The following is a 138702-nucleotide window of genomic DNA, read 5'->3' as shown; positions in this document are numbered from 1 at the left end:
TACCGTCTTTCATATTTCTGTTGGCTCAATGAAATACTATTTGTAATTAGGGAACTTTTACAGTACACATTAAGGTTTAATGGTACTCTTGTTTTCTAAATCTATAACTTAATTATATCACTTTTTTATGAAATAAAGAGCCTATTTGTTGACATTTATATTTCAGGATATTTTTTTTTTTTTGGCAAGAGTAATGCAAGGTGCACTACCCAAACTTCATTAAACAAGAAAAAGAAGATACACAAAAGAAAAGGGAAACTAGGTCAATACCTTTTCAAAAAGAAACAAACCTATAATTAGGTAAACCAGACATGTTTCTAGCATAATCAGAAATAATACTACCAGGGACCAAGGGGAACCAAGCAAATGCAGAAAGTGCTAGACCAATGTTAGCCAATCCATCTGCACAAGAGTTCCCCTCCCTATAGATATGTGTTACAAAAAAATTCATGCTCTTGGTTAACTCTAAGCAATTAATCCATATGTTCCTTAGTTCCCAAGAAATGTGTGACTTCTTCTTAAAAGCAAGCAAAACAAGTTGTGAATCTGTCTCTAACCAAAGGTTGTGCCATCCTTTTGAGTATGCAATCTCAATAGCCAAAATTGCAGCATGTAACTCAGCAATATAAGAGGAGGTAGTGATGAGATTCTGAGCAAAACTGCCAAGACAAATTCCCTCAGCATTTCTGAATATGCCTCCACATGAAGCCTTCAGGATATATCATTTCGTAAGAAAAAAATATTGTTTTATTGTTTATAAGAATCATACTAATTTTTTTTTATATTTAATTGTAATCAAAATTCTCTGTCAGGGTTAATTAAAATTCAGAAAAAATAAATTTTATTTTGTCGACTTTTTTGAAAAATAAGATTTAGTTATTATAATTATAAGTGATAGAAAATCATTTTTCTTCGAAAGTAACCCATTTAACTTTTTTTTTGTCTGGGGTTCAAACTTCGGATCTTGCATATATTATGCATTTTCCATACCAACTGAATTAAGCTCACGAGGACACTCATTTAAATATTAATTTAAGGTTTTGGTGTACCTATACACTCAAATTTAATTTTTATGTGTACCACTTGCCGTTTAATTCATCCGTCGCATCGCATTACAACAAATCTATTAGGAGGTGATGACAAAATAATGTTTAATTGTTATTCCTAACTTGTTTTTTCAGGGATTCTTCGCATTCTTTTAGTTTTTAGCATTTATTTGACAGTATCAAGTAACAAATTGATAGATAAAATAAATAATTCATAGATCAATTTGATAGTGAGTGATATAATTCATGGACCAATTTGATTTTTACTGAATAATTCATGGATCGATTTGAGAGTGTAACAATTTGTATTGACTTTTATTTAAAAAAAATATAAAAAAATTCAATCAAATTTGTCTATGTGCACGTGAAAGTTGACTTGGAACTCCATGTCAGCGTTTAACAAGACACCTCAGCACAACGACATGATTTGATGGAGGGACTCAATTGATTGACATTTATAAAATTTAGAGATGCATCGGCTAATTTGAAAAATCGAGGGATGAAATTGACCGGTGCATGTAAATTTGAGGACCAAAATACCTATGCATCCGGCTTGTAAGTTTTTTAAAAAAAATTGAATTCGTCACTTTTCACCATTTACCAACATAATATTTACAATTTTTGTTTCTTTAACCATAATCTAAGGGCATTCTTTAGTATTTTGCTTTCTTTTTTATGTTTCCATACAAAATATCATATAAATCGCGCAATCTTCATTTCGCTGCCAAAATCTTTGATGTGTATTAGTGAGCTTCTCTTGAGTGTGTGAGCAACAACTTGATACATGGCTCGTGTTGTTTCTTTTTTGACCATGCAATAGTTGAATTGAAATGAAATTCCATTTACTATGCAATTAGTAAGTCACATCCAATCCGACAATAATCATATACATGTTGGAATCTCGTAACCGAAAAAGCTAAGAAAAGTTTCAATAATTAGGATTAGTAGGATAGGATGGAGACATTAGAGCATTCATTGTTTCCCTATATATAGATTGCTGGCTGCGTTTGTATAGACTAGTTGCCCCATCCTCAACAATTAGTACTAAGTACTCATTTCACTTTTGATTTAACTCACTCAGATAAGAGCAAATCTTTGTCCTATATGATTATGATTTAGAATAGAGATGATGGGTTAATGCTTTGAAACTTAAATTTTCAGTGGACGGAAATGAGCTACTGACCCCGTGAGTTCTTTCACCAACTTTATAGCTATATGAATTTAGAGGCTATAAACTGTCCTACATAATGTAACTATAATATACTAGTATGAATTTAGATTGTGTATTGCGACGGTTTCCAAGATGAATATTATAGTCATTTACTATTAATCTTAATCTTACGAGTGGTATTACTCCCTCCGTCCCGCAATACTTGACCTATTTGGAAAAAAAATTTGTCCCACAATACTTGACCTTCTCAAATTTTTAAGCTTAATTTGACAAGTTTACCCTTTATAAATACTTTTTGCGGTCTCCATGTAAAAGTTTGTAGTGGAACAAAGAAAGTAATCATTACTTAAAAGTGAAGGTTTAAAAATAATAATAAGGGCAATTCAGTAAAAATATCATTCTCTTTCTTTCATCTTTACACTTTTCTTAATCCGTGTGAAATGGCCAAATAGGTAAAGTATTGTGGGACGGAGGGAGTAGTACATTGCAATCTCCACCAGCTAGAAAAGTCACTTGGCAAGGTCAACAACATAATCAAGTGTTATTAGAACTCGTTTTAGTTGGTTAGGAATTAGTTACAACTGATAACTTGCTACTCAAGTTACTTGGTCACACTCGCCTATATACACACACACACACACACACACACACACACACACACACATAAACAAAAATCAACATTTTGAATTCATTCATTTAATGATGTATGTGGTCTATAATAAAGACCACATACATCATTAAATGAATGAACCTACAATATTGTCTTTTGCTTATAATAGTGACCGGAGGGTGTATGTTATAATTACTTCACATTTTAGATCATTGAATCAGGCTTTTACTTATAATAATTGTAATATTAACTATTTCTTTTTTATATCCTTCTAATTTTATCGGATGTCTTTAAAGGGACATATTAACTACTTCATTTCAACTATACACATTGCGATATACTCCCTCCGGTCACTATTATATGCAAAAATCAACTTTTTAGGTTCATTCATTAAATGATGTATTTAGTCTATGTTATTGACCAAATACATCATTTAATGAATGAACCTAAAAAGTTAATTTTTGCTTATAATTATGACCAGAGAAAGTATATATTTAAGAACAAAGGAAATATTTAATTATAAACCGAGAAAGTACTAAACATGGGAATGACATTGAATCAAACTATAGGCAATAAGTCCAATTTTTGATATATTTAAGAACAGAGGAAATATTTAATTATAAACCGAGAAAGTACTAAACATGGGAATGACATTCAATCAAACTATAGGCAATAAGTCCAATTTTTGACGTAAGCTGGCCTTCCATGCTAGTCAGTAGGGTCAAACAATGAATACTAGTATTGAATGTAGTGATGTCGTAGTTGGCATGTTGTAGTATATATTTTCTTACGGTATAATCATTCTTTTGCTCAATCCACCTATAAGTAGCCATACCCATTTTGATAAGACCGAATTTCAACGGATACTAGAGTAAAGAAAAATTAGAGTGGTTGCTTTGAAATTTTAGAAGGTTCAATCTAAGATTGAAAATGAGTCGAGTCGAATCGAACATAGTAGAATTCGGTTTGACTCGATAAGAATTAGTTCAGCTCGAAATTTGACTCGAGTCTTTTTGAATCTTCTTTTTGACTCAGAGCCAACTCGAGTGAAGTTTGCGAACAAGTCGACTTGACACGATAGCTCAAAAAAATAATTCTAAACTTAAAGTTAAAATTTGACCCATAATCAAGTAATTGAAACTTGAGCTAGCGTTAACGAGAAAATTTGTTGAGAGCACATTACATTAAAATATTAATAATGTTATGTAACCTCGACGCCAAATCTGCTAGGCTTCGTCGCACAGTTTTTTATATAGCTAGCTTCTTCTCTACTTCCCACTAATGCATCCGACATGGGACTATGAAAGCTAACCCTAAACTTTTATGACACATGTTAACATTTTTCTTTAACGCACAGTTTTTATATAGCTAGCTTCTTCTCTACTTCCCACTAATGTATCTGACATGGGACTATGAAAGCTAACCCTAAACTTTTATGACACATGTTAACATTTTTCTTTAACTATAGTAATATGCTAGGAAAGCCATTTACCATAAACGTAAAAAATTGCATATGCTTAAATGCTTTTTCAAACATTCAATTTAAGAAACAAGAGAAGTTTTAAAACAAACTTAGCATAAATTATTTGAATATATAAAATCAATTTATATAAACTTAAACATTAATTTTTGAATTAGCTCATGAATCAAATGAGTCGAACCATACGAAGCTCAAATTCGACTCCTTTAATTTACAAAGGGTCCATCAAATAGAGAGGATCTGAATCTCCAACTATTATATGTAAGAATGTCTACAATAGAGTTCTCCAATTTGAATTTTTAAACAAATCTCACAGATATATTATTTAATTTATAATTTTTTAATAATATTTAATAAACATGCAAGTTTTCAATTCAACACCTAAAAAAAATTACAAAATAGAGTCCATAAATAAGATTGTATTTTTTTTTTGTGATGGCCAGGATTTGAACCCCGGACCTTATTTTTATGCATTGTCTATACCAACTGAGCTAAGCTCACGAAGACATAAATAAGATTGTATCAATACATTTTAACAATATTCATTTATTTATTCTTTAAAAACAATACTCATTTATTTTAAGGTTTCTTTTAATTTGGACCGGTAAAAGTTGGGGTTCAACTTAGACCAGTTGAAATCTGACCTTTGATACAATAATATTTAATATAGATGGTTGTGATTCAAAATCTAGTAACTGATGTACAAGTTAAGGGTATCCAAACCTAGTGCAAGACAGACCGCACAATAACGTTTTTGTCATTTTGTGAAAAATGGTTTCTGGGCCGGGTCTATAATGGATTTATAAAGTGTACCATAATTGGGTCGGGTCATAACATTGTCATTGCCATTTTCTGAAAATTATAACATTTGTGCCGCTTAAAACATTTCCATGGTTTAAAGATTCTTTTCTTTAAAAAAAAATAAAAGAAGATGAGTTTGTTTTTAATTCTGTGTATTCTTGTTTTCGTGCAGCTAAAATATATTTTTGGACAAGAACAATTTAAATATATTTGTGCAGTTTAATTTCATTTTTAGAACAGCTTAATATATTTGTAATCGTTAACACAAAACACAAATTAGATCCCCTTCTCTGCATTCATCCATTGCGAGTCAAACTCCGGTGTTTATCATCGGAATCGCTTCAATCTCTGGTGATGGTGGACATGAAAAACGAAGAAGTGGTGGAGATGTTACATGCTTCCATTGATTTGGAGTATTGAGAAACTCATAATTTTGTAGATTGATTAGTTTTAAGTTTGAGGTAATGTAAAGAATCTATGAGGTTTCTGGAGTTGAACAAATCAACAAGGTTTATGGGTAAAGCTGAGAGCGAAAGCAAGGTTGGATCAAGAAAAATTGTAATTGATCAATAGATCTGAAACAAGTGATAACTTTGTAAATTATTTGGGGACAAGGGTTACTATTGTGTATTATGACAATAGGGTGTATGGTATGAGGTAACCTGAACACAACCTGCAATACCAGGTCATTTAACTGGTCCAAGTTGAACCAAAACATACATTGGTCCAAACTAAAGGAACCCTTATTTTAATACTAAAATCGTGTGACTCCACATAAAAGTGAGTGCTTATTAAAGGCACTTAATTCAACAAGAACTTTTCACTTTTACTCCTCCAAGACAGAAAATTTTATTTTTGGAACCAGTGCCCCCGGCCCCCCGGGGGCACTGGTTAACAAGACCCTTTTTTTTCTCATTGTCTCCTTCTTCTTCCTTCGTCAAATCGTGTCTATCTTTCTCTAAATTTTAGAGAGAAGATCAAAAGAGAGATAGACACAAATTGGATGAAAGAATAAGAAAATGAGAGGATCTATCTAACTTGTCATCTACATTTTTTTAACAAGCTGACAATTTTATTTAGGAGAGAGATTGATAGATATAATAAATATTCAATGGAATCCAATAATAATAAAAAGATTGATAGATATAATAAATATTCAATGGAATCCAATAATAATAAAAACACCTTATTAACATGAGTTTTACTTATATTTCATTTGTGTGTATCTTTTGTACAAATAGAACTTAATAAAAATGAAGACGATCTTAACTCCATCCATCAAGGAGAAACAATAGAAAATATTTGTTGAGTTAGGAAAGAGACCATTTTCGTGTAAATTTTTTGCAATTTAATTTCACCCACTAATTCATTATTTCCTCTGAGGATCTACATAATTGAAGGGCCAATATCACCTTTGGACACTCTCCGATGAAAAAATCCACTTAAGATGATTTTGTTAGCTTTTAAGATTTAAATCCTTAATTTTAAAACTCATTCGGTTGATTGTGGTGGAGTCTACGGTAGGAGAGGGCAATAGGTCCCCTACCGTAGGAGATCATATCAAAGCCTTTTTTTTTTTTTTTTTAATTTTGGTACAATTTTTTTTTTTTTTTACAACTAAATTGACATGTGTTTGTAGGTGGTTGGCACAATAGATACTAGTGTTGCATTTTTTTTAGAAATGATACATCATCCTCTCACTATTATAAGCAAAAATCTACATAAAAATTTACATTTTAAATTCATTTATTAAATGATGTACGAGGTTTATAATACAGACTACATACATCATTTAATTAGAGGTGTCAATAGAGCCCCAAATTTCAAAGTCCACTTAAAAAAACCCCCACCAAGCCCACTAAATTAAAGCCCCCTAATTGAAAAGAATTATTTGGGGCCAAGCCCACTATAAAATCTATTTATTTGTGGGCCTAATAAAACCTCATATTATAATTTTTTTTCTTAACAGTTTATTTATGCAAAATAGCTTATTCGAAATAGTTTATTTATGCAAAACAACTTATTAGAATGACTTTTTAAAAACCGCTTATTCAAAACAACTTATTTATGCCAAACAGCTTATTTCGATCTCATTTTAAAAAACAACTTATTCAAAACAGCTTATTTATGCAAAACAGCTTATTCGAAACAACTTATTTATACAAAACAACTTATTTGTGCAAAACAACTTATTCAAAACAACTTATTTATACAAACAGCTTATTCCGATTTCATTTTAAAAAACAACTTATTCAAAACAGCTTATTTATGCAAAACAGCTTATTCGAAACAACTTATTTTTACAAAACAGCTTATTTGTGCAAAACAGCTTATTCAAAACAACTTATTTATACAAAACAGCTTATTTCGATTTTATTTTAAAAAACAACTTATTGAAAACAACTTATTTATGCAAAACAACATATTTATGCAAAACAACTTATTCAAAACAGCTTATTTATACAAAACAGCTTATTTCGATTTCATTTTAAAAAACAACTTATTCAAAACAGCTTATTTATGCAAAACAGCTTATTCGAAACAACTTATTTATACAAAACAGCTTATTTGTGCAAAACAGCTTATTCAAAACAACTTATATATACAAAACAGCTTATTTCGATTTCATTTTAAAAAACAACTTATTTATGCAAAACAACATATTTATGCAAAACAACTTATTCAAAACAGCTTATTTATGCAAAACAACTTATTCAAAACACCTTATTTATGCAAAACAGCTTATTCGAAACAACTTATTTATACAAAATAGCTTATTTGTGCAAATCAGCTTATTCAAAACAACTTATTTATACAAAACAGCTTATTTGTGCAAAACAACTTATTCAAAACAGCTTATTTATACAAACCAACTTATTCCGATTTCATTTTAAAAAACAACTTATTCAAAACAACTTATTTATGCAAAACAGCTTATTTGTGCAAAACAACTTATTCAAAACAACTTATTTATACAAAACAGCTTATTTGTGCAAAACAACTTATTCAAAACAGCTTATTTATACAAAACAGCTTATTTCGATTTCATTTTAAAAAACAACTTATTCAAAACAGCTTATTTATGCAAAACAGCTTATTCGAAACAACTTATTTATACAAAACAGCTTATTTGTGCAAAACAGCTTATTCAAAACAACTTATATATACAAAACAGCTTATTTCGATTTCATTTTAAAAAACAACTTATTTATGCAAAACAACTTATTCAAAACAGCTTATTTATGCAAAACAACATATTTATGCAAAACAACTTATTTATGCAAAACAGCTTATTCGAAACAACTTATTTATACAAAATAGCTTATTTGTGCAAATCAGCTTATTCAAAACAACTTATTTATACAAAACAGCTTATTTGTGCAAAACAACTTATTCAAAACAGCTTATTTATACAAACCAACTTATTCCGATTTCATTTTAAAAAACAACTTATTCAAAACAACTTATTTATGCAAAACAGCTTATTTGTGCAAAACAACTTATTCAAAACAACTTATTTATACAAAATAGCTTATTTGTGCAAATCAGCTTATTCAAAACAACTTATTTATACAAAACAGCTTATTTGTGCAAAACAACTTATTCAAAACAACTTATTTATACAAAACAACTTATTCCGATTTCATATTAAAAAACAACTTATTCAAAACAACTTATTTATGCAAAACAGCTTATTCAAAACAACTTATTTATACAAAACAGCTTATTTGTGCAAAACAACTTATTCAAGACAACTTATTTATGCATTAATAAGCTGTTTTGAATAAGTTGTTTTGCATAAATATGTTGTTTTGCATAAATAAGTTGTTTTTAATAAGTTGTTTTTTAAAATGAAATCAGAATAAGTTGTTTTGTATATATAAGTTGTTTTGAATAAGCTGTTTTGCACAAATAAGCTGTTTTGTATAAATAAGTTGTTTCGAATAAGCTGTTTTGCATAAATAAGTTGTTTTGAATAAGTTGTTTTTTAAAATGAAATCGGAATAAGCTGTTTTGTATAAATAAGTTGTTTTGAATAAGTTGTTTTGCATAAATAAGCTGTTTTGGATAAATAAGTTGTTTCGAATAAGCTGTTTTGCATAAATAAGTTGTTTTGAATAAGTTGTTTTTTAAAATGAAATCGGAATAAGCTGTTTTGTATAAATAAGCTGTTTTGAATAAGTTGTTTTGCACAAATAAGCTGTTTTGTATAAATAAGTTGTTTTGAATAAGCTGATTTGCACAAATAAGCTATTTTGTATAAATAAGTTGTTTCGAATAAGTTGTTTTGCATAAATAAGTTGTTTTGAATAAGTTGTTTTGCATAAATATGTTGTTTTGCATAAATAAGTTGTTTTGAATAAAGTTGTTTTTTAAAATAAAATCGAAATAAGCTGTTTTGTATAAATAAGTTGTTTTGAATAAGCTGTTTTGCACAAATAAGCTGTTTTGTAAAAATAAGTTGTTTCGAATAAGCTGTTTTGCATAAATAAGCTGTTTTGAATAAGTTGTTTTTTAAAATGAAATCGGAATAAGCTGTTTTGTATAAATAAGTTGTTTTGAATAAATTGTTTTGCATAAATAAGCTGTTTTGGATAAATAAGTTGTTTCGAATAAGCTGTTTTGCATAAATAAGCTGTTTTGAATAAGTTGTTTTTTAAAATGAAATCGAAATAAGCTGTTTTGTATAAATAAGCTGTTTTGAATAAGTTGTTTTGCATAAATATGTTGTTTTGCATAAATAAGTTGTTTTCAATAAGTTGTTTTTTAAAATAAAATCGAAATAAGTTGTTTTGTATAAATAAGTTGTTTTGAATAAGCTGTTTTGCACAAATAAGTTGTTTTGTAAAAATAAGTTGTTTCGAATAAGCTGTTTTGCATAAATAAGCTGTTTTGAATAAGTTGTTTTTTAAAATGAAATCGGAATAAGCTGTTTGTATAAATAAGTTGTTTTGAATAAGCTGTTTTGCACAAATAAGTTGTTTTGTATAAATAAGTTGTTTCGAATAAGCTGTTTTGCATAAATAAGCTGTTTTGAATAAGTTGTTTTTTAAAATGAGATCGAAATAAGCTGTTTGGCATAAATAAGTTGTTTTGAATAAGCGGTTTTTAAAAAGTCATTCTAATAAGTTGTTTTGCATAAATAAACTATTTCGAATAAGCTATTTTGCATAAATAAACTGTTAAGAAAAAAAATTATAATATGTGGTTTTATTAGGCCCACAAATAAATAGATTTTATAGTGGGCTTGGCCCCAAATAATTCTTTTCAATTAGGGGGCTTTAATTTAGTGGGCTTGGTGGGGGCTTTTTTAAGTGGACTTTGAAATTTGGGGCTCTATTGACACCTCTAATTAAATGATGTATGTAGTCTGTATTATAAACCTCGTACATCATTTAATAAATAAATTTAAAATGTAAATTTTTATGTAGATTTTTGCTTATAATAGTGAGTGGATGATGAAACATTTCTAAAAAAAATGCAACACTAATATCTATTGTGCCAACCACCTAGAAACACAGGTCAATTTAGTTGTAAAAAAAAAAAAATTGTACCAAAAAAAAAAAAAAGGCTTTGATATGATCTCCTACGGTAGGGGACCTATTGCCCTCTCCTACCGTAGACTCCGCCGTTGAGTGTACCATAAAAGGAAACTCATAGTTTCAAAGGTTTTGGTAAATAGTTTCTCAAAATACATGTTAATAAAGAGTAATTTATTGAAAATTATCAAGAAATATTAAATAGAAATGTATTTTTTTTAGCACTTAATGAGTTACTCCCTCCGTTCCATTTTATCTGAGCCAGTTTAATTTTTCACACAGATTAAGAAAAATGTATAAATAAAGGGGAAAGTGTAATATATTGTATTGGGAATGATGAAAGTAGTACTCCCTCCGTCCCAATTTATCTGAGCCCTTGGCTCATTTCACACAGATTAAGAAAAATATATAAATAACGGGGAAAGTGAAATATATTGTATTGGGAATGATAAAAGTAGTATTATTTAGTGTTATATTGTATTGGGAATGATGAAAGTTGTATTGAAAATTAAAATGACTCAGTTATTTTGGAACACTTTTTTTTAGAAAATGGGTCAGATATTCCGGGACGGAGGGAGTATTAATTAGAGTTATATTGTATTGAGAATGATAAAAGTTGTATTGAAAATTGAAATGACTCAGTTATTTTGTGACATTTTTTTTTAGAAAATGTGTCAGATATTCTCGGAGTGTGGGAGTATGAGTAATGACTAATGAGATGAATGGGATACAGATTGTACGGCATACAGAACCAATGAAAGACGCTTGCAGGCAATTATGTCTGCGTCACTGTGCTCTTTATTCTGCAAAACATCATTTCTAGTTAATGTGAGTGATGGTGAATTGGTATGTACGGAAATGCAGAAGGAAATACATAAAAGTGATTAAACGTTTGCCCTACGTAATGGATGGGATTGGTGCTCAACTTTTAACCTTTTCTTGCAGAGATATCACGAATAGGATGTACTCCCTCCAATTAATTTATAAGAAAAAAAAAATTATATTCATTGAATAATTAATGGATTTGATCACATTTATAGATCTAATATATTAGTTAGGGTAGTGTTAACTTGTGTCCTTAGGGCACATGTTAAGAAATCCAAATGAAGAAATATTCTATAAAAGTTTGTGCATTTAATTGATTAAAAAGTTAAAGATTAAATTAAATACACACATCTCAATAAATTATTTCCCTATTTGAATCATTAACTTGTGCCTTGAGGGCACAAGTTAACATTTTCCTATTAGTTATTCAATAAACCTAAAAAGTTGTGTTTTGCTTATAAATGTAACCGGAGGGAGTATATCATATGTGTTGTGATGGGAGAGAGCATCCGGGATTGAAATTGGTGGATGGGGGAATTCATAGTCACCAATAAAAATGAATAGTGTTTGGGCACACACATTAAAATATTTTGGCAAATTCTAACTTATGCCTCCAAAGACATACTCCCTCCGGTCACATTTATGAGCAAAAATTAACTTTTTAGATTCATTGAATGACTAATGTATATGGTCACATTTACAGGTAAGATACATTAGTTATTAAATGTATCTAAAAAGTTATTTTTTGCTTATAAATGTGACCGGATGGAGTATGTTAAGGAACTCATTATAGAAATATACGTATAAAAAATCGTGCATTCAACTTCTTAAAAGTTGACATATAATGTTTTCCAATGCAAGATTGCTCTTTTTAAGTTGCTTAACATGTGCCCTAAGGGCACAAGTTAGCATGACCCAAATATTTTTTCAATGATGAAAAAGAAATGGATAATAAAATGATTTAGTATTTCAAGAAAGAGTTAAATATGTTTTTGGTCCCTATAAATATACAAACTTTTCGTTTTAGTCCCTCTAAAATTTTCCTTCAACTTTTAGTCCCTATAAAATTTTCCATTTTCACTTTTGGTCCCTCTTTTAAAGTAAACTCATATGTAGAATACATATTTTTGAATAAAATTTTGCAGAAAAATTCATAATATTATAAGAATCTCTCCCAAAAAAATTAGAATTTTTTAACAAAACACGAATTTAATATGAATTTTTATATGTTTGATGGTTAAAAATTCATAATTAATATGTGTTTTGTTAAAAAATTCTAATTTTTTGGGGGAATTTTTTTTACAATATTCTACACATTTCTGCACAATTTCATTAAAAAATACAAAAATTAACTTAAAAATAGGGACCAAAAGTAGTGATTGAAAATTTTATAGGGACTAAAAGTTGAAGGAAAATTTTAGAGGGACTAAAACGAAAATTTGGAATATTTATAGGGACTAAAAACATATTTAACCCTTCAAGAAATATAACTTTTTTATGTGTATGTGATCAAACACTTTTCATTTGTGTTTATGACTATGGAAGAATGGCTCTTGGTTGACTTTACAAAGAAAATAACTTTCCTCTAGCTATGTCTATTTTTTTTAATGGCAAAGATATATATATATAATGGAAAAACTGTACAAGATACACTAAAGGAGCCGTCAACAGACGCTCACAAAACCACCAGCGAACAACCCCCCGGAACAAACCCCCAAGGGCCGCAACACAACACAAGAAGCACAGGAAAACAAACTCCATCAGGAGAAAAACACCACCAAGTTGTGTCTTATATAGTTATATTACTCTTTTTTAATCAGATGATAATAATCAATTAATCATTGTTCCGCGATATCGCGGAAATTTTGTATCATGATAATTTTAAAAAAATAAAATAAAAACTCTCTCACCTAGTACTCAATTATTCAAGCAAAGTGTGTTTTTCGAGAAAGTTATGTATGGCGTGCGGGTAACGACAACTCTTCATTCTGGTTCAGCAATTGGAGCAACCTTGGCTTTCTTGAATCTCAAGTGCCTTCCTTACATTGATATACATGATCTCCACCTCTCTGTCAAAGATGTCATTAACAGTGGCGAGCCCCACACCCAAATCCTTTACACCCACCTCTCTCCAGAAGCTTCATACACCATTAAAACCACTCAAATCTGTTTCAACAATGCTAAAGAAGATGTGTTTATATGGTCTCACAATATGAATGAACTTATACTAACTTACACTCACTCATGAACATGGATGTGGAAGCTGAACCTTCCGAAAAAATACAAGTTTCTTGTTTGGCTAGCCAGTCATAACTTTGTCCATACCATAGCCCTCCTTAATCACAGAAACATTGCCCCTTCAGCCATTTAATTTGTTCAAGGTGTTGCCTCCATGATGAAACCTTCCTTCACTGTAACTACTCTTTTAATATTTGGTGTCGACTTGGTTTTTCTAATTCGGATTGCTTCACTGTTACGAGTGTGCATGACTGGTTAAAATAAGGCACCACATGTTCTCAATCTAATATTTTTTCAGAAGGTGTTTGGTGGGTTTGGGGACATCGTAATATGATGTGTCTTAACAATGAAACTTGATCACTTCAATGTCTTTCTTTCAACATTCAAAATTCAGCTGAAATTATCAAGGTTATCCTGTCTACCAACACCCATGTTGTTGCAATTGATCGATATATCAGGTGGAATTTTTTGAATCACTCTTGTGTTATCCTTAACGTTGATGGGAGCTGTCTGGGGACGCCTCAACGAGCTGGTTTTGGTGGTTTGTTGTGCAACAGTGCAGGTGTTTGTGTCTCAGGCTTCTCCGGTTTTATTAACAACTCCACATATATTCTTCTAGCGGAGCTCACTGCAATCTATCACGGGTTAATCCTGGTCTGGGACTTGGGTATTGATGAATTTGTCTGTCATTCTGACTCACTCCAGAGCATATCCCTCATCACGAGAATAATTGTGAACTTCCATGTTTATGCTACTCTTATTCAAGACATAAGAGACTTGATTCGTACCAGCAATGTTTCTTTGCATCATACGCTTCGCGAGGGCAACTAGTGTGCCAGTTTTCTAGCCAAGTTTGGAGCAACTGTTGATTCTGCCTTGACAATCCATGCGTCTCCCCCTAATGGCGTTCACATCCTGCTCATGGCTGAAAAAAAACGATCATTTCTCTTTTATTTTTTTATATCCTAAAATACTATAATTTCATCGCAACCTTTGTTCCACAGAGTCACTCAATTACAATCCATCATAAGCATATTTTACATTTTCCGATTATTAAACAAGGTTTTTGTTAAAAATGTCCTTGGACCAATTTGTAAAGATTATAAATTAAGAAATTATTCTTTTAAGAAAATCACGTAGTTCAATTTTTAATGTATTGAATACACAAATTTTCAATGCTAAAAAATATACTAATTTTCATAAAAACTTCTCATTTTAGATTCTTAAAGAATCCTCCAAAGACACTGGTTAACATTTTATTTTGAGAGATTTATTAACATTAGTTGATTTGGTTGGGGTTAGCGGGGCTAACCTAATTGAGATGGATTTCACTTGGTGGGGTGACTAATTTTTTTGCTTAACAAAAAGTATGATGTATGACAAAGAAATTAGTCATAAATCATACTTTTTGTTAAGCATGTACTTTTCCCGAGACATGAGGTATTTTTCTATGGTCACACTCACAAAGAGATTGTTCTCAAAATATTCAATACTTCCTCCATTTTAAAATGACTGTCGTTTTTGGTGTTTACACACATATTAAGAAATGCAATGATTAAAAGGAAGAGAATGGTTATTTTACCAAATTATCCTTATTAACTATTGGTTAGTTTTAAAAGTAATACTTTGGAAGTAGTGTACTGAGTATTAATTGGAGGGTACAATTGAAAATAAAAAGTTATTATTGCATTGGAAACTGAAAGTGACATTCATTTTGAAACAATTTTTTTTGACTAAAGCGACACTCATTTTGAAACGGATGGAGTAATTTTTTTATCAATTTTCTTTTTATTATTAAAAAAATACTTATTTATGTGTGTATTCAAGCGGTATTTATTTAGTCTTTTGTGACCATATTAAAATCAGAGGTGCTATTTATCGAGAAATAAATCATCCCGAAGAATTCTCGACGTTTGTGCACCGTTGAATTTGTTTTGTTTACAGGAATACATGGGGTTATTGAAAAACAAGGTGGTGCCCACATGGTTACCTTACACCATCGGGATAAATATCGTGATAATAGTTTTCGGGAAAAGTAACATTTTTCTTAAAAATAAAAATAAACTAAACAATTCTACCGTTTTTCTTTAGGGGAATTAGTCACTTTAGTCCCTGAATGGGAGAGGATTCGTCACTTTAGTCCCTGAATGAAGAGAAATTGCAAAACAGTCCCTGCATGGTCAATTTCAGGGACTAAAGTGACTAACGAAGTTTGTTCAGGGACTAAATTGACTAACAAAGTCTACATTCAGGGACTATTTTGCAATTTAACTGCATTCAGGGACTAAAGTGACGAATCCCTTTCGATTCAGGGACTAAAGTGACTAATTCCCCTTTTTCTTTATCTTCTTTAAAATCTCCACTTTGTAGCACACTTGAAAATTATAATACCATTCATGTTGGTTATGAAATACGTTTCATTAACAACCAAGCAAGTTACAATAGTGTTGCATTTTATTCTTTAGTTGTGTTATTTAAACATAAAAACATGGACACAGCATGTGACATTTTTTATTTGCGGTGTCCGGGATTCGAACCCCGGACCTTACATATATTATGTGGTGTCCGGGATTCGAACTCCGGACCTTGCATATATTATGCATTGTCCTTAACAACTGAGCTAAGCTCATGATGACTACAGTATGTGACATTATAGATACTTTTTTTTTTGAAGAAATACATTATAGATACTTATTTATATCTCTTTTCATTTTTTTATTTTTTCAACTCGCGTGCATTTTAAAAATATATATAAACAAAAGGATATCATTTTATTATCAAAATTTTGATGTCAAAAATATAATCTCTCGTTATTAATGGATTTAATTTTTGTTGTATTAAGTTCAATGTAAAGTAAAAGAAATTATATGGGGGAATTAGTCACTTTAGTCCCTGAATGGGGAACGATTTGTCAATTTAGTCCCTGAATGCAGATAATATGCAAAACAGTCCCTGCATGGTCAATTTCAGGGACTAAAGTGACTAACGAAGTCTACATTCGGGGACTAAATTGACTAACAAAGTCTACATTCAGGGACTATTTTGCAATTTATCTGCATTCAGGGACTAAATTGACGAATCGTTCTCCATTCAGGGACTAAAGTGACTAATTCCCCAAATTATATGCTTCAATAATAGTCCTCGTGAGCTTAGCTCAGTTGGTTGGGATAATGCATAAAATATGCAAGGTCCGGGAAGAAACATTACCATTTGCCACGGTTTTGAAACCCCTAGTAAATATACCAAGGAAAATGCCAAGGATAACCCCTGGGAAAAAGTCGTGTGACCCTATGAAGAAAACCAGGGCCAAACCCGTCGTTTTATGTAGTATATCCCTGGGTTTTTTATGGCGCCACTTTTGAATTCAAAGTGGAAGACAAGAATGCAGAATGTCAGGCCATTGCAGGCCATAACCCAGGGCATATGCGACGGAATGCCCCTCGGATGCCGTAAAATCTCTGCATTTTGCAGATGAGTTGACCGATGCCTGCAAAACACTGATAAAGCTGACGTGCGAGGGGTTTAGGCCGTGGCTTTTTGCATGCAATCCCTGGATTTTTGTCTGAGAAATATGACCTTTCTGAGCTACCTATGCCTAACCTATGAGTGCAAAATGTGAGGGGTGATTCCGTCGTAATACCCCTGGCTTTTTGTTCTCCCTATATAAGCATGCACCGGTGCTCATATGCAGTTAACACTCAGAAAAAAATTTCATCTCATAATCTCATATAAACTACTCTTCTCCAGCAACACTAACACTAAACCTCTTAAATTTGGTAAAACTCTTTTAACTTATATTTTCATGTTTCTATTTTTTGTTACTACTCCACTAATATTTTTAATTTCATTTGTATCAGTGTCAAAGTTATACCGCCTCCTGTGTAGATCCTTGCTAAGCAGCTTGTTCTCCGGATCTGTTATTTGTCAAGTCTCAACAAGTTGTTGTTATATATGCTGATTGTTGTAGATCCTTGCATGTATTGATATAATATGTATATGTTATTGTTTTTTGGAAATATGTTGTTAGATGAAATTATTTGTAGAAAATATATATGTTTTGATGTTTAATAATAAATATGTATGATGATTTTGTTTAGAAGATATACATGTTCAATATGTTATTTATTGGTAGATTTGTTTATTATATATGTATATGCTGTTTTTTTAATAATAAACTGTAGTTTTTTTTAAGAAAAATAGGAGCTATTTCATTTTTTTTAATAAAACTGTAAATTTGTGTATTCAAAAATCTGATATATTTTTTAAATAATAAACTGTAAACTATGTTAAAATAGTGTATTAAAAATCAGGTTTTTTTTAAAAAAATTAAAACTATGTTAAAATCTGTTTTTTTTAATAAATTAAAATATGTTATTATATTTTATCAATTTATAAAATAAAACAATATAATATAATAATGGCTATTGTTTAAAAAGGAGGGGCTCAAAAATAGTATAATATAAGAAAGTTGTTTATTTAAATTAAAACAATGTTACAATTATTTTTGTTAATTAATTAAAATGATTTTTGAACCATTTAATTGTATTTGAAAAACAACTTTAAAAAAATCGAATTTTTAGTTAATTTAAATTCATTTTATTAATTAAAATTATTTTTAAAATATTAAATTAATCAATAAAAATTCGGTTTTAAAATTAAACATTTTTTTAAAAAAAATAATATACAGTTTGCCAGGGGTTAAACCCCTCGGAAGTCCCTGGTTTTTTGCTGACCTGATTTGACCTTCCATCAGTCAGTCAGTGCGTCGGTCAAAGCAGACTGCACAATAGAAAAAAGTGAGGGAATATGCCAGGGGTTAAGACAGGGACAAAGCCAGGCCATATACCAGGGGTTGAGTGTAACACCCCGTTTTCCCAACGTAAAAATTTCTTAAATAAAATCAGAGTTTTTCATCATAAAACGGAATGTCACATTTCTTAAAAAAACGTAAATGGAATAATAATTTATCCTTCAAAAATATAACAACATAATCTTTAAAACTTCGCAGCGGAATAGTTTGACAACTTAAATAATCTTTGGCACAAGGGCCTCAATATAAAATTTCATAAAACTTAGTTCAACATCAATTCTTGAAAGATTCATAAAGTAATACGTAAGGAACAGAAAGTAAAGACATAATCCCATCCCGTTACGTATCAGAGCACCTAAGACACACTTGTGAGGAGTCCACTCACGACCGCAACTAATCCTGGTTACCTGCAAGTTACCCATACGAAGAGCAACATTTCCAAGCAGAGGGGTGAGATTTCTCAAACAATAATATAAAGCATATAAATCATATAAAGTACATTCAACAACTTAAACATCTTATAATTCATTAATCATATCTAACAACTTAAACTTTCTTAACTAGTGTCACTATTCTTCCTATATTAGTCATATACTTCATCTTATATTATCAATAATATCACATACATCATCACATATCATCATTAGTAAACATGTAGCATCATATCATAAATCACATAGCATCATACCATAAATCACAATGCATCTTATCATAAATCACATAGCATCTTATCATAAACAACTTCATAATCAATCATCATAAGCAACTTCGTAATCAATCATCATACACATCATAATCATTCATCATCTTAAGCTTCATAATCATTCATAAAGCACTTCATTAATAGCTCATCAACTTGACATCTTAACATCTTAACATCTCGATAACTTGACATCTTAACAACTTGACCTGACAATGCATCTAGGCTCGACTATGCAACTCTTAACGTCTTAAACCATCTTTGATCATCATGAAAATGCAAATGCATGTGGTACCATTTTAGGGCATAAGCCCTCATCATCGTGGTTGAGCATAAATATACTCCTAGGGCATAAGCCCTCATCGTCGTGGTTGAGCAAAAGCTCCATCGTCGTGGTTGAGCAAAAAGTTCCATCGTCGTGGTTGAGCAAAAGCTCCATCGTCGTGGTTGAGCAAAAGCTCCAGGGCATGAGCCCTCATCTTTAAATGAGTATGCATGGACTCAACATCTTACGTCTTAGAAACTTTATGAACATCTATGACATCCTAACATCTTGATATCTTGACAACATAACATCTTAACAACTTGATGACTTCATAACGACTCGACGACTTAACAACTCTTATCATCTTAACGTCTTAACATCTTGACAACATATGGATCACATAAATAATTCATGTCATATCATAATATAACAATATCAAATGATAATAAACAACATCTTAAAACATCATATTCATCAATCATAAACAACTTCATATAACATCGTATTTAAACATCGACAATAATTCACTATGTATCTTTGTAAAAACATAATAAATTATCCACAACATATTTTCATGTCAAACCAAAGCTAATATCAACAACTTTCATGTTTAGAACAAAGATCAATTCAAAACAGAAACATATGAACAAAACGCAAAAACATGAAACAGAGAATGCTGTCACCGTACAATTTTATTAAGACCTCCCTGTAGTATTTTAATCATAACTCAAAGACCAAACATCATTTTCACGTCAAACCAAAGCCACTAGAAAGCTAACAAAATTATCTAAAACTTTCATGTTTACGCCTAAGACCAATTCTGTACCGATCAATACCAGTTTTTATTTTAAATTCGGAAAAGTTGTGCTGAAAGTCCATAAAAATTCACTGTGACCTACATGCAGTAATTTGACCATAACTTAAGCTCTATAAATCCTATTGACGTGAGACCAACGGCATTAGAAAGCTAACATCCATACCTACAACTTTCGTGTTTACAGATAAACCCAATTCGGAACTTAAACTTGTCTAACTGAGACAATAAAAACGCGTTTTGCACATTGACAGCAAAATCGCAGTTCAGCTGCGATTTCGCTTTGGGAAAATCTTTTCCACTTCTTATTCGATCCAATACTCTCCAAACTTGATCCTAATCATTACTCTATGATTGCCCTATCATTAGAACACGAATTATTCATCAACTTACTGTATGCAAATTCAAAGGGTTCTCAAATCTATTAACAACCTATTACAATTATTAAACCCTAATTCTTAAACTCACCAACATCTAATCCAATTTCATGGTTTTAACCTCAAAACTACATCCAATAATCATCCTATGGGTTATCTAAGGACTGTATACAATTTCTACATCAATTCAACAAGTTTTCATCATCTAATCATCAAATCTCTCTCAAAACCCTAATTCTCAAATTCTCACAAACTTTCCCCAACTTGTTAGATGCAATCTAATGATTTAACAACTTAATATTAATGCAAGATAGTCTCACCCTCACCTTAGATTAATTCTTGAATCAGCGGCAGCGTTCTTCTTTCCTAAGGTGTTCTCCTCTTCTCTTGACTTTTCTCTCCTATTCTCTTCTTTCTTGTTCTCCTCTTTTCCAAAAAGCGGTTTCCGGTAAACTCTTTCTAACCTAAGCTTCTCTATTTATAATACTAAACGCTCTTCCTAAATCTATTTTGGCCCAACAACTTATTCTTCTTTCTATTCTAACCCCCTTCTTATTTCTCTTACACCTCAAAACTACTCTATTCCTCATAATCTTATTTATTTCTAAATTAAATATATCTCTCCCCCACTTAATAATAATAATACACCAATAACAAATATATCTCTAACAAATAACAAATATATTTCTACACCAAATAACAAATATATCTATAACAAATAACAAATATATTTCTACACCAAATAACAAATATATCTATAACAAATAACAAATATATTTCTACACCAAATAACAATTATATTATGCTAGTAAATACCTACATATAACATAAGAAAATATCACATAAATCATGTAAATCATACCAATCATATAAATATATTCTAAAACTAATTAAAATAATTAAATAAAAAGGAGGGCGTTACATTGAGCCCCTCGTTTTTTCCCAGGGGTGTAACCCCTGGCAAAATGTTTGCGACGAGTGCTTTTGCAAGTGCTTCTGCCCCTAGGAAATTCCCTCACAAACGTCCAGTTTGCCAGGGATTCTGTCCTTTTCTCAGGGATTTTTCCCCTAGCAAAAGGTTTGTTGTAGAGCCCGGCCACTACCAAAAAAAAATATGCTTCAATAATAATCATTCAAATCCCATAAAAAATATTATTAATCATTCAAAGATTATGTTGTTGAAAATCAATCCCCTTTTCCGCATCTTTGAGACCCTTTGTTGGAATTAAGGAACCTTTGGATCAAAATGGACATATAATAGTATATTTATTTTGTTAACCGGATATTTTTTAAGCATAATTGTAGAGATTAATCGTTTGAGTTTGGTAGAACCATAATAAATGCTAAAACTTTCCCTCGATAGAGTTAATTATAATAGGGAAATGCTTGTTCAAAAAAATATATAATAGGGAAATGTTAACCGGTGTCCCCGAAGAATTGGTTAAGAATACTAAAAAAGGAAATCATATAGTAAATATTGCATTGAAAATTATAAAGTCAAAATAGTTTCCTTTTTTTGGTGATAATTCCCTTTTTTGTTATGCTTAACCTGTGCCCCGATGCACCGGTTAGCATGACCCATTATAATAATACTCTCTCCGTCCCAAATTATAAGCAAAAAAAAAATACACTTATTAAGGAAACTAAAAAATTGTGGTTTGTAGTATAGTTTTTTGTGTTATCCTTGGAATAAATTTCATAGAAAGATGTAAAAACAATTTGTATTGGTTATTAGTTATAGAGAAAATGAAAGAGAGAACATAATGAATGCAAACTGCATTTAATTTCTCCTTGGAAAAGATGATTTTTTGAAAAAACATAATTAAATATGATTTTTTTGACAAAAGTTAAATATAATTTTTTTAAAAAAACATAATTAAATATGATAAAAGTTAAACTTTTTTGCTTATAATATGGGACAAGGAAAATGAGTTTTTTTTGCTTATGTATTATTTTATCACGGGTTAACACCTAATTGTAATACTCCTTTGGTTTCAATTTAATTGTCATATTTGGCATGTGCATGCTTTTTAAGTAAATTATTAGATTGATTGTTTTTAATTAAAATTAGTAACATTTACTATAAGTCACTCTTATTAACTATGGTTGATGAAATGGTCAAGTGAAATTCAATAAATAAGTAAGTCACTCTTATTAACTATGGTTAATGAAATAGTCAAGTGAAATTCAATAAATAAGTGAGTCACCATAACAATTTATCAAGTAAAGAATATTTGACGTCATATCGGCACTAATATCACTATTGGATCTTGAAAGAAGTTTGAAGATCATCACATTAAACTTATAATAAACACAGAAAATTTAATATCATATCTTTATTCAAAACTTTAGAACATTAAATATATGAATCATTTTACTTATATATCATTTAACCTTTATTTTTTGTATCAAATGTGAGAATTCTAAATCACATTCGACACACCAACACAAATCTCGAGCTAAGTAAAATACGACCAAAAATTATTCAAACTAGATATTAAAACTCCACAAATTCCAATTGATTTAATCTTAAAACATATTTTCATTCATATATGCTAAAGAATCCTTTCTTTGACAGCTTGTCTTGACTTGTAAATGCCGTCCATAGTTCATTCACTCAATATTTTTCAATGCATTTTTTTTTTTAAGTTCCATTTAAAATTTCTTTTATTTATGCCTTCTATAATTTAATAAAAGGTTCACTAATCACCGTTCAATTTATGCATGGTTCCCATCAACATAGTGCAGGTATCTGATATTTCTTTGTACCAACGGTTGCAATGATAAACAAAAGCCACCCTTTTAAGTTGAGTAAAATGACACTCACTTGTTCTATTTCTATGGTTCTTATCACTTGATACTATCATTTTATTTTATTTTTGCAGAGTTTGGCGGCTAGGAGGAGTATCATTTTTTGGTGACTTTCAGGGTGGGGCTAATGGGTGAATTTGCCCTACGTGAAAAAAAATGCACGTCTCACCTCCTATAAGTTTCATCCAGTTAATTTTTCTTTTAGTGGTGAACTAATTTTTTGGGTGGTGATTCATCCAGTTATATGTGTATAAATTTTTCTACAAAAATATTATAAAATAAAGAATTGTACACCACTTTTATTAGTTTTTTCACTCATCACATGAAATATTCAAAATAAACTAAATGCGTTGAAAGTAACGTCGTTGTAAACAAACAAGCCGACTCCGTTGAAATTATTCGTACTTTTATTTTATGTCTTGACGATAAAAATATGTACGGCAAATTAATCTAAATTCTAACAAAAGAAGCCAAAAATACATCACATCCATTCTATTTGGTTTTGGTGGGACAGTTTTTTTGCCTCAATGGGGAACATTTAGAATAAAAATCTTTGCTTTGATCTCCTAGCAAGAAAAAGAGAGAGCTCAGTACATCGTCCTTGTTTGTAATGTAGTAGCTTCATGAATGAAGATCATGCTAAGTAAGTAAAAGGATTTTGCAGCTTATTTTTTGTGTGATTATTTGCATGAGTATGTATGTGGACGTGTTTTCTAATCTTCGAAGTGTTGTATTGCACGTGTTGCTACTGCTACATTTTATCCCAACAAAAAAAAAAAAAACTTATTCAGACTTTAGATGAGCTGAATAATTCCAACTAATCATACTTAATTCCGGTAAAACTAATACTAAGGCTGCAGAACAAGAATAAATTAAATTTGTCAACGATGCTTATCCTATAGTACTATTTAATTTATTCAATTCAATTGAGTGCAATTTTAAGTTTTCAAGTGGAAAAAGTAAAAGCAATGTTTGAAAATGAAGGGAAACAAGTTTACGGACATAAACAATTTGGCGTGTAGAAATGACAATGAATGAATATGAACAATTGAGATTCTAGGTTGAGGCTTTTATGCTTTTTTTGAATTTAAAGGCGACAATTAATAGCCAGGAGTACTTCGTTTTTGGTACAATGTTCTTGTTTTTTGTATTGTAGGAGAGGTACAATGTTTGTTAATTTTATTAAGTGGTCAATCATTATTATAGTAGTATATACTATATTTTTTATAGTGGTATTGGTCAATTAGTTTTTTGGTGAATATTAAGTGGTCAAGTTAAATAAAATTCGCCACGCCACACACCGTAGACTTAATGCTTAGAAAAAACTTTTTGTTTTCTTATGCAGCAAGTGTCAATAAGAAAAGGTCTCTCTTCTAATCCCCTTATAAAGTTTTGACAAGGCAAATTTTCAAATTTATAGTGGATAAGTTCGTATGATTTTTGAAACAGGTTCCTTTAATAGCGTTCATCATCTCACGAAAATAATTAAGTTAAATTATGGATTTATTCAAAAAAATTAAGTTGAATTATGGATAAAAAAAAATAAACATTTTAACCAAATTAAAACACGTTAAAAATTGAAGTTTGTCAACGTTTCCTTTTAACTTATCATATTCCGTCGAATGAAACTTATCCAATTTAAGAGACACGTTAATATGATCATTTCTGATATCTGGTATTGAAATATCTGTTTTTTATGTTGTGAGAGACTAGTCATTGCGACTAAATTCAACCTCATATGATAGTTATGTCAATACCTTTGTTTTTAATTAAAAATGTTGTTCATTTGCTTGAAATTTTTTATTTTTTATGTGTCAAATGACATATGGAAAGTTTCTATTTGAATTTTAATTTAAAAGAAAGCCTTCATTTCACTATAAATTTCTTTCAGTCTAATGTGCTTGCTTTCTAATAAACTTTAGCATGAGAAAATTTGTCTGAGCCTAATACTATTGTTAATTATGCACCCCAGCTCAGAAAAGTAAGAGGAATAACTATGATAAGATAACCAACTAACCATCAACCAAAACTTTTTGATTCTAGCTTAGCTTTCCCCTCAGCTTTATTATTAATTTGCTACATTCCCATTTTTCTTTGAAAAAATTATACAGCAATACCACTACTCTTAGCTTGACAATCTAATAGCCTTTTACAACTCAATATCAAAATCAACAGTTCAATCATCAAAATATTGCCAACTTTTTCTTAACTTTCTAGTTACTTTTGAGCCTCTCACCCTCCTTTTTCCTAACACAAAATCTGGGTTCTCTTTAGTTGTTTCCAACGGTTAATTCTGTTCATAGTTCCCAAAACACCCTCTTATCCTATCCACTGGCACAGTATTCTTTTTAAATAATCAAATTATTAAAAAGGTGAACCGTATCAATCCAATCAGACACCGACACCTAAGGCAAACTTTAGATTAAGAAAAATAAATTAGATGGAATAATAAACACATTACATCAATCACAGTACATGACGAACTCAAAATAATACTAGAAAAACCGTTTCCATCTACCTAACCAATGTAACTATTTATTTATTACTACTACGTAATCAACAATGCAGCAATGCAATTGCAAATCTGAGTCACAACAATTTCAAATAGTATTAGAGCATCAGCATCCATAGACTAATAACTGTCCAGTTTTTTGGATATACAAGTGAGTTCCACACACATTATACATCATTCATTATATATTTTTTTAATAAATAGTCATTCACTATAATAATCCATCAATGTATCGAAATTTTAAAATAATATCTGATTATACACTATATTAGTTAAAATAATCTTTAATGTTAAAATAGTCATTCAATAGACAATAATTCTTTTTCTATGAAGACTGATATGACAATAAGTATATTGCACCACCAACTCTATATTTTAACACTACTTAATTCTTTCAACTAAAATTTACTAGTACTAACCAGCCAAGTTTTAGTTAGGCATGATAAGTTGGTTGATAACCACCCCCACCCACATGTCGATTGTTATGGTCCATCTATAGAACAAAAATGACCCTAGCTTGAAGCCTCAAAATAGATTAGCTTGCCCCCAACTTCATTAGTATAATTAAATTTGTTATTATTAGCTAACAGTGCTGCTACCCTACTAATTACTCATATTCCCTACACGTCCTATCAAAGCTAATAGCCTTTTCCATTCCATGTGCACCCCAGGTGTTTACAAACCTCCCAGCTGGCTTCCCAGGTTGTAAAGGCCTAACCATACTTGGAACAAATCTTAAACCAAACTAACTGGTTGCAAAAAATAACATAAAATTATCATAATCATTCAAAAAATAACATAAACTAAAATATAAGACAGATTAATTCAATAGTTCAAAATTTAGAAGCTATAGCTTCTTCCCCTGTTTTTCCCCTGTATTTCATAAGCCATCTTCAATATTCATTTTTTGTTGAATCAAATTCACATAAACTGCATGCTGCATATTGTTGTTTCATCATTAGAAACAAGTCTTCAATAATATTATTACAACTTCTATGACAATCACTTGATTTTCTCTTCTTCCTCTGATCCTTCCTTGCAATCATCTTCAATCTCAGATTCTTGTTTAGGACTATCACTATCAAGTGCCCTTTTCTCTTGCTCTTCCTCTTCAACATCATCTTCATCTCCAACCCCATTATTTTCCCTCCTCACGACACCACCATTTTTTGCATTCCTCTCTGCTCTCACCTTCAAAATCTCCAACAACTCATCCACAGCTTTCTCTTTCTTCCTCCTATTCTTGATCAAAACCTCACTTATATCAGCTGGTGTCATCCTCGCCATTTCAACAACTTCCTCCAATTCCTTCAAAACAGAGTCATCCAAATCAACACCCTCTTCACACCCCAAATAATTCTTCAACAAAATCTTCAAAGCTTGTATTGAACAATAACTCATGAAAATATGCATATCCATTCTCCCACTCCTCAACAAAGCAGGATCAAGCTTCTCAATATGATTCGTAGTAAACACAAAAATCCTCTCACTCCCACAGCAAGACCATAACCCATCAGTGAAATTCAACAACCCAGAAAGCGTTATTGAATTCCCATTCTCTTCACTACCAACACCACCTCGCATTTCACCAACACCATTCTCATAGAAACTCCTAGAATTAACAGAAACAGAACCAACACTTTTCTTATTGTTTTTTCTGTTAGAGAGGTTAATAGAACAATCAATATCCTCAATAACAATAATAGACTTAGAACTTGTTTTCATAAGAAGCTTTCGAAGTTCAGAATTATTATGAACTTCAGTTAACTCCAAATCATAAATATCATAACCAAGAAAATTAGCCATAGCAGCAATCATGCTAGATTTTCCAGTTCCTGGAGGACCATAAAGAAGATACCCTCTTTTCCAAGCCCTACCAGTTTTATGATAAAACCCTTGTCCATTTGCAAAATCTTGCAAATCTTCCATAATCTCTTTCTTCTTCACAGGATCCATAGCCAACGTATCAAAAGTACTTGGATGCTTAAACGGCACAGATTCCCATGGATGACCCCAAGAATCCAACGACCCACCTCTTGAATTTGTGTACAATAAACGATCTTGATTCTTTCTTCGTATATCACTAGCTTTTTCCATAATGTAATCCAAATAAGAGTTTAACAACAATTGTTTATCTTTTTTCTTGATACGAAGAGTGAAACCTCGTTTTTCATCTGGTAGTGGACGCCATGAAAATGTTTGAGAGTTTCTTTGTGTGACAACATGTTCCCAAACAACGTTAACGCCGTTAAATGTGTCGATGATGCTGTCATTGTTTGCGAGACCGAACGTGAAGGCGCTTGAGTTAACGGCGCGTGTTAAGCTTAATCGGTTTCCGGTGATGGAAACGGAGGAACTTAGGTAAAGCTGAACCGCGTTGTAGAGCTCGTTGGTGTTAACGCCGTCGATTTCGGTTATTTCGAAGTAACAGTAAGAGGAGAAACAGTTGAAGAGTTTGTTGAAAAGTTTAGCGGAAGCGAAACGGAGTTCGGGGGGGAAAACTGTTTGGAGGATTGTTTGGAAGAATGCAAATACACCAAGAATTGATGCAAGAGAAGTCCAATATTCTTTCATTCTAATGGTTTTGGTTTTAGGAATGATGATTTTTTTGTTGAGAGGAGATGAATTAATGTAATTTTTAATGAAAAGGTGGTGATGTATTTATAGAGAGTTGTGAGGGTGGGGGTATAGTAGGGAGAAAAAATAAGAGGGAAGGGAAGTTTGTGGAGAATAGAGGAAAAGGCAAAAAGGGGGGGGTTTGATATTGATTTGTTTTGTATTGGTGTAATTGAATTGAATGCAAGTGAATGAGTGGGTGGGGCATGTAAGTACAAAGGAAAACAGCAGAGCAAAGAGGAGAACGAAAAAAACAAAAAGGGTATTTGGAATTTTGTGTGTTTAGGTTGGGGAGATATCAGAGATGGGGCCTAAATCTAATTGGGTTGGGAGCTGGAGTTGAGAGAGGTGGTGATTGAGTGTGTTTGTGTGTTTAGACTGCAACCAACGATTGGTATGGAAATTTTTTGCGACCGATGGCTGATGACGACTCTGAATTAACTTGTTTCAAGATATTTGAAATTGGACAACAAGCAACTGGGTTTGAAAAATTATAAGGATGGAGTACAACTGGTTGCAGGTCTGTAAATAAAACAGCATCTACTGCAAGTAAAGGTTAAAAATAGTGTACTCATTTTCTTTTTGTTCCATAGTGATAGTTGTGAACTTGTGATGCAATCGAAAGTACTAACTATTAGCAAACGTTAAACTTAGATTGAAAAGAAACAACTTTATAAACGACAAACCTGTTAAAATAGGGTTCTGTAGTCCATCATAAATTGAGAAAACGGGGTAATAGTCACTTTAGTCCCTGAATATGTAATGATTAGTCATTTTAGTCCTATATTGTATCAAAATTTCAAAATAGTCCCTGATTGTGCATTTCGTTAGTCAAAATAGTCATTGACACTAAAATAACCTCTCAATGTTCATAATAACTCTTTTCATATAGGGACTAAAATGACAATAAACATGTACTTATAAGGACTAATATGACATTAAGTAAGTATATTGAAGGACTAATCTGACAATATTAATGAAATATTTTAACATTAAGGACTATTTTGACTAACAAAATGCACAATCAGGGACTACTTTGAAGTTTTGATACATTGAAGGACTGTTTTGACTACTCATTACAACTTCAGGGACCAAAGTGACTATTACCCCTTAAGAAAACTCTCTAAATTATTGATTGAATAAAATATATGCCTCTTAGACTACAACTGTTAAACTTAAATAGGGGAATAAGAAACACTAATGGGTTAAAAATAACAAACTCAAACAAAATAACAGAAAATTACTAAAATTGGGGGTAAAATAAAATTTATAATAAATTACTAAGAAAAGCCTCCTGCATGCATCAAGTTGAATTAATAGATTTTTAGTTTTTTTAATTCAATTTTTATCAGACATATTTTTAGGGGTAATAGTCACTTTAGTCCCTGAATATGTAATGATTAGTCATTTTAGTCCTTCATTGTATCAAAATTTCAAAATAGTCCCTGATTGTGCATTCTGTTAGTCAAAATAGTCCTTGACACTAGAATAACCTCTCAATAATAACTCTTTTTATATAGGGACTAAAATGACAATAAACATGTACTTATAAGGACTAATATGACAATAAGTAAGTATATTGGAGGACTAATCTGACAATATTAAAGAAATATTTTAGGGTCTTGGGCACTAGTTAAGGAAACAAAAAAGGAAATATTTGCATTGAAAACATCATTCTTTACACTTTTTAAACTTTTACTACACAAGTTCCAAGATACTTATACTATATTTGGTTTCCTTAACCAGTGTCCGGGGGTAGTTAACATTTTCCAATATTTTAACATTAAGGACTTTTTTGACTAACAAAATGCACAATCAAGGACTACTTTGAAGTTTTGATACATTGAAGGACTATTTTGACTACTTATTACAATTTCAGGGACGAAAGTGACTATTACCCCATATTTTTATTTTATTGCTGATAGGGTTGTACAATATCATGTGCTATTGGATTTTGCAGGAATTATTCATATACCTGAGAAAATCATATCATGTGCTATTGGATTTTGGATATAATGACGTTCTTTAGAAAATGAGTGGAGGGTACTTAGCACTTTAATTATGTCACTCTTGGTGGAATTCATGCACTTTGTAAGTGTGGAGTTTTATTTTCAACTCCTTTAATTACTTAATTAGGTACTTAATCTATGTATGTGTTTGTGACTTGGCTTTGATGTTTTAGTACTTATCATTGCCACGTTAACAGAGGGCTAACAGAGGCATATAAAAATTGGGCCCCATGAAACCTAAGAATTGATTGGAGTTGGAAAGGAATGTGACCCCCACCACCCTAACCTCACATGTATACACATTTTTCAAATTATTTTTTCTCTGAATCATTTCTTTTCATTATCATTGTCCAAATCTTTTCTTACTGGACATAATATGGCTTGCTTGTCAGTTGATAAAAGATTGAGGAAGTAAGTTATTATTATTTGAGAGAATCTAGATGGTGGGATTCGTTGGCCACCTCTCCTTCTATCAGATTCGAAGCCATTTTTGGGAGCATAAACCTGGGAATTATTTTTTTGTCTAAATAAAAAGAAAGAAGCTAGGGAGAATTATTTTAATTTTAAGGCAAATTATAGTTTGGATTACCAAATACATTGCTCCAACTTACACCACTTCAATATAAGCCATTGATATATTATAAATTTATTCTAACGGTCCGGATCTTATGATGAAAAAGTTGTTATAAGGTGTTATTTTAGTGGTGTAAGTTAGAACATTCTATTTGGTAGTATAAACTAAATGACACCTAATAGGCGTGTCAAGTGTCTATACACTTCTTTCTTCTCTTTTTTTATTAAGTCATAATTTTGTAATGTGATGAATGATTGAAGTTGGATAGATGAGGTCAGTTGTTAACGAGGCATTCAAATAATCATAGAAGTGTTTGGACTGAGATCATGGAGTATGTTGTAAGTTCATTCTTTTGAATGTGCCCTTGTTTATTTTGTGCTTCAAAATAGATTAGAAGAAAAGATAATTTAGTTAGGCAAAATACTAATGAGTGCTTCGAAAACACTTTTTAAATACATTAATTTATAAGATTTTTAAAAGTTTGTATATTCAACGCATTAAAAATTATGATATTTAACTTTTTGAAAGAATAATTACTAATTTGAGGTCTTCAAAAGGTGTTTCAAAGATAATAGTTGACAAGACTCGATAAATAAATATATAATATGTGTATTAGTGAGTGCGTGTGTCTATATGTGTATGTGTGTGTGTTATATAATGCATGAAGAAACCATCGAAATTTAGCGGGGGTAAAGCCCAGAGAGCGCCAAACGTGGCTCTGCCACTGGATTGTAACCTAATATGACAAAATGATAAAAAAAAATCTTCGTAATACAAAACTTTATCAATACGGGAATCTCAACAAATTTATTAACGACGTGTGTTGGAAGACTTAGATAAATGTTTCCAATCTCTTTCACATGATGATACTTTCACAATTAAAAAATATCAATGGCAATAAAAAAAAAGGGCAACCCAGTGCACTAGAGCTCCCGCATATGCAAGGTCTGGGAAGGGGTCCCACCATTTGGTGTATTGTACGCAGCCTTACCCTGTTTTACACAAGAGGCTGTTTCCAGAACTTGAACTCGTGACCTTTCAGACACATGACAACAACTTTACCAGTTGCGACAAGGTTACCCCTCAAAAAATATTAATGGCAATGAATCTTTTTTTTTTTTTCGTTTTTTATAAAATCATTCTCTCAATTAAAATAGAACAATTATATCTTACTTTCTATTCTTTCCCTCCCATAAAACCATCCTCTCCCCTCCAAACTCCAAGACAAAATTAAGAGTTTCATTTTCTCATTGTCATATTAGTTGAATAACCCAATGTTGTGCTTACTGTATCAGTTGAAAGGCGATCAATGTGGTTTCAATTAGTGAAGAAACTGCAACAATTTTGGTTGTAGAAGGCGTTTCTTAAAATGTGTGTGGTTATCATGCATAAGCCATAACTTATGCACCATGCATAAGTCCTGCATAAGTCCAGCCCATTAAGACCTAGCCCAACAAAATTACTTTCTACACCCCAGAAAAAACCAAACGCGTAACAACAAAACAAAACAAGCTTCCATAAGTATGGAAGTTTCCATTGAGATTGGTTTCCAGCAAGAACAACATGAACAATATTTTTCAGCAATTCATTTTTTGAGCTTTCACTACAAACCCTAAATGTGTTTCAATCCTTTCTTTTTATTAGAAATTCAAAGACACTTTAATTTTAAATTGAAAGTAAAATTCTCAATTTTAAATTAGGTTTAAAATTAAATTCTTAATTAGCTAACCATATATTTCCACTATGTACTTGATTTTTTTAATCGTTATTGAGCAAAGATCATTGTCTGTCATGTGATTTCGACTTTCAAGGATAATCTTTCATCATTGAAAAAATTGATGAGCAACTGATAACGAAATATAGGATGCAATGATGTTCGTGTTAATTTTGTGCACAAGCCTTTCGTAACTTTTAGCATTTTCCTTATAAATTACTGAAACCATAAGTATGGTTTAATGATTTTGATAGTCATGTATGTGAAACCAAGATAATTATGTAATGGTTTTTAATGAAATTAATACTGTTAGATGGTTTTGAATAATGATTAAGATGTTATACACTGAAACTATTACTGAAACCATAATTATGGTTTAATGGTTTTGATAGTCTTTTATGATAAACCAAAATAATTGTCTAATGGTTTTGCTACGGGTATGATTTCTGTGAGTTGTACTTTGAAACCATTTTGCTGTGGAAATGGTTTCAGTGAGTTGTACTCCAAAACCATTTAACTGTGGAAATGGTTTTTGTATAAATCATATTCTACTTTCATTCGTATGTTAGGATATCAACGACAGCAAATGCATCAATAAAAGAACTCAAAACAAAGTTTGTTTAATGTTGATTGATTGAATCATCTCTCTCGTTAGTTTCACATTACAATAGAGTCTCATTTTTTGAGCAATGATATTCTAACAACCAAAAATCAACAACTTTTGTGACAACCACCAATTTTCAAAGGAAAAGTAGATAGTGACATGAAAACCAAAGCAATAGAGAGAGAGAGTAAAAAGATAATGTGAGTATGAGAGATAAAGTTGTCACATAGGTTGTCACAAAATGGTTGTTAGAATATCATTTCTCCATTTTTTTACCCTTCATTTTTTTACTTCAGGATACGTATATGTGAAGTATCTTATACGTATTTGTGTCTATATGCTGAGTATCTTATAAGTATTTGATAAAAATATAAAATATATATTTTAAATTAAAATAATTAATTCTGATACTTCGTGGGTACATATCAGCAGAGTATCGGTATCCGATAAGGGTACGTCTTCATTTTGAATCGTCCATAACCCATTGCATCAATAAACCGGAGAGAATAACTGAGAGAGTCAGAGCACACTGGACCTTCATGATGGCAACTGCATAACCGTTAGATCTTTAAAGCTCTTAACAAACTACAGCATATAACTCTCTTTTGCCGCTCAAACTCTTTCTTACTTCACTCACTGGCGGCTTCAGCTGAGAGCTTCTCTGAACTTTGCTCTATTCGAAGCATCTCTGAAGCAATCGCGACTTCTTCTAGAACCTACCGTGTTCTGGTACTTTCTTTTTCTTCAATTTTATTCTCATTTCGTCTTTGTTTTTGCTTGCTCTGAAAATCCAACCAATCCGAGAAAATGTGCAATCATTTTATTGTATGTTTCGAATTTCTAACGAGTAAAGCTGTTAACAACAATCGCCGATATTCAATTTGTACATCCTCGCATTTATGAATTTGAATTTGAAGATGATATTCAATTCTTTGTGATTGTGTTAATTACGTGCTAGAATGCCATTTCCTAGGGTTTGTACATGATATAATTATACAAATTACCAGAAATGCATCTTCATTTTTTGTTAAATTTCATTTTCTATTGCATTCATCTTAGAGTACAATTTTTAGCATGTATTGTTATAGGTTTATGGATAAAGTTTGGTTGAATTTAAAAGATATTAACGGAATAACTGATATTACTGATTTTGGAATTATTTGATTAAGATATGGTTTACCTCATATCTTGATATTACTGATTTTGTATTATAGCTGGTAATGATGAAGAAATCCTGCTTATGTTTTGATTTTGAATTATTATATTTATGGTTATATACTTATATACTTATATTATTGACTTATGATTATTGTCTTACTTAAAATTGTTGAATGCAATTGCAGCCATGGATAGTGACGAGGAGTGCTCAATTGTTCTTGAGTTATCTGAAAATGATCCTTTCTTTGATGAAAAGAAGGTAAATATAAGATAATTGAGTTTTTATAAATGTTGTTTGTAGTTATTTTGTTTTGTTTCTGATCTTTATAGTTTATAGCAAATTTGTGTTTGTTATAAAATTTCCTTAATCACTAAAAAATGATGCAAGTCTTCCATATGGTATGATTCAACAAAATATATGTTCATGATAAAAAGTTCTGTAAAGGAAAGTTCTATCGGACAGCAGTCAGACCGGCAATGTTGTATGGTACGGAGTGTTGGGCGGTTAAGAGCCAACACGAGAGTAAAGTAAGCGTAGCGGAGATGAGGATGTTGCGTTGGATGAGTGGTAAGACTAGACAGGATAGGATTAGGAATGACACCATTAGAGAGAGAGTGGGGGTAGCACCTATAGTAGAAAAGTTGGTAGAAAATAGGCTTAGATGGTTTGGACATGTAGAGAGAAGACCCGTAGATGCCGTTGTAAGAAGAGTAGATCAAATGGAGGAGAGTCAGGTTAAAAGAGGTAGAGGAAGACCTAAGAAAACCATTAGAGAAACCATTCGAAAAGATTTAGAGGTCAATGAGTTGGATCCAGATATGGTTTTTGATAGAACACTATGGCGTCATTTGATCCATGTAGCCGACCCCACTTAGTGGGATAAGGCTTGGTTGTTGTTGTTGTTGTTGTTGATAAAAAGTTCTGTAATTGTTTCAAATTTATGTATTTCAAATGTGAGAAAAATTAAGCGGCTAAGGGTAGCAAACTACTCCAACGTTATTCAAGGCAATATAATTTCACAATGACTAAGCTACGATAATATCTGTCTCTGGTTGGTTTTTCTCTCTTGGGGATTTCCTTAACTGCTTATGGTTTTATTGAACTAAGTCCAAAGCCATTTATACTGTAATGACTAATCTGGATTGTTTGTTTTATCAGAAATTACTACGATGTAAGGGGTTTGGTCCCAAGGAATGGATACATCTCAAGTGCTCCTCAGGACCTTCTTGGATGAATGATATCGTAAAGATCTTACTTCAGATTGCAAGAATCATACAGTTAAACGAGGTTACTTTCTTTTCTTCTCTCTGACTTTGACATACTCAGATACACAGTATCACGCTAAGGAGAAACTATAGTTAGGGAGTTCTGTTTGTCTTCTTTGGATTCCCCACACATCTTGTTAAAAAATTTTTTTTACTCTTCAAATAATATGCAATCAAGGTATTTAACAAGTAGAAAACTGAAATGCACTGCACTCTCTCTCTTGTTTGGGACATCAAGTACTCACGAATTAATTGATTTACTGAGCTTCAGCTGGAACTCTATTTTGCTGAAGACGATGCCTCGGTGGAGTTTTACAGCCCCAGGAATGAGTTGGAGGCTCTCAATTCAATTGTTTCGCTCACCGACAAATCACTTTCTAGTTGTCCACATTTCCATACAAACATCCTGCAAGGGTTACAACAAAAGATTTTTGATTTAATTTCTGATTTTGGGGACCAAAACAATATGAAGGGAGTACTTGAAAAGTACCACAGTTGTGAGAGAGAAGAACACCTGATTGAGTGGGGTAAAAGCCATGGTGTAAAGACAGGATTAAAGATAGCTTGTGAGTTTCATCGTAATTTTGTGTCTTTTCAATTGCTTTCTCATTTGAGAACAATTTCCTTTCCTTTGCACATGTATTATCTTTAAGATGTGTAATACAGATTTTTTCTCCTCTTAATCTACACAGATGTTGAAGGAGCAGGCCGGGGAATGATAGCAGGGAAAGATCTAAAAGTTGGAGATACTGCTATAGAGATTCCCGTGTCCATTATCATTTCTGAGGAGCTTGTGCTTGAAACTGATATGGTATGCGCCCTTATTAAAAAATGAGAAAGTATTTTATTTAAAATGGTGCTATATTGCTTCCGAGTTGAATTGAATATAAATTTTTTTTGTTACTGCACCTTACTTATCTTCTGTATTTCAAATATAAATGTCACATAGGATGCAAGTTATAATGTCCATCCTTACCGAATAGGAGCAACCACTCTTTCTTTGTTGGGACCTATGAAGCACGGACACGACACAGACACTGAACACGACACAGACACCCACACGCCGACACCGATAATAATTTAAGAAAATGAATTCAGTTATAATTATAGGTGTCGTGTCGGTGTCGGACACTGATGCGTATCCGACACCGGGACACACCTAATCCAAGGAGTGTCCGTGCTTCATAGGTTGGGACGAATTACAACATAATTGAATATTCACCCCTTACAACATAATTGAATTACAACATATACATCCTAAGCAACATTATTTCTTAAAATAAATTGAAAAGGACAACTATCATACGTTCACTCCACTGTGTTCTTAATAACTTTTTTTTAAAACGCATTGTGTCTTAATAACTGATAATTGTCCTTATCCAATTCAGTATCGTCTCTTGAAAGAGGTTGATGGCATATCATCTGAGACAATATTGCTGTTATGGAGTATGAAAGAGAAGTACAACTGTGATTCAAAATTCAAAATTTACTTTGACACACTTCCAGAAAAATTTAATACAGGTTAGCTTACTTTACGACATGCTTTATGCATATGCTGCACATACATAGATATAAGTTTTATACAAATCACTAATACTGCAAGTCACTGCGATGTGCAGCACAATCTTTATACTTGAAGAATTTATTTGGTGCTTCCTAGGCCTTTTTTTTAGTGTTATCCCTCCGGTTCTCAGGGGAAAAGGGCCTGGTAATCCGTAGTTTGGCCGGGAGGTAAGTAAAGCCTGGCCAAGAATTGTTCCACCCAGGAATCGAACTTAGGTTTGTCCTTGGTGGAGCTCATTAACCACTTGAAGCCAATTGCTTGGTTGTGCTTCATAGGGCTTTGAACATGCTAAAGTAACTCGAAATTATGTATCAACCAAAGAAAATACTAAATTAGCTCTAAATTCAAAGGACGACCTATTATATAGGTTCCTTGGGTAATTACTCTTTCTGTATCTCAAATTTCTCTATTATCTGTTTCGTCATCAACCATATGGAACTTAAGTAATAGCTTTGATGGAGCAAGATACCTTTATGACTCGGTGTCTCTTTTTTTCTTCATCTAACCCCCCCCTCTCTCTTAACTCTAGGCCTGTTACTTTTGTTCGTTTGATGATCTCTATGGTTAACATCTGCATGCCGACTTTCCCTCTCTAGAAAGCAGTGGGAATCATAGGCAATACTTCTTATTATTCATGTCCTTTTAATGGTTTATGAAAAATGGTTAATTTCGTATTTGTTTTCCTTGTTTTAATTGTTAGGGGAAAAACTTGGCAAATATGATAGTTGATTGAATTATAAGGGTAAATGGACTATAAACTCAATATTTTGGGGTTTTAAGTATCTGACTCGTTTCTACCTTCTTTCTAGTGGAAATACTAGAGGAATCATGGTGTAATAATGCTTTGGACCTCCTAAAATTGATCTGGTTGTTATGTGCCGGCATAGAGGCATAACCTATTTCATCTACTTTCTATTTATTTTAATCTAAAACACAAATCCACACCCGTAAATAATCAATGTCATTAATTCAAAATGTACCAATTTATGTTTAAATCAGTTGTATCAATCTACCACTTGTTGGTTTATTGAATTTAATATCTATAGGCCTATAACTTGGTCACTGACACTGATATATCCCATAACTTAGCTGTGTTGGAAATGGAAGAGAACTAATAGCTAGGTCCAACTTCAAGAAAACCAACCATTTGGATAATTTAATCCAGAAAGGAACTACAAGATCTATGTAAGTTCAGTGTAGGGAAGTTATTGTGAGAGGCGAGAGTTGCTGAACTGTTGAGTACAGAACTTTTTTTTTTTTGTGATGGAAGAGTTAGTGATGTTTCTATATAGTTGAAGCAAGAGTTACGCGTGAAGTACAATTTTATGCTTTGGTGTAGTTTTTTTTTCCCTTACACACCAGAGTGGTATGGCTCTACCGTTAAGCATGAGGAAGTGGAGACCATCATCATTGTCATTATTTGTTGGTTTCGGTTGAGGGATATCATTTTTGGGAAATTGCTTGCTTCCTGATATAGGAGGCTTGTGACATACACGCCTTGCTTGTTTCACTACACATGATGAAATATTTTTTGAGCTGCTAGTGATCCATACAAGTTTTACATGATGGGTTATACAATCACACATTATTGGCTTATTGCAAAAGAAACTTGACACACTTTGGATATTGTAACAAAAACAACTCGATTATCTCATGATTATTGAAATTCTTTCAATCCTAAGGGATCAGGATTAACATATCAAAAAAGGGGTTGTGGTTGTTTGATAAGGTAAGTTTTAACTATGGAAATTACAGAATTATATATGACATCTACAAAATGGAAGAACTACTGGAGAGATCTGATTGTTTGACATGTTCTTCCTCTTGATGTATTATTATACGGGTCATGCTAACAAGTGCTCCACTTGTCCACTTGTTAAGAAGATAAAAAAAAAAGAAATAATTGATGAGTTTAATGAAACAAAAGTCAATTTTTAAAGTTTCAATGTACTGAATGCGCAATTCCCAAGATAAAAGCTTCCTCATTAGACTTCTTAACAAGTGCCCTTGTTAGCATTTCCCTTTATTATAATTACAGTTATCAATAAGCTCATTTCTTACTGTTAAATGACATTAATGAACTATTTGTTCATTATCTCTTGGTCTGTTCTGAAATCTATGGTTGACTGTATTGCAATCATTGAGTGCACGAAATGATATATCAAGAGCAAGGTTAACTAGGTACCTAGGCTAAGGTAAACAGTAAAGGATATATCATATTTTTATGAAATCACTGTTCACTGTTACCTTTATTATATTTTCTTTCCCATGTTTTCAAATATCTTTGATATTTAATTTGCAGGATTGAGTTTTGGGATTGAAGCGATTACAATGCTAGATGGAACCTTGCTGTTTGAAGAGATAATGCAATCAAGACAGGTAAATTATGCCCAGGTTCTAACCTTCTATTGTTTTTACATTGAAGGTTCTGCCTTTCTTTGAGATGTCGTAAACCTATTAAACTTCACCAATTTGTTTATTCAGGATTTAGGTTATTGATCTTGTTAATTTTAAGTGGCAATGTGTAAGGAACCCGGGGAGATTGAAATGAATAGAAACAATGAAAAGAGAGATAGAGAACTATTGTATTTAATGCAATAGAAGTCTCTCTTCTAAGGATTTTCCCTTTACTCACGAGCTATTAAATGTGTACCTTCTATTCTTATTTTTCTATTTATACATGATATCCCTTCTAACTAACCATCTATTCTAAGTAATTCTAACTAATCTAATCCCCCTTTATTCTTTATCCTAACACAACGTACACCTGCCCCTGATAACTACGAATTGAAAATTTAAACAATACATGCACTAATGCATATGGCTTGTTTAAATGATGGTTCATTTAAGGGTCTTTCCTGCTGCTTGACTCTTTTTGCTGATACCGAAATCCATCATTTTCAAAATAATCTCCTAATGTCTTTACATCATTTGCTTGGGTGACTTGTCTCAAAGTCATTAATCTAAACTATTATGCAAATGTTAAATCTGCCAAGAAGCTTATTGTTCTTAGAAAAATTGATAAAGTGTAATGGATAACGTTAAATACATCCCTTCCCAAAAACATTCTTAAATTACAAATGTCCTCCTTTATTTTGAAAAATTACACTTTCCTTACTAGAGAGAGGATAATGTGTTACACTTATGTCTATTTTAGTATAAATGAATTTCGTAGCAGGAATGAGTAACCATGAACTAGCTTTCTAAAGACAATTTATTAGAAATCAAAATTAAAATTAAAATTAGAGTAGAAACTGCATTATTGAAGAAGCTAATGTATTACAGCAGATGACCCCACAACTCCCCAGGGAAATGCTCCTCAACACGACTAAGGGAAAGCAAAAACTGGAAAAATAATGCTCTCCACTTATCATTTCCCTGATAATGTTGATACATGTGGGTTCAATAATTTACACGGCTACCTCCCATTTTACCCTCTACCCGTGCCCTTTTCCTTAAATTTTTTTTTTCTATTGGTCTTCCAGACCCGAGGTCCACGGCTTAGTTAGAAGAGCTACCTATATCTCGCGCCTAACATGGTTATCTCTCTGTCTTAATTACTCAATGTCACCTGTTGCTAATTTTCTGTTCCTTCCTCAACTTTAGAAAGTGAAATAAAGTTTTGATCACCCTTGCTATCAGTTTTGGGTCTGTATCAAAAAATTTGCTCCACCTTCTAAAGTTCCAAAATAGATGAAGTTTAAAACTATAACTACTAATGATGCCGAGAGTTTCTAAAAGATAAAAGCTTCGTCGGAGAGGCTTATTCACATTAAAACAGAGCATATATTAATCCGTTAGGGAATGAGCATGTAATTTAGACTTCACCCAAGGAAAGGGGAATGTGATTTATCCTAATGGATAATATCTAGCAGCACTTGTGCTCCTATCTATTATTCTTTCATAAAACGTCGATCACTCAGAAATGACAATCATCTCATCTTTGTGCATGTTTATTACTGATTACTTGTACTTATTTATAGTGCTAAAGGCTGAAGAAAAGAGACATATTATAATATTATTACTATAGGAAAGATTGCAGGCAGTAGTAAAACTGGTGTTTAGAAGAAGCAGGAAACAAATGAATCCACCGTACCCAATCGAGCGTCGAGCAAAAGAATTAGGGTCAGCAATGGAGAAAGTCAAAAGGATTACCGTCTGGTTTCTCCTTTTGGTTTTGGATATCTAAGTACTTGGATATGTGTATCCGGCTAGAGCCTGATATGGATTGGATTATAAACATATTTACTTTTATCTGGTTAAAATGAACAACCCTAATTATTTTAAGGATTTGTCTAAGATGTGCAATATTGCACATGTTAAAAGAACTAAAAATAGCATTTTTTTTTATTATAAAACAACAGTCATTTATTAAAAAGTTATATAATTTAATATAAAATGCACAGGTTTTAATACAAACTTCTTATTTTAAACTTCTTAACATGTGCAAATTTTCACATGATAGAAAAACCCTTATTTTAAAGGATAATAGGATTTGAATCATTTTCCATTTTGAATGACACCACATCATGTGAAGACTTAAAAATGAAACAAGACACATGCTATTAAAAAATGGTAAGGTTAAAAATATATTCGACTTGCGAGTATGTGATGCCACGAGGACAGACCTATAGTGTGGTTCTAATTTTTTTCTCATGATTAATGCTTAGTTTGGTTCTTGATAATGGTATGTGATGCCAGTGATGGTGAAATTGACATATGATTAATTCTTATGTGCCTATGTGTGGGAGAAGTAAGCAACACAGGTGTTGGGTTTGGTTAAATTTTTACATGACAAATTAATAAAGTCAAAAAAATAACTTAGGTTGGATGTGGAGACATAATGATAAAAGTGTTTGTGTGCTGTTCTTTTCGATGCTTCACTGACATGTTTGATCATCTGCCATGTGGATGGAGAGAAGTACAGTACCTTCCTCTAGTAGGTAAATTTTGGAGCTTACTCAAATCCTTGGAGTTCTAACATTTCCACACAGCCAGTTTTAAATTTGGTTTTATCCTTAAATGTCTCTAAACCCATTCATGGAACTCGGTCCAAAGAGAAAAAAGTTGTTAGATTTAATATCCAATCCATAAATGGATAGAAGATGGATTTGGTATGGATTTTGGAAAACCTCTCCAGCCCCTTCCTGCATTTAATGAATGATGACGTTTATGTTGTTCTTTCTCTTTTGTGGCAGCACTTGCATGCTCAGTATGATGAGTTGGTTCCTGCTTTGTGCAATGGTTTTCCTGATATATTTCCTCCAGAGATTTACACTTGGGAGAATTTTTTATGGGCTTGTGAACTTTGGTATTCCAATAGCATGAAGATAATGTATTCAGATGGAAAACTGAGGACATGTTTGATACCTCTTGCTGGCTTTCTTAATCATTCAGTATTTAAATTTTCATTTTTGTATTGATATTGTTGTCTGTAATTTTTCTCTTCTTCCTCCGTCATTGGTTTTGAATGTCTAGGTAAAAGTGTTTTAGAATAGTTATTTATCACTTTCAATAAGGAAGCAAAAGATGATGGAATTTCAAAATAAAATGGCTGTTAATTACCTTTTCAAGAATAGCATATTCTTCTAGGACTGGGCTCCCATTATTTGTTTTGCTGCATATTTAGACTTTAGATCATTAATGCAAGTACCCATGATTGGTGAGATTTAAGTACCATTTGTTAATTTCTGTACTGGTGGGAGCTGTTCTGTGATATTAAGCGATTATGTTTTACAATTGTTTACTTGCTTGCGAATTGCCTGGATTATAAAATTTCAAGGCAATTTCTGTGGTTTATAATATTGCTGCCTGATAATTTGCACTGTAACCTGGCAATGTTTGAGACCTCAATATATTATTTTTCTTAATTCACTTTTGGTTTGTGACAACAGCTGTGCCCACATATTACACACTATGGCAAAGTAGATCCTTCAACAAATTCATTGAAATTTTGTCTATCAAGACCATGCCGATCTGGAGAAGAATGCTGCTTAAGCTATGGGAACTTCTCCAGCTCTCATTTTATTACATTTTATGGTTTCTTACCTCAAGGAGACAACCCGTATGATGTCATTCCTTTAGGTAATATTATTACCCTATTCCTTCTATCCATACGTATCTCAATTCTTATGTAACACCCCTTTCCAAATTTAATGGTTCTTTGTTGTAAGTTTGCTGAGCTGGTGCTGTCTGTCAATAGATATCCTAATTGTCATTTGCAGACATCGATAGTTCTTCATTTGCAGACATCGATAGTTCTGATGTTGATTCTATTGAGGATAAACCTGTGTCCAAATGGACGACTCACATGGTGCGTGGTACCTGGCTCTCCAACAATCACAGCATATTCTATTATGGTCTTCCCTCTCCATTATTGGATCATCTTCGGAGATCTCGAAGTCCTGTGATGCAAACAAAGTCTTTCGTACTGTTTTTTCTCCCTTGACTCTTAATTTGTTTTCAGACGTATTTCATGTATCATCCCGCATTCTGTTGTTATGAAATTTCCCTCAAGTTTTTTCTTTTATTTTGTTTTCAATCCGAAAGTTTTCTATGCATTGCATAGTTTAATTTGTTTGACCTTCTGCAGAGAAATAAAATATTAATTAAATCAAATTAAATGCTTACTTGAATGCATATTAGGCAAAATTCCTACTATAGTTTCAATGTTATTTTTTTCTACATAAAGTTAAAATATTACACAGTTCACCGAATTTTACAGCCGAATTTTTAATCTACCAAATATTTTTCGTCCACAGTTGCAAGGAAACTTGGAAAATGAGCTAGAAGTTCTTGGAGATCTCAAAGACATCTTTGACGACATGATGGACAGTATGGGTGAAGTCGATCTTGATAACAGGTGAAGGCCCTAGAGTTCATGCTTTAGTTTTAATTGAATTGATTTTGGAAGAATCGATGCTAAAATAAATGATTTTTAAAATAGTGGAGGTTAAAAGAATTAATTTAATATTTGATACTGTTTGGATAAACACTTTTGAGGTCTAAAAATGAAAAATTGGGTCTAGAAGAATCAATTCTACTCACATAAAAGGTAAAAATTTACTTCTCTTAAAATCAATTCTAGTCACATATCCACCAAATATCCAAGCAACCAAGTTACTGCAGCAATTGATTTTAGTAGACTCTAATGGAACTCTAACTCAGCGTTTAGCTGTTACCGAAACAGGCTATTAGTTGGTCCTTTACTGAAACAAATCATGTATCTTCTGTTGACATGATTTCTTTTTGCTTCTCAGAGAAAGCTACACCTGGGATGAAAAATTGGCTGTGGATTGTAAAAATCTACAAAGACGAATAGCCCATTCTGTTTCAACTTCTTGCTGTACTGGGATCAACATGTTGAAGAATGAACTGCACAAGTGTTTGGCTGAGGACATTGTAGGTTAATCGATCCACGCGGTAGATTTAATTTGGACCTTAGTTTAGATTTTGACATATTGATGGTAAAAATCAGAATAATGTTTTGCCGTCATTGCTATATGAGCTTAGCTGCCTCGACCATATGGTACAGCGAAGCTTAGAGTTTTTTCTTTAGGTTAAAAAATGTTTGGTTCCAGAATTTATTTTTTTTCCCCGGTAAGAAACAGTTGCTTGCTGTAGCTATTGACGCCACAAATTCTTTTGAAGTCTAGATTAGTACGTGTAAACATACTACCATCTAAAATGCTTACGATTCGCCTAGCGAAAAGCATGTTCATTACATTATCTTTGAAATGCATGGTCACGAGTGTCCTAATATGGCTCTGTTTGGTAAAAATAGTGGATAGCTGATAAGCTATTTGATAGCTGATAACTTATAGCTTATAGCTGATAGCTTCTAGCTGATGGCTGATGACTGATAGCTTATAAGCTAATTAAAATGTTTGGTAAAATCAGCGGTTAAACTAGCTGATAAATGTAAAATGACATAAAAGGACAATTTTAATTCATAATAAAATGTGTATTAATTAATATATAAGATATTTAATAATTTAAATTAATCAATTTAATATATATTTTACATATTAATAAATTAATATTTTATTTTTTGGTCAAAATACTTAATTACTTTTTATTTTAAAAACAAAACAAAAAAATAACGAAAACATAAGTTCAAATACAGAAATATTAAAAGAAGAACAACAGCAACGAAAAATAAAAAATAAGTTATCTAAGTGGATTCTAGGGTGAGGGTCCAATTAGGTCTCTCACCGGTGGACCACGAGAAAAACACCGATGGATGAAATAGACGGTTCAGATTTATTTAAATTAAAAGAGAGAACATTTGCAACTTTTCACATTTAATATTTTCCTCAATTGATTTTCACTTATCATGCACTCAATTATCATGCACTCAAACCATAAAATCTGAGATCAAATTATGAACCCTAAATTAAAAAAATTTCTTATTCTTCTTCAAACATCAATTTCCCCTTTTCATGTGTTGTAAATAACTTTCTGTTAAGCCAAATGGAGAGGAGGAAAATGCCAAACCAAATATATATCTTTTTTTTTTTGAGGGAAAACCAATATATATCTTAAGTCTTAACAAAGCAATCAATTCACTTTACTGCCGTATCCATTTTTGCCCATTTCAATTTATCTCAACTATTTAATGGCTTTTTTTCCAGTGGATCACTGTGGCTACATTCAATGCAAAGGTTTCCTTTGAATATTTTATGGGATTGCAATTATCAGATTTGTTGAAGAAGAAGAAATTAGTTAATTTTAGGGTTGATAATTTGATTTTCATATTTGATGGTTTGAGTTTAAGAACAATAACTGATTATGGATGAAGAAAGTGATTATGGAGGATGAATTAGAACACTGATTGTAACTAGGCTGAAACCATTTTAGGATAGGATTGAATGTGAGTAGTTAGTTGTACATATTCCCACTTTTAATTTGAATAAATCTGAACCGTCTATTGAATCTATTGGTATTTTTCTCGTGGTCTACCGGTGAGGGACCTAATTGGACCCTCACCCTAGAATCCACCAGTTATCTAATAACAAAAGCTACAGTAACTACATGAAAAATTTCGTAAAAAAAATAAACCAAATGGATACTTATTTTATTCGTAATATTTTAGTTTAAGAAATTTAATTCATATTACATAAAACTCAAACATTAGAAAGTACCGTAAGGAAAAAAAAAACTTGTAGTGCTGAATAAAAAAAAAAAATCATGTGACAAAAATATGAGATTGATGATTATTTGAGCATTGAAAATCTAACATGTTTCAGGTTGTAATAAATTATAAAGGGTAAAAAGGGATTTTAGAAAAAATAGTAAGGGTAAAAGTGGAAGAAAAAACAATAAGCTATAAGCTATAAGCTCAAACGCTACTTGGATTAGCTTCTGAAAAATAGCTTATAAGCTCGTGAAATAAGCTATAAGCTCATGGTGAAAAAGTGTTACCAAACGGGGCTTTTTTTTTTGTCAAATGAGCTTATAAGCTATAAGCTATGAGCTATAAGCTCATTCTTTGGTGTTACCAAACAGTGCCTATATGGGTCATGCTTAAAAAAAAAAAAATTATTGGAAAAAAAATCACGTTTTAAGATTTTAAGAATTGACTAGTCAACATCCAAATTATTATTATTATATTATATATGGAAAAATGCTAAATGGCGTCGTTAGGGTATGAAGTAAATTTAATTTTTTAAAAGTTAAAAAAAAGTTGTTTTCAATGTTGAACTATTATTTTTGGTCTTGGTCTTGGATTTGGAAGCTTAAGCTTCCGGAAAAATACAAATTCCTTGTTTGGCTTGCTTGCCATGATGTTGTTCCTACCTTTTCTCTTCATCATAGAAATATGGCGCCTGCTGCTGCTTGCCCTCGATGTGGTAACCACGACGAAACTTTCCTTCACTGTGTTAGAGATTGCACTCATTCCACCAATATTTGGCATCACATCGGTTTTACTATTCCGGATTTCTTCACAAACTTGTGTGCTCAAGATTGGTTAAAAGAAGGTCTGACAGGTTCTCATTCCAATCTTTTCTCGGCTGGTATTTGGTGGGCTTGGAGTGGCAACCTAACTTGCCTGAACAACGAAGTTTGGTCTTTACATCGTCTCTCTTTCAACATTCAAAACTCAGCAGAAGTCATCAAGAATGCTTTCTCTAAGAATGTTGCTGCTGTTAATTCGGAGCGTTTAATTAAATGGAATTGCTTAAACTTCTCATGCATCATTCTCAACGTGGATGGAAGTTGTCTTGGAACTCCGCAACGTCCTGGCTTCGGAGGTCTCATTAGAAATTCTGTCGGTCGCTATCTTTCTAGTTTCTCTGGTTTTATTTCCAATTCGGAGGACATTTTGCTAGCGGAGCTCTCTACAATCTATCATGGGTTATCTTTGGCTTGTGATATGCATATTGCGGAATTGGTTTGCTATACAGACTCTCTTCTCTGCATCGGTCTCATTACCGGTCCAGCTAAGAATTATCACATTTATGCTGCTCTCATCCAAGACATAAAGGACGTGATACACCTCAGCAATGTTACTATCGTTCACACCCTTCGGGAGGGAAACCAATGCGCTGATTTTTTGGCTAAAATGGGAGCTTCATTTGATCCTGGTTTGTCTATCCATTTGTCTGCTCCTGTTGAGATGAATGACCTTCTTAGGAATGATGCTTGGGGAACCTTCTTCCCTAGGGGCTAGTTTTTGTCTGCCTGCTTAGGCTTTTTTCTGTTTTCTTTTCCTGTTTTGTTCTTTTTCCCTTGTAACAAAAAAAAACTATTATTTTTGGTTTCCAAAACAAGGGTCGTACACAACCTTTATTATATTTGATTCCGTAAACTTCATTTTCTTAACTATATGCACATTTAGATTATACTATTGAATGACATTCTCATGTTGAATAATAGGTCTAATTGCAATTTTGATTCCTTTATTTTGTTTAAAAAGATATTTATTTTTGGTTAAATATAGGATCAAAGACTTAAAAAATAAAAACTACAAAGCAACTAGACGGGGATAGAGACCTTAGTCATATAGCATACAGTAAGTGACTAATAGAAGTCGGATACGACTCAAAAAATCAAAGGAGCACCTAAATCACAACCTAAGTTAGCGCAATAGTTGGCCCCATGTTAGCTTGGATGAACAATAACTTTCCAAACCAACTGAATGTGACGACGAATTCTTTGAATCAAGCTTTGACAAAAATGGTTCAACTTCTCACCACCCGTCAACATCTTAACCATGGTATAAGAGTTAATATAAAGCTCTCCGTATTAAAATTCAAGGCCTCTAGCATTATATAAACCTTCTAAAACACCCCACAACTGCTACATAAGCGCTGCAACCCCCACATATTTGGGAAATCCTCCAAGCCACTCTCCACTACTCCCTTTAATAATCCCACCATAATGGTCTCGATTCTCATGTTTGCGCAATCCATCTATACACCAATGCACCCAACTTTACATAGGAAAACTCCACTTGATGAGAGTTTCAACCTTAAAGTTGGGTTTTCCTATGTAAAGTCTTAATATAATCCGCACCTACGCCAATGCACCCAACTTCAACAAGTCTCATTGCCATTGTGTAAGTCTTAATATAATCCGCAACTGTTACCCAAGGATGATTCGAATGTTGCCAAATTTCAGTATAATTCTTTGTTCCACCAAACCCATAAAGTATGACAAGCACTTGCCCATCATTACAACATTACCATCATCAACTGATGTTAATATGAATCCATTGTGTAAGGATTTTGGTTTCCATATTTTATAATATCGATCCAAAATAATTTGTTATTTTATATATAATGACTTCATCAAAATTTATAAATTTACTTTCATTTATTTGTCATTGATCATAATGAATTAATATCAAAATACCTTGCCGATCCTTATTTCATTTGATTTGGCTTCAGTGTGTGTGGGCTTTATGGAATGAACGGAATGACAGGTTATTTAGGAACCGTCAAAGTTCTATACCACTTTTGTTAGATAAAAAGTAAAATCACATACTTTGTGGTGGTTGAAAGCATGCAATGTGGTCTTTCAGTTTGATACACATAGTTGGTGGTCGAGCCCGCTTGTATGTATGGGCATCGATTGAATTTGATGTAATTTTGACAGGATGTTGATTTTTTCGTGATTGTTATGGCACGCCTTGTGCTTCAACAATTACGTGGTTCTTGGTAATATAATTCATTTTTGATTCTTCAAAAAAAAAATATCAAAATACCTTGATAGTTATTTTCGTTTGATAATAAATGTATGCAAAAAAAAAATCTCATAAATTTTCTTAATTTAAAAAATTATTTATATAATATAGTAACAACATTAATTGATAAAGTATATAGTAAAAACATTAATTGATAAAGTTAGGTAGATTATTGGGGAAGATAATAAGTAAAAAAAAAAATCCTTCAAAAAAAAAAGTAAAAAAATAAAAGAAAAACACGAACTCTTAATTCTTAATATTATTCCTAAAATAAAATAAACATTAGAAATGCATTAGAAATGCATTGGTAATCCTATGAGGCAACAACCATATACGCACTGGCCTCTTCTTGTCCTTTTCTCTCTCCAACCGCCGACGCTTCTCTTATCTCCCCTCATCATCATTCTTATTCCTCCACTTCCCACTCCTCTACAAACATCCACATAATCTTTACCATGCACCCTCCAATCAAAACTAAACACGTCATATCTAAAATACTTTTTAAATTTTAAAAAAAAAAACAATATCTGATCTAAGGATCCATAAAATGGGATCCAATTAAAATCATATTAAAATTTCATACGTACTGACCCAATCCAACACATGGCCTAGAGCAATCAGAATTGAAACTTTGATAGAAGCACATGTAGACCGACTCAACCCAACATATGATCTAGAGCAATCAAAACTAAAATTTTGATAGAAACACACTCAAAGCTGAAACTGATTCCATATAAACCGACCTAACTCAAGACATGATTCAGAGCAATAATCACTAAAACTTTATAAAAGCGCATCCAAAATTGAAATTTTCATAGGAGTATATTCTAAAATCTCAAGTCGAAGGCCAACTCCAACTCTCAAACACCAATCTAAAACATGGTTACACGTGTCAGATAACATAGGGTTCGAGTATTTAAGATATTGTGAAGAGTACCATAGGTTATGAAAACCCAACCGAAAAAGGAGAACTGGTTTCGCATTATAGAGAAAAGGGTTCGCTTAAACGTTTCTTTCTGAAGGTTTCTTTCTCTCTCTTCCTTCTTCTTCTTCTTTTGCTTTGATTCGCTGAAGAGAAGTATAGAGAGAGAAGAAACCATATACACATAAGCAACTACTCTCGTTGTTATTCACGTGTGTTATAGCGATTTTCCTTTGATCTTGGAATCATATTCGAAGTTTCTTTCTTTTTTGCTATTTTCCTTTTGAAGATGTTGGTAGCTAATAGTTTCGATCTATGGCGAAAAGATGCTTTCTTCTCTGCAGCCGAGGAGGTTCAGGAATCCGCTGATATGTACGCTTCCTCTCTTCAAACCCTCTTCACTTTCTTTTATTTATTTTTACAAAATTCGATTAATTTCGTGTTATACTGTGGGATTGAGTTGATCTTGTCTATGTTTGCATCTATGGTTCTGTGAAAACAATTACTAACTATTTTTTGAACACTAATGGTAGTGAATTTGGGTTTAAACTTCAAATTCATAATTTGTTTAAGCTTTTACTTGTTTTAATTTGTGGTATGCAAATGGAGTTTTTTCTTGGGTAGTTAAATGGAACAATAGAGACAAGGAGGGCTAGAACTATGAAATTTTAATTATGTTTATAGGCTATCTCAAATCAAAAGTTTGAACTATTGGTAAGTTTACACTTTTAATGATATCACATGAAGAGTATGCATATTGCTTGAGTGATTGTGCAATTAGGAGGTAGAGTGATCATGTCAACAGTGCCTATTCATTAAATGAATTAAGTTTCCGTCTTAGTACAATAATTTTCATTTATTGTTTTATGCAGAATGGAATCAGCATACAGGGCATGGTTAAGAGAGAAGAGAGAAAGGTCAAATCCAGAGGAATTAAATGAATTATGCAGGGAGCTTCAAACTGCTTTAGGTACTGCTAAATGGCAGGTATAAAAGCTAGATAATCCATTTCCGCGTGTCAATATATTTCTTTATAAATTTTTGACTTTTTCGCAAATGTCTTAAGTTTTCTTATTGTAGATTCTTAGATAAGTCAACTTTTTAAGTATTTAATTTTTCAATTGTTAATTTTCTGTTTTAAAACAGTTGGAAGAATTGGAAAAAGCTATTGGGCTAAGCTACCGACATCTTGGTGATGACAACCGAGCCACTAGGCACAGGCAGTTTATATCTGCCATTGAAAGCCAAATTTCCCAGGTTGAAGCAGATCTGAGGGAATCTAATATTGAGGATGGTAAGCAACCCCTTCGGTGGGTAAATTTGGACGAAGAAGAGCGAGATGATTTTGCTGCGTTCCTATCTGGAACCTGTGAGACTGTGCAAAGCACTAAAGATGAATGTGTGGATGTTTCTACTTTGACGAAAACCTCAATTCGGGAGAAACAAGTTAGCAAAGAAGATGATAATGTGAATGTAAATGCTTTTTACCGTTGGGATGGTTCTACTAATGAAAAGGCTTCTGTGGATGCTATTGCTGTTAACAAAGACAGAGATTATGCAATAGAAATAAAAGCAGATGTCGATTCTAGAAATAGTGATGATGTAGTTTATCAAACAGATACAACAACCAGTACAAGGAAGACATGGAGTCCTCCACCTAATCATGCTGCTTTAAGAATTGTAATTGCTGATGAAGATGAGCAGGGAAATCAACTTACACGAACTGTTGATGCCACCCCTAAAGAGAAAGGATCCAAACCTCTCTTCTGGAAACAAAAATTCGAAGAATATCCTCAGGCCATGCGAGCTGTTCATATGTTCAATCAGGTTAGATCTATGTATAAATTTTGAGAAAGAGACATGTAAAAGATAGGAACTTTTTTTCCTTCTACCTTGCTTAAAATCACGATTTATGAAATATGTCCCGACAAATATCATGCCTTACAAGGCGAAGCTTACGAGTTTTTTTCACTCTGCAGATTTTTGGTCACATTGGTCTATGCCAACGACAGCTTCGAAGTCCTTTGCATCTGCGACATGGCCGTTCTCTTAAAGTTACACTTGCTCTAATGATGATCATTTTTCTACTTGGTAAGCTTTCAGTTTCCTGCTCCTAAAAGATTCTTAACAGCTGGAAATCCCATATGTATCAATATGCGCTTGTTTCTGCTTTATTCTCATGCTCACATCAACAAATCAAATAAAAAGCATGGCATTGTCTAGGGAAGAATATCCGAGTAACTAGTTTTGGTATCAAAATTATAGTCCTTATGGTTTTGAAAACAATCAATCATTTCATTTTGTTGCGTCTCCTTTTGAAATTTGGTGAGCAAGGCCCTCTTGTTCATGTTCCTTTTATGCATAATGTCCAAATTACAAAATAGAGGCAAAATCTTCTTGACCGTGCAGAAAGTCTTACAACACATTATGCCCCCAATATTTTATCTGCACCTGTTCTTATGGAGGCGAGATCTTTTTTATATGTTCGGTTTGCGTTTGCATGATTGAGGGAATATTTTTAGCTAGGATTATTCTGATTTTTTCATGTTGCATGCTGCCAATCATGTTTTGGCAAATAGATTAATCATTTTGGTTTTCTCAGATGTTTCACACTTCTTTTATTAAACCTTTGCTTTCTTAATTACTGTATTAAGCATCGCTAATTATGATTATTTTCTTTCCATTGTATGTAGTACCCTTTGTATTTTATTCAACTTGAGCTAAACGGCTTCTTCACTCAATCAGTTAAAGAGGTATTTCCAAAACATTAGAACTTATTTCTGTATTTTTTTTTATTACATAGAGGGCCGAAGCCCGGATTATGTTTTTGTATTCTTGTAATGAATAAAAATAAAATAAATCTGAAAATTGTGGCAACTGGCAAGAATGTTTATGGTGTAAGCTAACATCCAGATAATTCCTTTTTCCTTAAAACATGGTTGGAAACTATGAAAGATTGCTTTTCCTTTTTCCTCAGATGGATTGTTGTGGACTGTGGTTTGGTTTACCAGCAAAATAGTTTATTCACGTTTCCTTCATCTGCTGCCCAAAAGTAGAAGCTCTTCATTCAAGCCAAATCTTGACTTTTGAGGCTGTAAGATAGGGACATCACAAATAATTTATAACATCGTCTGTGTTTGAAGATTATTGAAAATCTTATTATATATCTTCTCTTACAACATGGTTGTTTATTATTTTTTAAGGGATAGAAAATCTTATTAAATTAGTATATATGTATAAAACATTTACATTGAGTTTTCAAAAGCAAAGTCAAAATCTCAATTAAAAACTGTTCAATGTTTTTCAGCAACTTAAAAAATAAATTGTTTTGATATTATATATCTAGGATGTAGAAAACTTAAATAAACTGGACGATGAAATCATTCTTTTTAGGACCTAGACTTTTATTTGAAGGCAATAAATAAATGGATGTGTATGAATGAATGTTGTGGTTTTGCAGGGCTCTCCATGTTCTGATGGTGATTGATAAAAGGTCAAATGGGTGTTTGATATATCTGCCTGTGCTGGAAAAATGAGTCAGTCAAGGGCAACAAACCAATCAGTGTCACATTCTTGTATTTAGTGGTTGTTATTATTATAAGATTAAGATGAATGAATTCACTCCCACATGTGTAGCGTGTGGAAGCCGACATCATAACCATTACCAACCACCTTTCTAAAGCGATGGGAATAGGATAGGTGTATGTCTACTTTAGTTTCCTGGGCCTGTTATTAAGTGTATATACATTCATCATAAAATATTGTTTAATGCAACTTCCACTATACTACTATTTGCATTGGTTGCAAGATAATGCAAGCTTAAATTTAAAGTTGTTTATGTGACAAGATTCAGTATTTATTTATAGTGAATACTTTATTTTTTAGGTGGACTGCTGCACCTTAACAAATTGTAATGATATCACTTATCTGTCTTCACCTCTGGCCCTTTCCTTCCCTAACTGCTGCCATGAATTTAGTCTCCTTCATTAAACTATCACCCTCCAAATCCCACTTCAGCATTTAAGGAACTTTTACTTTGAGAAAAAAATGATGAAAATTATATTTGAGGATCATAATGAAAAAATAATAATGATAAGAACCTATAACTTACAAACTCAAGTGTTACTTTTTTTGTTACATGAGAAAAAGATTTTTTTTTTTTTTTTTTGAAGAAACATGAGAAAAAGAAAATTGAAAACAAATGAAACATCAAAACTCCATGCTAACGGAGTGGAGTACAATCTTGAAAGATGGTCATGAACCATAAGTAGAGGTTTCCTCGGTTTTGCATGAATACTTGCGTAAGCAATCCCCTCAACAAGAGAGTATGATGATGATGATGATGATGGAGAGCTATGTTCCAATCCTTTGTCATCAAGTTAACCACATAGATGGAGTCTGAGAAAAACAAGTATTTTAAATCCAGCCAACGCAAGTTTTTATTTATTTTTAGCCTTCAAACACAAGTTAATTCCAACTGAAATTGTCTACACCTCTACATGAAGCACATTGGACAAACTCACTATAATATAAGCCAAATTTTAAAATTCCATCATGATTTTTCACCAAACCTACTAATGGATACATTGGAAGTAGTTTTCAATTTTTTTTACCAAAAAATAATTATAAATTTTTTAGAGTTTAAAGGAGATGTATTATAACGGAAAATCAATCACGTATTTAACGAGAACCTTACTATTCTAACATGTGAGTTTCCTCTTTGATAGAACGGTTACATGCAATTTCATTCTTATAACTGAATTTTAAATTTAATGTATAAAGTGATAAGTTAATAACAAAAGTTGATTTAATTGGCAAGAAGTTGATCCATACAATACAAAGACAAAAGTTCGTTCAACTCTGCTGGTGTGATGTTCTCTAATTAAATACATTTCGAACCTTTAATTGATGCCTTATAATTTTTTTTTTATCTACAAGTGATTTCATGATAAATTTAACTAATAAATTATTCCAAACGCACCTTATAAATGTTGAGATGGGATTATTCGTCAAACACGTACCTTTTTTTTCTTCTTCTTTTTATTGAAAACACCTCTGATAAAAAATGAACTATAATTAATTAAATTTATTTAAAATAATAATAATAATAATAATTAACTGTGTTAAAAATCAAATTGAAAATATAAAAAAAAAACAGAGAAAAAAAAAGTTAATATTTATTTTTAAATTGGTGACGATACCGTTTGGCCCAATAACTGAAAAAGAAAACAAAAAAATGAAAAAAGAAATGAAGGCTTGACGGTGCCAGATTCGTGTATTAAAGAGTCTAATCAGTCCTATTCCACCACCACCACACTCTGATCTGCAACTCTTTTTTTCCAATTCTGTTCCTTTTTCCATCCTTCAATTTCTATATCTCAAATTTTCAAATTCAAATTTGAAACAAACGAAACCATTTTTGTTCACAACTCAATTTCATTTTCCTTACACCTCCCTCCCTCAATCAGAAAACCCTAACCAAAATCCCGATCCGAATCATTCATTACTATGTCTTGTTTAGCACTCTCTCTACAACCAACCAATGGATCCGATATCCTTCTTCAAACCCGCGAGTGGTTCCCACCCTCACGCGCCCTTGGTGCTCTTTCCGCTTTCCGCCACACGCGCCGCGCATTCGCCGCAACCAAGAACAACAAAAACAACGTCCCCGAAGACGCCTACGCCGCCGAATCCATCGGTGACGATCCCCTCGCAGCTTCCAGTGGTCAAGTCATCGTCGGAGTCGAAAGCCGTTACCGCATCGTTTATCGTTTAGTTAACGGAATCTACGTCCTTGGAATAACCGTCGCCGATCACGATAACTCCGTCAATGTTTTCGAATGCATTCATATTGTTAATCAAGCTGTTAGTGTTGTCGTCACCGCTTGCCGTGGCGTTGACGTCACGCCGGAGAAGCTCGGCCGGAAATACGCCGAGATCTATATGGCTCTTGATATTGTCCTCCGTGGTGTTAGCAATATTCGTCTCGCTGCGATGCTTGCCACAATGCACGGTGATAGTATTGCTAAGATGGTGCATTCTGCAATTGATACAGAGAATAAGATCCGTGGTGCGGATAATTGGTCTTCGGCGGAGGTGCATTCCGTCGAACACCAAGCGAGCATCGATGCATTTGCAAATGCGAGATTTGAATTGCCTCAGGAGACGCTTGAAGCCGGTGATGAAGTGGTGGCTAGCCTTGCTGCTCCGGTGACCAGTGAACAGAATGAAGAGATTCAACAGAAACAGAAACAGGACGAGGTTGAAGTGGAAAAGGATCCATTTGCAGCTAGTGATGCCATTAACAAACCTCAAGAGCTTGTGAGTGGGTTTAAGAAGACTAAGGATGGTTCTTCCAATGATTTGGCTACAGCTTTGGAAGGTCTCGATGTTACTACATTGCCGCCTCCGGAGGCAACACAATCGACTCATATAAATGTGGAGGGATTTGAAGGGAATTATGGTGGAGTTGAGTTTGGAATGGAACAAGCTTCAATTGGTGAAGCTTTTGAAGGTTTCAATGATGCTTGGGGTGGTGGACTCGATGCTTCGGAGTTTGTGGGTCCAACCAAGGCACCAAAACCTCAAGGTCTTGGTGGAGTTGAGCTCTTGCAGACAGGGCCAGATGTTGCACCTAAGGGAACAGCTGGGGAGGGTGGTGCACTTGAGAATTTGGTGAAGAAAACCGAAATGAAGGGTCCTGAGATGTATATCTCGGAAGAAATTAGTGTAGAGTTCAGGGAATCACTGCTTGCAAGGGTTGGATTTATGGGTGTTGTTTACCTCAAAACTTTGCCACCTAAAAGTTCCGATGGTGATAAAGAAACTGAATTCTCATTCCGAGTTGAGGGAACGAAAGCTGTTAAACGATTTGCTTTGCAGAGTTCTCGTGTTAGTAGCCTTGAGAATGGGATGTTTCATGTTAGGACAGCGGCGTCAGAGGAGCCTATACCGATTATGAAATTTAGTTTGCTTCCGAAGTTGACTCCTTTGCCTTTGAGGGTTCGACTTATAAAACGACACACGGGGAGTTTCATTTCTGTTATGATACAATATGTTTCAAACCCTGATTTGCTTGCTCCATTGACTGATGTTACATTCATTCTGAAACTACCAGTTGACCCAACTCTTTTGAAGGTTTCTCCAAAAGCTGTTTTGAATAGGGTTGATAAAGAAATTAAATGGCTTGTGCCAGAGATTCCATTGAAGGGCTCTCCTGGAAGGTTGAGAGTAAGGATGCCAGTAGATTCTAACGAAGATGATGATGAAGAAATTGAGGTAGTTGGTTATGTGAAATTTTCTGTACAAACAACTGAGACGTTGTCCGGAGTTTCTATACGGCCTGCTTCGGAGGGAAAGACAGACTTCTACGAGGTTAGTCACAAACTTGAGAGTGGGGTTTACATGTGTAACTGATTTGTAATCATAGATGATTATTAGGATCTGTAGTTTTTCATTTTGTGTTCAGAGATTGTATGGTTTGGTTGTTTATAACATTCTTGGATATTTAGCATGTACCTTGAGCTGTGAAAATTTGTTTGTGTGTTTCGGCTATTAATTTTCATCAATGGATTGTGTTTGGTCTTCGCAATATCTTATTTATTAGAAATTCTCTTACTCTCTCAGTTTAGGGAAGTCTTGTGTCCATTAAGTTTATTTGATGCTACAATCGTCATCAATGTAGAACAATCCAGGAGTACTGTTCTTCCTTTTGAGAGAGTACTCCTGCACTAAATAAACCAATAGTACTCCTTTTGCTAGAGTACAGTCCTGATAAACCTAAACTGCTCCTCGAGTTTCGTTAATTGTTAATTAGACCAAAAGCCTGGATTACAATATACTACTTTTTCTAAGAACTTTTTGTCCTAAATTTTGAATGATAACATAATATTTCTGGATTATAACAATAAAAAATTACAAATTTACTTCTCCACATATCGCATCATTCTCCATTGCTTTTGGAGAGTTGAACATGTTGCACTCGTCCAAATAATTATTCAAGGAAAATATTGTACTCATCATCTCCAATTTGACAATGAGTGAATAGTAACAAATAAATTGTAAATGTTTGTGATCATCACAGAAATTGAAGTGAACCACGGGATAAAAATTATGCTATAATACTCATTTGGTGCTAAACGACCGAAGAACACTCCTCTTCCTCTTGCAATGGTATTCCCCTTACTGACACACAGAAAGTACTCCTCGAATAAGTTAGAGTGCTTATCTAACCTGCTAACTGAAACTTGCAGGACACCTTCCCATACTTCTGTACAATCTGAAATGTTCCATATTAGCATGAGGCTAATCTCTGGTTAATCCTTTTGGCTTTTAGAAAACCCAATTTCCCACTGAAAACTAGTGATCGTTTATTTTTTCATTTGCATAAAATTTCATCTGCTTTTTGGCTTGGATAAATGTATTTCAATTGAGTGAAGGCTTAATCTTTTCTTCAGTTTCTTGAAACTCCCATGCTACAGCTTCCACCTTGTCTCACCTACCACAAATCAAACAACAGTAGGATGTTGTAACATCTAGGAAGATGCCTGGTTCTAGGGACCATATTAAAGGTTTGAAAAGTATTTAAGTTTTATCAAATTTATTTTTTTGAAAATTTATCTTGGTCCCTAGTACCATGCATCTTCCTAGATGTTACAGATTTGGTCTTCCAGAGTACCACTTTAAGAGTTATGTGTACCTGTAAATTACTACTCCCTCTGGTCACATTTTAAGCAACTTTTTTTTTTTTTTTTCTTCTTCAGATTCATTAAATAAGTGATGTATCTGGACTATATTATATTTCACATACATCAACTATTTAATGAATCTAAAAAAGCAAAAGTTGCTTATAAATGTGACTGAATGGAGTATTGTCCAAAGTTTCATCCATAACAAGCAGTAAGACCTGGGTTTTAGGTTTTTCTTTAAACAAACTTCTAAACTGCAGTTGACTGCTTTAGTTTGGCTACCAGTTTCTGAATGGTAAGAACTAAGAAGAGGGCATTCTTAAAGAGTGTCCTGTGTTTTGAACAACGTGTGCCATAAGTTTCTCTCAAACAGAGGATCATGGTCATTCCAGATGGATTGCAATTCCATCCCAATTTAACCACCTCCCCAGCAAATGTAGCAGCCACACACAACTTGCAGCCTTGCACAATAGGGATACTTGAGTGCAATAAATTGTTCATATTTAGAGGGTCATGTATAGCATGGGAACCTCCACAAATGCGACTAGTGGTTTGATAATAAGCAACATCATTGATTTATTGATTAAAATATGATTCATATCGGGATCTGAAATGGGAAGCAACTTCAACCGCAAAACTGAATAGACAGCAACTTCAACAGACCGTAAACTGAAAACAGGCAATATTCTACTTACGAGCAAGTCATTTGTTGTTAGCATTGAGAGGCAAAACGATGATTTAAGAGCAAGTAATTGATTGTTAGCATTGAAAGGAAAAATGATTATTTACGATGGTTATGGATTTCGTTGTTTTCTTTCTTCAAAAAGATAGTTACGCTTCAAAAATTTCTTAATATAATGTTTATGTTGATGGGTTGTGGAAAGGCATGGTTAAAAGGAGAGGACATCAAGCTCATTTAACTGTCTAGAATGATATATTTGCTACATGGACAATCATGCTCTTTTAATGTAATAAAGTCAGCGAAATTGGTTTAAAGGGTTGGGTTTTTTGGCTAATGAGTAAGGGATTTGCACAAAATATTGATACTCCTACTTTTACCACTTTGCGAGGCACAGATTTCGATTTTTAAAGTTACTAGGAGTGTTATGCTGGTAAAGCTTGCATCATGTCCTTTGAGGGGTGTTCCAACGTAGGTAGCTTTGTATTTTGTGCTAAAGAAGTTTAGAAGTAGTGACATGCACACATTATTGATCAGTCAGCATATCTAGAGTCACGGTAGGCAGAAATGCTGAAAACCATTTGCACACTTAGTTCTGCCATGACCATAGGATAATGCAATTTTCCCTGCCTTGATATGTTCAGCCAAGCGCATGGCTTGAAGATGAGATTAAGGCCTGAAAGTATGACCTTCAGCTGTAAACCCCCGAAAACATACTCCTGGATATTGCACTTCAAGCAGCCTATTAACTTGTGAAGAGAGAAACTCAAAAGCTTCAGTATATTCCTTTACTATTCCTAATTTATTTGTTTATTAAGATAATTCTTGATATGGATTTTCAAATTTTCTGCTCTACCATCGCCCTCTTCAATTTCTCCCAAGTGAGATCATCTTCTATTTCTTTCAACAAATTGAACCTAATTTCACTTCCTCTGAAATGTTTTGTACTTCCATAATGTTACAACACTTTTAGTCCATTCTCTTATGGTGTCTTCTCCCTCAAAGACAGCCAGTTACACCTTTTTGACTGCCATCTGATGATGATCTGAATCAATCCCATTTCCTGTAAGATTTCTCTTATAGCTAGAATAACCATCTTCATTTCGGTTACAGCCTCTCGGTCATGGAAATTTCTATGATTTCCGTCTTTTCTTCTTCTTCCATGCTAGCCCCAATTTGAGCCTCAATTCTGGCCTCCAACTCTTCAATGTTTTGCCTCCAACAAATGCATACGTTTAGTCACCCTAGTCATGTTGAAATGACTAATTTGCTGGCAACAGCATCTTTTGTATGTATTTGGCTGGTTTGACCACAATTATAGAATGACAACTCAAGCGTTTCTATAATTTTATATTTGATTGAACACAGGATTTTACAGAAACTAATACAGTAAGGATTCTTTTTCATAGATGTGAAATAGAGAGACTTTCAAGGGAACAGGCTATTCTAGATTATCTCCTTGAGCGCCAAAGGATCCAAATGTGTCTCATTAGCTAGAAAACAATAGACTCGTTTGACTGATTAACCTTGTTATGCGTCTGTTAATTGAATTGGGTTAGTTTGATAATTTAAAGGAACCCGATTTAATTAACTCACATAATCAAAATTAGGGCAATTTTGTCAAAATAATTGAATTAAAGCTAGACTTCCTCTTTTTATTCTATTAAACAACCAAAATTTTATCCTTATTTAGATTCTACTCTCTTTTTCGGAAAACTTTTTTTTTTTCACCCACTTAGTCTCTTTTACTCTTGTAGAAAAAAAAATATGGAACAAATATTTCTCACTTATATACATTAAAAAAATACATAATAAATATGTCATTGACAATTAAAAAAAAACAAGGGACAAATGTTTGTCATTGATACATAAAAACACAAGATAAATATTTGTCACCGAAAAATATAAAAAAACAAGATGAACATTCCTCACTAATAAATAAAAAATCATGTAACAAATTCTTGTCACTGATACATAAAAAATATAAGACAAATGTTTGTCACTGATATGTAAAAAAAATATGGGACAAATAGTTTTTTTTAAACAAAGGGACAAATGATTGTCATTGATAAATATAAAAAAAACAATAGACAATTTTTTTTTCTAGATACATAAAAAGTTAGATAAACATTTTTCATTGATAAATATATAAAAAAAAACACCAAACATATAATTGATGTTGAACTTGTCAAAAAAATAAAAATAATTGACGTTGAAACTTAAAAAATCACAAGACAAATATTTGTCATTGATAATTATAATTTACTATAAATTCATAACATATAATTGACGTTGAACTTGTCAAAAAAAAAATTGACGTTGAAAGTTAAAAAACCACAAGACAAATATTTGTCATTGATAATTATAATTAACTATAAATTCATAAACGAGATAAATGTTTGTCGTTGATCAATAAGTTAAATTTGCAATAAAATCTATATCTTCTAAGTAAAATTGTGAATAATTATACTATACCACTATAATTTATTATAGAAACATTTTGTTAAAGGTTGAATTCTAACCACTAGATTGTTTGACAACAAAAATATTGAGCAAAATTCAACAACTCATTATGAATGCACAGAGATTTTTCTAATTTTATAAAATATAACTTTTTCTTTTCCCCTTAAAAAACAACTTCATCTTTTTTTTAAATAAAATGAAATAAAACTTCTGAAAACAACATTTTTCAAAATAAATAATTCAAATAAAAAAAGAATGTTGATAATACAAGTTTCACACTTTACGTGTCGAAGAGTCGCCAAAAAAAGATAAAGTCCCAAATTAGAAATATCAAATACAATATCTGGTACAGGAGTGAGCATATCAAATATTACTCATGAAGTTTCTCTTTTGGAGCATTAGAGATGCATTGTCATCCCTTCTTCTCTGACCGAGAATGTTATGGTTTGCGAAATTCAACGGATGAAGAAATTCATTTGTTTTTAAGAGATGTATTTTTAGGGATCGTTTAGAATTGCTGAATTCCTTATTCCATTAGCTCTTTATTATGTTCTTCTTGCCTTTTATTTTATTAATTTTTTGATAAGGGATTTGTACTTCAGGGGTGCACTTAGATGGAATGGTCTTTTGTCACATTGATGCAAGTTCATACTCTTGCTTTATATATAAAAAAAAACATTTTTTTTATGGTAAAAACATTTATTTAAGCATAGTTGTGGACTTATGGTGTCAATTGAAAAACAATTACGGAAAATTACGGACTTATGTTTTTTTATGCATAATTAGAGACGGTTGGGCATTCGTTGGGTTTGTTTGTAGAACACTACTTTATTAGGCAATTTTGTTTGGAGTTTAGTGCAATCAAACAAGAAACTTTGGGTCTTTCTTTTGGCAAATAAGTACCTCTTTGAAGGTAATACTCCCTCCGTAGCACCCTTTTATTGGAGGCAAAGAGTACTTACATATAGGAACGGAGGGAGTATGTTTTTGGACATAAAAAAAAAGGTTGGCTCCCATATGCATGAAATTGGATATGAAAAATACCTCTTGCAGCAAGTATTCAATTTTTTATTTGACAGATTCGTCATAACTTTCTTTCAACTAAGTCTGCAACATTAAGGTATTAATGTTTCTCCTACATGTCCTTTTTGCGATGGAAATTATGAAACTATTTTTCATTGCTTTGTTCATGAGTGTTGTCTATTTTAATTTTAAAGTCCATTACTCTCTTCAGTTTTGATTTTAAAGTCTTTTTTAATTTGAATTTTTAGGTTAAAAATGCCAACTCGAAAATATGAATCTAGTTATATAATCTAAACTAAAAAAAAATTACAATGAGATGTGATAATATCGATATACCACTAAACACAATAGAAAAGCATAATGACAAATACATTGGCATCCGTCTTCCCATTAATATTAATATAGTCGTGATAGTGATTTTATTAAATTTAAAATAATTTATATTAGTCAATATATACTATATATATAAAGAGAATAGGAAAACACATCAAATTTTTCTCTTCAAAATAAATAAATAAAGAGAATAGGAGATTTTGGACGGGTTTTGGACTGACTTTTTTTTCCCAATTATACCCTTAAACAAATTTTTCTATAATTGTTGGTGTTATTAAAAAAGATAAGAATTTTTGTTATATTTGTTATATAATTGCTGTCATTGAAAAAGATAAATATGTTTTGTTGAGTTTGTTACATTTGAAATTCACAAATATCTATACTTATAATTTTAATCTATATAAAATTTTTTATATAAAATATCGTTTGTAATTTACATGCAAAATTTCTATATAAAAAAAAAGATAAGAATTTTTTTTATATTTATTATATAATTGTTGTCATTGAAAAAGATAATTATGGTTTGTTGAATTTGTTACATTTGAAATTCACAAATATATATACTTATAATTTTAATCTATATAAATTTTTTTATATAAAATATCGTTTGTAATTTACATGCAATTTTTTTTATAAAATATCGTTGATAATCTACAAGCGTTAGACTTAGAGCAATAAAAAAAAGCGGAAAGACGGACACGTGAATGCCCATCTTTTCGCTAGTTATAAATAAAAAAATTAAAATAAATATTAATTAAATTTTGAAATGAAAAATAATAGTTGAAATCAACATTTTAAATTAAAAATGAATTATGTTATAAACAATTAAATAATATTCAAATAAGTTTTTTTCCCTAAAAATAATCATATAATTTTCAAATTTAAAAGATATTATTGTAACAAACAAATCTAAAAAAATTCATATAATTTTCAAATTTAAAAGATATGATTGTAACAAACAAATATATAAAGTAATTTGTTTTTAATTATTTAGGTTTGCAGGTAGGTTTGTGCGATATACATGGTAATATAATTGGGATAAGTTATATGCCTTGTATAAATGGGATGGGATAAGTTATATTGCTTATCTAAGAATTTTCATGTGAAAAGTTAACTAACAACTATATCTGCCTAAAGAAGAAACTGCAGTTAATTCAACATCACTTATAGGATAAAATAATTGCCTTACTTGAATCACAGTTAATCATTAGTTCAATCATAGGTTTAGTTCGTATTATAGTTAATCATTAGTTAAAACTCTCTTATTTCCCTGCTGGTATTGCGGAAATACAGTTTCATTGTATTTCTTCTAAAAGTGCAATATATATATATAAACTTGGACTGCTCACATAGTTTCATATATTTCTTCTCAAAGTTTAAGCGATCTTTATACTTATCATCACAATGTCTTCATCATCGGATACTAACAAAGGGTTGTTGAAAAAAGGAAAATGGTCAAAAGAAGAGGATGAAATGTTAAAAGCATATGTGGAAAAACATGGAACCAGAAATTGGAACGAGGTATCAAGAAATGCGGGGCTTATACGTTGCGGTAAAAGTTGTCGTCTAAGATGGTATAATCACCTTCAACCAGATGTGAAGAAGGGTCCTTTTAGTGAAGAAGAAAAAACCAAAGTCTTTCAGTTCTTTAACATGTTTGGTGAATTCAAATGGTCTAAGCTGGCTCACGAGGTTTTATCTTCATGCTTTACTTCTTTTCTTTTTGTTTTATTTGAAATATTTATCTATTCTTCTGCAATTGCAACCATATTCGTTAGATCACACATTGTGCAATTTAATTAAATACTATACTATGATTTTTACCACTTGTGTTATACCTTGTTGATTATTTTGATGATAATGTCATTAATTTGTATTTGTTCTTGGGAGACTCACATATTTACCACGTCTGTTATACCTTGTTGGTTATTTATTAGATTAGTTTCTACTTTTTATTGAAACAGATTTATTAGTTAGCAATTTGTGCTATGAATTTGAAGCCACGGAGTTTATCAATTACCATGCCTATAAGTTGTTTAGTAGAGATTGATAGTTTTAAGTTGCATGTGAATAAGGTTGAGAGAGCTTCTGGAAAATCTAGCTTTGCATGTTCTTGTATTTTCTTGATCGTTAATTTGTATTCTTTCTTTCGTGATAGTTGCCTGGAAGATCCGATAATGACATCAAGAATTTTTGGAATGCAAGAAAAAGAAAACTTAAAAGGCGTGGCTTGTCACCCTTCCCTGACAAGATGGAACTGAATGATGAGTTGAATAAAAATGGTTCAAATAGCCAACAAGTTAAGGATTCACAAGATGATGAATTTAATATACCACAAGTGAAATTTGGAATATATTCATCAATTTATGATAAGATAAGTGAAAACAACTTTGAAAAACTTTTAGATGTCCCAAACATGCTCTACAATAATGTGGGAAGTAATTCTACAAGCAATCATACTACTTCAATGATTTATAGGTGAGTAGATTATGTAATGCCACTGTCTTTCATATACAATTCATATTATATGTTAAAATTGTTTATATGAGGTGTTAAATTTACAGTTACATTCATCAATTTCAGGGGTAGCATTCGAACTTCTCGTATACCTATGGCTATGGTATCAGATCTACCTCCACCCCCAGAATGTTCATACCTTCCACTACTTCCTTCACGTATGATGCTTGGTGAGTATCCTCAAATTCCATCACCTATGGAGACTCGATATCAGATGTCAGAATCAAGTTCTTCGTATAAAAGTGGTTCATTGGAGTCTATGTTATATAGACAAGAGAATTGGGAAGCCTTCGATGCTAGTCGTGTGCATTCCTCTGAGATAAATTTGGTTGATGAAAAAGGGAAGAAGTCAATTGCTTTGGAGAACGATGTTGCAGCAAGCCATGGTGACTTTATGGATCTGGATCTTCGGTTAGACAATAATGATGCTAGGCATGTGCATTCGTCTGAGACAAATTTGGTTGATGAAAAAGGAAAGAAGCCAATTTCTTTGGAGGACAATGTTGGAGCAAACCTTGGTGACTTCATGGATCCGTGGCTTTTGATTGACTTCAGTTGATTAGACAACGATGATAACAGTAACTTGCATGACAAGCTTCTGCACGATGTAAAAAGCTTACAGTGTTTACAACACAACTTTTCTGTATTTTGTTTTTTCTTTCTGAGAATTGAGTTGCAGTGTGAATTTTTTGTCTAAACGATTTATTTGACAGATTTATTAAGTTGATTCTACTTTATGCAATATGCCAGTTTTTTTTTTTTCTCCTTCACGTTATTGCTTATTAAATGTGAGTGATTACTCTTTTTGGTCTTAGAACTGTGGCTGAGAGGAAAATCATGGTTATCCTAGCATTATAATGTGACAAAACTGATGTATCATATGTAAATGATCCATAGAAGCATACAACAAAGTAAATTTTAAAAGCCTTTTTTCCCCCCAAGTGGAGGAAGTGATTGAAATTAATTTATTATATGCAAATTACTCAAATTTGAAAAATTGTTCACATATTGTATATTTTTCAGCTCCTCCAAGAAAAAAGTTCCTAGCTCCACCAGAGCAGAAGTATCTGTCACTTTTCTGATACACCTTTGTGGTTAAACTTTCATGTTCTTGCATTTTGCTATTGTTCTCTTTGAACTCTTGTTTCTGTTTTGAGTCCCTCCTCTTCTCGTTGTGTGTGTTTTCTTCAAGGGGTATCCTTTGTCTCGGTCCTTGATCACGATACATTTGATAGTTTACATGACCTATCATTAAAATGTAAGCAAATTCTAACTAATAACATATTTGATATTATTTATATTACTATTATTATTGCTATTATCAAAATTCTTTTGTCCGGTGGTAGATCAACTGTAAGAGTTTAGTCTTATAATCTCAAGAAACGTAGTTCAAATTTCACCATAAACATTTGTAAAATGGTCAATAATGTCTTTTTAATTAATAACAATTTTTGAGGGAGTATTCTTTACTAAATGGCATGAGGTGAAATAAAAAAGCATTCAAGGACTTACTATTGGCGAAAATGTCAATGTTGAAAAGGTCTAAATCAGTTGACAAGTCATGTGATTGTATACTGCTAGCATATGTTTCAGAACTTCTATATGATCTTTTTTGTTGTTGGGGAGTGTCTATTGGTCCTCTTATACGTATAATTCTATTGGAACTCCTTATTCTTGATATGCCACAAGAAAGCTTATGAAGGAAGTAGTCCTCATCATTCTTCATTTTCCTGTGACCATTTAAGGTACATTTTTCATTGATAGGAGGTTCTAGTTAATTCGATGATTTATGCAACAAAATGGTTTTTAGGTAACTACATTGTAAATCAACTAATGCATAACTTCATATTTAAGAATAAAAGTAATTTGATTGATCAGTTTGATTTCATCTTACTTGTCTAGTATCAACCAAGTAGCCTTTAACTTTGTGGCTGATTTTAATGCAACAGCCTTAGGTGAAGATCCCATGGCTATTTCTATATTAAATCCAATCTGAAAAAATAATGCACAATATTGTATTATTAGCTACAGTAATAGTTAACATGTGACATTTTCTTCAAATTTTAATGTTACCCTGCTATATCCAATCCAAATAGAGAAAAAGCTTATAACTAGTGTATTCATATTACCTTCATTGATTTATACTGTTTATAAATATGAGCAAGCTCCTCATTTTTCATATACTCTTCCTTCTTTTTTGCAACTTCTGCCTCAATGATATTCTGATTTGCTCCAAATGCTAATCTATTGTCAACACTGATTTTGTATCCCACTTCCAAAAGAAAAATTGGTGATAAATAATCAAGAGAGACACATAAGTATACTCTCTATCCATACAGAAATGCATATCTAAATTTTATGGCATGGTTTGATCCATATAGCCGATCTCACCTACCAAAGTTAGACTTTAACTTGATGGTCATTGTAGTATGTTTTGGACTGTATAATGTAAGAGATTAATTTTTATGGAGTGTAATACGAGAGTTCTTAAAATAAAATATTTTCACAAATATTTACTGGTAAAATTTGATTGGATAGATGTATAAAAATGTTTTATACATATATTGTGCACAAATTAAATTTATAAAATAATTGAAGGAAGGTTATATACGTACAAGGAGTGGTAACTTGGTGAAGAACTACAACTAGAGTGAGGTTATCTCCTGAGTTGAGTGATAATCCATTAGGAGCCCAATGAAAAACTTTGGAATTGATTTCTCTAGATGCATCATGGATCACAACTACACTCTGCAGTACCATGTGAATAATGGTAAACACTTCCCTACCAAAATAACAAACTCCACTTTTTCTAATACTAAACATTAGCAGTTCAAGACAATTAATATGTGAAGAATGACAGTGCCGGATAAATTATTCCAAAATGGCATTTCTTGAATACATCAAGTATATCCCAAGTAATCACTTTAGTGATTAGTATTATGTACTAAAATGTTCACCTAATTAAAAATAAATATGATTTATGTTTGGCTTTCAATACCTGAAATTCTAATGTTTCTTTTGACAAAATCTAAGCTCACTATAGGTAATTTTAAATCATCGTCTCTTTCTTTTTTTTGTTTAATCCTACGGTTCTCGGGAAAAAGGGGTCTGGTAATCTGGAGTTCGGCATATAGTATGGTCAAAAATTGTTTCACCATTAATCGAACTCAGGTTCTCAAGAATAATTTGTTGTTGGTGAAACTCATTAACCACTTGAACTCAATTGTTTGATAAAATCATTGTCTCTTTATGATTGTCCTAGTATCATACAAGCGGACCAACATATACTGTATGAGGAAATCATTGTCTCTTTATGGTTGTCTGAAATGGAATGGATTAAAACTTAAGATTGATATACAGTACGACAAATGCAATGTACAACTTATACGGATAAACACGGTGTAGTTTTTATTTTATTTTATTCTAGAATGAATGAAAATAAAATATATTTAAAAGCAAAAGTTTTTTTTTTTTAAAGAAAGTTTAAAAGCAAAAGTTAATCTAATTATTATTCATTGTTTTTTCATCATCCCGGTAAGTGTAACATTTAGCCTTTCCTTACACGAAGAGTTCAAGCCATGTTTTTCTTAATCTACTTCACTTTCTGGATTAGACAGCCACAGTTCAACATTGCTTCATAGAGGTTACTTTATTTGCAAACTTATTAGCTAAAAAAGGATTTGACGATCCTTTTTCGTTTTTTAAATTTGAATGTAATTCTATTAATGCTTGTTTGGTGTTCGATCATAACTCATAAGTCGTAAGGGTGTACTTGACTCTAAAATGAAAAGTTATTAAGTGTGCGTTTATTTCAACTTAAAATTTTTTTTTGTTAAAAACATCTAGATATTTTTCTAAAGATTTTAAAAAATAAAATCTGAAGCTACTTCAGTTTGTTTCCTATCTATAAAAATCATCTTTTTTTTAAAAAAATATTTCTAATTAGTTCATGTGTTACCTCTTGTTTTAAAAAAAAAAAAAAAATAGATTTTAGAAAAAAACTAATTCTAATAACTTTTCATTTTAGAGTCAAAAATATTTTTTTATAGAATGATTTTTTTAAAAAAATCCTAACCAAATACTTAAAAATGAGAAAAGTGATTTATTTATTTTGATTAATAGATTTATTTCTGAAAAAATCCTAAATAAATGTACGCTAAGATTAGTTTTTCTCAAAATCTATTTCTTTCTTTTTAAAAATAAAATAAAAAGGTAACATATGAACAAATTAAATTTTTTTTAAAAAAGTAATTTTATGGATAGTAAACATTTTTATTTTTTAACATAATTTTTTATAAGCTAACAAAAGCATTCGATATGTCTTATGAGCTCCTATGCAAAGGAATCATTGTCAGTAATCTATCTTAAAAGATGATTATCTTCGTTTCGTATAAGAAAACTGCAATGTCAAAATTCCTTGGTGGTATGTTAATATTAGTAGTAGTCCATAGGTTCATAAACATCTAATTCTGGTGATTCTAGAACATGAGTTAGAATGTGAATCAAGTCACTTGACTCTTGTTTATTGTTCGAAATGCTTGCGACTTTTCAAATTGCTACTTCCTATCTGGTGGGAGGATTACGGTTGTAGAAGTCGTTTTATTTTTTATAATATTAATTTTCACGTTCGCGAACATATGAAGATGTGACGTCAACATTTTTTGCTAAAATTAATTAAAATCGTTCATTTTAAACTTGAAAATTCAAAATCGCATATTGTAAAATTTGAGAGAGTAAAAAGTAGATTTAAGTAGATTTAAGTAGTACTTCCTCCGTCATTGTTATAAGCAAAAAAAAAAAAAAAATCTTCTTTAAAATATAGTATCAATTATTAAATGAATCTAAAAAGTAATTTTTAAAAAAGTGACCGGGTAAAAACATTGGAAGGTGTATGGTCAATGTTCTAAAAGAAGGTTTTCTTGAAAAAACATTCTTTTTGAAGGTTTTCTTAATACTTGTTAATGACCAAAAAATGATTATAAAGAATTTGCAATTTAAAGTGATTATATGCTAAAAAAATATAACGAGATGTGATAATTTATAATATTGAATGCAATAGAAAAGCGGATAAACATACACGGTGTCCATCTTTCCACTAGTATTAATCTAATTGTGATAGTGACTTTTTAATTTAAAATAATTTATGTAATTGAGATTATAAAATAAAAAATTTAATTTCAAATTAATATTATTAAATTTTGATCTTAAAAATAATAATAGAATTCAAAATTTTAAATTAAACATAAATTATACTATCAAAAAAACTAATTAGTTTTCAAACAATTTTTAAATATAAAATATTATTTAAATGTTAATATTGTAACAAGGAAAAAGATTATGAAACTAATAAAATCCAACAAACAACCTATTAAAATGCGAAAAGAGAATAGTAGAAATTTTAAGTATTGAGATAACACTTAATTCAAGAGAATGAACTTGGTCCAAATCTACCAAATGCACCCCCTACCCAAATCATATATTTATGAATACATAATTGCTACTAACAGTCAGTCATAATTAGATATTTAGATACATTAATGTTGCATAACTGTTCTACAAACTTATTCAATGTGTAATTGCTTCATAATTGTAATACATTAATGCCACGCAAGTCCTACATCTACACTACCAACTGGAGTAAACCATACCATCCAAATAATCATTAATTTTGGAAGGATGAATGGCTTTTGCTGCATAACTGTTCTCCAGTAGGTGATTATTGGATTTTCCTATCACGTTATGTTGGAAGGATGAATGTCTTTCAAATCATTCAATTGTTACATAATGATTTTGCTAACTGCAAAATGTCACCAGTTTCTGCTGAGATATCACATGTAGAGCTAAAGATGTTGGCAACAGTTATCTTAGAAAATTAACCACATGAAAATATTGACAACCACGGGTAATATTTGGAAATTATAGCCTGTAATGTAAATAATCGTATTTGCTATTATGTAACTGTAAAGTTGCTGGTTATCACGAGACACAAAAGTGTATTTACAGAAAGAACAAAAAAACTTAAGCTATTTACAGAATGAAGTATGAAAATTCTTGTCTCTAACAAATGTAAAGGTTTTAGCACCGTAAGGACTACACGTGATGTTTAATCTGAAAGTAAAATTAAATTCATTATTATGCATTAGCTATATTTGTAATTCAACCCACTCCATGTCTCTATCCCATTTTAGACAAGGTTGATGATGGGGTGGAGTTAGACATATTGGCCACTCCCTAATCATATTGTTTGCTATGTTTGCGTCTATAACTCTAAGAAATTATTGTCGTCTCCATAATAGTTAATCTTCGTTGTTGGACTTGGAGTAAGGGGGAAGAGAGGCAGATATAATCACTTTTAATTGATATACGTGTTGCTAACAATATTCTTTCGTAGAAACTTCAAGGTGTAGCTCTCGTCAAACGTAATGGCTCATCGTAATTTTGACAATTCTAGGGTCAATCTCAATTCTAACTCAAATCTCACACCAATAACTTATGAAGTGTAAAGGAAAGTAACAAACATAAAAGTAACCTCAAGCAATCGGCAATAACAATAACAAACCTAGCTCTAATCTAGGAATGAAGTGTAAAGCACAAAACCACAAGCAAAAGCTAATAGAGAATAGAAACAAACACACCAAAAAATGTTTACCAGTTTAGTCCAAATTGACCTACTCTAGGGGAGAGATTGATCCCTCCAATTCAATATCAATGAGTTTTTTACGAAAAGATATAAAATGATTATAAGAAATTAGTTTCAACAAACTCACAAAGAACCAAGCTTAATTTCTACCATTTTCCCAATCTCTCCAATGAGAAAGGCACTCAATAATTTTTATTCACCTAAGGTGTTTACAAATGTTTCCCAATCCAAGAGAACCGTCACCAAAGACTCTCGACCCTAAAGTTACCTTATTTGATTTCCCAAATTTCTCTCTCTTGAAGCCTCTACCTTAAAACATGAAGAATGAAGCCTTATATAGTGTACTATCAAAATCGTGCTCTGATTTCCACAAATCGCACCCCGATTTTTCATTGTGCCTTGATTTTCCAAAATTGTGCGCCGATTTTCCAGTTCATACATAGTGCAACTAAACATTATCCAAAATTTGTGCCTCAATTTTTGTCAAACCAAAACTCCCAAAACATACACAAAATCGTGCCTCAATTTCATTCATCAATTTTGAGACAATTCTCAACAAAATCATTCAAAATCTAGTTTTCTTAGTTCTTCGGCTGAGATTAAGACATACGTGGGCATGTTGTTTATCACTGACATAATTTAGCTATTGAATAATGGTAGGGTTGTGTTGGCATATTTTATTAGCACACGCAACTCATACTCCTTTAAATCATGTTTCATCAATTTACTTGGCCATCCCATGATCCCATCATTAGGGGGAAAGAGTGAAAAATAACTCAAAAGTCAAAAATCACATTCAAATATTCAAAATATCACCCTTTCTTTTTTATTTCATTTTTGGTAGAAGCACCATTTCTTTTTCTAATCTTGAATGTTCTAATCTTGCATTTAATGATTATTATTATTGACACCGTATGTGGTCGCTTAAACATTTAAAATAAAAATTAGTTGGAAGTCAATTTTCTGGTTTTATTATCTTCAATAGTTTTGTTAATTATATAAGTCTGTTGCCTAATTGAAATTAAAAATGCACTGGAAATCACATGATTCACATCAATGACAGGACATAACAGTATTTTATAACAAACGTTAATTGAGGATAACTTGTAGTATGACTATTTTCAGGATAATAAAAAGGGAAATTGGTGCATTCCAATTCGAATGAATCAACTCATTACCGGACGAACTGGTAAACTCTTGTATGAAAGAAAGAAGAAAAAAAATTATGAGGATAATTATTTTTTGACAATTTATGGGAATATTATTATTAAACGTTCAATTTGCAGAAATGATGAAATTAAAATAGTAGAGTAGATGAAATGGAACCTACATGATGTTAATGCAAATTAGACCAACCGGGTTTGAGTTTTTTTTTACTCGAATTGAGGCCGAGTTTTGTTGAAGGGGTTAACTCACATAACATGATGAATAAATTTCAAATTTCATGTATTTAAATAAAATTATCTCTAGCAGATAATTTTTGGAAAACCTCAACAAAAAAAGTCTGGTTTAGATTTTTTTTTTTTTTTTTAGAGGTGGTGTAGATTTTGTATAACTGAAAATATTAAAATTTTACACTTTCCTTCAAAAAAAAAATTTAAAATTTTACACTTAATTAAATTTGACCTCTATATATTAAGCATAAAATGTTTTATTTCATTGAAATGTATAAAGGGCCAGAAGTAGATTTATTTTATATAATTTTTATGATTGTTCTCGATAGAATTTGAACTTCGTCTCTTAAAGTTACGGTTTTAAATTTTATCAATGAACTAACACCTCATTAAAATAATTATCAATGTCAGGCCCATTGTAATTTTTTTATGGGTGTGTAAATGGCTTGGCGTGAGCATAGTTATCCTGGAGATTTGGATTCAGTCATTTGAGTTATCTTGGGGGGTAAGGAATGAGAAGATATTCTCGAATTAAGTTGTGGAGGTCGTAGATATGGTAGAGTTTATCAACATTCAAGCATGATATTGTCTTCTTAGCTTCTAGATGTTGCCTATATATTTTGGGAGTTCTTTTATTTGTTTTGTTTTCCCCTTTTTTTTCATTCTTCTTATTTTGACCCAATATATATTAGTTTTTTTTAGGGGAAACAATATTATATTAGTTGAGTACCTTTTGTACTCCTATTTTTAATTAAAATTCCCCTTTCAAAATAATTTTGAGAAAGGTGTTTTTTTTCGTCAAAAATCATTTTGAAAAGCTATGTACTACAACTTTATTTGAAGCCCATATCTTATAAGAGTAATGATATTTTGACATTCATTTGATGACAACTTTGTTGACAACCTTGTTTTTCTCACTTCTTATTGGTCAAAAACAATGGAGAGAGAAAAAGGAAGAGAGAGAATAACAACATCATGTGAGTATGAGAGAGAAAGTTGTCCAAAAGTTGTCAAAAAGTGGTTGTCAAAATATCATTTCTCATCTTATAATATTGTAACTAAAATAATTATGCATGTTTCCCAATCTATCTAATAAATGGCCGTATCGTACCTGCGTTTTACAAATGATTAACTCATTTTTTGGTGATTGATATCTCTTTTCATAATATACTACATTTAGTTCTATTTATAAGAAGAAGAAAAAATTTGCTTATATTTTTAGGCATTAATTCAACTTTTATCGCAAAAATACCAAAATATATCAACTTGTATATGATTATGAGGAGTAGGTTATGTTCCAACCAAGGTATTGTGCCTTCAAAGGTCAAGGGCTTACAACCCCTCCATATGTTTAGCTATTCACTTCGTCCAATTTGAGAATGATCTCAAAATTATATACGTAAGTAATATGGTAGAAACATTTTGAAAAGACTCTCCCACCCTAAATAAGTTGGTCACCAGAGCATCTTTTTCGGCTTCCAATGTCGCTAGTTCTTTTTTAGAAGGAGGACCCTTCTCTCTCCAAGACTTAAGTTCAACTTTCACTAGGCTCGGCTCCTCTTGAGAAACCTTGAGTCCTTCAAGAGAAGGTTCCAACTCAACCTTCAAAGTATTCCGGCTCATGGAAAGGTCCTTATTCTCTTCACTCAAAAATTTAACATTTTTTTGACAATTGATCAAACACATTGGTCCGTTAATGTATTGTCATTTAGCTAAGGAATCAAAGAACATGCATTGTTATTGTAAAATAATTTTACTACGATATCTAGTGAGAATCTATCAATTTGTTAGATCACATCATCATCATCATTTATGTATGATTATTTAAAATAGATAAAATGATATAGATAAATGGTAGCCTCCCATTGAATGTCGACATAAAATTGATAAAATCATTTTACACCCATAAAGCATGAACAATAAACTCTCTAATATATATATACACTTTGAAAGGACAATCAATACGATAAGGTTTGTTAGCAAAATAATAATGCTACAAGGAAAGAGTATTTTATTTAATTTAGTAGGTTCAAATATAAATCTTCATATATATACAGGTTTTTAATTCAGTACCAACTTTCCAAAAATAAAAAGGTTTTTTATTAAAGAAAAAGGCTAATCTTTCAAGGCTTGCAATGCAATGCAAGCTGACATTCTTTGGGTCACTGTCGGATTTCTCGTGATTTTCATTTACTCCTTATAATTGATATTAATAGCCACCACCTAACGTACAAAAGTGACTTCGAATTTAAACAAATTTAAATAAATAAATCCTCTCATTATCTTGGTGGGGAAATATGATTCCTCGTTGGCTATAATACATAAGACATAATATAAATACCCTTCTACGTGAAGTCAATATTATGTTTTCCTCTCACCCAAGCAACAAATAATTGAATGACCATAATAATACCTCGGCCATGCACATCGATCACCATCTATATGATGCATCCAACAAAATTACAAGGGCAATAAGGTCAAGATAATAAGAATTTTCACCCCATCCCAGAGGCGCACACCTCATGCGAACCAGGATTCCTAACACTTTACTGCATTCAAAACATCTATGATCGTATGATCAAGATCAAGATCAAATTGAAACTCAACATTTTTGTATTAAAAATAAAACAAAATATACATTAAAATTTAAACCTATCCAACTAGTAAAGATGTTCCGACTTTATGAATGCAGTAAATTGCGAAGAAATCCAATTTCTAAATTAAGATGATGTTTGAGGCAAAGAAAATGTCGTCGTTACGGCGACACTGTTATGATCCTTGCAACTCAGTGCTTTAAGTATTTTCCACGACACCTTGCCTGAGCTCCGATTCAAGTCCAAATTTCCACTTGTTTCCGAAGCCGGAAACATACTTTTTGATGGATTCCGGCGAACCTGCCGGTTTTTAATATCATTGAGTTCCATTTCCGGCGGATTCTTCATCTTCCCAAACATAAGAGAATACCAGCGCGGCTTCATTGCCTTCTTGGCCACACCTTCCAACGACGCAACGCTTCTTACAGAAGAATTCCGATCAACTTCCGGCACCTTCGAGATAGGAAAACTTGAGGAATACTCTCTCAATTTACAATAATTAAGTGACCTGCTATTCCTCATCATGAGATTATTAGAACCACCGCCATTGATACTGTTTGATCGAATAATGGACGAAGCAGACTCTGATCTCCGTCGATTTGTACGTGATTTGTTTGATTCCACGTTGAGATTTTCGTTGCGTTGATGGTTAAATATTTCTTTAAACGGCATGAGTTTGCCACAGAAAATGATGTCGTCTGCGGGACACATATCGGAGCTGCTGCTACTGCTGAAGCCGTTGAAGAACTCGTTGGATTCTGGTAATGACGTTGGTCGTTGAATATTGTTTATGTTAAACAACTTGTCTTCTAAGCTTTCTGATGAATCTTCGTTAAGAGGAAGATCACAAAGTGAAAGTGCTTCTTCTTCTTCTCCAACGGATTCCACGTCATCATAATTTGAATCTTTCATTATATGAACATGTTCATCTTCCATAATTGAAGGAAATAAAATAATGACCAAAAGAGAAGAAAAGAAGAATAAGCAAGGAGACAGTTAAAATGGAGGAAATAATTTAATCGTTTCGAAGAGGGTGAAGAGACAATTGTTTTGTTGCGTTTATATATGTGTGTGATTTTTTTCACTATATATGATGTGATGTATATGAAATTGAGTGGGAGAAAAACAAAGAAGAGTGTGGGGGAATTATTAGTTTCTATGATACTATCATAGTTCTATTTTTGTTTGGAGTGGATATAAAGAAAATATTTTTGATTATTTTTCATCTATAGGGACTTAATTTAGGCTTATTTGTCGATGCTTTCTAGAAATAAAATGGAAAAAAATTAAGAAAGGAAGGGTGATAGAGAAAGGTATCTAGAAAGCACAAAACAGGGAAGGGTGAAAAGAGGGATAAGATTTTCTAATTCAATGTAAGAACAGTCCATGTTATATTTTGTTTACATAATAATTCCAATGGGGCAGATATACCCGTGGCTATGTTGTTTTGTTGTTTTAAGCATTGCTACGTAAGAAAAGTGGCCCACTTATACGTACTAGAAACCTTTTGTAACAAATACAACACTTGAGACAAACAAATTATACAAACACTAACAATATGGCAGATTTGTTTTTGTTGTTATTCATTATGCTAACGAACAATTTGTAATCTTGTATTGAAACCAAACCTAACCTAACACTTGCAACACTAGTGGTTTAAACAAATTAAATGAAATTTCATCAACCAAATTTGCGTCAAAAACAAAATCAACCATCTAAGAATGTAAAGTTTGCGGGCTTATTTAAGTTTCCAATTTTACCATTTTTAGTTTATTGTATTTGATTAGGATTGCGGTTTCGATTTGGTTATCAAATTTTATTGAGGCAGCTTGTTATTTGTTACTTTTTTTGTAGTACATGTCTCTTTTCATAAACTCTCAGACCATCTCCATTGAGAGGGTCTTAACTATTTAAGACCCAGTACCTATTAGGTACCCCCAATGGGGAGAATCTTTTTCAGGATCTTATAAGACCCGAGGTCTTACTTAAGACCCCCACTTTTAATCGGGACCCGCACTCTTTTAATATTAAAAAATTGAAATATAATGATATAAAGTTATTGATAGTTGATTAGTGGGTCCCATTTAAGAACTTTGTGTGAGATCTAGGTTTGAGTGATTAAGTGCTTATTAGGTACTACTATTAAAAAATTATAAATGAGTTATGTGTACACGTGGGACCCATTTGAGAACCTAAAAATGGGTGTCTCCATTGTGGATGCTCTCATAGCAAAAATTAGAATGGAGAGATATGTAATCAAGGAGTCACTCAATTAGCAATAAAGCACCGTATTTAAATTTAAAGTTATGATACATAGACACCCTTAGGTGGCAATACACCTCTTGATACCCACACAAAAAATCTGACATGTCGCTACATGGATCCCACACAAGCACACTTTCTCTTTTCTCTCCTCTTCTCTCTTCCTAGTGCATGAGGTGTACAAGAGTGTACATGAATAAAGGATGTATATGTAACATTTTCCTTAAATTTATAGCTTATTAGCTACTACCAACTCGTATGATCAATTTGATTCTCTTGCTCACATATATTGAGGAAGAACACCGTTTTTTTAATATATATATATATATATATATATAATATTGAGAACCCTTTCTCCTCTCCAAAAAAACAAGATTTTTCTTATTCAATTAACCTTTCTATTTTTAAGAAAAATGTGCATCAGTAATTCGGAAATTGGGTCACGTGATAAGGAGATCTAACAAGCGATTGTTTCAATTTGGATTTTAACTTGAATTCTATTAAATGGTTTGTCGATGATCAGATCTCATTAAATCGGTCATTGTGTACTTAGCTCAGTTGTTTAAAAAAAACAAACTAATCTTCTTCACTAGAGTATCTATGTATTTTCAATTTGACCAATAAGGATGATTAATTACACAACCTCTCTGCATAATATTCTAAGCCTCCACGGAATTGGTTTCAACCACAACATTGGACAAACCTCTGTAGACAATAAGCTTCAAACCGTATGGAATCCCAAATAATTCTACCATAATGAAATTCTGTCCCAAATAATTACTCCCTCCGTCCCATATTAGATGACCTAGTTGACTCCAACACACGTACCAATGCATATGTTTTATCTTTGATACCTTCAATTCTTTACTAAAAAAAATTATGAAAATTTAATATTTTAAAAATATTCATCGAGACGAATCCAACAACATCTTACATGAAATTATTTATCTTTGTGAATCAGTAGAAAAATATGGTCAACAAAAAAAAACTTTACTTACTTCAAAATCCATTCACATCACAGAGAACGTATTTTCATTGGCTACTTAACTTAATGACAACATCAACTCTATAAACCAAGCATCTCTTCTATGACATATACAAGGCTAACGTTAAGGAAGGCCATAGCCATCATGAAAATGATGTGCCATTGTTTAGTAGCGTTAAAGATAAGTCGTCAAGAGCAACTATCTCCAATTTTCGGTTTTTCCTTTTGGTCCAGAATATTTACAACATCCTAATTTATCCTTGTACTTCAATTAAAGCATGCGCCGCCTTAGGGTCCAGGGAAACCTCCATGAACTCAAAAACATTTCTTACTTGAACAAATCTCAATACAACCAAGTGATTGAGCTCAAGTGGTTAATAAGTTCTACCAAATGAATAATAGTTTGGAAGAATCCGGTTTAATTCTTCAATGAAACAATTCTTAACCGGATTATACTTACCTCGAGGCCCAACTCTAACAACAACAAAAAACATATATTAATATGTAGCACAAGTGTGATGAAGATAAGCAGATTCACAAGTTTTTATAAATGAACGACCTCCCAATAGTGTAAAGAGTACTTTTCACTAGAGATTGGCTAGAAACATCCTTCCAACTAGAAGCATATTGGAGAGGAGAGGAATGGTCTTAGACACATCTGCCCCATCTCTTTTGAGGATAGAGTGTCAGAACCACTAGTTCATGAAATTTAAAATGGCCAACCAAGCATGGTTCACTTCCCCCTTGGCCCTCCACGTGCCTCAACATCTGAGTTTGAAGACTTGAGTGCAAGAATGGCTTTATAAAATGGATCATTTTGCCTCCCAATTTTTTAGAATCACATTATGGTAAACTGGTAATAGACCAGTGCAATAAGGAGACGTTTAAAGGTTATATATTTAAGTAGAGATAACAAACAATAATTAACATCTATAAAAAAATCAAAATCAAAATATATGAATAATAACAAGTAAGTTTACTTTCCCCTTGGCCCTCTATGTGCCTCAGCATCTGACCTCCCAACTTTTCAGCATTACATTGTGGAAAATATGGCAGGGGAGGAAGGTACCAATTGATCTTCCATAATACTCAATTCAATCCCATCATTATCAACAAAGTTCAACTCTGCGAATTGCACAGTGGCTGCCACACAGAAATATCTCCTAACTTGGTACTTAAGTTGAATTGGATCCTACCGACTAATCAAGATGGTCGCTTCCTAGTGGAAGCTGATCTGAATTGTGTCAAATGCCTCCAACTCCAAGGCCAAACTCACATAGATACTATTGATAATGTTAAGTTTAAATGTTGTGAAATAGTGTTGTCTTAGCTGAGTAATTCTAACTATGTAAGGTAGCTTCCATTAAAAGCTATAAAGATGTTAGCAAAGCTATGTGGTTCCAACTTTCGGGTAACCAACAGCTTCTGCTATATGTAAGAACATGATTGCAGTTAATTGAATAAAGTATATTTGAAGTCTACCTAAGTAAATAATAAGATCATATCGATCGCAACTCAAACTAGTAACACCATCCACGCACAAACTTGAGACAGTCATGATTAATCTTCCAAGTCTAAGCATCCTAGATTATCCTCCAATTCTTTCCACTATCTTGCACACTTCAAATTTAACAATTTAATTCAACTAAATTTCAAAATCAATAATCAATTGGGATAAATTTGAAAGATTTCACAACTTACTCCAGTACGGGTCTACAAAAAAAACCACCTGCTTTTTAGATGGTTACTTTCGAGTTTCGATCTAAAAAATCAATATTCAATGTAGTAATTGCATTCGAATTAGGAACCACAGTGTTAGGTTCAATTAGTTATGGATTAGACTAGTAAATCAATATTCAATTAGTTATGCGATAACACAGTGTTAGGTTCTTTCACAATAGAAGAAGAAAAAAAAGAGAGAGATAACAAAAATTCATGAAATTAATTACTGGATTGAAAATTCAAATCAACAATTAACAACTCTTAGCAAAGCAAAAACCATCGTTAATGCTGGAGCTCAAGTGCTGTTAGACAATATATATATATATATATATATATATATATATATATATATATATATATATATATATATATATATCATTGAAATTTCAAATACAATACAAGAAACCCTAATTGACATAGAAATCCCTAATTTTCTAACCGCCGAAACCGTAAAGAGTCCTTCCCTGCCTCTTGAGAGCGTAAACAACATCCATCGCAGTAACAGTCTTACGGCGAGCATGCTCTGTGTAGGTGACAGCATCACGAATCACATTCTCAAGAAAGATTTTGAGAACACCACGAGTTTCTTCATAGATTAAGCCACTGATACGTTTCACACCACCACGTCTTGCAAGACGACGAATCGCAGGCTTTGTAATTCCCTGAATGTTGTCGCGGAGAACCTTACGGTGTCGTTTTGCTCCTCCCTTTCCTAAACCCTTTCCTCCTTTGCCTCTTCCTGACATAGCTGCGAAAGTTGAGTTTTTCTCTCTTCTGAGATTGAACTGGAAATGAACGAAATTGAATTGCTATGTTAGAATTCGGAGATTTTATAGGGGACTGGAACATATTCGTAGCCGTTGGATTGGTAGCGATCCGTGTGAATGGAGAAGTTTAAAGATTGAGCGTTGGATTTAGAGTGCTTGATTTTGATTGGTGGAGAGATTGTGGGGCGGATCGATGGATTTTAGATGTTTAGTTTTTGGTAGTAAATGGTTTTTTTGTGGGAACTGTCTCTGTGAGAAAACACAAATTTTAAAGCACGTGAGAGGGAAATTGTGAAATTAACAAAGTCCCGCCAAAGATTTCATTGTGATTTAAATGAACAAAAGTTCCCACGTGAGATTCTAGCCACATTTTGGTGATTCTAGCCACGTGGGATACTACTCTCTCCCTGAACTTTTAAGAAAAAAATTAGGGAAATGTTAATTTATGCCCTCAAGGCACAAGTTATTGGAAAGTGTGTATTGAATTTAATATTTAACTTTTTAATCATTTAAATGCACAAAATTTTATAGGAAGTTTCTTCTTTTAGGTTTCTTAACATGTGCCCTAAGGGCACAAGTTAACACTATCCAAAAAATTATCCCAAAATATCAATAAAACATGTGCATTTTTTTATTATATCCGTAATCATTTATTATTAATTTTTTCAATTGTTTTATGGGAAATGTTAACTTGTGCCCTTTTGGCATAAGTTAAGAATGCAAATGTAGAAGGTTTTTCTTGAAACTTGTGAATTCAATGTCTTAAAAGTTGCAAAAGTTATACTTTCAATGTAAAATTTATTTTTAATTTCCATTTTAAGCTCCTTAACTTGTGCCCTAAGGGCACAAGTTAACATGACCCTTGTTTTATTTATCTTTTACCTGCCATCAATGTATAATAATTTTATCACATGAGATGATTTTACATTGCTAATTTTGAAGTTGTTGCAGAGGATATGTGCGGGGTAGAAAAATTATGAGAGTAAAATACTCCCTCCGGTCTTAAATATAAGCAAATTTAACTTTTTAGGTTCATTCAATTAATGATGTATGTGGTTCATATTATGGACCACATACATCATTAATTGAATGAATCTAAAAAGTCAAATTTGCTTATATTTAAGACCGGAGGGAAAAGGGAGATAAAGTGAATATGTTTAGCATATTTTTTCCAGAGCCGTTCCTTGTGGGTGTAAACAGCTCTACAAAGTTGAATCTCCCAAATTTTGTAGCCCAAATAATTTTTTTATATATATAATACATGTTAGACGAAATATATACTATTAACGCAGACAATATTATATGTTTATACAGCTGACTCAGTGGTATTAAATATGCATGTGTACTCATGATGTTGGGTTCAACTCCTAGGATTCATGTCCTGTTCTTTCAACTCCTAGGATTCATGTCCTGTTCTTTTTATAATTTTTTCCTAGGATTCATGTCCTGTTCTTTTTATACTCCCTCCGTTACGTTTTATAAGCAAATTTTGCTTCATTTGCTTGTTACAAAATATAAGCAAAAGTTGACAATTTGCTTGATATTTATTGATAATGTACCAAAAATACCCTTCATTTTTATTTTCAAAGTAGGTACAATTAATGCTAGCATATTGATATTGATACAATCAAGTAGTAATGGGAAGCTGCACAACTTCCTTTGTTATTCTTATTGTGGCACTGGCACGTTAGTCTCCTTGCATGGTATTGGCCCTCGCTTGTTTTGATAATTGTACAAGTATTAATTGCTCAATTTGTTTTTATAATTAAGCTGCTTTAATCCAACGAGCTGCAACTTTCCACGCGTTTTGGTTTTGGTTTTGTATCAATAAATAACTCAATTTATTAAATGCCATTTTTTTCCTTTTAATTTAATTCGAGGGTATTTTGGTACATTTCAGACTGAAATGAAGCATAGTTAATGTGAACAATCATTTGCCTTAATAAGTGTGAAATGACGGCTTTTGCTTATAAAACGTAACGGAGGGAGTAATTTTTTTTATTCTTTTGGACTACACCGTATTTACTACTCCCTCCGTCCCATATTACTTGACCTAGTTGACTCCGTCACGTATACCAATGCACAATTTTAAACTTAAATTTCTTTAATAATCAAGTAGAAAAAATTACGAAAATTTGATATTTGGAAATATTAATCGAGACGAATCTAACAACATCTTATATGCTATATTTTGTTTTTATATATTAGTAGAAAAATAGAGTCAAAGCATGTTACATGAATAGTGCAAATATTTTAAATAGGTCAAGTAATATGGGACGGAGGGAGTAACAATTATAAACACAATAACCTTTTTTTTCTTCTTATTTTTTTAGATTACTTCTTGCAATTTTTAGCCCATACTTATAGTACAAAATAACTCTAACAATAAACATTATAAATATTTACAAAAAACAAATTAAAACAAACATTATAAACATTTTTTCCTTTAAAAAAGTTTGTGTTTTTTTTCTTCTAAGGGTCTATCTTTATTTTGAGAGTCAGGTCTCCAATTTTATAGGAATGGTCATGATTTTGTCAAGGGTAAGAGCAGAGGAAGAGGAGGTAACAGGGGAGTTAAAGGGGTACGTCTTATGAAGGAGGGTGAGCAGTTAGGGTATTGGTGTTACCGGTTGTTAGTGAGGGACGGAGGTGATGTGTTGGGTGAGAACAGGAAGGAAGATCAATAACTAGTTTTGGAGAAAATAATATCAGTGCTATGTATTCAGGAGACTAAAATGGTGGTTGTTGATGATTTTTTATGTTCTTTCATTTAGGGCATCAATTATCATGGTTTTTCTTTTCGACCATCAGTTGGTGCCTCAGGTCGCATATTGTCGGAGTGGGATTGCTCTAAGGTGGAGTCGAGACGACTACAGGGTTTGACCATGTTCTTATCATTCGTTTTGAGAAGTGACAAAGTTTTTCTTAGCTAATGTGCATGCACCTTGCGATAATGTTGGTAAACAGATGTTATGGACAAGATTAACATTGTGTTTGGAATGAGATATTTTGTAAAGAGAGAGATGCCTACGAGAGAAAGTGAAGAGAAAGACCATAACCACCTTGTTTGGTACAAAAGAGAAATAGAGACAATAGATACTAAATCAGCGAGTCCCACCACTTTTAGCTCTCTTCGCTCAGATGCGAAGAAAGAGGGATGAAGAACCTTTTATCCTTACTTTTCCATTTTTACCCTTGTCTCTCTCTCTCTTTCTCTCTCTCTCTCTCTCTCTCTCTCTCTCTCTCTCTCTCTATGGCTTCCACTCTCATACCTTATATTTTTGTTATCCTGCATCACAACAGCTCTTCATCACTTCCATAATTATATGACCGGTTTTTCTCCTGTTAGAGGACACTATATTTATCCATCTCTTATGTCCTAATAAGAACTATTTTGTTCTCTCTGAGTGCCTTTTATAAGGAGAAGAAGAATTGAGACAGTAGTGAAAAAAATAAAGATGGGAAACAATTCAATTTGGTTGAGATTTTGTTTTAACAATTGATTTTTAATAAAAATAAAATAATATAATAATTACATGCATTTAATTTATTAAAATAAAAGATTAAGTTAATTTTGAAAAAGAAGGATGGTATAAACATCAAACAATATAAAATTGTATATTAACAAAATATATTAATTTTATGTTCAAAAAAATATATATTAATTTTTAGCACAAGGATATTTTTGTCCTTTTAAGAGTAAAACACATTTCTCTCTTTTCTATTTCTCTCATCTCTCTCTTATACCAAACAATACATCAAATCTACTATATTTTTCATTTCTTTCTCTCTTCTCTAACTTTCTCTCTAGACCAAACACACCCTAAGTGTAACGATTGGTGACCATAGGGGTTTTAATTGGTGTGTTCGTGGTGACTTTAATTCTATTAGGTCTGATGAAGAAAGAAAAGGTAGAGGGACAACCAGGGGTGAGTGCTTGTGTGTGAAAGGGGTAGCTATGGCTACCTCAAATAAAATAAAATTATTGAATGAGTAGGTATATTTCTATATATAATTATCCCTACTAATATATTTTTAACTACCCCAAGTTCGATTTTATGTGGAATAATTTTTGTCTGACTTAGGTTAGTTTCACTTCGGATTAATTGATCCCATCGCTTAAAAACTAAAGGATTAACAGTCAAAAAATTTATTATTTTTTGATTCAATCCTCTATATTGTTCTTGTTTTTTTGGTACAATTTGTTGTTGTTTTTTGGTATAATTTATTCTTGTTGCTTTAAGTGTATTTTATGAAGTACATTTTGAATAAGTAATAGTTATTGTGATTTTTTTTATTGGTTAAATTTATTATTAGTTTTAATAAAAAATTATATGTAGCCACCTCATAAAAATATTGCTATCTTCGTCGCTGGGGACAACCTCTTGCCAGGAAGACTTTGATCCTCCTCTGTGCATGAAGTTTTACATGGTATCGTAGTGATGACATGTCTATGAGTCGCCTTAATTGATTCTTAATGTCTGAAGATTGGTGTTTGGAATTGTCCAATTGGATTCAAGTTTCTCAGGTTTGAGATATGTCTGATCATTGTCCTCCTGCTATGTTATATGTGAATGAGGATAAGTGGGTTCTGAAACCTCTGCGTATGCTGAAACGTTAGACATATTTTCCTGAGTATAATCAGTTTGCTTGTGATCGGTGACGGTCTTTTCAAACTAAAGATTAGGGGTGGCTATGTACTTAAAGAGAAGTTTAAAATGATCAAAGGCAGTCGAAGGTTTGTCACCATAATCATGCTCAAAATTTGGATGGCATAGTTAAAGAGGTGAAGGATCGCATTTCTTCCCTTGCTTCTAAGGCGGAGGATGAAGTGGAAGAGTTACACGCTCTTTCAGCTAATTTGTTATCATTATCTAAGTTTAATACAAACATTATGCAAAACTATTTTACTTGTATATGTTAGACAAAGCCTACAATGGTATAGCGATTATAATCTACAATATTTTATATAAAAATAATGATGTCATTATTTTATCATATATGGATTGATATGTTGCTCTCGCTTTTTATGTGAGAACAATCTCCTTTTTTATTTTGAAGAGCATTTGAATTTCAACTTGAGTTTGCATACTTGCCCTATCCTAACCTAGCATGATGCAATTCTATATAACCATTGTACAGTTAATCGTAATCCAACTTATCCAAGTCCTATCTAAAATCAATGAGTATGCTCAAATCAACAAAACCCAGAAACCATAAACTACGTACAGCATTGTAGACAGGTTATTGACCATTTAATGGAGGCACCTTATGTTTACTCTAAGAAATAAGAATTCTTAGTTAATCAATGATGTTATTTTTTTGTAGCTTTCTTCTTTGACTAAAAAAAATGCAGCCAACTTATTGCAACTTCTTCTAAGATTGAACAGCTTTTATTTAAGAATCACGGGTCATTATGTTTCAAACAGTGGGATCGAATGGGTGTTATCTTCAAAGACTGAAAGGATCACCCATGTGCCTCAAAATCTGACTTTGATGCAAGAATGGCTTCCAAAAAAGGACAGTCTCTTTGAGCTATTTAATCAGAAATTTAATTTCAAAATCAAGAATGGATTAGAATGAAGTTCAAAAGAATTCATAGCTTCCTTACATTAAGTGTGTGCAATACTCAGAAAACAAAATTTACATTACTAATTAGTCGCAACAGACCTATGGATTGGATCAAATTTACTGGATAAGAAGTTTTACGATTAAGCAGTTTTAACTCTTGTGAGTTCTTTCGCAATAAAGGAAGAAAAAAGAAACAAATAACCAAAAAATTCATAAAAGTAATTACTAAATAGAAAATTCAAATCAACTATTAACATCTCATATAGAAGCAAAAACCATTGTTAATTCTAGAGCTCAAGTGCAATTAATATATATCAACATTAAAATTCAAACTACAAGAAACCCTAATTGACATAGAGATCCCTAATTTCCTAACCGCCAAATCCATAAAGAGTCCTTCCCTGCCTCTTGAGAGCGTAAACGACATCCATCGCAGTAACAGTCTTACGGCGAGCATGCTCTGTGTAGGTGACAGCATCACGAATCACATTCTCAAGAAAGATTTTGAGAACACCACGAGTTTCTTCATAGATTAAGCCACTGATACGCTTCACACCACCACGTCTTGCGAGACGACGAATCGCAGGCTTCGTGATTCCCTGGATGTTATCGCGAAGAACCTTACGGTGTCGTTTTGCTCCTCCCTTTCCAAGACCCTTTCCTCCTTTGCCTCTTCCTGACATGGCTGTGAATTCTTGAGTTTCTTTCTCTCTGCGTTTGAATTTTCAATGAAACTGAAATTAAACGAATATGATTGTGTTTGAGCCTTCTAGAAAATGGAGATTATAAAGGATACGGTGACGTTATTCTGGCCGTTGGATTGGTAACGATCCGCGTGAGTGGAGAACTTAAAATATGGAACGTTGGATTTAAAGTGGTTGATTTTGATTGGTGGAAATATTGGTATTGCGGATCGTGGATTTTAAAATTTGGTGTTTGGAGTAGTGATTGATTTTTGGTTGGAACTGTGTCTGTGAGAAAACACAATTTCTTAAGCACGTGAGGGGGGGAATTGTAATTTGCAACCTGGTGACACAAGCCCGCCAGCTATTTTTTGATCAAAATGCCAACTTTTTTTTTTAACCCACTTGGGTTGACCTATTGGTATTGGCTTGGGATCTGAGAGTGTGCGGTCTCAGGTTCGATTCTCTCTAGTGTCAATTTAGATGGATTAGTCTAGCTTCTTAAAAAAAAATGCCAACTTTTTATTTGATCAAAATATAAATTTCACTTCTAACAAAAAAAAAATATATTGATTATTTGATCAATATTCAATACACCTAGGCATCAAATTCAAAACTTTAGTCGTATATGTAACCAACCAAGTTAATTCATAGTTACTATATGAAAAAGAGTAAATAGGCAATTTCCCACCCGAAATTGTAAGGTTTGTCAAATATCCCCATGTAGTTAACGAAACATCAATTACCCCCCTGAAATTGCATAACGTTAATCAATTTACCCCCTCCGTCAATTTTTCTGTTAACTATTTACGGTTATGATCAATTACCCCCCTGAAATTTTACATTTATGTGCAAAATGCCCCCTGAACTTGAAAAATTAAAAAAAATTGAAAAAATATTAAAAAAAAATAAAAAAATCTGGAAAAATGAAAAATCAATAAAAAAAAATTGAAAAAAAATATTATAATATTCTGGAAAATTGAAAAATTAATAAAAATGAAATAAATCTGGAAAAATTAATAAAAATAAAAAAAATCTGAAAAAATTAATAAAAATAAAATAATCTAATAAAATGAAAAATAATGAAAAAATTCTGAAAAAAATAAAAAAGATTAAAAAATTCTGGAAAAAAATAAAATTTCTAAATTTCTAAAAAAATTAAAATTATGGAAAAATGAAATTTTCGAAATTTTAAATTTTAATGAAATTCTGGAAAATAAAAATTCTGGAAATTCTCGAAAATAAAAATTCTGGAAAATAAATTTTAATGAAATTTTAAATTTTCGAAAATAAAAACGAAATTCTGGAAAAATGAAATTTTAATGAAAAAATTTCGAAATTTTTGAAATTTTCATTAGTATTTCTCAAAAAATTTCCGGAAATTTTTGTGTATTTATAAACCGAGAATAAGGGAAAAAATATGTGTATTTATAAACCGAGCTTAGGTTTTTTATATATTTTTCGAAATTTTCATTAGTATTTTTTCCGGGAATTTTTGTGTATTTATAAACCGGGAACTTTTTGTGTATTTATAAACCGAGAATAAGGGAAAAAATACACTGAAAAAACATAAGCTCGACATATATACTAATCAAAATTTTGGAATTTCGAAAAATACATTTTTTCCAGAATTTCGAAATTTCGACATATATACTAATCAGAATATTTTTTATTTTCCAGAATTTTTTCATTATTTTTCATTTTATTAGATTATTTTATTTTTTTAATCATTTTTTATTTTTATTAATTTTTTCAAAATTTTTAAATATTTTCAGATTTTTTTTAATTTTTCCAGAATTTTTAAATTTTTTCAGATTTTTTTTATTTTTATTAATTTTTCCAGATTTTTTTAATTTTTTCTGTTTTTTTTCATTTTTATTAATTTTTCAATTTTCCAGAATTTTTTAATTTTTTTTTAATATTTTTCCAGAATTTTTTCAATTTTTTTTAATTTTTCAAGTTGAGGGGGCATTTTGCACATAAATATAAAATTTCAGGGGGGGTAATTGATCATAACCGTAAACAGTTAACAGAAAAATTGACGTAGGGGGTAAATTGATTAACGTGATGCAATTTCGGGGGGTAATTGATGTTTCGTTAACTACAGGGGGTATTTGACAAACCTTGCAATTTCGGGGGGAAATTGCCTATTTACTCATATGAAAAATGTTATGTTGACAACTTTTTGATTGTCTAACACCATATAAATATATTGTATAAGTATTATTTAATTTTTTTAATTATTTGTTTCTTTCTTTCTCTTAGTCACATTAATAGTTATAAATGATGTATTTTTTATGCTGTTATCAGATAGTTGCTAATTTGTTATAGTTAGCTTAGCTCAGTTGGTATGGACAATACATAATATATGCAAGATTCAGGGTTCAAATCTTGGCCACCACCAAAAAAAAAATTGCTGATTTTGAAATGTTCGGATAATATTTCTCATAATGATATATGCAAAATAAGATAAATCGAGACATGATTTATTGAAGTTCTCCATTACCACCTTTGCTTTAGCTCAACTATAAATCTATAATTGTGTCATGGTTTAACTCACTCATCCACATAATGGGTAAATTGGGAAGAAATACATGTTATGATTTCATAGACACATACTATTCTGAATTGCCAAAGGACAATGCTCGAAAGACCATGCAACACAAGCCCCACACAATAGAACGACCCAAAGAAGAAACCTAACAGAGGCATGATCCAGCAATAATCATGAAACGGTTAAAAGCTCAAGATCCTCCCAATACATGTACCGCCTTTGACCATCGTTAGCTGTCAAAGAGTTATTGGTTAGAAACTCTTCCAATCATAACATCTCTCCAACGACTCTAATGCCTTAAAATCACACTGCTCCGCGCCACTTGGCTCATGATGCACCGAGAGTCATTTGTAGATATTAATTAATAACATGTTACCTTGTGAATGCAAGGGAGAAGAAATCATGAAATTAATCAGTATTTTTATTATCTTTTCTCTATTCCTCTTTAATGTTTTGGAGCTTGATCTTTGCTCAAGAAGCACCATTTCACTGTTAAAATCTGTCTGTTATTCAAACTGCGTTGTTTAGATGAACACAAAAGAGCATTTTCATTTTGTAAAATTGCCTCTATCTGTTTTATCATGCAACTATTTGTACTTTATAATTTATATTTCACGTCTTTGTCCGACCTGTAACTTTATATATTTCTTAGGCCTTCACAATGGGACATTTTGTAATCCTATACAAATTATTTTGACAGTGCTTCTAATTGACTAAAAAGTTGCTTAATCATAAGCATAATAATGTTAAATGTTATGAACATTATTGTTTGCTTCTATGGCAAAATGTACTCCTCCAATAGCTCAATAGAAAACTATCAACCACGTACGAAGAACCTAATGCTATCAATTACTCTGACAAAGTACAGTGATTCTAGTAGTCGGTGTTCAAATTTTCCTATTCTCTGGCTCACCATATAAGGTTTTTCTAGACCAATCTCATTATATCCTATGAAGCAAAATTCAATTTACAGAAACAGACAGACAAATCATCATGGAGTATAGTTAGCGTGAATTACACAAGAACTAAATAATACGAAAAAATTGATTTATAGTATGATGTCATGTGTTTACTTTACCACTATTTTGTGGAATTGTAAGCATGCATAATTAGAATTGTCATGGGGTGTCTATATCAACTTATTTTCTCCTTCTCTATGAAAAACCTCATCAATTAGTCTTTTATTACACCGTCACTGGTTGAAAATAGTCTCTATTAAGAAATTCATTTTGTAGTTCTTGGTGATTCTTCCTTTTTTTTCAAATTGAATTCTTAAATGCCCCTCTCTCCATCCCTTGCCAAATTAACATATCCTAAATCAATGTGATCAGAGAGCAATAATCAATATGATCAGATGGAAATAAAATGATGTACACACTCCAGGGCTATTTTGAGAGCGCCAAACTCTCCAAAAACACAGACTTCTATCACATTCACACCCCTCTATTTTCCTATTTGCAACATTCTTTTAGTTAGCTACGCATATTAGTCTCCCTCTTCACTCTCATTCGTCCTATTCCTTTTTACATACTAATAAATGGTCTCTTATCACACACCCAGCCAATGTTGGTCTATAAACTTTAAACTTATCCAGGTTTCCACAGGTTTAAACATTTATGAGTTTATGACAAAAGATCCTCGATTTATACTATTAGATTTCATTTATCAGTCATCTAAAATATTATGATATACTCCTATCAAGCTTACAGCTAATCTGAACATTTATTCTGCTGGGGACGAGCTTGTTTATCTTTTGCTAACAATTTTTTTTGAGTTCCAATAAATATGCAATTTTGGGTTGCTTATTTTGTTAGAAACAAAATCATAAAAAAAATGATAACTTGCAAGCAAAGCAACATACAAGATACAACACCTACAACTCCCAAAATACGAACAAAAGTATATAAGTTGATCAGTACAAAAGTATACAAAATCATAAAAATAAAAAAAAAATAAAAAAAAAAATGCTAACTTGCAAGCAAAGTAACTTAAACCATTGACTTGTTTGCAGATCTGCAAGGTGGTAACTTTGCTTCCCACTTTTCATCAACAACCTAATCTTCGAGGACGGGTAATAGACTAAGCAAATCACATGATCAGTATATAAATGTTTTAAAAATCGTATTGAACTGTCCAGTTCAACCAGTTGAATTAGGAATCAGCAAATTAATCGACTATTTAGATTTTAATTACATAACAGTCTTGATGAATCAGATTGAACCAGGCAATGTTTTACAAATCAGTCTGATAATCAACTCAATAAGAGTATTGGGTCACCGATCCGTTGGTCTTCACTCCATTGTTAATATAGAAGCAAACAATTTTATAAGCTTACCTCAATTAAACCGTAAAAAATAATGAAAATAAATACAATGATGGAAGTGCTGTTATTTCTCTAAGCCGTGTATAGTAAATAACTAAGAGTCAAGGTCTAATGTTGTCTATTTTCAAGTACATTAATAAGCAGTAGCACCATCTTTATCAAGATGGACCCTCTCAACCTACATATTTTTCCATGGGTTCTCATGGGTTCTCTTCCGTAAGATTAAGAATTGATACAAAAGTACAATGTTAGCTTTCAGGTCTATGTCTGAAATTCCAATATTATCGGCTAATATTAACAGAACAACACTACTTCGACCCTTTTCTTTCTGAGATGTTAGCATTCTTTTGTGTTACCTTTTTCTTTGTTCTATGCAATATTTAGTTTTAATTTGTTCTATCACTCCCCCACATGCAAATAACTCAAGTTTTAAGAAAATTCTTTTTCTTTTTGAAATTTATTTTCACCTTATGGAGTATCTGCTATACACCTCACAACGAAGCCAAGTTCTAATCTTGTCATGTTATCACCATTTGCAGCGCATGGTCACTTGCCTAATGCCATCGCATACATTCTATCAGAGTAGTTCCATTTTGATAGTGTCATTTTACATTCTGTTATAGACTATCTGTTATCAAGTAATAGTAGGACTCAGCCACTTGGCATCATTTGACACGTATAAAACAACATTTGAGTTAGCTGATGAGCCAACAACATTCCTACTCCAAATATATTCTTTCATGAATCTGTGACAGCAATATAGGATTAATTAACTGGAGCAGAAGTACTAACAATTTTCCAAAGTCTCGTGACAAAGAGGAAAGCCAAATTCTATAAGTACTGCAATGGAGCAAGTGTTGTTTGGCTTTCGCTGTTGCCTGTTGCTACAATCCTAGCACCAGGATTTAAAACGAAAATGGTTGTACACCTCCCTGCATTATGGATTGATTGGGACTGTAGTGTCTGTACAAGGAAGTTTTTGATGGTAAAGAAATTTCCACTACATATTTTAACAGTTCAACAGAGGTTCAAGCATCAATCTAACCTAGCAGCGGAGTGCAGACTAAATGGCTTTGCCACAATTGTTCAAGAAACATCACACACAGGTTCAAACCTTGAACGAGACTTAGACCAGTATTCCTGGTGCCGACATAACAAGGGATCTTATTTCACTATTTAAAATTGTATCTTCTTCAAACTGCATTTTTAAGAACATAGGAGCTTTTTCTTTAGGAAAAATTGCCTCTGCCTCTGGTATCATAAAAATTGCAATCACATGTACTTTATATCAGGTCTTTACCTGACCCATAACTCAATGTTCTTTTAGACCTTCGCAGTATGATATTTTGTCCCCCAGCAACCATTTTTTATACAGCAATGATTCTTGTTGTTATTGGCTAATATGTTGCTTATGTCATTACAGTGTTAAAAGTTAGGAACAGTCATTGTTTGCATCCATGAAAATTGTATTTACTACAATAGCTCCACAGAAAACTACATAACAACATATGAAGAATTTCTGTGCTATCAATTCTCTTATCCTACCTTATGCAATGTATAATTTCAACACCTAGCATAAAACAACAGGTAGTATAAGCTGAAACACTCTTTTTGGTAAACCTATATGATAAGAATTTTGATTAATAGAACCCTTTCACATGAGTTACACTCTTATATGAGAGCAAAATAAATGAATGAATCGGAGCAAACCCACATTTTGGTTAAGTTAGTTATGTGATTATGCAATCTTGAATATTCTTTAGCAAAATAAAAAAGAAATAAGAATGATATTCTTGAAGAGTACAAAGGGAAGCATAGTCTACTATAAGAAATAAGAATCCATTTGTTCCGATTTGTTTCTAATAGAAATGATGTTATTTTTTTGTAGCTTTCTTCTTTGACTAAAAAAAGTGCAGCCAACTTATTACAACTTCTTCTAAGATGAAATTAGGACTTCAAGTGGGATAGCTTTTATTTACGAATCACGGATCCGTATATTTCAAACAGTGGGATCGAATGGGTGTAATCTTCAGAGACTGAAAGGATCACCATGTCCCTCAAAATCTGACTTTGATGCAAGAATGGCTTACAAAAAAGGACAGTCTCTTTGAGCTATTTGATCAGAAATTTAATTTCAATATCAAGAATTGGTTCGAATGAATTTCAAAAGATTTCATAGCTTCCTTACATTAAGTGTGTGCAATACTAAGAAAGCAAAATTTACACTACTATCGAATTCCAATTAATCAGATATTAGATGCAAGAAGTTTTCACGATTAAGCGGTCTTAACTAAGAGTTCTTTCGCAATAAAAGAAGAAAAAAGAAACAAATAACCAAATAATTCATAAAAGTGATTACTAGATTGAAAATTCGAATCAACGATTAACATATCATAGAGAAGCAAAAACCATTGTAAACTCTAGAGCTCAATTGATATTAATATATATCAACATTGAAATTCAAACTACAAGAAACCCTAATTGACATAGAAATCCCTAATTTTCTAACCACCGAATCCGTAAAGAGTCCTTCCCTGCCTCTTGAGAGCGTAAACAACATCCATCGCAGTAACAGTTTTACGGCGAGCATGTTCAGTGTATGTGACAGCATCACGAATCACATTCTCAAGAAAGATTTTGAGAACACCACGAGTTTCTTCATAGATTAAGCCACTGATACGCTTCACACCACCACGTCTTGCGAGACGACGAATTGCAGGCTTTGTAATTCCCTGGATGTTATCGCGAAGAACCTTACGGTGTCGTTTTGCTCCTCCCTTTCCTAAACCCTTTCCTCCTTTGCCTCTTCCTGACATCGCTGTGAAATTTTTGCGTTTCTCTCTCTGCGATTGAAATTTCGTTGAAAAGAAAATGAGATTGTGTATTAAAGCTGAGAGAATTGGGAGATTATATAGGATAAGTAATGTATTTGTGACCGTTGGATTGCTAGCGATCCGTGTGAGTTGGGAATTTGAAAGATAGAGCGTTGGATTTAAAGTGGTTGATTTTGATTGGTGGAAAGATTAAATTGCGGATCGATGGGTTTGAGAAAACACAAAATTTTAAGTGCGGAGAAGGGGGGAATTGTGGCTTGTGAAATGAAGAGGCCCGCCAACGATTTCGTAGTGATTAAAAAATTGTTCCCACGTGACCTTGGTGAATTGAATTGAATTGAATTTTTGGCTATATAGGTTTTCACTTTCTCTAAATTCTCTATCACTTTTTTATTGAATTTTTGGCTATCTAGGTTTTCAATTTCTCTAAATTCTCTATCACTTTTTTTTTGTTCAAGTCATTTATCACTTTTCTATTGGCTTAAATGCACTTTTCACCCCCTATGTTTTAAATAGTTGCGATTTTGCCCCCTATAAAAAAAATGGATATTTTGACCCCTTATGTTTTGGTCCTCTTTTGATTTGCTGATTTTGACCAGTCAACGCCCATGTGTCAAGTCACTTAACTGAGGTGGCATACATGTTTGTAATTATTATTTAAAAAATAAAAGAAAATTATTTTCACAATTAAAAAAATAAAAAAAGGATGGAATATACAGAGACATATCACACCTCCGCCACTGTATCCCTTTCACCACAGAATCTCCTTCATCTTCTTCAGCTCAGCATCGACTTTCACACACAAACTCACCCAACAATGTCACTCTCAAATCCTCTCAAATGGGTTTTCCCGAAACTCTTTCCTCACCACCAGGCTCATCTCTGCATACGCCACATTTGGAGAGTTCACCATGTCAAAGTTCGTCTTTGACTCTGTTCAGACCAACAACGTTTATCTTTGGAACTCCCTCATTTGGGTATGTTAAAAATCATCAATTTGATCAAGCCATTGGATTGTTTCGCGAAATGGGTAGTTGTTTGTTGCCTGATTTACACTCTTGCTACTATTTCCAAAGTTTCTGGTGAGCTTGAGGACTTGGTTTTAGGGAAAATGATTCATGGGAAGAGTGTGAGGATTGGGTTTGTGTCGGATATTGTTGTTGGTAATTCTGTGATGTCAATGTACTGTAAATGTGGTGAGTTTGGTGATGCTATCAAGGTGTTTGATGAAATGCCTCATAGGAATGTTGGTTCGTTTAACGTTATAATTTCTGGACGTGCTGCCTTGGGAAGTTTTGATAATTTTTGGACGTGCTGCCTTGGGAAGTTTTGATTCTAGTTTAGATGGTGGTTTGTGGAATTTTTTCGAAAGATGCAATGTGAAGGTTATAGCGTTGATGCTTTCACCGTTGCGAGTCTTTTGCCTGTGTGTTGTGATAGTGTTGATGATGCTTTCTGTAACACCCCGTTTTCCCAACAAGAAAATTTCTTATGTAAAATCAGAGTTCAACAACTTTAAACGGAATGCTACACTTCTTGAAAATTCTTAAACTGAATAAATAACAATTTATTCTTCAAAATCATTAAACATAAGTAATTCAAAACTTCGCAGCGGAATTAGTTCATTCAACATAAAAGGTCTTTGGCACGCAGACCTTATTATAAAAGTCTCATAAATCATAGTCATCAGTGTTCATCAAAGCTTCATAAAATAATACGCAAAGGAATAGAAAACAGTTCATAAATCCCATCCCGTTACGTATCAGAGCACCTAAAGACACTGTGAGAGATAGCCACCCACGACTGCAGCTAACCTTGATTACCTGCAAGTTTCCCATACGAAGAGCAACATTTCCAAGCAGAGGGGTGAGATTTCTCAAACATTAATATTAAACATATAAATCATGTAAAGTACATTCAACAACTTAAACATCTTATAATTCATTAATCATATCTAATAACTTAAACTTTCTTAACTAGTGTCATTATTCTTCCTACATTAGTCATATACTTCATCAATAACCTCAATTATTAATCATAAAACATCATCACATGTCATCAAACAATAGTCACAAACACATTATCATAATCATATAACATCTTATCATAAATCACATAACATCTAACATTAATAATAATCATAATCATAAGCATCAACATCTAACATCAATAATAATCATAAGCATCAACATCTAACATCAATAATATTCATGAGCAAAACACAGTATTTATCGAAAACATCTTCATAATCAAGTTCATAATCAACTTCATAAACAAACATCATCATTAAATCATAATCATCGAATCACAATCACACTTCATAATCAAACCTCACTTAACTCGACAATGCGACTCAACTCGACTATGCAACTCTTAACATCTCAAATCATCTTAGCATCTTGACAACTTAACAACTTGACACTCGACAACTTCACATCTTAAATCATCTTAAAAACCTTTTGATATGCAAATGCATTTGGTACCAATACATAGCATCAAGCTCCCAACCAACTTATATGAGCGTAAATAGGCTCTTCAGGGCATCAAGCCCCCAACATAGTGAGCAAAAGCTCCAGGGCATCAAGCCTTCACCCATCGTGTGAATGACTAAGCATTCCAGGCATCAAGCCCCCAACCAACGTATATGAGTATGCAATGGACTCAACTTTCTACAACTTAGACAACTTCATAAACATCTCTCATAATTCCATTAATGTGGACAACCTCTTAGATATTTACGACTTAGACCGACTTATACATCTTCACTAAGATTCAGAAGCAACAAACAGCAACAATTGCAGCATATAACAGTGCTTGAATATCATATCATCAATAAGAAATGAATCATATCAACTTAACATCATAGAACATCATAATATTATGTATCATACAATACTCACATAATGTATTCCAACATATCAACAACAATAACCACATATACATTAATCAATTACATTCATATCAAAGTCCAAAACATTCTTCAAAAGCAAATCAAGTTTGATCAATTAGACATAAGCCAAATACTCATAAAACACCTCAACTAAATCCCTAATACTTAAGTTGAAGTTGGGAAACCAACCATAAGTTTTTGGACTAACTTGGGATTAGTTATGTTAAGTTTTCTTAAAGTTTTATGAGGACCCACTTGGACTATTTTCTTCATAACTCAAAATCTACACATAATTTTATAGTCACTCCAAATCCATTAGAAAGCTAACTCAATTCTCTACAACTTTCATGTTTACACCAAAAGCTAATTCAACACGGAAACGGGTGAAAGAGACACAAGAACATAAAAATCGAAGTTCTGACAGCACGCAACGAAAGCACAACAAGCAGTCACCCATGAGGGGCTGCCTTGCTGCGCTCAAGCGTGGAAAGCTGCGCCTAGGCGTGGGAAGGCAGTAGCCAGTGACCTGCGCAGCAACTCTGTGCAGTCTTGGTATTTCCCGGTTTTACCGTTTCGTCCGTAAAAACCTAACCGTTACCCCGATTCCAATTCCGTTTTCGCCTACGCGTTCTATTCGACAAATCCTTTCATATTTTACTGAAAAATCATATTTTTAAATCTCCAAAACAGCTTATCCTAGAATCACTTATTTCTCAAAAACACTTAAAATCACATTTTCTCAGAATCTCAACTTTTCATCCATTCTCATGTTTCTAACCATCAAACTACGTCTAATAACATTCCTGTAGGATATCTAAGGTCTGTTCATGATTCTCTCATCAATTCTACGGTTCTTTAACATCTAATCATCAAAATCGCTCATAAACCCTAATCCTCTTAATCTCACAAACTCTCCCCAACTTGTTAGATGTAATCTAATGATTTAACATCTTAATATTAATGCAAGATAGTCTCACCCTCACCTTAATATGCAGAAATCGCAGCTTCTTCTCTCCTAGGTTCTTCTCTTATCTTTTCTCCTCTTTTTCTCCAAGACTGAACGTACGTTGTAAACTATTCTCTCAACCTAGCTTACTCTATTTATATCCTTTCTATTCTTTCTAAATCTATTTTGGGCCCAACAACTTATTCTTCTTACTATTCTAACCCCCAATTCTACTTACACTAATAATTCTCATATTCTAATAAATAATAGAATAATGTCACGTAATAAAATACTAACACCTCATATAAATAATTAAATCACATAAATAAATTCTAACTTAATAAAAATATATAAATAAAAGGAGGGCGTTACACTTTCACTGTTATCTTGTGAAGAATGGCCTGGATTTGAAAATGGGTTCAAATGTTCATATGGGTTCTTCTTTGATCGATATGTATTCAAGGAGATGTGAATGGAGAATGGGAGGATTTGGGGGTTTTTTTAAACCCTAATCTGCTACTGTTGGAGATGCTACCGTTGGAGAAGAAGGAAAGAGAGAAGAAGAAGAAGGAAAGAGTGTCACGTGATGTCTTTATATTTTCCATCCTTTTTTTATTTTTTTTTAATTGCGAAAATAATTTTCTTTTATTTTTTAAATAATAATTACACACATGTATGCCACTTCAGTTAAGTGACTTGACACATGGGCGTTGACTGGTCAAAATCAGCAAATCAAAAGAGGACCAAAACATAAGGGGTCAAAATATCCATTTTTTTTTATAGGGGGTCAAAATCGCAACTATTTGAAACATAGAGGGCTAAAAGTGCATTTAAGCCCTTTTCTATTCAAGTACTCTCGTATTCCTTCCCTAAACCCAAATTAGTGGGTCCTAATTATACAATTATCTCATTATCTCATAGTCATAAAATTGACGGTTTTTTTTAGCAATGTCCCTTTACCATTTTTCTTTGTCTTAAAATAATTGTTTTTTTAGCATTTTTTTTGTCTCAAAATAATTGTCATTTTAGAATATCAATTTAACATTTTTATTAATATTATACTTTTATTTATTGCATTTCATCCAACTTAACTACTCCACTAACTATCATTAATAAAGGCATTTTAATAAATTGTATTAATTTTATAATTAAAATCAACACGATTAATTATTTTCTTAATTATTGTGCATAAACCTTAAACGACTAATATTGTAATACGAAAAGAGTATTTTATCATACCCCCCTTCCTAAATATAAGATAATATTCTCTCTTTTTTAGAGATAAGAGAATATTCTTTTTTCAAATTCATTAAATAAATCATGTATGTAGTTTATATTACAGTTTAGATACATTTATTATTCAACAATACATTTATATTATAGTCGAGATACATTTATATTGTAGGACCAGGAAAGTATTAAATATTATGTTAAATATGTTTTTGGTCCTTATAAATATGTCAACTTTCCGTTTTAGTCCCTCTAAAAAAATTCTTCAACTTTTAATCCCTCAAAAATTTTCATCTTCACTTTTGGTCCCTCTTGTGAAGTAAAATCATATGTAGAATTCATATTTTTGAATAATCTTTTGCCAAAAAAATTCATAATATTATAGAATCTCTCCATAAAAAAAATTAGATTTATTTAACAAAACATGAATTTAATATGAATTTTTATATTTTTTACGGTTAAAAATTCATATTTAATTTATGATTTGTTAAAAAATTCTAATTTTTTATGGATTTTTTTTTACAATATTCTACACATTTCTGCACAATTTCATTAAAAAAATACAAAAATTAACTTAAAAATAGGGACCAAGAGTAGTGATTGAAAATTTTATAGGGACTAAAAGTTGAAGGAAAATATTAGAGGGATTAAAACGAAAAAATTGGTATATTTATAGGGATAAAAAAATTGGATCCAGTGCTTTGCGAGGGTGTGCACCTGCACATCCTGAACTTTGAAAATTTGCACCAATAATCCTATATTTTTGCATTCTGACCACCCTGATTTTTTTTTTTTTTTGCACATTAGACTCAAAGATTTCCATTTAAACCCTAAATATTTCTCACCTCAATTATTATGATTTAATATTGTTTGCTTTACTTATTGTGATTCAATATTGTTTGCTTTACTTTTATAACCTCACACTTTTTTTTTTTGTTGAAGAAATCAAAATGATATATTGAAACAGAGAGCCAACTTCCAGGTACAAGGTGTACCACAGAAAGCGCTCACAAATTATAACCTCACACTTTTATGTCAAACTTTTCCTTATTTATGTGAGTAATAACTGTCTGTTGTTTTTTTCCTTCAAAAAAAAAAACTGTCTGTTGTTTTTTTGTAATGTTTTCTTCTTCTTCTTCTTCTTCTTCTTATTATTATTATTATTATTATTATTATTATTATTATTATTATTATTATTATTATTATTATTATTAGTTTTATTATAAAGACCAAAATGTAGAAGCTGTGAATCGAACCCAAACCATATAAATTGAATTAAAGAAGTTTAATTACCATTTGATATCTCACACACACACACGTGTGTGTGTATATATATGTGTGTGTGTGTGTGTGTATATATATATATATATATATATATATATATATATATATATATATATTATATTATATTATTTCGCAAAAAAATCTGCACCCTCTGATCCAGGGTGCTGGATCCACCACCGACCTCTCGTTGTACCTCCGCTTGCTGCACATTAACTTGTGGCTTTGGTTGTGCATGATGCTCAAACTCTCTGCCTGTGCAGTAGTTTTTTTTTTTTTTTTTGAATAAACCTGTGCAGTAGTTGGAAACCTTTGAAAAATTATGACTTTAAGTATTGTCTAGAGTAACTCGATTTCAACTTTTAAACATTTTTAAAAAATACTCCCTCCGTCCTATATTATAACAAAAAAGAAAAATCACACTTATTAAGAAAACTAAAACATAATAGTTTGTAACATAGTTTATTGTTTTATTCTTGAAATTAGTTTTATAGGAAGATGTAAAAACAATTTTCATTGGTTGTTGTTTATAGGGAAAATGAAAGGGAGAACAAATTGAATGCAGTTTGCATTTATTTTTTCTTTGGAAAAGACGATTTTTTGAAATAACATAATTAAATATGATAAAAGTTGGTGTTTTTTGCTTATAATTTGTGACAAATAAAATGAGTTTTTTTTACTTATAATTTAGGACGGAGAGAGTATATATTTACAGAAAATTGTAAAACATTAAATACAGTTTCTTTCTTAAAAAAATTAAATACACTTTCTTTCTTAAAAAAAATCAAATACACTCGTTGACCTTTGTAATTTTTTATTTTTTTTAAAAACTTCGCAAAAACAACATTTTTTTTAAGAAGCAAGAAAAACATTCAAAAACAAACATTAAATTAAGGATAAATCCTTAAGACAAAAAAATTAAAGAAAAGAAAGAAAAGAGAAAGAGATGAGAAAGAAGTATTGTTATTTTGTCAAAGGACAAATATGCCCTTATTTAAAATAAACATTCAATTTCTAAATTTCATTTCCAATTGAAAACTAATTTACTTTCTTACTGCTTTTTTTTAGAGGAGGGTTTCTTACTAATATTTAGTTAAATAACCAAATAACTAAATTAAACTAATTATTTATTTATTTGGTTTAATTGCAGTTTTGGTCCTCCTATTTTTATCATTTTACAAAATTGGTCCCCTTATTTTAAAAATCGACAGTTTTGGTCCCTCCATCATAATTTTGAACTAAAAAAATGTATTGTGATAAATTTTAAATGTCGTAGAATATGATATGAAAATGAAAAAAGATCAACATCGATGAAATTGTAAGAAAATTCCCTTGAAAATTTCATTTAAAACATATCATATCACAATATTTTAGACAAAATTGGGTCAAAAAAAATATTTTAGACAAAATATTTGATAGAGGGACTAAAATTCTCGAATTTAAAATAAGGGGACTAATTTCGCAAAATGATGAAAATATGGGATCAAAACTGCAATTAATTTTGTTAAAGGGGTTGTTTTATTTAATTTCTTTATAAATAATACTAATTTATTCGGTTCCCCAATTTTGCACAAATCAATGGATAATATTTCAACTCTCACGCTCGCAAACCACGACCAAATTTATTCAATTGATTATTGTTTTTTGAGAGGATTCAATTGATAAGTAAATTGTTACCACCACCCACAAAACTAAATGCAGAAATTATTTGGGTTTTGTTTGATTACATATTACAGAAGCAAAACAAGATATGCGATTTACCGATAACCTCGACACAAAACCAACATCACCGCTCTGAATTTTAATTTCATCATTGGACAGAGTAAAACAAACAGAGAAGCAAGCAAGGAAGGAAGGCAGGGGCATAGATGGAAAGGGAAAAAGAATAAACTACAGAGGGTGTATGATAGTAGTGTGTGGATAGATGAATCTAACGACGGTGGGAAATTTTGGTCCAACTTGGCCCGTGGGTTGCAAACTAAACGGACCACAAATTAAAAAGGCAGTTTTCACTTTTCACACACTCTCATCTGAGATCGGAATCAAGGCTCTGAGCTGTTGTCACAACCAACGCAGTTTCCATTTCCGTTTTCCAGTGTTGTCTCATAACAGCGCAACAATGACCAATCCCTCCTCCGTCGATGTCAGAAAACCAATCACACATGTCGTTTTTGACATGGACGGTCTCTTGCTAGGTAATTCATTTTCAAACTACATTTTTTTTTTTTTTACATGGATTATCAGTGAGACCCTTTTTGCTGTTTATTACGAATTTCATGATCTTATTGCAGACACTGAGAAGTTCTATACTCAAGTTCAAGAAATTATACTTGCTAGATACAATAAAACTTTTGAATGGCCTCTCAAGGCAAAGATGATGGGCATGAAAGCGATTGAAGCTGCTAAGGTTTTTGTTGAAGAGACTGGAATCAGTGATTCTCTTTCTGCCGACCAATTTCTTGTTGAAAGAGAAGATATGCTGCGGAGTTTGTTTCCAACAAGCGAGCTCATGCCAGGTAAATGGAATTAATACACAAAATCTGTAATAATTTAACAAGATGAACTAATTGAATGTAACTACATGTGTTGGTGTCAGATACCGACACATTTTGAAAACCTGACAAACTTCGATCGCAAGTGTCGGTGCTGCAGATAAATTGAAAGCTCTGGTAATAGTACATGATTAAAAAATGGTATATGAATGAATCGATACATTTTTATATATGTCTTATTGACTATCAAGGATTACTGATATTTTACTTAGTTTTTATTGATTTGTATAAATTGGCATAGATTGATAGATGATTGTTCGAAAGTACAGAAAAACATCATGCCATCTTCTATGCGCTAAGTGTTTGTGCTTAAATAAATGTGAATATGTGATGTCGATGTCTTTGAGACCCTGCAGAAGGCATACTGAAAAGCAAGTCATGTGTGTTTTGTTATATGTAGGATACTTCGTCTTACTTCATGATTGATAATAATGATTTGTTCAAATTTGCAGTTTCTGCCAATAGTTGTTCATTCTCATTTTTGCCTCCACTTCTGATTTGTTAAAATTTACATGTTCATGTTTTCAAGTCCTGGAAACAACCTTTGTGTAAAAATAGGGTAAGGTTGCGTACAATACACCAAATGGTGGGACCCCTTCCGGACCCTGCGAAGCTTTAGTGCACCGGGGTGCCCTTTTTTTATTCTTTTCACAACTTGTAAGGATTTCTCTGCTTTTCCGAAAGAATGAAACTTATTCTAGCACCCTTTTTATTGGTTTTTTTTTTTTTGGCGTAATTTTTAAGATTCCACGCTTTCCAAGAAGGAACATGATCGATTGGTTTCATATTTCTATTCATCCATGTTCTCCATCAAACAGTTATGTAGCTGTATATTATATTTTTTTAAAAAGAGAGTCTGTATCTAGTCGTATATTTTGTGTAGGAAACCTTCACAATAAATAGCAGAAATCTTTTTCATTAATGACTTCTATTTGTCCAGTCATTGATTTCCCCCCTCAATTAAGCTATTGGATAAAAATCTGTAATGAATCTTCACCTTGTTGAGTTGAACACTTTGGTTTGTGATACTACTTCATTTAATTTTTGCAGTCTTCTTAAACTTTAATATTTTTGGTTAAGATTTAAGAAGTCTGATTCAATACTTTTGGCATCTGTAATTCTTCTTTTGCTCTGGTGAAATCTTGGAAAGATTCATCTCAATATGTAACTAATTGGGTTGAGAAGATTTCACGCTGTCACACGCTGCATTATGATATTTGTGGAACCTCAAATTGAAACCTTAGAGCTTGCTTTGAAGTCATTAAACCTTATTTAGCATGTTTCAACTTTCAACTATGATTTTGTAATTTGTTGCCACCTAGTACTTCTCTGTATATTATTGATATTTACCGGCATATATGAAGACATATCTTTGACATGAATTTATAATTTTCTTACTTTTTAATGGCTTCAAGTAGACATGTTCTGAAATGTTTATGTTGGTTTGCTTGGTATATATTGGAGCAACTTCTTTTTGAAGATATGGGTGTAGAATTCCTTTCTGCGTGGAATTTTTGAAACATCATATATCCGCATCTCAAATTGTTTTGCATTGAAATAAATTTTCTACAGATGATGATCTGCTGTTTGTAATGGGGTTTGCACATGTTTGCTTATATAAAAGTCTTCCAAGTGCGCAAGATTAAAACTTCTTCCTATGTATAGGTTCTCTTTGGTATCTTTTCCACTATAACTGTTGCTTATATTTTGTAAATATTGAACTTTACTCAGGTATTGTAGACTCAAACTTAGGAACAACATCAATTTCTTTTATCCAAACTAGTTTGTTTATTAGGGTATATATTTAGCTTGTCACATTGAAAAGACAGGATTGCTAATTCGCCATGCAAGTACTTTAGTATGTGTCATACGCACTACTGAAGTGCGTATGACAGACTACCACTTTTTTTATATGCTGATGTTCTTCTGCCTGCTTTTCATTTGTAATAGGTGTTAGTCGTTTACTCAAGCATCTACATGCAAAAGGAGTTCCAATTGCCGTGGCAACTGGGTAAATTTCATCCATCTCGTGTTACTTTTTTGTCTTTTACTTTTTTTTTTTTTTTGGGGTTAAAGAAAAGAGATTTATTTCATGTTAATGTATCTTGAAGAACTTATAGAAAGTTGTTTTGTCAATTTTCCCCACAGTTCTCACAAGCGACATTTTGAACTGAAAACGCAAAGACACGGGGAAATGTTTTCTCTGATGCATCATGTTGTTCTTGGTGATGACCCTGAAGTTAAACAAGGCAAACCATCACCAGATGTATTTCTTGCTGCAGCCAGGAGATTTGAGGTATATATATATCAATTAATGACTTTTGTGAACTTGGTGACAAATTTGTTTGCAAAGAACACAAATGCATTTTCCTGGTTTCAATTTAAGGCTGGGTTCAATTTATTAATTATTGTATTTCCAACTTTGTTGAGTTTGTGATCATACATAGTGATGTTTTAATTAACGATACATTGATGATCAACAGGGTGGACCAGTGGATCCGAGTAATATTCTTGTTTTTGAAGATGCACCCTCTGGAGTTCGTGCAGCTAAGAATGCTGGAATGTAAGTGATTTGAAGCGTTCAATGATGTTTATTGTTTTGTTTTTTAACTAAACATATATGGTGAAACAAGAAGAAGAAAATAACAGACAGATATAATGAGTTAACTAATCAACCCATCCATGATTGTACATCATCTGTTTATATATACTAGCTGCAGTGCGCCTAACTACTGATAACCGCAACTAAGGCACCAATAGAATCAGAAAACCATATAACATTCACACACTAGTCATTCAATATATGTTCATAACATGCTGTGGTGTACAAAGCATGCCAACATACTAGCTGCTCAATATATGTTCATAACATAAATATACCGTGGTATAGAAAGCACATTTAGTAGAATGGGCATGTAATATAGTGCTACATCTATCAGTTTCAGACCCTGTATTACTACATGTTCGGTAATGAACCAGAAAGATATATTGGTGATTTGGAATTGATGAAATTTAATTCCTGTACTCGTAACAAATTCTTTCTATACTCACCGATTTCATCTGCAAAACATTTATATGTTTACTGGGCTCTTTCGATTCTCTTGCCCTCTCTCGAGTATACTAAATGTGAATGTTGATATAGGGTCTGTTTGGATTGACTTATTTGAGCTTATCCACTGGTATAAGCACATGCAAGACTGTTTGGGAGAGCTTATGAAAACAACTTGTCACATGTCCAACGCTATTTTAACTTATTTTCATAAGCTCTCCAGGTTAGTTTTTGAGAACAGCTTATAGCTTATATGAAAATAGTTTGACTTTATTTTATATTTTGTTATAGAAATAGCCTAGACATAAGCACTTATATGATAAGTATTTATGCTATAAGGGCTTAATTAAATTATTTATCCGAACAGACCCATAATAATGTTTGTTACCTATGTATATGAGGCGTAAAAACTCGAAAATATGAATCTCAGAAGCTGGGCTGTTGAATCCATTCCACGGTCTTTATGTTATTGCAATGGCTATGTTTGAATGTGTCAATCGATTTCATGTCCCAGTTGATAATATTTACCAGCCAAATACAATCAGTGAAATGCATACTGTGAATTATTTCTTAACCTTTATATTCTTTTTGGATTTTTAAGCAATATCTTTTTCCTCTCAATAAACACTTATATATTTATATGCTATGAATTATTTGGTCTTAGTGTTGTCAATCACAGATAGCGGATTGTTAAAATTCCACTACGCAGTAGTGCTATAGCGCCACTGTAACAGATATTTGACAATATCGTATACGCGTATCACGGAACAATAGCGGTGTGTTCAAATTCCACTACGCTATAGCGGTATAGCGCCACTATAACTGCTATTTAACCGGTATAGCGCCACTATAACTGCTATTTAACAACACAGTTTGAGCTAGGATCGCATATAGTGTGTTGCCTCAGAACACTCGGTTATGATGATTTTTACTCGTTCCAATTTCTTACCACTCATTCCTCACCTTGATCAATTTCATTACATTTTATTTTCATTAAACACAGATACATGCATTGTGAAATTATGATTAGTTTGATTTTGTTAAATTTGTTAAATTTTGTTTGTTACACGTGTTGTAGGTCTGTTGTTATGGTTCCTGATCCAAGGCTGGACAAATCTTTTCAGGATGCAGCAGACCAAGTTTTGAACTCATTGTTGGATTTCAACCCTAGTGAGTGGAGTTTACCTCCGTTTGAAGATGATGGAAATTGAATGTGAGCTTCCAAGACTGTTTGTCATTCAATTTTATTTCACTGGTGCCAGAAAAAGCTGTCCATCTTTTCTCCAATTAGTTGGACGAATAATTAATCCATTTCCATGGAGTTCTAGTTATTTATATGCTCGTGCTTGGTAATACTTACTACACTCAATATCGGTTTGAGATCTTAGAGCATCTACAATAGTCATTTTTTAAGGAACCCATTTTGGATTTCATACACTATTATCAAATGGTTCCTCACAACGTCGTGTCCTATTTATGCAACTCATGCACATTTTGCTCCAATGGTAATAAATTATGCAACTCTTCAGCAACCCACACTATCATGATGTAGAATGTTGTTCTCCTTTTTTTATGCACTGGTTATTGAAAGGAAACAAATGATTTATTCTATTGCTACCGTAGCTTAATTATGGTATGGTCCCTCAACCATTTCTATGAAACCCACATTTAAATTCCACCAATTAGAAGAACACTCGTGATTTATTATGAATGTGTATTACATAATTCTTGCAGTCCATCACATTTCATAATATATGATTTGACCTTTTTAGTTGAGCGGTTTGGTTAAATTGATTGTACTAATTTCAAGCATTATAGACATGAAATTCTAATATGTATATATAGAAAATTATACATGGAAGACAAGCGGCCAAAACTGAGATTTATAGTTTGTTTATTATGAAATGTAGATTGTTTGATAAAAGATTGATTTCCAGCTTGATGTGTATAATACGTTTAACCTTTCCATAAATCAATTCGACTAATGATTTTCTTATATTCAACCAATATTTTAACATTATTAACATAACATTTGTGGTATGGCTCACTTTACTGTACGAACTAATTCGAAAATATTTTTACACTGCTTGCCTTGATCTTTCTCAATGTATTCCATGTAATTTTTAAAAACAATTTTACTGATACATACTAATTTCTAAAAACAATTTTTTTTAACTTGGTCTATATATTCCATGTAATTTTTTTGACAGATTTTTCCATTCTGTTTAAATTCGTAAATGTCCTTTTGAAAGGCTTGATATTATTATGAGTCCCACAGTCAGGGGCGGATCTGGGATGAAATTATCAATGTGGCTAATTATTTTAGCAAAGTTTATTACGCTAAAAAAATAAAAATTGTTCATATTTTAGTGGAATTTGACTTTTTTTTAATTGTAACTTAAATAACATGATAAAATAAGATAAAATATTTTAAATAAATGGTCAATTCGAAGTAAAAAATCTCATCCAAAAAATGTATCCCTTTATATATATTTATTGATTACGTAGAGTAAGTTACAAAGTTTTAATATATGATGATGTTGCAACTAATAAAACATATCAAACACTATAGTCTAGTGGTTGATGAGTTATTAGTGGTTGAGAGTTATTATTGAAGTTTATGCCGTGTCGATTCCATCATATTCTTTTTTACATTTATGTTATATTAATTAATTCTTTTAAAAAATGACAAAAACAATAGTCCAAACTTAAACCCAAGATTTGAGTTAGGAAAACATGCACTTGACCAAAAGACCAATACATCATATATAATTATATTTCCAAATTAAAAATATATGATATAAAATTTGGGATTGAATATTAAAAAAAAAATAAAAAAAAATTGAGCTGGGCTGGTGTGGCAATAGCCACACCCAGCCTTGAAGGGATTCGTCCCTGCCTGCAGTAATAAAACCTTTGAATTTGCAAATCCATGATAATTGAGAGATTTGTCCCTCTTTCAAAAAAAAAAAAAAACAGAAAGAGACTTGTTCCTATCGCTTATGTGGCACCGTATTGGTTAGGGTTGAGATTTTTTTTGGTCAAGTAACCTTAGTGGCTGGAGTTTACACATTTTAAATGTGGAGAAGTGGGGTGACATAGGTTCGAACCCGTGTCTCTATATAAATTATGCAATGTCTCTACCAACTGAGAATGTATCTGAACCAAGATTATCATTTTTTTCCCCAAAATTCATATAATTTATAAGACGTAAAGATAAGTTAATCTTCATCTTTTATTTCAAAAATTAAAGTGATACACAATATAAATCGTTACTTATAACAACAACACATTTTTAGTTTCCCACCTAACGTATCTTTACAAAATGCACCACTTTTGTATCCAAAGAAGATACAATTTTGATGACAATATATAGTACAACCAGTTATGCAACATGTATATTCATTGCTTCCCACATCACATGATGGTTGAAGCTCTACCACCGGGATCTTCAAACCAGTAATGAAACCTGAACCAATATATAATAATAATCACTATTTTGTTGAAGAGATGAACGCATATGTGGTCCATGAATATTAATACTGGTATAAAAATACATAACAATTTTCCCTTAAAAAAACATAACAATTCTCAATTAAAGTTAGTAGATTATTTATGAAAGATACAAGGGTTAATTATGTTTTTGGTCCCTACAAAATTGCGACCTTGTAAGTTTAGTAACTTAAGAGTTTAAGCATAAATTAAACAAATTTGGATTGAGGAAGGACTAATATTGAGTGCAGAAATTTTTTGTAGGGATTAAAAAAGCTATTAAAATTAAGTAAGGACTAAACTTAGAAGGTCACCATTTTATAGGGACCGAAAACATATTTAACCCAAGATACAACTCAAAGATAAAATAAATTACCTGAAAAGAGCAAAGCAATGCATGAAACACCCAAAAGATAGATTGATAGTGGTGAAAAGCCATTTTAACAGAATTTGATCTTATATTTTACAAGAAGTAAGACTAACATCATTTCTATTTCCATTATATAGACTTAGTAAATGTAATTTTGAATAACGTTAATATTTGCATTTATTATAATATCATTAAAAATCATTTGTATTGAATAACATATTTTACAAGAAGTAAGACTAACATCATTTCCATTTCCATTATACAGACTTAGTAAATGTATTATTTTGAAATAACGTTAATATTTGCATTTATTATAATATCATTAAAAATCATTTGTAAGAATAAAGTTTCCTTTATTTGTAATGACTAAATAAATGCATTTAAATGTAATGTAGTAAACATATGTATAAATCAACAGTAGTCGGCCAGAGTTTAGTCCAACTAAAATATAGACAACACGATTATAATATTTTTAAAATGATAATGGATAATGTTAACCGGTGTTCTTGGGCAATGGTTAAAAATACCAAAAAAGAAAGTGATTACTAAAAAAGTTTTTTTTTGATTTTTTATTGATTAATTACACAATTTTCAATGCAATAACTATCATATAATTTCCTTTTTTAGTATTATCCTTAACCAGTGCCCGGGGCACCGGTTAACATTTCCCTTTTAAAATTTAGGGTTAAATATGTTTTTGGTCCTTATAAATATACCAACTTTTTGTTTTAGTCCCTCTAAAATTTTCCTTCAACTTTTAGTCCCTATAAAATTTTCAATCACTACTTTTGTCCCTATTTTAAAGTTAATTTTTGTATTTTTTAATAAAATTGTGCAGAAATGTGTAGAATATTATAAAAATCTTTCTCAAAAAAATTAGAATTTTTTAACAAAACATAAATTTAATATGAATATTTAACCATAAAAAATATAAAAATTCATATTAAATTCATGTTTTGGTAAAAAATTCTAAATTTTTTTGGGAGATATTCTTATAATATTATGAATTTTCTGCAACAATTCTATTCAAAAATATGAATTCTACGTATGAGTTTACTTTAAAATAGGGACCAAAAGTAGTGATTGAAAATTTTATAGGGACTAAAAGTTGAAGGAAAATTTTAGAGGGACTAAAATGAAAAGTTGGTATATTTATAGGGACCAAAAACATATTTAACCCTAAAATTTAATCAAGTGATTGAATTCAAGTAGTTAATGATTTTCATCAAAGAACAAATCGTTTAAGAAAATTCAAATTCAATTATTTAGTGAAATAATTTATGACCAAACTATGCTTATCTCACAACCGAACTCTGAATTATCGGGACCCATTATCATTAGAACCGGATGGTTAGCACAAAAAAATTGAAATCATCAATGTGAACAATTATTCCTACAATATTGTATAATATTTTGTTTCCTCAATTTTACTTGTAGTTTATTTTTTTTAGGTCTTTATCCTGACTATCACATATATTTTAATATAAAAGAAATTTAAAATATAAAAAAAATCAAATGAAGAGTAAAACAATGCAATCAAATGTTAATAATATTATTTAAATACTACCATTGAAACTCATTTGCAAAATTAATAAACACTCATTCTAATCCTTTCAAAGTTTAAGATTTAGACAACTCATTCTCACCCTTCGAAAGTTTAAGATTTTGATGCTTCCATAAACTCCAAAAAAATTGTGGCCATTCGCTGAGCATGTTCTTGTGTCGGAGTTTGCAATAAAGAAAAATAACATTTACGGCTGCGGTTAACATCATTCCACAATTCAAGTACCATCTACCTCACTTGGACCGCAAATGAGCATTCAAGTAATTATAAATAAAATTATTTGTGGAATCCTTAACATGTGCTCATAACTCTTAAAAAATGTATTCATGAGAAGATAAAAAATTACAACATTATTCTCATCATTTACCATATACACATGAATTGAAATATATTTGAATCGAGAATGGTGCTTGTAATATTATTAAAATGTACAATTAAAAAAAATAATCAATTGTATCACCTTAAAAACTGAAAGTGATTTTGTGACAAAATATTTTTGCAAATTGATCAACTATTATGGAACGAGTGGGTTAAAAACTAATACTACTATGTTTTAGTTTTCTTAATAAATGTGATTTTTTCTTTCTTATAATATGGGACGGAGGGAGTATACTTTAGAATAGGTGATATATAGAATACTCTAGGGTGGTGGAGGACTTCTGTAGTGAAATACAAAATGTCAAATCCTAAATCATTCCCTGTGTGCACTGAAACTAGTAAGGGAGCACATCTATGAAAGTTCAGTGCATGTTTATACTTTAATGACATGCATATTGGACCATTAACACAAGCTAACAAAACCCATTTAATTAGTAGAGGGGGCAACACAGTGGGCTTAATCAGCATCACCCAACTTGCATATATGTGGAAGGAGAAATTCTTAGGTGGTCTAGGACCAAGAAATTTTCTTTGGTCACAACCAAAGAATGAAGAGAGAGAAGAGAGAGAAAATGGAAAGTATTTGTTTATTTGTGAAGAGAAAGAGAAGGGAAAAACTCTATGTGTGACCAAACCAAATTTCTTGGTCCTGGTTCACACAAGAGTTTCTCAGGTGGAAGAGCATTTAAGGGTCAATGTTTCTTTTAACATTGTATATTGTTTTTGGTAGGCTTATCTATCCCTTGTACCTGGTTTCTTTCTATACATTGATTTGCCATTGAAAAAACTGTGTCCAGTTTCAATTATTCAGAAATAAATGCAATTGTTTTCCTTTCTTAGTTTGTTCTTGTTATATTTGAGTCGTGATAATAGACAAACAAACTGTGAGACCTGCATTACCCTTTGATAAATTAAGAGTAATAAAATCAAGCTTAAATATATCGGAATAGGCAGAGAAAAAGAGAATGTGAACTTTATTTCACTCTATCATAGAATATAAAGCAATGCTATTTGTTATGATCATTAACTATAAGGCAGGCAAGAATTATACGTAATAAGAAAACAAAAATTGAACCAACACATATCAGTGGCTGGAGACAAATTCAAGGGTGAAGATTTATTCTTGCATTTTTGTTAAATGATGATTTGTACCAACAAGCAATTCTCTAGAATATATCCAAAACAGTGGTGCTATTTATCGCGAGGTGTTTTATCCCGAATCTCTCATGAATTTGTACCAATTAAAACTTGTTATGGCTGGAAAACAAGGAGGTAATGGGTGTTATTAAAGTCAAACTTTCAAGTGTGCAGCGCTGTTAATTCTATCGGGATCTCGTCGTGATGCTATTTGTCGTTATGACAAACATTTTCCTATCCAAAAAATAGAGTGAAAATTACGTTTCATTCTACTCCACTTTTTTTCATCCCGCTCTCTCATCTGTTTTAAAATATTCAAACAAAACATACCAACAGAGAGAGTAAGAGAAAAATGAATGATTGATTTCATGTTTTACCTTAGTTATTTCATCGTTTTGCACCCTGAATGAATGTTTGAAATGAAGATCTCAGCCGATCAAGTACACTATATTTTTTTTAGATAAAAATCTAACAATATCTAGATTTTTTTTCTTCTTCTAAAAACTATAATTTTTTTAAAATAAATAAATAAATAAATAACGATTCCATATATATTAAAACCAGCCTTTGCAAGGTCCAGAGTTCGAATCCCGGACACCACAAAAAAAAACCAGCCTTTGCATAATATTTTTAGATTCCTTCTATTTTTGGTGAAACTTTTAGATACTTCCTCATCCATAATATTTAGCCTTCTCATAATTGTTTCAGACACTTCGTTAACCCCTGATCTCTCCTCCTATTTCAGTGCACTCGGCTTTCTCGCTCTCTTTCTCACTCTCTTGCTTATCAATCTATATATTAGTTTTATTCTATATTATATATATACTATATGTACCACCTTTGGAACTATATATATATATATATGTGTGTGTGTGTGTCCTTTTCGTTAATCGTACACCAATCTGAGAAACAAAGAAATATTTTTGCTGATCGCTAGTGAAAAAACAATATCTCTTTTATTCATACAAAGCACAACTTTACTTACATGTAATTTCAATTGGATTAATTAACTAACTCATAATTAACCAGCATTTCTTGCTGGCGTTATACTAGTACACCGATCTTATTACTGACCATCTCAATATATATAGCCAAATTATTTTAATTTACTTCATACTTTTCCTGAAAGTACAAATTAAATTAACATCCCCAAAAGCCAAAATGATTAACCATCTTTCATGTTTTTGATGTGGTAGCTAAGTTTATGCCTCTCCTGTACTTCTTGTACCTTTCCTTGAGCTCCCCTTCGCAGGAAGTATCCGAATTCTCTTTGCCACACGTACAAAATCTCTGAATGCAAACACATACATAACTATCAAAATAATAATAATCATTGCATGCTTATAATAATAAATAAATACAAATTATAAGCCAATTAACTCTATTAAAAAATTGAATTTACAAATTAAAAATTAGAAACGAAAAAAAATCCATCTCAAATATCATGTTAAGTGTTAGCGACACAAAATTTGAAAAAGACTCTTTATATATGTTTTCAATTCTAATTTATGTTGGTAATTCAAATTTTTATTCTTTCTAACAAAGAATATAAGGTAACCAAGTGATTATAATCAAATGGTTAATGAGTTTTACTAAATGACGGATGTTCGGGAGAACATGAACTTGATTCTTGAACGAAACATTTTTTTTTTCTTTCAGATTTTACTTGTCTTGCGGCCAAACTCACTACTAGGACTCTTTCTCGTAAGAATCAGAGGGTTAACACAAATAAAATAAAAAGTTTCGTTTGCTGGTTTGGTAGAGATTAACACGATCACCCACAATATTAAGTATTATAGTAACGTAAAATTTTCAATTAATTAATTATATGGCATGGTTTTTTTTTTTTTTGACAGGAATTATATGGCATGATTGACAACTGATTATCTAGTTTTTCATTTAGAAGCTATATTTTTCTCAAGTAGCATTTATAAACAAGCAAAATAAATAGCTCATAATAATTAATTAAGGAAAAGAGAAATTTATATAACTGAGAGATGAACAAGATCGATGCTTACTTCCAGGTAAGATCACCAGCAAGAAGAAGATCATTCTCCATGTCTTCATAGGCAATAACATGACCAGGAATGGCATTAGAAAGATCAAGATGATGATCACCGGTGTCGCAGTCGTCGGTGCAATCGACAAACATCTGGCGGAGAGCCTTGGCCAGACTTTGGTAGCTACCGTGGTTGTGAAGGCTGATGCGTTGGCAGATCGAACGGCCCTCCAACACAACTGTCACAGCAGGAACTACACTACTAGAGACAAGATCATCATCCAGCTCAAGCCCAGGTGAGAGTGTTTGAAGTTTGTTGTACTTGGTTTTTTTATTATTACTGGCATAGAAATTAGCCAAAGATGAAGAACTATTTGAAGAGGATGCACCTATGATATTTTTCTGTCTTCTATGATCTTGTTGCCATCTTTGGGGGTCAAAACTGTTCATCATGAGTATGAGTATAGTTGTGCAATTTGACCAAAGAAGAAGAAATATATGTGTATATGTGCACTCCAGAGTGCTAGTGCAAATGGTAATTGGATGTAACTAATTAACGCTAGTTTTTAATTAATTTTGAATCTAATTATAGGTAGAAATGGATCAAAACAGAAAAGGGTTTGTTTGTGGTGTTCCTGGGGCACTATGCTTGATGATACATATAAAGTATATATATATTTGATTGATGTTGAGAAATGAAAATGTACATGTAGTAAGCACAAATGTCGGGAGTGGTCAGATAGATGTCTAGAATCCACCCCACTCTCGTGGCTTAGTTTTACTTTTTCAAGATCATATTTAATAGGCTTAAATATGTGTCCGGTCCCTGCAAATAGGCCGCAGTTGAATTTTAGTCCCTGTACTTACTAATCCTCCCAAACCTTCCCTGCAATTATTAATCACTTAAAATTTGGTCCAAATTAAGTTAATCCGCCTACGTGGCAGGTGATTAGCGACGTGGCACTTATGTGGCACCAGCTGACTGGGTAAGCACCTCGCTGACTCAGCTTTTTATACCCAAACTTCCATTTTTGCCCTTAATGAAACAAGAGGCATGTGAAATGACCAAGTTAGCCCTGGCTTTCCCTTCCTTCATCCCATACTTTTTCCCGTCATTTCTCTGTTCTTCCATAGTTTCCATTCCAGAATTTCTTTTTCCAAAATTTCTCTTTTGTTACCCAATCTTTAAATTTTCATTCCAAAACAATAACATAGGTGAATCAGAAAGGCAAGAAATTTGAACAAAAGTGATAATGACAACAACATTTGATACCATGATATAAACAACAACATTCGATCAATTTCATTCACAGAATCTTGTTTCATCAATTCATATTCTTTTTCCATTTTGCTTCAGGGTGAGTTGTCGATTGATATGATTGCAGATTGTTTTGTTCAATTTCATTGATTTTGCACTATTTCCCAAATTTCTAGGGTTCCGGCCACCGGCAACCACCGTCATTTTCCTCCGCAACTCTCAACCAGTTGTTCTCTACAAAAACGAAACCAAAAAAACGTTGATTTGGAACCGTTGATCGTGCTCGTGAAACATATAGCCCTATCTTTGATCTCATCTGTTATTTGAAAAGATTCGGGTATTGATGAATTTGTTTGATTTTGGAGTGATAATAAGAGGATCTCTGTGTTTTTGAACAGATTTGGTTGTTGCAAGTGTTGAACTGTAGCAATCCTCCCAATCACTACACCGAACCTCCTCACGTTCCGTTTCCGACCGATCTGGTTGTAGTTCCGTTTCATTTGTGATTCTGGTTTGTGATTTGGCTGTTGAGAACGTTGCCGGAAATATTCGGAATTTGGAGGAGGCGGAGGAGGATGAAAATTCTCCCAATTCTAAACGGAAGAAGTTTCGGAAGCTGTTGATTCATTTTGATGCGCGGTTGAAAATGATGAGAGAAAAGGAAGAATGTAAATTGCTGATTGATAAGAGCAGATGAAGATGATGCTCACTAGGTTGAAGATGGAGATCAAAGCCAAGGATATTTTAGTCATTTCATGTATGTCTTGTTTCATTAAGGGCAAAAATGGAAGTTTGGGTATAAAAAGCTGAGTCAGCGAGGTGCTTACCCAGTCAGCTGGTGCCACATAAGTGCCACGTCGCTAATCACCTGCCACGTAGGCGGATTAACTTAATTTGGACCAAATTTTAAGTGATTAATAATTGCAGGGAAGGTTTGGGAGGATTAGTAAGTACAGGGACTAAAATTCAACTGCGGCCTATTTGCAGGGACTGGACACATATTTAAGCCTATTTAATACTAGTGTACTCAAATCCTATAACTCTTACTACTAATTTTTTCCTTTTAAAATATCTCAATCTCTTAAACCGGTTAAGGGTATGTATGGGTGAAGAGATTTCGAGAGAGGGGAGAAGATGACTTACTATAAAATGTTCATGAATATGCACATGTGACAACGTTTCCATGCTAGCTTAAAAAATAATGATGCAAAACCTTTTGCCACATCCACTAGACCATGAATGGTCGACCATAATCCACTCGCTGCTCATACCTATTGGATTTTGTTACATCCAAAAAATGTATCCCGTTCATTTTCATAATTAACATCAGAATGATTGTAATCATCGAAACAATTCAGCCCACGCTCTTGATGACAATGTCTAGGAAGACAACCTAGCACTACACGCTAAAGGAACACGCCTTTACTTTTTGAGGAATTTTCAAGTTTCAAATTTTCACTCGATTTTCATTAACACAAAGAATATTATTTATCCACTAGGTCCTCCATAATAAGATGGTAGAGCGATTTCACACTATACTTTCCATGATTGGTAAACTTCCAAGCATATTCATGACAATCAATATCACCATAAATTGGCATGTAAAACATAGTAGTAATCTCTATTATATATATTTGCCTTAATTTTTTTTGAAAAGTACACTTGGCACTCTTCTATGTTAAACTTCATTTAATATATTACACACTTAAGCATCACTAATACACATGTGCACCTCATCATCTAATTTTAGCTTGATTATTGGCTATTGATAAATCATTGTTAAATATTAACACATGTTTGACCTTTCCATTTATTACAATTGATATCGATATGAATGTCAATACAAAAGTGGCATCCTATAAGAATATTCTCTCTATTGAACCTACAACCATTTCATTTTGTATGTGTATTTCCACTAATCAAACAATCACCCTTTAATGTCCATAAATGTCTTATAATTACGTGTGAAAAAAGTTCTAATTTAAGATATGCATCAACAATTGTATTGCTCAATTTTTCTCTATAAATATTGGTTCAACTTTCACCATTTCATATTCATTCAAAGAATTCAGAATGCTTTCCAAATATCGTAACGAAAGTTGTATATGATGGTGGTTCGGGTAAAAAGGTGTTTTCATTTATACTATTTTCTGTTAGTTTTCTCTCATTGTATTGTTTTTATTTGGTAGTATTATCTATCATTTTTTTTAAGTCACTTATAAATTCTAGACTTCTTTATCAAAGTCCAGGGATTATGAATCTAATATGTAACGTGGAGGCTAGACCTAGCAATTAGACATCTAAATTTTGAACTCACACCTTTCAAGCGATCATTTGATATCAGGATCAACACGTAGCAGCAGTACAATTTCGTCCAAGAATTTTTGAAGAATATTAAGATTGAGAAGGATTGATAAGGATCTATGAAACATGGAGATTTTTTTTTTCTTTCTATGAAACATGGATATAAACATGTACTAATGTTTTTTTTAGTGTTTACTGGCATTATCATCAAATTGTTGGTTGATAATTTATTTTTTTGGCTGAAATATATAATTTAGTTTTTTTTTGAAGGAATAATTTAGTTGTTTCTCCTTAAAAAAATAATTTGGTCGTTTCAAATTATAATTTTGCTACGTTAATGTTGTTGGTTTTTTTTGAAGGAATGTTGTTGGTTGGTTTTTATTGTCTTTGTTTATTTTTTCATATTTTTTAATTATATTTTAAAACAAAGCAATTTGATTAGGTGCACCAATAAAACAAAGTGATTTGATATATCAATAAAAAAAAATTGTTGGTATATACAAATTAACTCATTCACTATATACGAAATTACGAATCTATATTATTATAAAGATAAAAAAAAAATACACATGACATTTTAATTTACTTACAAGACTTAATTGCTCTTAATTCTTCATTTGTAAATTTCCTACAATAAACACGTTACTTCTTTTTGTTATTATTACTTACTCATATTAATTTAGTAATTTTTATGAACAGTCTTAATCAAATCAAGAAAGAGAAGATTTTCACGTGCCAAAGCAATTGCCCTTTTTTATGGTGAAAATTTTATAATTTTTTGTCAATCATTTCTATACATGCTAACAATTCAATTAATAATCTTAAACAAAATTAAAAAAATATCTACTTCGAATCTCTATAATAAACAAAAGGCATGCACAGCAAAAATAAATCAAAATAGGCGAATAATTATTGATTTAAATTGTACTAAAAAAAACTGATTATGATTTTATTATACAGTTTCCACTCTATTTTATTACTCAATTATAACTTAATCTTTGTATTTTCTTCATGATTTTTTTAATCTAAGAAAATAATATCCTAAGTAAATAGAAAATCATTTTAACGTATTAATTTTCCTACGAAAAATTTAAAAAAATAGTTTTCCAAATATTTGTTTTAATTTTTGGAAAAATAAATCAAGGAAGGCAAATTTTCCAATCAAACTTATTAGGCCATATTTTGTTAAAAAATTGAACAAGCAAGAATTTTGGTTAAGAAGTGTCCATTTAATCATACATTATCACTGCAAGAATTTTGTTTTGAATGAAAATTATATGCATTGATTTTAGTTGATTACATAATATGCATGTTCAAAGATAATTAATAACATTTACCTTCAATTCTTTAATGGTGATCATCATTTACCTTCAATTCCTTTTTCCTCTAAAAAATAATTTGTTCAATTCCTTCAACATGATAAATAATGGATGATTTGCGTTTTTAATCATATGTTTGATGTTCAATAATCTGCTAGCCTTTTCCCTATATATAGTCGATCCATCTTACATCATTTTCACTTGCTTATTCATTTCATATGATCTTATTACCTTTAAAAAAATTGCAATGGTACCATACACATCTTCCATTTCCGTTGTTTCTAAATATGAATCAACCATTAACGTTAGAAAAAAATTAATCAAACAACGTGTTTTACTTCTCTTGCTTGAAACAGAAATTTTATAACATCAAATAAAATGTATAATTAAATTAAATAAAGGATTAAATGACAATGAAAATTCATGAATGAGTTTGAATGAAAAATAACCGTTAAAATAAAGCTTATAAAATAAAGCTTAATTCTCTCGGAAGAAAATAAAGCTTAATGAAATTTTTTATTTAAAATAAAGCTTATAAAAATATCCAAATAAGATCAATTACATTGGACAAATCCTTTTGCTTAGTAATATTTGTTTTTTGATACATTTTACTTAGTATTTTAATCTCAACAAGAGTGCACTAAAGATCCTATGTAAATCTTCTTTCTTTTTTAATTTCACTAAGATAATAAATAAAACGATGGTAACCCTTTACCGCTGATTAAGGATCCATTTCCTAAAAAGATATACCCTTCATTACCAAAAAAATATATTTATGAGTTGATTATTGTTTGTATAATACTACGAAGTTTACTCCGCTAATTATTTTTTACCAAAAATGGTAACAATCACATTTGGATTGAATCCGTGTGAGACACAACAAAATATAAAGTTTTTTTTAATTGTTTTTCTTAAAAAAAATTGGTATATGCAAATTTCACTATTGTAAACAAATAAAAAATAGCTTCATTTTTTTTTCAATGAAAAACTAATTGAATTTTTTATCACTTATTAATCATGTTTCAAAGGCAACCATCAAATTATCATCATTGTTTGATTTCTCAACCAATCAAATGGAGTCATGTATTCTTTGCCTTAACTTTCTACCAATTAGAGTAACTAAATCATCATAGGTTTCAATCATACACGTATTTGTTAACAAGTAAATCAAATATATATATATATATATATATATATATATATATATATATATATAGGTACAACAAATATAACTTTCTAACATGCAAAATCTTAAATGTTTTTCTGCTCAACTTTCAACTAGCATGGTGACGTGACATTTTTTTTTTCTTGGGCTTTCATTTTCATTTTTTTTTCGTTTCTCAAATATGAAACGTATCATTGATGTCATTACAAGAACCATTGAATTGCTTCTAAAATGCAAGGACCATTGAGTACGAGTATATGATATAACATAATGAGTATGTGTAACATTCCAATTTGAGTATTAGAATTTAAAACTTTTTCAACTCAAATGGAGTTTTACTTTAAGATTTCAACTTAAAACTTCATATAAATGACTTTGAATAACTTTATTTAGAAGAAAGATTTATAAAATATTTACATTTACATAAAAGACACCTTTAAAAATACAACGAATAATGAGACCCTAAACTAGACTCTACTGTGATCCGGCCTCTGATGATACTTTGAAAATTACTTATACCTGAAAAATAGAAATAAACGTGGGGTGAGAGTATGAGTGTATGTCATTGCAAGGACCTTTGAATTGCTTCTAAAATTGAATTAATTCAAATTATTTCTGGTCAATTTGTTTTGATAAAAAAAAAAAGGATCCTAAAAATATGTCAGATTATATAGTTGATTTAATTATAATGCTATGAAGAGTATCATTTTATTTTTCTACGAAAGATGCAAAATCATCTTAGCATTTAATGAAATATCAATTGTCTAATTGAATGTATTTATTGGTTTTCTTTGATTGTGTTTTTCAGATGATGTTAGAGGTTCTTGGTACAAACTCAGATGAAGAAGAAAAAAATTAATTTTGTTTTGAGAAAGAAAGAAAAATTAATCTAACAACTAATTATTAAAATTTGCCATTAAAAAGCCTTTGGTTAATAGGATATATTTTTTCTTAATTAAATATATAACTTTTAACCTATGATGATCAATAAAATCTTATGTCTTACATTTTAAATAGTATTCTAGACATTTTTTAAATTAAAAATAGAAAATAATTGATATTTTAAGGATCTTTTCTAATAAGTTTTCTTAAGAAAAAAATTTATGGAGAAAAAACAAAAAAAAAAACTAGGAGACGTAAACCTAATCTGATAAAAATTTAGGGACATAAATCGAATCCAAGAAAAGAGCTAACATGAACTAAGTTATATAATCACATTAGGTTAAGAACAACCACATTAATTAACACTGCATCTTCGTCAAAATCCTTAAGACATTAGATATATGGATCATCTCATTTATATGTTTCTCCTCATCTACTGATGCATTCAATGTGAAACTTTAACTCACATATGACACATTAGCACCACTTAGTGTGATTTAATGGATGGAGGTTTATACTCATTTCTTTCATGAGAAAAGAGAAAGTAAATTAGGAAATGAAAGATGATAAAAAAAATTGAACATGAGAGAAATGATAATGAATATCTCCGCAATCAATACATCATAGAGTTCAGAGTTATGAGGAAGCCTACAATGAGTTGGATCATTACATTTGTCTAAGAGAAACCCCACAAATGAGATTGACACCACATCTTCATTCAAAACCTTAAGACATTAGGTATATTGGACATCTCATTTATATGTTTCTCAATATTTACTCTTGCATCAAATGTAAAAGGTTAACTCACACATGTCACATTAACTTCTTCTCTCTAAGGGTGCGAATCTTGGTGTCTATGATTTGACGAAATATCCAACTAAGATTGGAGACACAACCTGTAAAAAAGATGGGTTGGTGGCACTTTTATAGAGCGGCGTTTTTACCCATTTCTTTCATGAGAAGAGCGTAAGTAAAATAGAAAAAGAAAGAAGATGAAAACGAAATTTAAACATGAGAGAAATGGTAAGGGAAAATAACGAGTTTTTGATAATTTATGAGTTTGTTGATGAAGTTATAAATTATTGGGTAATTTTTCTACCTAATATTAGAATCATTAAAAAAAATGTCACATAAATTTAAAATGTCTAATAAATGTGTATTTTGTCAACTCATCATAACACATCTACATTTTTCCTTTTTCAGATCCTCCAAAGACCAATAGAGAAGGAATTTTAAATATTGCTTTCACCAAAAAACAATTCCATCAAAGTGAATGACATCAAAAGTTTAAAATACAAGATAATAAAATTAACACAAATGACACCTAAAAATTAACAAAAACAAATCATTGTAATGCTGGGACTTCCTATGAAGCTTACATTGAATTATATTCACTATCAGACTAAAAGAAATCAAACAAATGAGATTGACACCACATTTTTATCCAAAATCTTTAGATACATGTATATGAGTCATTCACTTCTATGTTATTCATCATCTACTCTTCCATCTATTGTAAAATTTTAACTCATATCAAACACATTAACATCTCTCTCTCTCTCTCTCTCTCTCTCTCTCTCTCTCTCTCTCTCTCTCTCTCTCTCTCTCTCTCTCTCTCTCTCTCTCCCCCCAATGTGCGACCCTGTGTCCTTAATTATGTGACATACTACATTGTCAAATAAGGTCAAATTAAGACACAACATGGTCAAAAAAGTGGATTGATGTAATTTAATGGATTGAGGTTTATGTTCCTATCTTTAATGAGAATAGAGATAAAAAAAATTAGAAAAAGAAAGAAGATCATGAAAAATAAATTTGAGATTAAGAGATGTGATAGTGGTAAAAAAAAAGAATTGTGTGTTTTGTCCACGAGGTTATAACAAATAGAGTGATTTTATAGCAATTTTATGGGTATTGAAGGAGTTTGAGATATTTGAGTAATCGATTTACCAAAAAATTAAACTCAATTAAAAATACGCCACAACATTTAAAAATGTTCAATAAACATGTATTTTGTCAACTCAACATAACACATCAATGTTTTTCTATCGTGAAATCCCAACGAAGACCAAAACTGAAGGAAGTTAAAATAATAGAGATTGATATTATAAAATATTGCTTGAAAGCGAACAACATCAAAAAACTTCAATTTAATATAGAAAGTATACAAACAATGTTGAAAAAACTAACAAAATAATTCATCAAAATGTTTAGAGTTTCATGGCCACCTACAATGAGGTAGATCATCACAAAGCACACAACTGAGATTGACACCACATCATCGCCCAAAACCTTAAAATATTATGTATATTGGTCATCTCACTTATATGTTTTTAAAGATCTACTTGCATATATTGTGGAATTTTAAGTCACAATTGGCACTTTAACATATCTCCCATAAGTGTGAGACTCTTGCGCATGAGGTCTGGTGACATAGCCAAATAAGGTCAACCAGAGGCACAACATGGTAAAAAAATATGGGTTGATAGTGTTTTGATGGACGTAGGTTTATGATCATCTTTCATAAAAAAGAGAAAGGAAATTAGAAAAAGAAAGAATATAAAAAATATATTTAAAGATAATAGAAATGATAAAGGAAAAAAGTAGTGTGTGTTTTATTCATTGAAGTGTTAGGAATAGAGCGGGTTACTGGTAATTTTATGATATATTTGAAGATTTATTAGTAATTATTTCACCCAAAAAGATAATCAATTAAAAAAATATTACATAATTTTTAAATGTCTGATAAGCATGTGATTTTTTTTTGAGGGAGATAAGTATGTGATTTGTTAACTTAACATAACACGTCTACATTTTTCTATTACTAGATCCCACCAAAGACCAAAAGTGAAGGTATTTAAAATAGTAGAGATTGAATATTTTTTTTTCTTTCATGAGAGTGAACATCTAAAAACTTATACTTAATATAATAAAATTAAACTAATGACATCCAAAAACTAAAAAAAAATAGTTCATCATAGTGTTTGGAGTTTTGAGCGAGCTTATAATGGATTGATCATCACATTTGACTAAGAGAAACCCCAAAAATGAGATTGACACCACATCTTCACACAAAACCTGAAAGACATTATGTATATTGGTCATCTCACATTCATGTTTCTCAATATATACTTTTGCTTCCAAAGTAGAAGTTTAACTCACACATGACACATAAACATATCTCTATTATGTGTGAGACAGTCCGTATTTCTGATCTGGTGAGAGAGCCAAATAAGATCAGAGGCATAACATGTTAAAAAATATGGGTTGGTAGTGATTTTATAGAGAAATGTTTTTGTTCCTTTCTTTCATGAGAAAGGAGAAAGTATATTAGAAAAATAAAGAAGACGAAAAAGGAATTTGAACATGAGAGAAATGAAAAGAGAAACAAGTAAGGAGTGATTGTTTTTCTCTAAGATAATAAAGTATATAATGAGTTATTGGTAATATTATACATTTATTGAAGGAGATAAGAATTAATCTGTAATTATCTTACCAAAATATTAGACTCATTAAAAAAATTCCACAACAATTTAAAATTTCTAATAAACATGTATGTATTTTTTATCTCAACAAAACACATCTACATTTTACTATTGTCGGATCTTACCAAAGATCAAAAGTGAATGAATCAGATATAACAGAGGTTGAATAATTTTTTGACATTTAAGATAAAAAATTAAACAAAACGACATTCAAAAACTAACAAATAAAAATATCACAAAGTTGGAACTTCTGTGAGAGTCAAAATTGAGTTGTATGATCACATTAGGTTAAGAGCAATCACACGAGTGAGCTTAACATCACACCTTCATCCAATGTCTCAAGGCATTTCAGCATGGATCATATTATTTATTTGTTGGTCACATCTACTCTTTCATACAATGTGAAATTTTAACTTACACTTAACACATTAACATCTCTCCATTAAGTGTCAGACTCTCCGTGTTCGTGATCCACCACCTAGAACACTCCCGCTCCCCTACAACGTTGAACCATGATATCATACCACAGTTGGACTTTCTGGAGAAGCCAACAATAATGTGGATCAACTCATCGGAGAAAGGGTAACCACACTGTGAAAATGAGACTACATTTTCATCCAAAAATTTAAGGCTTAAGTATGAGTTTTTCACTCTTTTGATGTTCAACCTGTACTCTTTCATCTAATGTTGAACTTTAACTGACTTTTGCTACAACGCAATATTATCTCTTAAGTTTGACGGAATTCTAGCCCGTGCTTGGCACGGGTTTCCATGCTAGTAGCATATATCTCCAAAGTCTAGGTTTTCGATTAATTAAAAGATCTAATCTAATTTAGTTTCAACAATGACTAGGTTTTTATCCAACTCGATCAGTCGGTCTGACTTATTTACATCTTTAATACCTATACCTTCAAATTTGTTGTGTCAAAAAAAAACTTGCATTAAATTTATAGTGGGTGCTGTTGTCGAGATCAAATACAATAATACTAGTACAATTTTATTCATTGGGATGGCCATACAATTTTAATTGAATGCGTCAAGAAAAAGCAAGCATATAAGCTTTGCACACGAGATTAGACTAAAGAAAGCTTAAAACAATCTTGAAAATTGCAGTGTGCATGAGCAACGGAGACCGCGCTGCAGTCGCCGGAAGCTTTGCAACATTTAGAGACCCAAAGTAATGCGTTTAATTTGCTCGATCACTAAAAATCTAATAAAATTACAATCAATGAATTCAAGTAAGTAGTTAGTGATGCCGTATTACTACTACTAGTAGTCTATGAAGTGGAACATGCAAAACACAAATTCACTTGAAGAAATGGTAAATCACTAAATTGATACAAACCCTCGTACGATTTTTTTATTTAAATAAATGGTAAAAAAGAAAGAAAATGAAACAATAAATAAGCCGATACAAAACCCTCGAGAATTATAACTTCTGAAATATTTGCCAATGCATGTTGGTATTAGATTTGTTATTAAAAAGTTGACTCATTTTTTTACAAGGAGCGATCTAAATATACTCCCTCCGTCCCTTAATGTAACCACCCATTTGATTTTATTTTTGTCCCTAAATGTAACCCCCTTTTCAAATTACTAGATGCATTTATTACTTTTTTCCTAAACATACCCCTAATTAATACTACTAATTTGTCTTGAAATATGAATAGTCAAATTTAATACACATACAAACAAAGGACAATTTGGTAATATTAATACACAAAACAGACACATTAATTACACTGACAACTTTTCTTAAGAAATGTGAAAAATGCAAAGGGGGGTTACATTAAGGGACGGAGGGAGTACAAATTAGTGGTGAGAGATCTAAATAGGGTCTTGCTAACAAGTGCCCTTAGGACACTTGTTAAGGATGCAAAAATAGAAATAATTGATAAATTTAAAGTAGAAAAAGTTACTTTTTAAAGTTTCCATGCATTGAATGCACCATTTCCAAGACAAAATTTCTTCTTTGGTCTTCTTAACAAGTGCCCTTAGCATTTCCCATCTAAATATACTTGATTAGTGGGAGCTGCAAAAATTTTACCATTTTATATCCTAAATTTTGAAGATATATTATTGTAATATCTACTAATTATATTGCACTACATGTAAACAATCATTTAATAATCACCGCTTGCAGAATAAACAACTTGGAACTGCCTCCAATTACATACATCTTTCGTTGATGGTAACATTGAAATAAGTTTATTAGAGTTCGTTGTGTTTGCAATTAACTCTAACTCTAATCATGGTGAATTTCTAACGCCCGGCTCACTTTCTTTTTTTCTTCACAAGAGTTAAGAGACACGTGGTTATTCAACTAAAATGTACATGCATGTCACTATATATAATTTAAGGGTTCCCCTAAACTCAAATTTTCTTCGTGAAACAGTAAACAATTAATAATTGTAACTAACAATTTAGGGGTGTAATTATTTATTTTCGACGGCATGTTTTAGCTTAACTGGTTCACATCACATTGTGTGCATGGCTTCAAGGGCCACTATTTCAACTCAATGTGGGCAGAGCCTAGTTTCAAGGATAAGTTGGATAATGTTGACCTTGATTACTGTTAAACACACAAAGTACGACATCATTAAATATATTTTAAATCACCTTAAACTTTTAGCAAAACAAGCTGGAATTGCCTTTAAACTTCACCACAATGCACGTGTCGTATAGCTAAAAAAAGTTAGACACTGTTTTATGAAACAATTTGGCAAACAACTATTCTCTCAATTTCAAAATATATGTCTTCGTCAACATGTGAATACACAACTTTAGTCACTAATATATTTAATTATTTGTAATAAAAAATTATAAAAAATTGATATTTTAAAAATATTCATTTAGACAAATCGAAAAACATTTTACATAATAACATTTGTATTTTTATATTAGTTAAAAAAACTGATCAAAATAAGTTATTTTTTAACCGAGAGGTACAATTCAAGGGAATTTAATTGCATTTAAGTTCCTAATTAGCTGGCTACACATGTGATCCCTTGAAAATGCAATGAGACACTAATGTCCTTATATGCAGATATGGAGGAGTAAGTGATACAGAACACAACATATCTCGTAGAAGCTCAAGAAAGAAATCAACAACACCAAAGCGCTATAAATGATGATTGTAAAAGCTTAACTAGAGTCTTGAACTCACTAAATAATTGTGTTCTCATTCGTAGAAGGTGTTCATTTGGTGTGGCTTGTGTACCTGGTGTAAGGAGTGTTCTTGGTTGTCAAGAGGACATTCCAAGCAATGTCTATTTTAGTTAGACACGTCGTACTTTGTATCAAAGTGTGTAACACGTATCTCTTTTACCACCACACATAAATATGACACGTGGCTATAAAGGTCTTTTCATCCCACTTAACACTCTCTTTCATATGGGGTGATATTACTAAAATGTCATTTCACATGAGGTGTATGATAAGGATAGAAAAAAAAAAAAAGGGTGTCAACATAACATTATTGGATTTATTTTTCTCTTCTGAGGCTAGTAGTTCTTTTTAGAATTGGCTAAAATTAGACATGTTCAAATCTTATAATATGTCCATGTGTTTTCTATGAGGAGTTGTCGAAGTTCGAGTTGTTATAGTTATGTAGATCGTTTGCTAGCCTTTCAATTAGTCTTTATCAATAAACTTCTAATTATGGTAAAATCTTTCACATTTTTTGAAAGAGTCGTTTTTTAGAGAATGATAAATTAATGCTTATGATTAATATATTTTTAATTTTAAGAATATTATAACTATATAGATGGAATTTGAAGAATTCATGTAAGCCCTCCGAAACTTTCATCCAATATAATTTTTTAGTTTCCCCAAATGAAGAGAATTTTGTATATGAAGAAATAAACCTCAAAGCATTATCCTCTTAATGTCATCTATTTCTTCCACTTGATCCTTCCTTTTTCTCCAACCCCCTCTCCTCCTCTTCAAACTCGGCTTAAAGTTTTGGTATATGGAGTTCCTAAAAAAACTTGTATGCTTTTTCAAACTGCAATTTACTATTCTAGTACCTCTTCATAATTATATGGATTTTTTTTTTACAAGACATAATTATATGGATTGAAAAGTGAGAGATTAATAATAACTATGGACTATGGTTATAAGAGAAAAAAGAAATAATAATACTTCGCAACCGTCAAACAATATATAAAAGAGGCAAATTTGATTTGATTAATATGACTTCTTAAGACAAAAAAGGCTGTGCCATTTGAGTATCAAAATATATACACTATTTGTAATATTGTATATTTTAATTTTGAAATAATTGTAAGTGAGAGTAGAACTCCAAATGTTCATAAGGATCAAAGAAGAAATCTTGTATATGTTTATTTTGATTTTTTTTTTAATATTACACAACTTACATGCATTTTAAAAAGAGAAATGATATTTTGACAACCACTTTTTGACAACTTTTGGACAACTTTCTCTCTCATACTCACATGATATTGTTATCCTCTCTCTTCCTTTTTCTCTCTCCATTGTTTTTGACCAATAAGAAGTGAGAAAAACAAGGTTGTCAACAAAGTTGTCATCAAATGGATGTCAAAATATCATTACTCTTTTAAAAATACTCATACTATTAAATCAATATACATTATTTTTCATCAAAATTTTGATGTCGATAATTACTCATAGGAAAGCGTGGGTATTTTGCTTCCAAAATTTGTTGACGTATTTACTTAGATAGCAAGGTCAACATCAATTTTGATGTTCAATAAATTAAGGTTTCATTTGATGACAAATCCTAACTCAACCGACTAAAATGTTAGGTCGGATGTGGACTATTTCATTTATGTGTGTATTTTGAATGACAAATTGACAATGATTATTTCTTCTATAAAAAAAAGGTTGTGTTAACTTGTGCCCTGAGGGCACAAGTTAAGAGCTAAAAATGGAAGTAAAACATAATTTCTGTCTTGAAAACATAAGATTTTAAATTTCTAATACATAGAATGCACAATTTCCAATAAAATGTTTCTATATTTAATCTCTTAACTTGCGCCTTAAGGGCACAAGTTAACATTTCCAAAAAAAAATGGTTTCTAACTGATGCATTGCACGTCCAAAAAACAAGCACAATCCAAGTTTCAAACCACAGGTGACAGTTTGCTTTATTAACAACTCAAGCAAACCTCTTGCGCTGCGACTTGTACACTAAGTGGATTTTGTGTCAGTTGTCTCTCTAGAGATGCTCATGTAAACTACTAATATATGGTTTGTGTGAAAGGCAGGTCTTCACACACACAACCTCTCGAAAATCGAATTCATAAGCAACTCATTTTACAGGGGAAGCATTTATATTTAAACACCTTGATTTGTTTATGCATATTCAACACCTCATTTTTTTTTCCCTACCTTTCTTTTCTTATCACATAACAAACTATCATGTTTTTTACATCATTTCTCTTTTTTGAAAGAATAATGTAATAAATATGATCATTTGTTGTGTGAGTTTCAGTAAAGGACGAATTGTTCGGAATAATCTGACTTCGATTAATAGCCGGACTATACTTACCTTACGACCGAACTTCAAATTACTAGATCGCTTAGTCACATTGAACCCTCGAATATGTTCGAAGATCTCATGGGTCTTATCCCATTCGTTTCCCTTTGGAAATCAGAAGGTCAACAAAAAAATTAAATAAAATTAATGAATGTTTATAAGTAACACTTAATTTAGTTTAATGTTTATTGAATTACTCTCTTAACATAAATAGCTTCACTTCGAATTAGTTTTGAATCAAGGTCAAATTTATTAAAAGTAGAACTCCAAATGTTCATAAGGATCAAATAATCACAACATAAATGCTTCACTTAGAATTTTTTGTTGTTTTTTTTTTTTATACTTTTTTTTAGATGGTTATTTTTATGGGAAATGCTTAACTTCCCGAAGAAATGCATGGCGAGACACTCACGATGAAATTGGCTAGTAGCAACAAAAAAAAAAAAAATTAACACCACAACCTCCTGTATTTCGTAAATGCTGGACTTTAAACCAATATACTTTAAACACATGTTCATTCGTGATTTTCAAGAGAAAAAATTCGCACTATATAGCAGTGTTGTATTTTTATACTTAACTATTCTTTTAAAGTGTATCACAGGCTCTGTCTATGGTGGGAGACTTGAATAGGTCTCCTACCATAGGAAACATGGTGTTTTTTTTTTATTCCTTTTAAAATGAATATGAACCATTGGATAAGAGTTTGATCAAAATGCTTACTATACACTTCCAACACTCAATTGCTTTTTTATTTTATTTTAAAGGCTTAAATGCAATAATAAACATTAATTCCATTAATCCTTAATCATCATCAATTTCTTCTTCATTCTTTCCTGTTACACAGTTCCAGGTTTAAACAGCCACCACCATCAATTAATTTGTGTCATTATTTTCATAGATTCATATGATCATATCTACCATATTCAAAGGAGGTTCACTTCACCCTTTGAACCCTCCCTTGTCAAACACCTTTCTGATCTCTCTTTTCAAATCCAACTCAATCTCTTCTACGGTTTCACTTCCCCTAAAAAAAATTCACCCTTTACCGTCAAACTCATGTCGATTCAAAATCTATAACACCCTTTTTTAGATTTGGTTTTGATTTAAAGAGTAAACGAAATCCGGATTTGGGATTTGTGTTTTTGCTGGATTTGAGTGCTTTTTCAGATTTGATTCCTACCCATAAGAAGAAGAACAAAGAGAAGAAGAAAAAAAATAAGATGAAGGAGAAGGATGAGGCTTATGGGAAGGAAAACAATTTTTTCTGGTGTTGATGATGAACATGAGTATCGAATATGATGCTGATGACATCAATTTTTTTTAAGGAATAGATAAATAAAATAAATAATCAAAATAATGAGTAATTTAAGGATTTTCTGGTGTTAGGGAAGATGATTATGGATTAATGGAATTAATGTTTATTATTGCATTTAAGCCTTTAAATTAAAAGAAAGCAATTGAGCGTTGGAGGTGTATAATAAGCATTTTGATCAAACTCTTATCCAATGGTTCATATTCATTTTAAAAGAAAAAAAAAAAAAACACTATGTTACCTACGGTAGGAGACCTATTCAAGTCTCCCACCATAGATGGAGCCGTGTATCACACTATCACTCACTTCATAAAAGGCAAAGCTTTTGTTGTGATTATTTATCCATTGCTCCAGATTGCTTTTGGAATGATTCAAGTCCAAATACCACATTGATCATACTATATATGCATTACATCGTGGCATATCAAAGTATGCTTTATCCTAACTCCAACACCCATGTTTATACTAACCGAAGCGTCAGTTTTTTTTTTTTTTTTTTTTTTTTTGAGGAAGAAGCGTCGGATTGTTTTCAGGTAGTTCACATAGTATTTTTTACCATCAACCGACCAAATTTATTAGTTTTCTCATCTTCATGACTTTTTTTTTACAGTAAAAAAACTTCATTCATTCAAAGGCAAAAAATAATACAGTCGATTAAGAGCTGGGACATTCTCCACACCCATAAATTGAGATTAGATCTAACAATCAAGATTGTAGGATACATCCTAACGATACATCTATAAAGTTCAGAAAACAAAAGGGCAACAATACTCGAAAAACAATACCCTAACAATCAGACTAATTCCTTCCACCTATGGTCCAAGATCACCAAACTTTTGAGATCCATAGTCTTTGATGTCATCCAACTCCGGAAAAAAGATTGTGCTGTTGTTCGCACATATTGACTATAATTGGTCTCTGTGACAACCAATACAACCATACGTTGAAAAGTCATATGTGAGGCTGAGAGGATGTTGAGTTTGCTGATTGTCGTCATGAATTCCTTACTCATAACAAAGTACCGATGAGACGAATCCTTCACTAGCATTTCAACAAACAAATGGCATGCAAACTTGAAATAAACCAACAACAACAAAAAGCAAACAAAACAGAAAATAAAATAACAGAGAATCTAAAACATGGAGCCAAACCACACTCTCAAACGGGAAGATAGCAGAGAAACCCAAATAAAACTTTTCCATGGTGGCTTTCGAGGGGGCCGTCTCGGGATCAGATCACTGGTTAATTTGTGACTTGCGGGTGGTTTAGGAAGTGGCCGGACAGCTAGCGATGAAATTGATACCCATCCTGTAGCTTGATATATGCTTGTTGGAGGGACTTGTTCCGGTAGAAGTGGTGAAATACAACCCTTGGCTCATCTTCATGACTTATGTTCACAACAACCCTTGGTATTTTATAATTATTTTTTTTGTTTCGTATTATATTACTCCCTCCGTTTCAAAATGAGTGTCGTTTTAGCCAATTGCACACATATTAAGGAATGAAATAAAGTAGACAAATGTTATAGCAGTTTTACCAAATTATCCTAATCAACTATTGGTTTGTTTTTCATTAAAGAAAAAATAATACTTTGGAAGTAGTGTAACATAGTATTAATTGAAGGGTACAATTGAAAAGAAAAAGTTATTATTGCATTGGAAACTGAAAGTGACATTCATTTTGAAACAAAACTTTTTAGCTAAAACGACACTCATTTTGAAACGGAGGAGTATATTTTTTCACTACTTTCAAACAGTAGACGGGTCGCACATACAATCTACTTGGTCACTTAAATTTACTTTGGAACTTTAATTTTAGGGAAAATTATACAAACCTCCCTTAAGTTTTACTTAAATGGTATAAGACATCCCCTATAGTTTTTAAGTGAACATTAACCTCCCTTATGTTTTCTTCTAAGTGACAAACACCTCCCTTCTACCTTAACACCGTTTATTTTCCGTTTACTTCTCCATTTTCACTTCACATTTTTTCTTTCACTATGGTGCCTCTTGCTAGAATGTCCCCCTTTCTTTAATGGAAACTAAATCCCAGCAAAATGCAAAGCATTCAAAAAATAACAGGAAAAAGCATGAACAACATACAAAAAAAAATACACCTAAACACAAAAAAATTGGCCACAGGTGCATAATTGGAAGATGGAAACTAGAATCTAACTTTTGAAGACAATGAATCGTTATTGCCTTTTAAATTGGTTGAGTTGTTTTATTTGTTGACTGGCAGGGACGGATTTGAATAGTTGCCACACCAATTTTTTTTTCTTTCTTTTTTTATTAGTTTACTTTATAGTTTTATTCATATATTAGTATTAGTTTGGTCCCTTAACTTATTTAATTAGTATTAGTTTGGTTCCTTAACTTATTTAATTAGTATTAGTTTAGTCCCTAAACTTAACGTTTTTTTGAATTAAATTAACATAAGAGACCAAACCGATACTTTAAATAAAGTTAAGGGACCTAAACAGACCTTTTATTACTTATGGGACTAAACCCGTACTTGAAATTAAGTTAAGAGACCAATTGAGCAATTAAGCCTATTTTTTAATATATACTTGTTTTTACTCGTATATTAGTAAGGGCGCCTATTTTTTTAATTCTTCTTACATGTGTCTATACTTTAACTTATATATTAATACGGGGTCAATTTATACACATGTCTATATTTTTACTCGTATTTAATACATAAATAATGTTTTGTACAATTTGTTCATCTGTCTATATTTTTATTCATATATCAATACATAGATCTTTTTATTTTTAATTGTTACGCAATTGCGACTTGCTTTAAAAAAAAGAGCACAACACATTTAATGTCCGTATGCACGGGTATTTTGCTAGAGCATTTGATTGATCTTTTGTAACGTCTTTATTAAATTTAGCATTATTTAATTATTTGACGGAATTTTTTTGCCCCACTGATATTCTGAGTCTAGATCCGCCCCTGTTGACTGGTGATTATCTGCATATACTATATTTCTAGGAAAGACCGTATATGCAGAAGATGACCAAATATAGTTTTAGGGGATTTCACAATATTTTGTTCTAAAGTTTTTATACACAGAAATTATTATTCATGGAGTTTTTTTTTAGGAAATATTCATGGATTTGAAGTTGATTTCAAAACCAATGGTGAAAACATAATTCAATTTACATAAATACAATAAATTTCTCGCATTATCCATGGTCAGTCAAGAGCAGCACTAAGCAAGGCACACATGGAATTAGAAAGCAATTGTAGTTATTTGGGAGTGAGGAAAATGAAAAAACGACATTATTATGAAATTGTCTCTCTCTGTTCCAAATGAAACGGAAGTTTAACAGTGTTAACTTTAGGGGAGGTTTATGTTTTTAGCAAACTAGAGGGGGTGTGGTTGACATTTAAGTAAAACTTAGGGGAGGTCTATGCAATTTGCCCTTAATTTTAAATAATTTTTTCCCAATCCACTAACAATATATAAAAACAAAGTACTACCAAAATCTCTTTACTACCCATGCCTAATTTTTCACCATTTGAATTTACAGTTTAACTCCAGGGTTATATTAGACATTTGTTCTGTTAAAACCAACTTTTTACTTCATATCTCTTCTTACACCCAATTATCCCCTGGGTAACATGACCTACTCCCTATTACTCACGTTCTCTCTCATTCTCTATACACACTTTTCCTCTCTCTTTCTCTATACAACCTTTCACAGTTTCACTTTCCATATTTCTTCATCATTTTATGATTTTTTTTCTATCCTCTTCCACAATTTCTTCTCTCTTTTTCACAATTGGTTTCATTCTCCTAGGTTTGTGCACAATAATCTTCAATTTTTACTTATTATTTCGCTTTCAATTTCGTATTCATTTTTTTAAGAAATTTGTTTTTCATTTCTGATGGTTTTTTTCTGGCAGATCTGGAA

At 31.8% G+C, this 138702-nt stretch overlaps 12 protein-coding genes and 2 long non-coding RNA genes across 20 annotated transcripts in view; 7 read left to right on the top strand and 7 right to left on the bottom strand.

Moving 5' to 3' along the window:
* Positions 1-26753: 26753 nt before the first annotated feature.
* LOC146903149 (P-loop containing nucleoside triphosphate hydrolases superfamily protein) lies at positions 26754-28633 on the bottom strand. The gene has a single exon (XM_085731831.1). It carries the CDS (start codon positions 28572-28574, stop codon positions 27003-27005), a length of 1572 nt encoding a protein of 523 aa, XP_085587957.1. The 5' UTR covers positions 28575-28633; the 3' UTR covers positions 26754-27002.
* A 5510-nt stretch (positions 28634-34143) lies between these two features.
* LOC146903148 (SET domain-containing protein) lies at positions 34144-45228 on the top strand. 4 transcript variants are annotated; one of them, XM_085731828.1, is made up of 12 exons: positions 34144-34246; positions 34861-34934; positions 35835-35963; positions 36213-36507; positions 36634-36752; positions 37330-37462; positions 39808-39884; positions 42704-42901; positions 43400-43589; positions 43754-43932; positions 44267-44367; positions 44765-45228. In XM_085731828.1, exons 2-12 carry the CDS (start codon positions 34863-34865, stop codon positions 44913-44915), a joined length of 1644 nt encoding a protein of 547 aa, XP_085587954.1. In that variant the 5' UTR covers positions 34144-34246; positions 34861-34862; the 3' UTR covers positions 44916-45228. The 4 variants fall into 4 exon arrangements, with proteins under 4 accessions (XP_085587954.1, XP_085587953.1, XP_085587956.1 ...); XM_085731827.1 differs by having other exon boundaries at positions 43730-43932; XM_085731830.1 differs by lacking the exon at positions 42704-42901.
* A 5409-nt stretch (positions 45229-50637) lies between these two features.
* LOC146903147 (uncharacterized) lies at positions 50638-54460 on the top strand. Of its 3 annotated transcripts, XR_015021262.1 has the most exons (7): positions 50638-50986; positions 51487-51601; positions 51761-52441; positions 52594-52705; positions 53308-53367; positions 53592-53708; positions 54075-54460. XR_015021262.1 is itself a non-coding variant. In XM_085731825.1 (6 exons), the coding sequence occupies exons 1-5, from the start codon at positions 50904-50906 to the stop codon at positions 53331-53333; spliced, it is 1017 nt and encodes a 338-aa protein (XP_085587951.1). In that variant the 5' UTR covers positions 50638-50903; the 3' UTR covers positions 53334-53367; positions 54075-54460. The 3 variants fall into 3 exon arrangements, 2 of the variants coding, with proteins under 2 accessions (XP_085587951.1, XP_085587952.1); XM_085731825.1 differs by lacking the exon at positions 53592-53708; XM_085731826.1 differs by lacking the exons at positions 53308-53367; positions 53592-53708.
* A 1182-nt stretch (positions 54461-55642) lies between these two features.
* LOC146903146 (muniscin carboxy-terminal mu-like domain protein) lies at positions 55643-58205 on the top strand. The gene has a single exon (XM_085731823.1). It carries the CDS (start codon positions 56123-56125, stop codon positions 58028-58030), a length of 1908 nt encoding a protein of 635 aa, XP_085587949.1. The 5' UTR covers positions 55643-56122; the 3' UTR covers positions 58031-58205.
* Positions 58206-58695: 490 nt separating this feature from the next.
* On the top strand, positions 58696-59086 carry LOC146903145 (uncharacterized). The gene is made up of 2 exons (XR_015021263.1): positions 58696-58786; positions 58867-59086. It is a non-coding gene; the product is annotated as an uncharacterized LOC146903145 (long non-coding RNA).
* A 6085-nt stretch (positions 59087-65171) lies between these two features.
* On the top strand, positions 65172-67058 carry LOC146903144 (uncharacterized). The gene is made up of 3 exons (XM_085731820.1): positions 65172-65491; positions 65958-66277; positions 66383-67058. Exons 1-3 carry the CDS (start codon positions 65204-65206, stop codon positions 66873-66875), a joined length of 1101 nt encoding a protein of 366 aa, XP_085587946.1. The 5' UTR covers positions 65172-65203; the 3' UTR covers positions 66876-67058.
* Positions 67059-67140: 82 nt separating this feature from the next.
* Positions 67141-69931, bottom strand: LOC146903143 (uncharacterized). 2 transcript variants are annotated; one of them, XM_085731822.1, is made up of 5 exons: positions 68932-69931; positions 68446-68588; positions 68211-68308; positions 67829-68046; positions 67141-67528 (listed from the first exon to the last, which is right to left on the bottom strand). In XM_085731822.1, the coding sequence occupies exons 1-5, from the start codon at positions 69137-69139 to the stop codon at positions 67296-67298; spliced, it is 900 nt and encodes a 299-aa protein (XP_085587948.1). In that variant the 5' UTR covers positions 69140-69931; the 3' UTR covers positions 67141-67295. The 2 variants fall into 2 exon arrangements, with proteins under 2 accessions (XP_085587948.1, XP_085587947.1); XM_085731821.1 differs by having other exon boundaries at positions 67141-67561; positions 68932-69922.
* A 6676-nt stretch (positions 69932-76607) lies between these two features.
* On the bottom strand, positions 76608-78085 carry LOC146903142 (uncharacterized). The gene has a single exon (XM_085731819.1). The coding sequence runs from the start codon at positions 77878-77880 to the stop codon at positions 77071-77073; it is 810 nt and encodes a 269-aa protein (XP_085587945.1). The 5' UTR covers positions 77881-78085; the 3' UTR covers positions 76608-77070.
* Positions 78086-82114: 4029 nt separating this feature from the next.
* Positions 82115-82726, bottom strand: LOC146903141 (histone H4). The gene has a single exon (XM_085731818.1). The coding sequence runs from the start codon at positions 82657-82659 to the stop codon at positions 82348-82350; it is 312 nt and encodes a 103-aa protein (XP_085587944.1). The 5' UTR covers positions 82660-82726; the 3' UTR covers positions 82115-82347.
* Positions 82727-88460: 5734 nt separating this feature from the next.
* On the bottom strand, positions 88461-89009 carry LOC146903140 (histone H4). Its single transcript, XM_085731817.1, has one exon. It carries the CDS (start codon positions 88932-88934, stop codon positions 88623-88625), a length of 312 nt encoding a protein of 103 aa, XP_085587943.1. The 5' UTR covers positions 88935-89009; the 3' UTR covers positions 88461-88622.
* Positions 89010-96153: 7144 nt separating this feature from the next.
* On the bottom strand, positions 96154-96686 carry LOC146903139 (histone H4). Its single transcript, XM_085731816.1, has one exon. It carries the CDS (start codon positions 96625-96627, stop codon positions 96316-96318), a length of 312 nt encoding a protein of 103 aa, XP_085587942.1. The 5' UTR covers positions 96628-96686; the 3' UTR covers positions 96154-96315.
* Positions 96687-105020: 8334 nt separating this feature from the next.
* On the top strand, positions 105021-110125 carry GS1 (Haloacid dehalogenase-like hydrolase (HAD) superfamily protein). Its single transcript, XM_085739317.1, has 6 exons — positions 105021-105187; positions 105284-105508; positions 107495-107555; positions 107693-107840; positions 108028-108107; positions 109672-110125. The coding sequence occupies exons 1-6, from the start codon at positions 105112-105114 to the stop codon at positions 109802-109804; spliced, it is 723 nt and encodes a 240-aa protein (XP_085595443.1). The 5' UTR covers positions 105021-105111; the 3' UTR covers positions 109805-110125.
* A 6315-nt stretch (positions 110126-116440) lies between these two features.
* IAA33 (indole-3-acetic acid inducible 33) lies at positions 116441-118305 on the bottom strand. Its single transcript, XM_085733030.1, has 2 exons — positions 117553-118305; positions 116441-116824 (listed from the first exon to the last, which is right to left on the bottom strand). The coding sequence occupies exons 1-2, from the start codon at positions 117984-117986 to the stop codon at positions 116737-116739; spliced, it is 522 nt and encodes a 173-aa protein (XP_085589156.1). The 5' UTR covers positions 117987-118305; the 3' UTR covers positions 116441-116736.
* A 20080-nt stretch (positions 118306-138385) lies between these two features.
* Positions 138386-138702, top strand: part of LOC146903136 (uncharacterized) — a 500-nt gene continuing 183 nt past the window's right edge. Inside the window, exons 1-2 of the long non-coding RNA XR_015022086.1 lie at positions 138386-138588; positions 138695-138702. The exon at positions 138695-138702 is cut by the window's right edge and continues 49 nt beyond it. This is a non-coding gene — a long non-coding RNA (uncharacterized LOC146903136). The remainder of the gene's footprint in view (positions 138589-138694) is intronic.

This window comes from Medicago sativa, chromosome 8, assembly GCF_051527215.1.
Source record: "Medicago sativa cultivar Bolivia chromosome 8, Bolivia_mono, whole genome shotgun sequence".
NCBI classification, from domain to species: Eukaryota; Viridiplantae; Streptophyta; class Magnoliopsida; order Fabales; family Fabaceae; genus Medicago; species Medicago sativa.
Note: the sequence above shows the minus strand (reverse complement) of the source record. Positions and strands in the feature narration are given on the sequence as shown.

Excerpts from the sequence above, each read along its gene's own strand:
- LOC146903140 (XM_085731817.1), bottom strand. The coding sequence starts at position 88,934 with ATGTCAGGAAGAGGCAAAGGAGGAAAGGGTCTTGGAAAGGGAGGAGCA.
- LOC146903149 (XM_085731831.1), bottom strand. The coding sequence starts at position 28,574 with ATGAAAGAATATTGGACTTCTCTTGCATCAATTCTTGGTGTATTTGCA.
- LOC146903148 (XM_085731827.1), top strand. The coding sequence starts at position 34,863 with ATGGATAGTGACGAGGAGTGCTCAATTGTTCTTGAGTTATCTGAAAAT. Across the intron at positions 34,935-35,834 it reads CTTTCTTTGATGAAAAGAAG|AAATTACTACGATGTAAGGG; the intron begins GTAAATATAAGA and ends TTGTTTTATCAG. Across the intron at positions 36,753-37,329 it reads TTGTGCTTGAAACTGATATG|TATCGTCTCTTGAAAGAGGT; the intron begins GTATGCGCCCTT and ends TATCCAATTCAG.
- GS1 (XM_085739317.1), top strand. The coding sequence starts at position 105,112 with ATGACCAATCCCTCCTCCGTCGATGTCAGAAAACCAATCACACATGTC. Across the intron at positions 105,188-105,283 it reads CATGGACGGTCTCTTGCTAG|ACACTGAGAAGTTCTATACT; the intron begins GTAATTCATTTT and ends ATCTTATTGCAG. Across the intron at positions 107,841-108,027 it reads CTGCAGCCAGGAGATTTGAG|GGTGGACCAGTGGATCCGAG; the intron begins GTATATATATAT and ends GATGATCAACAG.
- LOC146903143 (XM_085731821.1), bottom strand. The coding sequence starts at position 69,139 with ATGTTTAGTATTAGAAAAAGTGGAGTTTGTTATTTTGGTAGGGAAGTG. Across the intron at positions 68,589-68,931 it reads TCACCAAGTTACCACTCCTT|TGGGATACAAAATCAGTGTT; the intron begins GTACGTATATAA and ends TTCTTTTGGAAG. Across the intron at positions 68,047-68,210 it reads ACTTGGTTGATACTAGACAA|GAAAATGAAGAATGATGAGG; the intron begins GTAAGATGAAAT and ends AAATGGTCACAG.
- LOC146903141 (XM_085731818.1), bottom strand. The coding sequence starts at position 82,659 with ATGTCAGGAAGAGGCAAAGGAGGAAAGGGTTTAGGAAAGGGAGGAGCA.
- IAA33 (XM_085733030.1), bottom strand. The coding sequence starts at position 117,986 with ATGATGAACAGTTTTGACCCCCAAAGATGGCAACAAGATCATAGAAGA. Across the intron at positions 116,825-117,552 it reads GCTGGTGATCTTACCTGGAA|AGATTTTGTACGTGTGGCAA; the intron begins GTAAGCATCGAT and ends GTTTGCATTCAG.
- LOC146903139 (XM_085731816.1), bottom strand. The coding sequence starts at position 96,627 with ATGTCAGGAAGAGGCAAAGGAGGAAAGGGTTTAGGAAAGGGAGGAGCA.
- LOC146903147 (XM_085731825.1), top strand. The coding sequence starts at position 50,904 with ATGTTGGTAGCTAATAGTTTCGATCTATGGCGAAAAGATGCTTTCTTC. Across the intron at positions 50,987-51,486 it reads GTTCAGGAATCCGCTGATAT|AATGGAATCAGCATACAGGG; the intron begins GTACGCTTCCTC and ends TGTTTTATGCAG. Across the intron at positions 51,602-51,760 it reads TAGGTACTGCTAAATGGCAG|TTGGAAGAATTGGAAAAAGC; the intron begins GTATAAAAGCTA and ends GTTTTAAAACAG.
- LOC146903146 (XM_085731823.1), top strand. The coding sequence starts at position 56,123 with ATGTCTTGTTTAGCACTCTCTCTACAACCAACCAATGGATCCGATATC.
- LOC146903142 (XM_085731819.1), bottom strand. The coding sequence starts at position 77,880 with ATGGAAGATGAACATGTTCATATAATGAAAGATTCAAATTATGATGAC.
- LOC146903144 (XM_085731820.1), top strand. The coding sequence starts at position 65,204 with ATGTCTTCATCATCGGATACTAACAAAGGGTTGTTGAAAAAAGGAAAA. Across the intron at positions 65,492-65,957 it reads GGTCTAAGCTGGCTCACGAG|TTGCCTGGAAGATCCGATAA; the intron begins GTTTTATCTTCA and ends CTTTCGTGATAG. Across the intron at positions 66,278-66,382 it reads ACTACTTCAATGATTTATAG|GGGTAGCATTCGAACTTCTC; the intron begins GTGAGTAGATTA and ends CATCAATTTCAG.